Below are 144179 nucleotides of genomic sequence, written 5' to 3'. Positions count from 1 at the left end.
TCAGGGAGGGGGTGAGTGCAGTGTTGGGTAGGGGTCAGTCAGGAGGGGGTGAGTGCGGTGTTGGGTTGGGATCAGTCAGGGAGGGGGAGATTGCAGTGTTGGGTTGGGATCAGTCAGGGAGGGGGAGATTGCAGTGTTGGGTTGGGATCAGTCAGGGAGGGGGTGAGTGCAGTGTTGGGTAGGGATCAGTCAGGGAGGGGGTGAGTGCAGTGTTGGGTAGGGGTCAGTCAGGGAGGGGGTGAGTGCAGTGTTGGGTTGGGATCAGTCAGGGAGGGGGTGAGTGCAGTGTTGGGTAGGGATCAGTCAGGGAGGGGGTGAGTACAGTGTTGGGTTGGGATCAGTCAGGGAGGGGGTGAGTGCAGTGTTGGGTAGGGATCAGTAAGGGAGGGGGTGAGTGCAGTGTTGGGTAGGGATGAGTCAGGGAGGGGGAGAGTGCAGTGTTGGGTAGGGAGCAGTCAGGAAGGGGGTGAGTGCAGTGTTGGGTCGGGATCAGTCAGGGAGGGGGTGAGTGCAGTGTTGGGTAGGGATCAGTCAGGGAGGGGGTGAGTGCAGTGTTGGGTCGGGATCAGTCAGGGAGGGGGTGAATGCAGTGTTGGGTAGGGATCAGTCAGGGAGGGGGTGAGTGCAGTGTTGGGTAGGGATCAGTCAGGGAGGGGGAGAGTGCAGTGTTGTGTCGGGATCAGTCAGGGAGGGGGAGAGTGCAGTGTTGGATAGGGATCAATCGGGGAGGGGGTGAGTGCAGTGTTGTGTAGGGATCCGTCAGGGAGGGGGAGAGTGCAGTGTTGGATAGGGATCAGTCAGGGAGGGGGTGAGTGCAGTGTTGTGTAGGGATCAGTAAGGGAGGGGGTGAGTGCAGTGTTGGGTAGGGATCAGTCAGGGAGGGGGTGAGTGCAGTGTTGTGTAGGGATCAGTCAGGGAGGGGGAGAGTGCAGTGTTGTGTAGGGATCAGTCAGGGAGGGGGAGAGTGCAGTGTTGGATAGGGATCAGTAAGGGAGGGGGTGAGTGCAGTGTTGGGTAGGGATCAGTCAGGGAGGGGGAGAGTGCAGTGTTGGGTAGGGATCAGTCAGGAAGGGGGTGAATGCAGTGTTGGGTGGGGATCAGTCAGGGAGGGGGTGAGTGCAGTGTTGGGTAGGGATCAGTCAGGGAGGGGGTGAGTTCAGTGTTGGATAGGGGTCAGTCAGGGAGGGGGGAGATTGCAGTGTTGGGTTGGGATCAGTCAGGGAGGGGGAGATTGCAGTGTTGGGTAGGGATCACTCAGGGAGGGAGAGATTGCAGTGTTGGGTAGGGATCAGTCAGGGAGGGGGAGATTGCAGTGTTGGGTAGGGATCAGTCAGGGAGGGGGAGAGTGCAGTGTTGGGTAGGGATCAGTGATGGAGGGGGAGAGTGCAGTGTTGTGTAGGGATCAGTCAGGGAGGGGGTGAGTGCAGTGTTGGGTAGGGATCAGTCAGTGAGGGGGTGAGTGCAGTGTTGTGTAGGGATCAGTCAGGGAGGGGGAGAGTGCAGTGTTGTGTAGGGATCAGTCAGGGAGGGGGAGAGTGCAGTGTTGTGTAGGGATCAGTCAGGGAGGGGGAGAGTGCAGTGTTGTGTAGGGATCAGTCAGGGAGGGGGAGATTGCAATGTTGGGTAGGGATCAGTCAGGGAGGGGGTGAGTGCAGTTTTGGGTAGGGATCAGTCAGGGAGGGGGTGAGTGCAGTGTTGGGTAGGGATCAGTCAGGGAGGGGGTGAGTGCAGTGTTGTGTAGGGATCAGTCAGGGAGGGGGAGAGTGCAGTGTTGTGTAGGGATCAGTCAGGGAGGGGGAGAGTGCAGTGTTGTGTAGGGATCAGTCAGGGAGGGGGAGATTGCAATGTTCGGTAGGGATCAGTCAGGGAGGGGGTGAGTGCAGTGTTGGGTAGGGATCAGGCAGGGAGGGGGAGATTGCAATGTTGGGTAGGGATCAGTCAGGGATGGGGTGAGTGCAGTGTTGGGTAGGGATCAGGCAGGGAGGGGGAGAGTGCAGTGTTGTGTAGGGATCAGGCAGGGAGGGGGAGAGTGCAGTGTTGTGTAGGGATCAGGCAGGGAGGGGGAGAGTGCAGTGTTGTGTAGGGATCAGTCAGGGAGGGTGTGAGTGCAGTGTTGGGTAGGTATCAGTCAGGGAGGGGGTGAGTGTAGTGTTGGGTGGGGATCAGTCAGGGAGGTGGTGAGTGCAGTGTTGAATAGGGATCAGTCAGGGAGGGGGAGAGTGCAGTGTTGGGTAGGGATCAGTCAGGGAGGGGGAGATTGCAGTGTTGGGTAGGGATCAGTCAGGGGGGGGGTGAGTGCAGTGTTGAATAGGGATCAGTCAGGGAGGGGTGAGTGTAGTGTTGGGTAGGGATCAGTCAGGGAGGGGGTGAGTGCAGTGTTGGGTAGGGATCAGTCAGGGAGGGGGAGATTGCAGTGTTGGGTAGGGATCAGTCAGGGAGGGGGAGATTGCAGTGTTGGGTAGGGATCCGTCAGGGAGGGGGAGATTGCAGTGTTGGGTAGGGATCAGTCAGGGAGGGGGTGAGTGCAGTGTTGAATAGGGATCAGTCAGGGAGGGGGAGATTGCAGTGTTGGGTAGGGATCAGTCAGGGAGGGGGAGATTGCAGTGTTGGGTAGGGATCAGTCAGGGGGGGGGTGAGTGCAGTGTTGGGTTGGGATCAGTCAGGGAGGGGGTGAGTGCAGTGTTGGGTAGGGATCAGTCAGGGAGGGGGTGAGTGCAGTGTTGTGTTGGGATCAGTCAGGGAGGGGGAGATTGCAGTGTTGGGTGGGGATCAGTCAGGGAGGTGGTGAGTGCAGTGTTGGGTTGGGATCAGTCAGGGAGGGGGTGAGTGCAGTGTTGGGTAGGGATCAGTCAGGGAGGGGGTGAGTGCAGTGTTGTGTTGGGATCAGTCAGGGAGGGGGAGATTGCAGTGTTGGGTTGGGATCAGTCAGGGAGGGGGAGATTGCAGTGTTGGGTTGGGATCAGTCAGGGAGGGGGTGAGTGCAGTGTTGGGTTGGGATCAGTCAGGGAGGGGGTGAGTGCAGTGTTGGGTAGGGATCAGTCAGGGAGGGGGAGAGTGCAGTGTTGGGTAGGGGTCAGTCAGGGAGGGGGTGAGTGCAGTGTTGGGTTGGGATCAGTCAGGGAGGGGGTGAGTGCAGTGTTGGGTAGGGATCAGTCAGGGAGGGGGTGAGTGCAGTGTTGGGTTGGGATCAGTCAGGGAGGGGGAGATTGCAGTGTTGGGTTGGGATCAGTCAGGGAGGGGGAGATTGCAGTGTTGGGTTGGGATCAGTCAGGGAGGGGGTGAGTGCAGTGTTGGGTAGGGATCAGTCAGGGAGGGGGTGAGTGCAGTGTTGGGTAGGGGTCAGTCAGGGAGGGGGTGAGTGCAGTGTTGTGTAGGGATCAGTCAGGGAGGGGGAGATTGCAGTGTTGGGTAGGGATCAGTAAGGGAGGGGGTGAGTGCAGTGTTGGGTAGGGATGAGTCAGGGAGGGGGAGAGTGCAGTGTTGGGTAGGGATCAGTCAGGGAGGGGGTGAGTGCAGTGTTGGGTAGGGATGAGTCAGGGAGGGGGAGAGTGCAGTGTTGGGTAGGGAGCAGTCAGGAAGGGGGTGAGTGCAGTGTTGGGTCGGGATCAGTCAGGGAGGGGGTGAGTGCAGTGTTGGGTAGGGATCAGTCAGGGAGGGGGTGAGTGCAGTGTTGGGTCGGGATCAGTCAGGGAGGGGGTGAATGCAGTGTTGGGTAGGGATCAGTCAGGGTGGGGGTGAGTGCAGTGTTGGGTCGGGATCAGTCAGGGAGGGGGTGAGTGCAGTGTTGGGTAGGGATCAGTCAGGGAGGGGGTGAGTGCAGTGTTGGGTAGGGATCAGTCAGGGAGGGGGTGAATGCAGTGTTGGGTAGGGATCAGTCAGGGAGGGGGAGAGTGCAGTGTTGTGTAGGCATCAGTCAGGGAGGGGGAGATTGCAGTGTTGTGTCGGGATCAGTCAGGGAGGGGGAGAGTGCAGTGTTGTGTCGGGATCAGTAAGGGAGGGGGTGAGTGCAGTGTTGGGTAGGGATCAGTCAGGGAGGGGGAGAGTGCAGTGTTGTGTAGGGATCAGTCAGGGAGGGGGAGAGTGCAGTGTTGGATAGGGATCAGTCAGGGAGGGGGTGAGTGCAGTGTTGTGTAGGGATCAGTAAGGGAGGGGGTGAGTGCAGTGTTGGGTAGGGATCAGTCAGGGAGGGGGTGAGTGCAGTGTTGTGTAGGGATCAGTCAGGGAGGGGGAGAGTGCAGTGTTGTGTAGGGATCAGTCAGGGAGGGGGAGAGTGAGGTGTTGGATAGGGATCAGTAAGGGAGGGGGTGAGTGCAGTGTTGGGTAGGGATCAGTCAGGGAGGGGGTGAGTGCAGTGTTGTGTAGGGATCAGTCAGGGAGGGGGAGAGTGCAGTGTTGTGTAGGGATCAGTCAGGGAGGGGGAGAGTGAGGTGTTGGATAGGGATCAGTAAGGGAGGGGGTGAGTGCAGTGTTGGGTGGGGATCAGTCAGGGAGGGGGTGAGTGCAGTGTTGGGTAGGGATCAGTCAGGGAGGGGGTGAGTGCAGTGTTGGGTGGGGATCAGTCAGGGAGGGGGTGAGTGCAGTGTTGGGTAGGGATCAGTCAGGGAGGGGGAGAGTGCAGTGTTGTGTAGGGATCAGTCAGGGAGGGGGAGAGTGCAGTGTTGGGTAGGGATCAGTCAGGAAGGGGGTGAATGCAGTGTTGGGTGGGGATCAGTCAGGGAGGGGGTGAGTGCAGTGTTGGGTAGGGATCAGTAAGGGAGGGGGAGAGTGCAGTGTTGTGTAGGGATCAGTCAGGGAGGGGGAGAGTGCAGTGTTGTGTAGGGATCAGTCAGGGAGGGGGAGAGTGCAGTGTTGGATAGGGATCAGTAAGGGAGGGGGTGAGTGCAGTGTTGGGTAGGGATCAGTCAGGGAGGGGGTGAATGCAGTGTTGGGTGGGGATCAGTCAGGGAGGGGGTGAGTGCAGTGTTGGGTAGGGATCAGTCAGGGAGGGGGTGAGTGCAGTGTTGGGTAGGGATCAGTCAGGGAGGGGGTGAGTGCAGTGTTGTGTAGGGATCAGTCAGGGAGGGGGTGAGTGCAGTGTTGTGTAGGGATCAGTCAGGGAGGGGGTGAGTGCAGTGTTGTGTAGGGATCAGTCAGGGAGGGGGTGAGTGCAGTGTTGGGTAGGGATCAGTAAGGGAGGGGGTGAGTGCAGTGTAGGGTAGGGTTCAGTCAGGGAGGGGGTGAGTGCAGTGTTGGGTAGGGATCAGTCAGGGAGGGGGTGAGTGCAGTGTTGTGTAGGGATCAGTCAGGGAGGGGGTGAGTGCAGTGTTGGGTAGGGATCAGTCAGGGAGGGGGTGAGTGCAGTGTTGGGTAGGGATCAGTCAGGGAGGGGGTGAGTGCAGTGTTGGGTAGGGATCAGTCAGGGAGGGGGTGAATGCAGTGTTGGGTAGGGATCAGTCAGGGAGGGGGGTGAGTGCAGTGTTGGGTAGGGATCAGTCAGGGAGGGGGTGAGTGCAGTGTTGGGTAGGGATCATTCAGGGAGGAGGTGAATGCAGTGTTGGGTAGGAATCAGTCAGGGAGTGGGAGAGTGCAGTGTTGGGTAGGGATCAGTCAGGGAGGGGGAGAGTGCAGTGTTGGGTAGGGGTCAGTCATGGAGGGGGAGGTTGCAGTGTTGCATAGGGATCAGTCAGGGAGGGGGTGAGTGCAGTGTTGTGTAGGGATCAGTCAGGGAGGGGGTGAGTGCAGTGTTGGGTAGGGATCAGTAAGGGAGGGGGTGAGTGCAGTGTAGGGTAGGGTTCAGTCAGGGAGGGGGTGAGTGCAGTGTTGTGTAGGGATCAGTCAGGGAGGGGGTGAGTGCAGTGTTGGGTAGGGATCAGTCAGGGAGGGGGTGAGTGCAGTGTTGTGTAGGGATCAGTCAGGGAGGGGGTGAGTGCAGTGTTGTGTAGTGATCAGTCAGGGAGGGGGTGAGTGCAGTGTTGGGTAGGGATCAGTCAGGGAGGGGGTGAGTGCAGTGTTGTGTAGGGATCAGTCAGGGAGGGGGTGATTGCAGTGTTGGGTTGGGATCAGTCAGGGAGGGGTGAGTGCAGTGTTGGGTAGGGATCAGTCAGGGAGGGGGTGAGTGCAGTGTTGGGTAGGGATCAGTCAGGGAGGGGGGTGAGTGCATTGTTGGGTAGGGATCAGTCAGGGAGGGGGTGAGTGCAGTGTTGGGTAGGGATCAGTCAGGGAGGGGGTGAGTGCAGTGTTGGGTAGGGATCAGTCAGGGAGGGGGTGAGTGCAGTGTTGTGTAGGGATCAGTCAGGGAGGGGGTGATTGCAGTGTTGGGTAGGGATCAGTCAGGGAGGGGGTGAGTGCAGTGTTGGGTAGGGATCATTCAGGGAGGAGGTGAATGCAGTGTTGGGTAGGAATCAGTCAGGGAGTGGGAGAGTGCAGTGTTGGGTAGGGATCAGTCAGGGAGGGGGAGAGTGCAGTGTTGGGTAGGGGTCAGTCATGGAGGGGGAGGTTGCAGTGTTGCATAGGGATCAGTCAGGGAGGGGGTGAGTGCAGTGTTGGGTAGGAATCAGTCAGGGAGTGGGAGAGTGCAGTGTTGGGTAGGGATCAGTCCGGGAGTGGGTGAGTGCAGTGTTGGGTAGGGATCAGTCAGGGAGGGGGAGAGTGCAGTGTTGGGTAGGGATCAGTCAGGGAGGGGGAGAGTGCAGTGTTGGTTAGGGATCAGTCAGGGAGGGGGTGAGTGCAGTGTTGGGTAGGGATCAGTCAGGGAGGGGGTGGGTGCAGTGTTGGGTAGGGATCAGTCAGGGAGGGGGTGATTGCAGTGTTGGGTAGGGATCAGTCAGGGAGGGGGTGAGTGCAGTGTTGGGTAGGGATCAGTCAGGGAGGGGGAGAGTGCAGTGTTGGGTAGGGTTCAGTCAGGGAGGGGGTGAGTGCAGTGTTGGGTAGGGTTCAGTCAGGGAGGGGGGTGAGTGCAGTGTTGGGTAGGGTTCAGTCAGGGAGGGGGTGGGTGCAGTGTTGGGTAGGGATCAGTCAGGGAGGGGGTGGGTGCAGTGTTGGGTAGGGATCAGTCAGGGAGGGGGTGAGTGCAGTGTTGGGTAGGGATCAGTCAGGGAGGGGGAGAGTGCAGTGTTGGGTAGGGATCAGTCAGGGAGGGGGAGAGTGCAGTGTTGGGTAGGGTTCAGTCAGGGAGGGGGTGAGTGCAGTGTTGGGTAGGGTTCAGTCAGGGAGGGGGGTGAGTGCAGTGTTGGGTTGGGATCAGTCAGGGAGGGGGTGGGTGCAGTGTTGGGTAGGGATCAGTCAGGGAGGGGGTGAGTGCAGTGTTGGGTAGGGTTCAGTCAGGGACGGTTGAAACTTTATTGCTGGAACAGCACAGCAGGTCAGGCAGCATCCAGGGAACAGGAGATTCGACTTTTCGGGCACAGGCCCTTCTTCAGGAATGAGCAGAAAGTGTTCAGCAGGAGAAGATAAAAGGTAGGGAGGAGGGACTTGGAGGAGGGGCGTTGGAAATGTGATAGGTGGAAAGAGGTCAAGGTGAGGGTGATAGGTCGGAGTAGGATGGAGGCGGAGAGGTCACGAAGAAGACTGCAGGTCAGGAAGGCGGTGCCGGGCTGGAGGGATCCGGCTGTGACAAGTTGGTAGGAGGGGGGATGAAGAAACTGGTGAAGTCCAAGTTCATCCCCTGCGGTTGGAGGGTTCCCAGTCGGAAGATAAGACGCTCCTCCTCCGACCGTCGGGTTGTTGTGGTTTGGCGGTGGATGAGTCCAATGACCTGCATATCCTCGGTGGAGTGGGAGGGGGAGTTGAAATGCTGTGCTACAGGGTGGTTGGGTTGGTTCGTCCGGGTGGCCCAGAGGTGCTCTCTGAATCGCTCCGCAAGTAGGCGGCCTGTCTCCCCAATATAGAGGAGGCCACACCGGCTGCAGCGGATGCAGTAGATGATGTGGGTGGAGGTGCAGGTGAATCTGTGGCGGATATGGAAGTTTCCTTTGGGGCCTTGGAGAGAAGTGAGGGGGGAGGTGTGGGCGCAAGTGTTGCACCTCCTGCGGTTGCAAGGGAAGGTGCCGGGAGTGGAGGTTGGGTCGGTGGGGGGTGTGGATCTGACAAGGGAGTCGCGGAGGGAGTGGTCTCGACCTCTTCATAGCAAACTGCCGCCGCGATATTAACCGCTACCTGAACTCCCCCACCCCTCCCACCCACTCCAACCTCTCACCCTCGAACGCGCAGCCCTCCACTCCCTCCGTTCCAACCCCAACCTCACCATCAAACCAGCTGACAAGGGAGGCGCAGTAGTAGTTTGGCGCACTGACCTTTACACCGCTGAGGCCAAACGCCAGCTCGCAGATACCTCCTCCTACTGCCCCCTTGACCATGACCCCACCCCCCACCACCAAACCATCATCTCCCAGACCGTCCATAACCTCATCACCTCAGGGGACCTCCCATCCACCGCCTCCAACCTCATAGTCCCACAACCCCGCACCGCCCGTTTCTACCTCCTGCCGAAAATCCACAAACCTGACTGCCCCGGACGACCCATCGTCTCAGCCTGCTCCTGCCCAACCGAACTCATCTCGGCATACCTCGACACGGTCCTGTCCCCATTAGTCCAAGAACTCCCCACCTACGTTCGTGACACCACCCACGCCCTCCACCTCCTCCAGGATTTCCGCTTCCCCGGTCCCCAACGCCTCATCTTCACCATGGACATCCAGTCCCTGTACACCTCCATCCCCCATCACGAAGGACTCAAAGCACTCCACTTCTTCCTTTCCCGCCGTACCACCCAGTACCCTTCCACCGACACCCTCCTTCGACTGACCGAACTGGTCCTCACCCTGAACAACTTTTCTTTCCAATCCTCCCACTTTCTCCAAACAAAAGGAGTAGCCATGGGCACCCGCATGGGCCCCAGCTATGCCTGCCTCTTCGTAGGGTATGTGGAACAATCCATCTTCCGCAACTACACTGGCCCCACCCCCCATCTTTTCCTTCGCTACATTGATGACTGTATCGGCGCTACCTCGTGCTCCCACGAGGAGGTTGAACAGTTCATCCACTACACTAACACCTTCCACCCCGACCTCAAATTCACCTGGACAGTCTCGGACTCCTCCCTCCCCTTCCTAGACCTTTCTGTTTCTATCTCAGGCAACCGAATCAACACGGACATCTTCTACAAACCAACCGACTCCCACAGCTACCTGGACTACACCTCCTCCCATCCTGCCCCCTGTAAAAATGCCATCCCATTCTCCCAATTCCTTCGTCTCCGCCGCATCTGCTCCCAGGAGGACCAGTTCAAAATACGTACAACACAGATGGCCTCCTTCTTCAAGGACCGCAATTTCCCCCCCAACGTGGTCGACGGTGCCCTCTACCGCATCTCCTCCACTTCCCGCTCCTCCGCCCTTGAGCCCCGCCCCTCCAACCGCCACCAGGACAGAACCCCACTGGTCCTCACCTACCACCCCACCAATCTCCATGTACAGCGCATCATCCGCCGTCACTTCCGCCACCTCCAAACAGACCCCAGCACCAAGGATATATTTCCCTCCCCTCCCCTATCAGCTTTCCGTAGAGACCACTCCCTCCGCGACTCCCTTGTCAGATCCACACCCCCCACCGACCCAACCTCCACTCCCGGCACCTTCCCTTGCAACCGCAGGAGGTGCAACACTTGCGCCCACACCTCCCCCCTCACTTCTCTCCAAGGCCCCAAAGGAAACTTTCATATCCGCCACAGATTCACCTGCACCTCCACCCACATCATCTACTGCATCCGCTGCAGCCGGTGTGTCCTCCTCTATATTGGGGAGACAGGCCGCCTACTTGCGGAGCGATTCAGAGAGCACCTCTGGGCCACCCGGACGAACCAACCCAACCACCCTGTAGCACAGCATTTCAACTCCCCCTCCCACTCCACCGAGGATATGCAGGTCATTGGACTCATCCACCGCCAAACCACAACAACCCGACGGTCGGAGGAGGAGCGTCTTATCTTCCGACTGGGAACCCTCCAACCGCAGGGGATGAACTTGGACTTCACCAGTTTCTTCATCCTCCCTCCCCCCACCTTGTCTCAGCCGAATCCCTCCAGCCCGGCACCGCCTTCCTGACCTGCAGTCTTCTTCTTGACCTCTCCGCCTCCATCCTACTCCGACCTATCACCCTCACCTTGACCTCTTTCCACCTATCACATTTCCAACGCCCCTCCTCCAAGTCCCTCCTCCCTACCTTTTATCTTCTCCTGCTGAACACTCTCTGCTCATTTCTGAAGAAGGGCCTGTGCCCGAAACGTCGAATCTCCTGTTCCCTGGATGCTGCCTGACCTGCTGTGCTGTTCCAGCAATAAAGTTTCAGCAAGAAAGAAATCCCAGGGAGAGAGATAGGACAGAGAGAGAGAGAGAGAGAGGAGCTGCAGCAGCAGAGAGATAGAGCTGAGAGAGTGGGGTGGTGGTGGGGGCTGTGATGTGGCTAGAGTGATGTACAGACAGGAATAGCAAGATCCCACAGAGCTGTCAGACAGATGCAGAGAGAGATTTGCAGAACACTGGGAAATGTACATTGGACAGAGATGTGAAGGATGTTGAGAGATAGGGATTGAAGGAAAGATGTGGGAGAGAGAACTGGGAACACAGAAATAGACATGAGAGCCGCAGAGAGAGAGGGAAGCAGTGAAATCTGTGGGATCAGATCCCTCTCTAGCATTTTGCTCCTTTGTCTCTCCCCGTTCCCACAGACAGCCTGAATCCCACTGTGCGTGTTTGTGTGTGAGTGTGTGTGTGCGCGCGCGTGTGTGTGTGTGCGTGCGTGGTATGTGTGTGTGTGTGTGTCTGTGTGTGTGTGTAAGTGAGTGTGTGTGTCTGTGTGTGAGTCTGTGTGTGTGTGTGTGTGCGTGCGTGGTATGTGTGTGTGTGTGTGTCTGTGTGTGTGTAAGTGAGTGTGTGTGTGTGTGTGTCTGTGTGTGTGTGTGTCTGTGTGTCTGCGTGTGTGTGTATTTGTGTGTGTGTGTGTGTGTGTGAGTCTGTGTGTGTGTCTGTGTGTGTGTCTGTGTGTGTGTGTGTCTGTGTGTCTGCGTGTGTGTGTGTCTTTGTGTGTGTCTGTGTGTGTGTCTGTGTGTGTGTGTGTGTGTGTCTGTGTGTGTGTGTGTCTGTGTCTGTGTGTGTGTCTGTGTGTGTGTGGGTGTGTCCGTGTGTGTGTGTGCTTTCGTCTGATGATTCCTCATGGCAGAATAATTTGATTCTCTGTCTCTGTATTGTCCTAGTTTCAGCTCCCAAATCGAATGTTGAATCATCCATGATCCTATTGAATACCAGAGCCGGCTCGAGGGGCTGGATGGTCTCCTGTTCCTATTTTGGATGGTCTTATGTTCTTAACACTACCTCCCAGCTCTTGGCCCCCACACTGGAGGTTAGGACGACACAAGGGCCTGATCTGTAGAGCACTGCCCTCTTCCGTCAGTCTCGGAGGGAACCAGCCTGATTTGGATTGGAGTTGTAGCCTCTCAGTGAGAAGTGAAATCTTCTTGAGGTTCCCCTCAGTCTCTCACTGTAAGGTGGAGCAGGCCAGTCTCGGGGAAGCAAACAGCAGGCCAGATGTGCTCTGTCCTCCACCTCCATTTCAGACGGCCAGATGGGAGGGGCTTGTTTCCTTCATCAGCTTCCCGTGCTCTCCCTTCTGGGTTAGGGTGGGGCCGAATGGCCTTGCTCCTGGCTCCTATTGAGGTGCAGGCTGGCTATGAGTGGGTTATACAGGGCATGTCCCTGGAGTGAGGTTGGTTAGCTCAGTTGGCTGGGCAGTTAGCTTAACACACTAGCTAGAGTTACTCTGAAGGACTCTCCTTCCAAACCTCTCCCCTCAGCCGGACCATGGTGACCCTCTGTTTACATCCCCACCAGACACCGCTCTGTAATGAGGAGCTGTCCCATGCTCTGGTAAGGCTATGGTGACATTACATTGGTTTGTACCTGGGGCACTGTGTGCAGGACTAGTCACTGCATTGCCAGAGGGATGTTAGTGTGTGGGGAAGGTTTACTGGATGAATCCCCACTGGAATGAACAGCACTCTCTTTCCCCCAGTTAATTCACTCTTACAGCTTTTGTGTCTTTGGAGACACAAGGACCAATTCATCTGAAACAGCAGCTGGATTTTATATTCACGGGCACCCAATAAGATTGGCTCGTTTACATACATACACACACACATACACACACACACACACACTCACTCAAACACAAACACACTCTCACAAACACATACACACAGGCACAACTCTCTCTCTCACACACACACACAAGCACACACTTTCTCTCTCACACACATACACGCACAGACATACGTTCCCTCAAATACACACATGGACACGCTCTCTCACACATACATGCAGACACACTCTCTCTCTCACAGAAACACTCTCTCTCACACACACAGACACTCTCTCTCATGCACACAGACACACACTCTCTCTCACACAGACACACACTCTCTCTCTCACACACACATACACACACGCTCTCTCATTTATAGACACACTCTCACACACACATTCTTATTCTCTCACACACCTACTCACTCTCACGCACATAGACACACTCTCTCTCTCACACACACTCTCTGTCTCTCACACACACACTCTCTCTCACACTCATACACACACACAGACACACGATCCCTCAAACACACACAGACACTCTTTCTCACACACACAAAAACACACAGTTACACTCTCTCGCACACACACATACACACGCAGACACACACTCCATCAAATACACATAGACACACTCTCACACACATGCACACAGACACACACTCTCTCACACATACATACACACTCTCTAGCACACAAGACAAACTGTCATACACACACATAGACACACAGACACATGCACACACAGACACACACACATACACACTCTCTACCACACAAGACAAACTGTCATACACACACATAGACACACAGACACATGCACACACAGACACACACACATTGACACACAGATACATTCTCTCACACACAGACACACTCTCTCACACACATACACAGACAGACAGACACACACACATACACACAGACACACTCTCACACACACATACACACTCTCTCACACAGGCCCTCACTCACACACATGCACACAGAGACACACACACCGTCAAACACACACACAGCCACACACTCTCACATGAACATGCACTTCCTCTCTCACGCACACATATACAGACACACAGAGATACACATGCATCCACTCTTTCACACACACAAACACGGACAGTCTCTCTCTCTCTCTGACTGTTTCTCTCTCTCTCTCACACACACACACACACACAGCTGAAAAGGCATTGTCGGGGTGTTGCTGGAGAAATGATTTCTCCGAGGACTGAGCCATGATCTCACATGATGACTGCTCCAGGGGGACAGACAGCAGCTGCAGAGACTTGTTGGATCTTCCTGTGCACCACCTCTTGCATCGACAGCATTAGTCTGTTTGGGTGCCTGATTTTCTAAAATGTCTCCAAGCAACAAGTAACAATAGATTGATGAAAGTTTTCCCCCAAACCATGTTTCAGACACATGCTGCTGTTATTTTTCACTGATTGTGTAAAATGATCTGGATCTGCTGAAATGGGGAGTGGCTTCCATTTCAAATTACGACACCAGAGTGCCCCGGGGACCCTGAGGAAATGATCAGGGAATTGCATCTGTTCCTTTCTACCCTCTGCACTCTGTAACACCAGATAGTGCTCCCTCAGTACCTCAGATAGTGCTCCCTCAATACCTCAGAAAGTGCTCCATCAATATCTCAGATAGTGCTCCCTCACTACCTCAGATAGTGCTCCCTCAGTACCTCAGATAGTGCTCCCTCAGTAGATCAGATAGTGCTCCCTCAGTACCTCAGATAGTGCTCCCTCAGTACCTCAGATAGTGCTCCCTCAGTACCTCAGATAGTGCTCCCTCAGTAGATCAGATAGTGCTCCCTCAGTACCTCAGATAGTGCTCCCTCAGTACCTCAGATAGTGCTCCATCAGTACCTCAGATAGTGCTCCATCAGTACCTCAGATAGTGCTCCCTCAGTACCACAGATAGTGCTCCATCAGTACCTCAGATAGTGCACCCTCAGTACCTCAGATAGTGCTCCCTCAGTACCTCAGATAGTGCTCCCTCAGTACCTCAGATAGTGCTCCCTCAGTACCTCAGATAGTTCACCCTCACTACCTCAGATAGTGCTCCCTCAATACCTCAGGAAGTGCTCCCTCAATACCTCAGAAAGTGCTTCCTCAATACATCAGATAGTGCTCCCTGAATACCTCAGATAGTGCTCACTCAATACCTCAGATAGTGTCCCCTCAATACTTCAGGAAGTGCTCCCTCAATACCTCAGATAGTGCTCCCTCAATAACTCGGAACATGCTCCCCCAAAACCTCAGATACTTCTCCCTCAATACCTCAGAAAGTGCTTCCTCAATACCTCAGATAGTGCTCCAGCAATATCTAAGAAAGTGCTCCCTCAGGACCGCAGATAGTTCTCCCTCAGAACCTCAGAAAGTGATCCCTCAATACCTCAGAAAGTGCTCCCTCAGTACCTCAGGGAGTGCTTCCTCAATACTCAGAAATGCTCCCTCAGTACCTCAGAGAGTGCTCCCTCAATACCCCAGAAAGTGCTCCCTGAATACCTCAGAAAGTGCTTCCTCAATACCTCAGATAGTGCTCCCTCAATAACTCAAAGTGCTTCCTCAATACCTCAGAAAGTGCTCCCTCACTACCTCAGATAGTTCTCCCTCTGTGCCTCAGATAGTGCTCCCTCAATAACTCAGAACGTGCTCCCTCAGTACCTCAGAAAGTGCTCCCTCAATACTTCAGAAAGTGATCACTCAGTACCTCAGATAGTTCTCCCTCAGTACCTCAGGTAGTGCTCCCTCAATACCTCAGATAGTGCTCACTCAATACCTCAGAAAGTGTCCCCTCAATACATCAGGAAGTGCTCCCTCAGTAGCTCAGAAAGTGCTCCCTCAATACCTCAGAAAGTGCTTCCTCAATACCTCAGATAGTGCTCCAGCAATATCTAAGAAAGTGCTCCCTCAGGACCTCAGATAGTTCTCCCTCAATACCTCAGAAAGTGCTCCCTCAGTACCTCAGAGAATGCTCCCTCAATTCCTCAGAAAGTGCTCCCTGAATACCTCAGAAAGTGCTTCCTCAATACCTCAGAAAGTGCTCCCTCACTACCTCAGATAGTTCTCCCTCAGTGCCTCAGATAGTGCTCCCTCAATAACTCAGAACGTGCTCCCTCAGTACCTCAGATACGTCTCCCTCAATACCTCAGAAAGTGCTCCCTTCATACCTCAGAAAGTGTCCCCTCAGTACCTCAGAAAGTGCTCCCACAATACCTCAGATAGTTCTCCCTCAGTACCTCTGAAAGTGCTCCCTTCATACCTCAGAAAGTGTCCCCTCAGTACCTCAGAAAGTGCTCCCACAATACCTCTGATAGTTCTCCCTCAATACCTCTGTAAGTGCTCCCTTCATACCTCAGAAAGTGTCCCCTCAGTACCTCAGAAAGTGCTCCCACAATACCTCAGATAGTTCTCCCTCAGTACCTCACATAGTGCTTCCTCAGTACCTCAGACAGTGCTCGCTCAATACCTCTGAAACTGCTCCCTAAATACCTAAGATAGTTATCCCATAATACGTCAGATAGTTCTGCCTTAAAACCTCTGAAAGTGCTCCCTCAATACCTCAGAACTTGGTCCCTCAGTACCTCAGAAAGTGCTTACTCAATAACTCAGAAAGTGCTCCATCAATTCCACAGATAGTTCTGCCTCAGTACCTCAGAGAGTGCTTCCTCTATACCTCATAAAGTGCTTCCTCAATACATCAGATTGTGTTCCCTCAATGCCTCAGAAAGTGCTTCCTCAATACCTCAGAAAGTGCTCCCTCAGTACCTCAGATAGTGCTCCCTCAATACCTCAGAAAGTGCTCCATCAATACCTCAGATAGTTCTCCCTCAGAACATCAGATAGTGCTTCCTCAATAACTCAGAACGTGCTCCCTCAGTACCTCAGATAGTACTCCGTCAATACCTCAGAAATTGCTCCCTCAGTACCTCAGAAAGTGCTTCCTCTATACCTCAGAAAGTGCTTCCTCAACACCTCAGATAGTGCTCCCTCAATACCTCAGAAAGTGCTTCCTCAATACCTCTGGTAGTGCTCCCTCAATACCTCAGAAGGTGCTCCCTCAATACTTCAGATAGTTCTCCCTCAGTACCTCAGATAGTTCTCCCTCCATACCTCAGAAAGTGCTCCCTCAATACCTCTGATAGTTCTCCCTCAATACCTCTGAAAGTGCTCCCTTAATACCTCAGAAAGTGTCCCCTCAGTACCTCAGAAAGTGCTCCCTCAATACCTCAGAAAGTGCTCCATCAATACCTCAGACAGTGCTCCCTCAATACCTCTGAAACTGCTCCCTAAATACCTAAGATAGTTATCCCACAATACTTCAGATAGTTCTCCCTCAAAACCTCTGAAAGGACTCCCCCAATACCTCAGATAGTTCTCCGTCAATGCCTCAGATAGTGCTCCCTCAATACCTCAGATAGTTCTCCTCAGAACCTCAGATAGTGCTCCCTCAATACCTCAGATAGTTCTCCGTCAATGCCTCAGATAGGGCTCCCTCAATACCTCAGATAGTTCTCCCTCAGTACCTCAGATAGTGCTCCCTCAATACCTCAGATCGTTCTCCGTCAATACCTAAGATAGTGCTCCCTCAATACCTCAGATAGTTCTCCCTCAATACCTCTGAAAGTGCTCCCGCAGTACCTCAGAAAGTGCTCCCTCAATACCTCAGAAAGTGCTCCCTCAATATCTCAGATAGTTCTCCCTCAGTACCTCAGATAGTGCTTCCTCAGTACGTCAGAATGTGCATCCTCAATACCTCAGAAAGTGCTCCCACAGTACCTCCGATAGTTCTCCCTCAATACCTCAGATAGTGCTTCCTCAGTACCTCAGAAAGTGCTCCCTCAATACCTCAGGTAGTTCTCCCTCAATACTTCAGAAAGTGCTCCATTAATACCTAAGAAAGTGCTCCCTCAGTACATCAGATAGTTCTCCCTCAGTACCTCAGATAGTTCTTCCTCAGAACCACAGAGAGTGCTTCCTCAATACCTCAGAACTTGTTCCCTCAGTCCCTCAGATAGTGCTCCCTCAATACCTCAGAAAGTGCTTCCTTAATACCTCAGATAGTGAACATAGAACATAGAACATAGAAGAATACAGCGCAGTACAGGCCCTTCGGCCCTCGATGTTGCGCCGATCCAAGCCCACCTAACCTACACTAGCCCACTATCCTCCATATGCCTATCCAATACCTGCTTAAATGCCCATAAAGAGGGAGAGTCCACCACTGCTACTGGCAGGGCATTCCATGAACTCACGACTCGCTGAGTAAAGAACCTACCCCTAACATCTGTCCTATACCTACCCCCCTTAATTTAAAGCGATGCCCCCTTGTAATATCTGACTCCATACGTGGAAAAAGATTCTCACTGTCGACCCTATCTAAACCCCTAATCATCTTGTACACCTCTATCAAGTCACCCCTAAACCTTCTTTTCTCCAATGAAAACAGCCCCAAGTGCCTCAGCCTTTCCTCATACGATCTTCCTACCATCCCAGGAAACATCCTGGTAAACCTCCTCTGCACCCGTTCCAGTGCCTCCACATCCTTTCTATAGTATGGCGACCAAAACTGCACACAATACTCCAGATGCGGCCGCACCAGAGTCTTATACAACTGCAACATGACCTCAGTACTCCGGAACTCAATTCCTCTACCAATAAAAGCCAGTACGCTATATGCCTTCTTCACCACACTATTTACCTGGGTGGCAACTTTCAAAGATTTGTGTACAGATAGTGCAACCTCAATACCTCAGAAAGTGCTTCCTCAATACCTCAGAAAGTGCTTCCTCAATACCTCAGATAGTGCTCCCTCAATACCTCAGAGAGAGCTCCCTCAATACCTATGATAGTTCTCCTTCAATACTTCAGATAGTTCTCCTTCAAAACCTCTGAAAGTGCTCGCTCAATTCCTCAGATAGTTCTCCCTCAATACCTCAGATAGTGCTCCTCAATACCTCAGATAGTTTTCCCTCAATACCTCTGAAAGTGCTCGCTCAATTCCTCAGATAGTTCTCCCTCAATACCTCAGATAGTGCTCCCTCAATACCTCAGATAGTTCTCCCTCAATACCTCTGAAAGTGCTCCTTCAATACCTCAGGTAGTTCTCCCTCAATGCCTCAGATAGTGCTCCCACAATACCTCAGATAGTTCTCCCCCAGTACCTCAGGAAGTGCTCCCTCAATACCTCAGAAAGTGCTCCCTCAATATCTCAGAAAGTGCTCCCTCAGTACCTCAGATAGTTCTCACTCATTACCTCAGAAAGTGCTCCCTAAATACCTCAGAAAGTGCTCCCTCAGTACCTCAGAAAGTGCTTCCTCAATACCTCAGATAGTGAACATAGAACATAGAACATAGAAGAATACAGGGCGGTACAGGCCCTTCGGCCCTCGATGTTGCGCCGATCCAAGCCCACCTAACCTACACTAGCCCACTATCCTCCATATGCCTATCCACTGCCCGCTTAAATGCCCATAATGAGGGAGAGTCCACCACTGCTACTGGCAGGGCATTCCATGAACTCACGACTCGCTGAGTAAAGAACCTACCCCTAACATCTGTCCTATACCTACCCCCTTTAATTTAAAGCTATGCCCCCTTGTAATAGCTGACTCCATACGTGGAAAAAGATTCTCACTGTCGACCCTATCTAAACCCCTAATCATCTTGTACACCTCTATCAAGTCACCCCTAAACCTTCTTTTCTCCAATGAAAACAGCCGCAAGTGTCTCAGCCTTTCCTCATACGATCTTCCTACCATACCAGGCAACATTCTGGTAAACCTCCTCTGCACCCGTTCCAGTGCCTCCACATCCTTCCTATAGGATGGCGACCAAAACTGCACACAATACTCCAGATGCGGCCGCACCAGAGTCTTATACAACTGCAACATGACCTCAGTACTCCGGAACTCAATTCCTCTACCAATAAAAGCCAGTACGCTATATGCCTTCTTTACCGCACTATTTACCTGGGTGGCAACTTTCAAAGATTTGTGTACAGATAGTGCTACCTCAATACCTCAGAAAGTGCTTCCTCAATACCTCAGATAGTGCTCCCTCAATACCTCAGAATGTGGTCCCTCAATACTTCAGAAAGTGCTTCCTCAGTACCACAGAAGGTGCTCCCTCAATACCTCAGATAGTTCTCCCTCAGTAGCTCAGAAAGTGCTCCCTCAATACCTCAGATATATCTCCATCAGTACCTTTGATAGTGCTTCCTCAGTACCTCAGAAAGTCTCCCCTCAGTACCTCAGAAAGTGCTCCCTCAATACCTCAGATAGTGCTCCCTCAATACCTCAGATAGTTCTCCCTCAGTACCTCAGAAAGTGCTCCCTCAATACCTCAGAAAGTGCTCCCTCAATACCTCAGAAAGTGGTCCATCAATACCTCAGAAAGTGCTCCCTCAGTACCTCAGAAAGTGCGACCTCAATACCTCAGAAAGTGCTCCATCAATACCTCAGATAGTGCTTCCTCAATACCTCAGATAATTCTCCCTCAATACCTCAGATAGTGCTCCCTCAATACCTCAGATAGTTCTCCCTCAGTACCTCAGATAGTTCTCCCTCAGTACCTCAGAAAGTGCTCCCTCAATACCTCAGAAAGTGCTCCCTCAATACCTCAGAAAGTGGTCCATCAATACCTCAGAAAGTGCTCCCTCAGTACCTCAGAAAGTGCGACCTCAATACCTCAGAAAGTGCTCCATCAATACCTCAGATAGTGCTTCCTCAATACCTCAGATAATTCTCCCTCAATACCTCAGATAGTGCTCCCTCAATACCTCAGATAGTTATCCCTCAATACCTCAGAAAGTGCTCCCTCAGTACCTCAGAAAGTGCGACCTCAATACCTCAGAAAGTGCTCCATCAATACCTAAGATAGTGCTTCCTCAATACCTCAGATAATTCTCCCTCAATACCTCAGATAGTGCTCCCTCAATACCTCAGATAGTTCTCCCTCAGTACCTCAGATAGTTCTCCCTCAGTATCTCAGAAAGTGCTCCCTCAATACCTCAGAAAGTGCTCCCTCAATACCTCAGAAAGTGGTCCATCAATACCTCAGAAAGTGCTCCCTCAGTACCTCAGAAAGTGCGACCTCAATACCTCAGAAAGTGCTCCATCAATACCTCAGATAGTGCTTCCTCAATACCTCAGATAATTCTCCCTCAATACCTCAGATAGTGCTCCCTCAATACCTCAGATAGTTCTCCCTCAGTACCTCAGATAGTTCTCCCTCAGTATCTCAGAAAGTGCTCCCTCAATACCTCAGAAAGTGCTCCCTCAATACCTCAGAAAGTGGTCCATCAATACCTCAGAAAGTGCTCCCTCAGTACCTCAGAAAGTGCGACCTCAATACCTCAGAAAGTGCTCCATCAATACCTCAGATAGTGCTTCCTCAATACCTCAGATAATTCTCCCTCAATACCTCAGATAGTGCTCCCTCAATACCTCAGATAGTTCTCCCTCAGTACCTCAGATAGTTCTCCCTCAGTATCTCAGAAAGTGCTCCCTCAATACCTCAGAAAGTGCTCCCTCAATACCTCAGAAAGTGGTCCATCAATACCTCAGAAAGTGCTCCCTCAGTACCTCAGAAAGTGCGACCTCAATACCTCAGAAAGTGCTCCATCAATACCTCAGATAGTGCTTCCTCAATACCTCAGATAATTCTCCCTCAATACCTCAGATAGTGCTCCCTCAATACCTCAGATAGTTCTCCCTCAGTACCTCAGATAGTTCTCCCTCAGTATCTCAGAAAGTGCTCCCTCAATACCTCAGAAAGTGCTCCCTCAATACCTCAGAAAGTGGTCCATCAATACCTCAGAAAGTGCTCCCTCAGTACCTCAGAAAGTGCGACTTCAATACCTCAGAAAGTGCTCCATCAATATCTCAGATAGTGCTTCCTCAATACCTCAGATAATTCTCCCTCAATACCTCTGAAAGTGCTCCCTCAATACCTCATATAGTACTCACGCAGAACCTCAGCTAGTGCTTCCTCAGTACGTCAGAAAGTGCTCCCTCAATACCGCAGAAACTGCTCACTCAGTACCTCAGAGAGTTCTCCCTCAGTACCTCAGATAGTTCTCACTCTGTACCTCAGATAGTGCTCCCTAAATACCTCAGAAAGTGCTCCCTCAGTACGTCAGATATTGCTCCCTCAATGCCTCAGATAGTGCTCCCTTAATACCTCAGAAAGTTCTCCCTCATTACCTCAGATAGTTCTCCCTCAGTACCTCTGATAGTTCTCCCTCAGTACCTCAGATAGTGCTTCCTTAATACCTCAGAACTTGTTCCCTCAATACCTCAGAAAGTGATTCCTCAATGCCTCAGATAGTGCTCCATCAATATCTCAGAACATGCTCCCTCAATAACTCATAAGGTGCTTCCTCAATACATCAGATTGTGTTCCCTCAATACCTCAGAAAGTGATTCCTCAATGCCTCAGATAGTTCTCCCTTAATACCTCAGATAGTTCTCCCTCAGTACCTCAGAGTCTGCTTCCTCAATACCTCTGAAGGTGCTCCATCAATACCACAGATAGTTCTCCCTCAGTACCACAGATAGTTCTCCCTCAATACCTCAGAAAGTGCTCCCTCAATACCTCATAAAGTGCTTCCTCAATACATCAGATTGTGTTCCCTCAATACCTCAGAAAGTGCTTCTTCAATACCTCAGAAAGTGCTCCCTCAATATCTCAGAAAGTGTTCCCTCAATATCTCAGAAAGTGCTCCTTCAATATCTCATAAAGTGCTACCTCAATACATTAGATTGTGTTCCCTCAATACCTCAGAAAGTGATTCCTCAATACCTCAGAAAGTGCTCCCTTAGTACCTCAGATGGTGCTCCCTCAATACCTCAGAAAGTGCTCCATCAATACCTCAGAGAGTGCTCCCTCAATACCTAAGATAGTTCCCTTCAATACCTCAGATAGTTCTCCCTCAAAACCTCTGAAAGTGCTCGATCAATACCTCAATAGTTCTCCCTCAATACCTCAGATAGTGCTCCTCAATACCTCAAATAGTTCTCCCTCAATACGTCAGATAGTTCTCCCTCAATACCTCAGATAGTGCTCCCACAATACCTCAGATAGTTCTCCCTCAGTACCTCAGAAAGTGTTCACTCAATACCTCAGATAGTGCTCCCTCAATGCCTCAGATAGTGCTCCCACAAGACGTCAGATAGTTCTCCCTCAATACCTCAGATAGTTCTCCCTCAGTACCTCAGCAAGTGTTCACTCAATACCTCAGATAGTGCTCCCTTAATACATCAGAAAGTGCTCCCTCAGTACCTCAGATAGTTTTCACTCAGTACCTCAGATAGTTCTCCCTCAGTACCTCAGAAAGTGCTCCCTCAATGCCTCAGATAGTGCTCCCTTAATACATCAGAAAGTGCTCCCTCAGTACCTCAGATAGTTTTCACTCAGTACCTCAGATAGTTCTCCCTCAGTACCTCAGATAGTGCTCCCTCAATAACTCAGAAAGTGCTCCCTCAGTACATCAGATCTTGCTCCCTCAATGCCTCAGATAGTGCTCCCTTAATACATCAGAAAGTGCTCCCTCAGTACCTCAGATAGTTTTCACTCAGTACCTCAGATAGTTCTCCCTCAGTACCTCAGATAGTTCTCCCTCAATACCTCAGAAAGTGCTCCCTCAATACCTCAGAAAGTGCTCCCTCAATACCTCAGAAAGTGCTTCCTCAATACATCAGAAAGTGCTTCCTCAGTACCTCAGATAGTGCTCCCTCAATACCTCAGAAAGTGCATCCTCAATACCTCAGAAAGTGCTCCCTCAATACCTCAGAAAGTGCTTCCTCAATACCTCAGATAGTGCTCCCTCAATACCTCAGAAAGTGCTCCCTCAATACCTCAGAAAGTGCTTCCTCAATACCTCAGATAGTGGTGCCTCAATACCTCAGAAAGTGCTCCCTCAATACTTCAGAAAGTGCTTCCTCAATACCTCAGAAATTGGTCCCTCAGTACCTCAGGTAGATCTCACTCAGTATCTCAGATAATGCTTCCTCAGTACCTCAGTAAGTGCACCCCCAATACCTCAGGTAGTTCTCCCTCAATACCTCGAAAGTGCTCCCTCAATACCTCAGAGAGTGTTCCATCAGTACCTCAGAAAGTGCTCCATCAATACCTCAGATAGTTCTCCATCAGTACCTCTGATAGTGCTTCCTCAGTACGTCAGATAGTGCTCCCTCAATATCTCAGAAAGTGTCCCCTCAGTACCTCAGAAAGTGCTACCTCAATACCTCAGAAAGTGCTCCCTCAATACCTAAGATAATTCTCCTTCAATACCTCAGATAGTGTTCCCTCAATACCTCAGAAAGTGCTCCCTCAATACCTCAGAAAGTGCTGCCTCAATACTTCAGAAAGTGGTCCCTCAGTACCTCAGATAGTTCTCCCTTAGTACCTCAGATAGTGCTCCCTCAGTACCTCAGAAAGTGCTCCATCAACACCTCAGAAAGTGCTCCCTCAATACCTCAGTGGGTGCTCCCTCAATACCTCAGAAAGTGCTCCCTCAATACCTAAGATAGTTCTCCTTCAATACCTCAGATAGTTCTCCCTCAGAACCTCTGAAAGTGCTCCCTCAATACCTCAGATAGTTCTCCCTCAATACCTCAGATCGTGCTCCTCAATACCGCAGATAGTTCTCCCTCAGTACCTCAGATAGTACTCACTCAGAACGTCAGCTAGTGCTTCCACAGTACGTCAGAAAGTGCTCCATCAATTCCTCAGAAACTGCTCGCTCAGTACCTCAGATAGTTCTCCCTCAGTACATCAGATAGTTCTCACTCTGTACCTCAGATAGTGCTCCCTCAGTACCTCAGATAATGCTTCCTCAGTACCTCAGAAGGTGCCCCCTCAACACCTCAGATAGTGCTTCCTCAGTCCCTCAGAAAGTGCTCCCTCAATACCTCAGGTAGTGCTCCTCAATATCTCAGATAGTTCTACCTCAATATCTCAGATAGCTCTCCCTCAGTACCTCAGAAAGTGCTCCCTCAATACCTCATAAAGTTCTCCCTCAGTACCTCAGATAGTACTCACTCAGAACCTCTGCTAGTGCTTCCTCAGTACGTCAGATTGTGTTCCCTCAATACCTCAGAAAGTGCCTCCTCAATACCTCAGATAGTTCTCCCTCAATACCTCTGAAAGTGCTACCTCATTACCTCAGATAATTCTCACTCAATACATCAGATTGTGTTCCCTAAATACCTCAGAAAGTGCTTCCTCAATACCTCAGATAGTTCTCCCTCAGTACCTCAGAGTGTGCTTCCTCAATACCTCAGAACTTGCTCCCTCAGGAACTCAGATGGTGCTCCCTCAATACCTCAAAGTGCTCCATCGTACCTCAGAAAGTGCATCCTCAATACCTCAGAATGTGCTTTCTCAATACCTCAGAAAGTGCTTCCTCAATACCTCAGAAAGTGCTCCCTCAGTCCCTCAGATAGTGCTCCCTCAATACCTCAGAAAGTGCTCCCTCAATACCTCAGATAGTGCTTCCTCAATACCTCAGATAATTCTCCCTCAATACCTCAGATAGTGCTCCCTCAATACCTCAGATAGTCCTCCCTCAGTACCTCAGATAGTTCTCCCTCAGTACCTCAGAAAGTGCTTCCTCAATACCTCAGAAAGTGCTCCCTCAGTCCCTCAGATAGTGCTCCCTCAATACCTCAGAAAGTGCTCCATCAATACCTCAGATAGTGCTTCCTCAATACCTCAGATAATTCTCCCTCAATACCTCAGATAGTGCTCCCTCAATACCTCAGATAGTTCTCCCTCAGTACCTCAGATAGTTCTCCCTCAGTACCTCAGAAAGTGCTCCCTCAATACCTCAGAAAGTGCTCCCTCAATACCTCAGAAAGTGGTCCATCAATACCTCAGAAAGTGCTCCCTCAGTACCTCAGAAAGTGCGACCTCAATACCTCAGAAAGTGCTCCATCAATACCTCAGATAGTGCTTCCTCAATACCTCAGATAATTCTCCCTCAATACCTCAGATAGTGCTCCCTCAATACCTCAGATAGTTATCCCTCAATACCTCAGAAAGTGCTCCCTCAGTACCTCAGAAAGTGCGACCTCAATACCTCAGAAAGTGCTCCATCAATACCTAAGATAGTGCTTCCTCAATACCTCAGATAATTCTCCCTCAATACCTCAGATAGTGCTCCCTCAATACCTCAGATAGTTCTCCCTCAGTACCTCAGATAGTTCTCCCTCAGTATCTCAGAAAGTGCTCCCTCAATACCTCAGAAAGTGCTCCCTCAATACCTCAGAAAGTGGTCCATCAATACCTCAGAAAGTGCTCCCTCAGTACCTCAGAAAGTGCGACCTCAATACCTCAGAAAGTGCTCCATCAATACCTCAGATAGTGCTTCCTCAATACCTCAGATAATTCTCCCTCAATACCTCAGATAGTGCTCCCTCAATACCTCAGATAGTTCTCCCTCAGTACCTCAGATAGTTCTCCCTCAGTATCTCAGAAAGTGCTCCCTCAATACCTCAGAAAGTGCTCCCTCAATACCTCAGAAAGTGGTCCATCAATACCTCAGAAAGTGCTCCCTCAGTACCTCAGAAAGTGCGACCTCAATACCTCAGAAAGTGCTCCATCAATACCTCAGATAGTGCTTCCTCAATACCTCAGATAATTCTCCCTCAATACCTCAGATAGTGCTCCCTCAATACCTCAGATAGTTCTCCCTCAGTACCTCAGATAGTTCTCCCTCAGTATCTCAGAAAGTGCTCCCTCAATACCTCAGAAAGTGCTCCCTCAATACCTCAGAAAGTGGTCCATCAATACCTCAGAAAGTGCTCCCTCAGTACCTCAGAAAGTGCGACCTCAATACCTCAGAAAGTGCTCCATCAATACCTCAGATAGTGCTTCCTCAATACCTCAGATAATTCTCCCTCAATACCTCAGATAGTGCTCCCTCAATACCTCAGATAGTTCTCCCTCAGTACCTCAGATAGTTCTCCCTCAGTATCTCAGAAAGTGCTCCCTCAATACCTCAGAAAGTGCTCCCTCAATACCTCAGAAAGTGGTCCATCAATACCTCAGAAAGTGCTCCCTCAGTACCTCAGAAAGTGCGACTTCAATACCTCAGAAAGTGCTCCATCAATATCTCAGATAGTGCTTCCTCAATACCTCAGATAATTCTCCCTCAATACCTCTGAAAGTGCTCCCTCAATACCTCATATAGTACTCACGCAGAACCTCAGCTAGTGCTTCCTCAGTACGTCAGAAAGTGCTCCCTCAATACCGCAGAAACTGCTCACTCAGTACCTCAGAGAGTTCTCCCTCAGTACCTCAGATAGTTCTCACTCTGTACCTCAGATAGTGCTCCCTAAATACCTCAGAAAGTGCTCCCTCAGTACGTCAGATATTGCTCCCTCAATGCCTCAGATAGTGCTCCCTTAATACCTCAGAAAGTTCTCCCTCATTACCTCAGATAGTTCTCCCTCAGTACCTCTGATAGTTCTCCCTCAGTACCTCAGATAGTGCTTCCTTAATACCTCAGAACTTGTTCCCTCAATACCTCAGAAAGTGATTCCTCAATGCCTCAGATAGTGCTCCATCAATATCTCAGAACATGCTCCCTCAATAACTCATAAGGTGCTTCCTCAATACATCAGATTGTGTTCCCTCAATACCTCAGAAAGTGATTCCTCAATGCCTCAGATAGTTCTCCCTTAATACCTCAGATAGTTCTCCCTCAGTACCTCAGAGTCTGCTTCCTCAATACCTCTGAAGGTGCTCCATCAATACCACAGATAGTTCTCCCTCAGTACCACAGATAGTTCTCCCTCAATACCTCAGAAAGTGCTCCCTCAATACCTCATAAAGTGCTTCCTCAATACATCAGATTGTGTTCCCTCAATACCTCAGAAAGTGCTTCTTCAATACCTCAGAAAGTGCTCCCTCAATATCTCAGAAAGTGTTCCCTCAATATCTCAGAAAGTGCTCCTTCAATATCTCATAAAGTGCTACCTCAATACATTAGATTGTGTTCCCTCAATACCTCAGAAAGTGATTCCTCAATACCTCAGAAAGTGCTCCCTTAGTACCTCAGATGGTGCTCCCTCAATACCTCAGAAAGTGCTCCATCAATACCTCAGAGAGTGCTCCCTCAATACCTAAGATAGTTCCCTTCAATACCTCAGATAGTTCTCCCTCAAAACCTCTGAAAGTGCTCGATCAATACCTCAATAGTTCTCCTTCAATACCTCAGATAGTGCTCCTCAATACCTCAAATAGTTCTCCCTCAATACGTCAGATAGTTCTCCCTCAATACCTCAGATAGTGCTCCCACAATACCTCAGATAGTTCTCCCTCAGTACCTCAGAAAGTGTTCACTCAATACCTCAGATAGTGCTCCCTCAATGCCTCAGATAGTGCTCCCACAAGACCTCAGATAGTTCTCCCTCAATACCTCAGATAGTTCTCCCTCAGTACCTCAGCAAGTGTTCACTCAATACCTCAGATAGTGCTCCCTTAATACATCAGAAAGTGCTCCCTCAGTACCTCAGATAGTTTTCACTCAGTACCTCAGATAGTTCTCCCTCAGTACCTCAGAAAGTGCTCCCTCAATGCCTCAGATAGTGCTCCCTTAATACATCAGAAAGTGCTCCCTCAGTACCTCAGATAGTTTTCACTCAGTACCTCAGATAGTTCTCCCTCAGTACCTCAGATAGTGCTCCCTCAATAACTCAGAAAGTGCTCCCTCAGTACATCAGATCTTGCTCCCTCAATGCCTCAGATAGTGCTCCCTTAATACATCAGAAAGTGCTCCCTCAGTACCTCAGATAGTTTTCACTCAGTACCTCAGATAGTTCTCCCTCAATACCTCAGAAAGTGCTCCCTCAATACCTCAGAAAGTGCTCCCTCAATACCTCATAAAGTGCTTCCTCAATACATCAGATTGTGTTCCCTCAATACCTCAGAAAGTGCTTCCTCAATACATCAGAAAGTGCTTCCTCAGTACCTCAGATAGTGCTCCCTCAATACCTCAGAAAGTGCATCCTCAATACCTCAGAAAGTGCTCCCTCAATACCTCAGAAAGTGCTTCCTCAATACCTCAGATAGTGCTCCCTCAATACCTCAGAAAGTGCTCCCTCAATACCTCAGAAAGTGCTTCCTCAATACCTCAGATAGTGGTGCCTCAATACCTCAGAAAGTGCTCCCTCAATACTTCAGAAAGTGCTTCCTCAATACCTCAGAAATTGGTCCCTCAGTACCTCAGGTAGTTCTCACTCAGTATCTCAGATAATGCTTCCTCAGTACCTCAGTAAGTGCACCCCCAATACCTCAGGTAGTTCTCCCTCAATACCTCGAAAGTGCTCCCTCAATACCTCAGAGAGTGTTCCATCAGTACCTCAGAAAGTGCTCCATCAATACCTCAGATAGTTCTCCATCAGTACCTCTGATAGTGCTTCCTCAGTACGTCAGATAGTGCTCCCTCAATATCTCAGAAAGTGTCCCCTCAGTACCTCAGAAAGTGCTACCTCAATACCTCAGAAAGTGCTCCCTCAATACCTAAGATAATTCTCCTTCAATACCTCAGATAGTGTTCCCTCAATACCTCAGAAAGTGCTCCCTCAATACCTCAGAAAGTGCTGCCTCAATACTTCAGAAAGTGGTCCCTCAGTACCTCAGATAGTTCTCCCTTAGTACCTCAGATAGTGCTCCCTCAGTACCTCAGAAAGTGCTCCATCAACACCTCAGAAAGTGCTCCCTCAATACCTCAGTGGGTGCTCCCTCAATACCTCAGAAAGTGCTCCCTCAATACCTAAGATAGTTCTCCTTCAATACCTCAGATAGTTCTCCCTCAGAACCTCTGAAAGTGCTCCCTCAATACCTCAGATAGTTCTCCCTCAATACCTCAGATCGTGCTCCTCAATACCGCAGATAGTTCTCCCTCAGTACCTCAGATAGTACTCACTCAGAACGTCAGCTAGTGCTTCCACAGTACGTCAGAAAGTGCTCCATCAATTCCTCAGAAACTGCTCGCTCAGTACCTCAGATAGTTCTCCCTCAGTACCTCAGATAGTTCTCACTCTGTACCTCAGATAGTGCTCCCTCAGTACCTCAGATAATGCTTCCTCAGTACCTCAGAAGGTGCCCCCTCAACACCTCAGATAGTGCTTCCTCAGTCCCTCAGAAAGTGCTCCCTCAATACCTCAGGTAGTGCTCCTCAATATCTCAGATAGTTCTACCTCAATATCTCAGATAGCTCTCCCTCAGTACCTCAGAAAGTGCTCCCTCAATACCTCATAAAGTTCTCCCTCAGTACCTCAGATAGTACTCACTCAGAACCTCTGCTAGTGCTTCCTCAGTACGTCAGATTGTGTTCCCTCAATACCTCAGATAGTTCTCCCTCAATACCTCTGAAAGTGCTACCTCATTACCTCAGATAATTCTCACTCAATACATCAGATTGTGTTCCCTAAATACCTCAGAAAGTGCTTCCTCAATACCTCAGATAGTTCTCCCTCAGTACCTCAGAGTGTGCTTCCTCAATACCTCAGAACTTGCTCCCTCAGGAACTCAGATGGTGCTCCCTCAATACCTCAAAGTGCTCCATCGTACCTCAGAAAGTGCATCCTCAATACCTCAGAATGTGCTTTCTCAATACCTCAGAAAGTGCTTCCTCAATACCTCAGAAAGTGCTCCCTCAGTCCCTCAGATAGTGCTCCCTCAATACCTCAGAAAGTGCTCCCTCAATACCTCAGAAAGTGCTTCCTCAATACCTCAGATAGTGGTGCCTCAATACCTCAGAAAGTGCTCCCTCAATACTTCAGAAAACGGTCCCTCAGTACCTCAGATAATGGTTCCTCAGTACGTCAGATAGTGCTCCCTCAATACCTCAGAAAGTATCCCCTCAGTACCTCAGAAAGTGCTCCCTCAATACCTCAGATAGTTCACCCTCATTACCTCGAAAGTGCTCCCTCAATACCTCAGAGAGTGTTCCATCAGTACCTCAGAAAGTGCTCCATCAATACCTCAGATAGTTCTCCATCAGTACCTCTGATAGTGCTTCCTCAGAACCTCTGAAAGTGCTCGCTCAATACCTCAGATAGTTCTCCTTCAATACCTCAGATAGTTCTCCCTCAGAACCTCTGAAAGTGCTTGCTCAATACCTCAGATAGTTCTCCCTCAATACCTCAGATAGTGCTCCTCAATACCTCAGATAGTTCTCCCTCAATACCTTAGATAGTGCTCCCACAATACCTCAGATAGTTCTCCCTCAATACCTCTGAAAGTGCTCCCTCAATACCTCAGATAGTTCTCACTCAATGCCTCAGATAGTTCTCCCTCATTGCCTCAGATAGTGCTCCGACAATACCTCAGATAGTTTTCCCTCAATACCTCTGAAAGTGCTCCCTCAATACCTCAGATAGTTCTCCCTCAATACCTCAGATAGTTCTCACTCTGTACCTCAGAAAGTGCTCCCTTAATACCTCAGAAAGTGCACCCTCAGTACCTCAGATATTTCTCACTCATTACCTCAGATAGTTCTCCCTCAGTACCTCAGAGAGTGCTTCCTGAATACCTCAGAACTCGTTCCCTCAGTACCTCAGATAGTGCTCCCTCAATGACTCAGATAGTGCTCCCTTAATACCTCAGAAAGTGCTCCCTCAGTACCTCAGATATTTTTCACTCAGTACCTCAGATAGTTCTCCCTCAGTACCTCAGAGAGTGCTTCCTGAATACCTCAGAACTCGTTCCCTCTGTACCTCAGATAGTGCTCCCTCAATACCTCAGATAGTGCTCCCTCAGTACCTCAGATAGTTCTCCCTCAGTACCTCAGAAAGTGCTCCCTCAGTACCTCAGTTATTTCTCTCTCAATGCCTCAGAAAGTGCTCCCTCAATACCTCAGAAAGTGCTTCCTCAATACCTCATATAGTGGTGCCTCAATAACTCAGAAATTGTTCCCTCAATACTTCAGAAAGTGGTCCCTCAGTACCTCAGATAGTTCTCCCTCAGTACCTCAGATAGTGCTACCTCAGTACCTCAGATAATGCTTCCTCAGTACCTCAGAAGGTGCTCCCTCAATACCTCAGTGCTTCCTCAGTACCTCAGAAAGTGCTCCCTCAATACCTCAAAAAGTTCTCCATCAATACCACAGATAGTTCTCCATCAGTACCTCTGAAAGTGCTTCCTCATTACGTCAGATAGTGCTCCCTCAATAGCTCAGAAAGTGTCCCCTCAGTACCTCAGAAAGTGCTATCTCAACACCTCAGAGTGTGCTCCCTCAATACCTAAGATAGTTCTCCTTCAATGCCTCAGATAGTTCCCCCTCAAAACCTCTGAAAGTGCTTGCTCAATACCTCAGATATTTCTCCCTCAATACCTCAGATAGTGCTCCTCAATACCTCAGATAGTTCTCCCTCAAAACCTCTGAAAGTGCTTGCTCAATACCTCAGATATTTCTCCCTCAATACCTCAGATAGTGCTTCCTTAATACCTCAGATAGTTCTCCCTCAATACCTCTGAATGTGCTCCCTCAATACCTCAGGTAGTGCCCCCACAATATCTCAGATATTACTCCCTCAATACCTCAGATAGTGCTCCCGCAGTACCTCAGAAAGTGCTCCCTCAGTACCTCAGGTAGTGCTCACTCAGAACCTCAGCGAGTGCTTCCTCAGTACGTCAGAAAGTGCTCCCTCAATATCTCAGAAACTGCTCCCTCAGTACCTCAGATAGTTCTCACTCAGAACCTCAGAAAGTGTTCCCTAAATACCTCAGAGGGTTCTCCCTCAGTACCTCAGATACTGCTCCCTCAATACCTCAGATAGTTCTCCCTCAGTACCTCAGAGAGTGCTTCCTCAATACCTCTCAGAAAGTGCTTCTCTCTCTCTGTCACCCCCCTCTCTCTCTCTGTCGCCCCCTCTCTCTCTCTGTCGCCCCCCTCTCTCTCTCTGTCGCCCCCCTCTCTCTCTCTGTCGCCCCCCTCTCTCTCTCTGTCGCCCCTTCTCTGCCCCCTCGCTCTCTGTTTCCCTCTCTCTGTCCCCCAGCTGTCTGTCTCCCCTGCTCTCTGTCCCCTCTCTCTCTCTCTTTCCCCCACTCTCTCTCTGTCCCCCTCTCTCTCTGCCCCCCTCTCTCTCTGTCCCCCCCTTCTCTCTGTCCCCCCCCTTCTCTCTGTCCCCCCCTTCTCTCTGTCCCCCCCTTCTCTCTGTCCCCCTCTCTCTCTGTTTCCCCCTCTCTCTGTCCCCCCCTTCTCTCTGTCCCCCCCTTCTCTCTGTCCCCCCTCTCTGTCCCCCCCTCTCTCTGTCCCCCCCTCTCTCTGTCCCCCCCTCTCTCTGTCCCCCCCCCTCTCTCTGTCCCCCTCTCTCTCTGTCCCCTCTCCCTCTGTACCCCCTCTCTCTGTCCCCCTCTCTCTGTCCCTCCTCTCTCTGTCCGCCTCTCTCTCTTTCGCCCTCTCTCTGTCCCTCCTCTCTCTGTCCCCCTCTCTCTGTCCCCCTCTCTCTGTCCCCCTCTCTCTGTCCCCCTCTCTGTCACCCCTCTCTCTGTCACCCCTCTCTCTGTCACCCCTCTCTCTGTCCCCCTCTCTCTCTGTCCCCCTCTCTCTCTGTCCCCCTCTCTCTCTGTCCCCCTCTCTTTCTGTCCCCCTCTCTCTCTGTTCTCCCTCTCTCTGTCCCTCCTCTCTCTGACGTCACCATCTCTCTGTCCCCTCTCCCTCTGTTCCCTCTCGCTCTGACCTCTCTCTCTGCACCCCCACCCTGGTGCCCCCCTCCCCCCTCTGTCCTCTCTCTCTCTGTCCCCTCTCTCTCTGTCCCCCTCTCTATCCCTCTCTCTCTCTGATCCCCTCTCTCTGCCCCCTCGCTCTGTTCCCCACTCCCTGTTCCCCCATCTCTATCGCCCTCTCTCTGTCCCCCCCCCCTGTCACCGTCTCTCTGCCCCCTCTCTGTCACAGTTTCTCTGTCCCCCCCTCTCTCTGTCCTGCTCGTCCCCCCCTCTCTCTGCCCCCTCTCTCTGTCACCGTCTCTCTATCCCCCCTTCTCTCTTCCCACCTTTCTCTGTTCCCCCTCTCTTTGTCCCTCCATCTCTCTGCCCCCCTCTCTTTCTGTCCACCCCCCTCTGTCCCCCCCCTCTGCCCACCCCCTCTGGCCCCCCACCTCTGTCCCCCCCCTCTTTCCCCCCCCCTGTCCCCCCGCCTGTCGCCCCCCCGTCCCCCCCCCTCTGTCCCCCCCTCTCTGTCCCCCCTCTCTGTCTCCCTCTCTCTGTCACCGTCTCTCTATCCCCCCTTCTCTCTGCCCCCCCTTTCTCTGTTCCCCCTCTTTGTCCCTCCCTCTCTCTGTCCCCCTCTCTCTGTTGCCTCTTTCTGCCCCCTCTCTCTCTGTCCCCCTCTCTCTCTGTCCCCTCTCTCTGTTGCCTCTTTCTGCCCCCTCTCTCTCTGTCCCCCCCCTCTCTCTGACCCCCTCTATCTCCCCTGCTCTATGTCCCCCTCTCTCTTTTGCCCGCCCTCGCTGTCGCCCATCTCTCTGTCCCACTCTCTCTGTCCCACTCTCTCTGCCCCCCGACCCCTCTCTCTGTCCCCTCTCTCTGTTCCCCTCTCTCTGTCCCCCTCTCTCTGTCCCCTCTCTCTCTCCCCTGCTCTTTGACCCCCCTCTGTCTCCCTCTCTCTCTCTGTCCCCTCTCTCTGTCCACCTCTCTCTATCCCCATTTCACTGTCCCCCTCTCTCTCTCCCGCTCTCTGACCCCCTCCCTGTCATCCTCTCTTTCTGCCCCCTGTCTCTGCCTCCTCTCTCTCTGACCCCCTCTCTCTGACCCCCGTCCCCCTCTCTCTGTGTCCTCTCTCTCTCCCCTCTCTCACTGCCCCCCTCTCTCCGACCCCCGTCCCCCTCTCTCTGTGTCCTCTCTCTCTCCCCGCTCTCTGACCCTCTCTCTGTCGCCCGCTCTCTCTGACCCCTCTCTCTTTCTCTGTCCCCACTCTCTCCATCTCCCCACTCTCTGTCCCCCTCTGTCCCCTCTCTCTCCCACCCCCATCTCTCCATCCCTCCTCTTTGTCCCCCTCTCTCTCTGTCCCCCACTCTCTCAGTCCCGCTCTCTCTGTTCCCCCATCTCTGTCCCCCTCTCTCTCCCACCCGCCTCTCTCTGTCTCCCCCTCTCTCTGTCCTCCCTCTCTCTATCCACCCCCTCTCTGTCCCCCTCTCTCTCTGTCCCCCTCTCTCTCTGTCCCCCTCTCTCTCTGTCCCCCCTCTCTCTGTCCCCCTCTCTCTCTGTCCCCCACTCTCTCTGTCCCCCTCTCTCTCTGTCCCCCTCTCTCTCCATCCCCCCACTCTCTGTACCCCTCTCTCTGTCCCCACTCTCTGACCCCCTCTATCTCCCCAACTCCCTGTCACCCTCTCTCTTTCCCCTCTCTCTTTCCCCCCTCTCTCTGTCCTCCTCTCTCTCTGTCCTCCTCTCTCTCTGTCCCCCTCTCTCTCTGCCCCCCTCTCTCTGTCCTCCTCTCTCTGTCCCTCTCTCTCTGCCCCCCTCACTCTGTCCCCCTCTGTCTGCCCCCCTCTGTCTGCCCCCATCGCTCTCTGCCCCTCTCTCTCTATCTCCCCTACTCTCTATTCCCCCTCTCTCTCTGCCCCTCTCTCTCTATCTCCCCTACTCTCTATTCCCCCTTTCTCTCTGCCCCTCTCTCTCTATCTCCCCCACTCTCTGTCGCCTCTTTCTGCCCCCTCTCTCTCTATCCCCCCCTCTCTCTCTCCCCTCTCTCTGTCCCCCTCTCTCTGTCTCCTCTATCTCTCCCTCTATCGGTCTGCCCCGTCTCTGTCCCCCTCTCTCTCTGTCCCCCACTCTCTCCATCCACCCACTCTCTGTCCCCCTCTCTCTGACACCCCCTCTCTGACCACCCCTGTCTCCCTCACTCTGTACCTCTCTCTCTGTTCTCACTCTCTGACCCACTCTATCTCCCCAACTCTCTGTCACTCTCTCTCTGCCCCTCTCTCTTTCCCCTCTCTCACTGCCCCCCTCTCTCTGTCCCCCTCTCCCTGTCCCCCTCTCTCTGTCCCTCTCTCCCTGCCCCCCTCACTCTGTCCCCCTCTGCCTGCCCCTATCACTCTGCCCCTATCACTCTGCCCCTCTCTCTCTGCCCCTCTCTCTCTGCCCCTCTCTCTCTGTCCCCCTCTCTCTGTCCCCCTCTCTCTCTGTCCCCCTCTCTCTCTGTCCCCCTCTCTCTCTGTCCCCCTCTCTCTCTGTCCCCCCCTCTCTCTGTCCCCCCTCTCTCTGTCCCCCCTCTCTCTGTCCCCCCTCTCTCTGTCCTCCCTCTCTCTCTGTCCCCCTCTCTCTCTGTCCCCCTCTCTCTGTCCCTCCTCTCTCTGCCCCCTCTCTATCACCATCTCTCTATCCCCTCTCCCTCTGTTCCCTCTCGCTCTGTCCCCCTCTCTCTGGTCCCCCCCTCCCCCCTCTGTCCTCTCTCTCTCTGTCCCCGCTCTCTCTGTCACCCTCTCTCTCTATCCCTCTCTCTGTCTGACCGTCTCTCTCTGCCCCCTCGCTCCGTTCCCCGCTCTCTGTTCCCCCATCTCTATCGCCCTCTCTCTGCCCCCTCTCAGTCACCGTCTCTCTGTCCCCCTCTCTCTGTCCCCGTCTCTCTGCCCCCTCTCTGTCACAGTCTCTCTGTCCCCCCTCTCTCTGTCCCCCCCCCTCTCTGTCCCCGTCTCTGTCGCCCTCTGTCTGCCCCCTCTCTCTCTGCCCACCTCTCTGTCCCCCTCTCTCTCTATCCCCCACTCTCTCCATCCGCCCACTCTCTGTCCCCCTCTCTCTGACCCACCCTCTCTCCCCCACACTGTACCCCTCTCTCTCTCTCTCCCTCTGCCCCCTCTCTCTGTCACCGTCTCTCTATCCCCCCTTCTCTCTGTCCCACCTTTCTCTGTTCCCCCTCTCTTTGATTCCCTCTCTCTGTCCCCCCTCTCTCTGTCCCCCCTTCTCTCTGACCCCTTCTCTCTCTGTCCTTCTCTCTCTTTGTCCCCCTCTCTCTGTCCCCCTCTTTCTGCCCCCTTCTCTCTCTGTCCCCCTCTCTCTCACTGACCCCCTCTCTCTCTGACCCCTTCTATCTCCCCCACTCTCTGTCCCCCACTCTCTGTTCCCCTCTCTCTGTCGCCGTCTCTCTGTCCCCCTCTCTCTCTGTCCCCTCTCTCTCTGTCCCCCTCTATCTGTCCCCTCTCTCTCCCACCCTCTCTGACCCCCTCTCTTCCCCGCTCTCTGACCCCCTCTCTGTTGCCCTCTCTCTGCCCCCGCTCTCTCTGCCCCCCCGACCCCCCTCTCTGTCCCCCTCTCTCTGTCCCCCTCTCTCTTTTCCCCTCACTCCTGTCCCCCTCACTCTGTTCCCTCTCTCTCCCCCGCTCTTTGACCCCCTCTCTGTCGCCCTCTCTCTCTGCCCCCTCTCCCTCTGCCCCCCTCTCTCTATCCCGCAATCACTGCCCCCTCTCTCTCTGACCCGCTTTCTGTCACCATCATTCTATCCCCCCTTTTCTCTGTTCCCCCTTTCTCTGTCCCCCCTCTCTCTCTGTCCCCCCTCTCTCTCTGCCCCCTCTCTCTCTGTCCCCCACTCTCTGTCCCCCACTCTCTGTCCCCCACTCTCTGCCCCCTGCTCTCTGTCACCTTCTCTCCGACCCCCACTCTCTCTGTCCCCCTCTCTCTCTCTGACCCCCTCTCTCTCTGACCCCCTCTATCTCCCCCGCTCCCTGTCCCCCTCTCTCTGTCCCCCCTCTCTCGCTGTCGCCCCTCTCTCTGTCCCACACTCTCTGTCCCACTCTCTCTGCCCCCCGAACCCTCTCTCTGTCCCTTCTCTCTCTCTGTTCCCCTCTCTCTATCCCCCTCTCTCTGTCCCCTCTCTCTCTCCCCCGCTCTTTGACCCCCTCTCTGTCACCCTCTCTCCCTGCCCCCTCTCTCTCTGTCCCCCTCTCTCTATCCCCATCTCACTGCCCCCTCTCTCTATCTCCCGCTCTCTAACCCCTTCTCTGTCATCCTCTCTTTCTGCCCTCTCTCTGCCCCCTCTCTCTCTGCCCCCTGTCTCTGTCCCCCTCTCTCTATCCCCCTCTCACTGCCCCCTCTCTCTCTCTCCCGCTCTCTGACACCCTCTCTCTCACCCTTTCTCTCTGCCCCCTCTCTCTCTGCCCCCACTCTCTCTGCCCCCCTCTCTGTCCCCCCACTCTCTGTCCCCCTCTCTATGACCCCCTCTCTCTCCCCCACTCTGTACCCCTCTCTCTGTCTCCCTCTCTCTGCCCCCCTCTCTGTCACCGTCTTTCTATCCCCCCTTCTCTCTGTTCCCCCTTTTGCTGTTCCCCCTCTCTCTGTACCCCTCTCTCTGTCCCCCCCTCTCTCTGTCCCCCCCTCTCTCTGTCCCCCCTCTCTCTGTCCCCCCTCTCTCTCTGACCCCCTCCATCTCCCCCACTCTCTGTCCCCTGCTCTCTGTCGCCCTCTCTCTGACCCCCACTCTCTCTGTCCACCTCTCTCTCTCTGACCACCTCTCTCTCTGACCCCCTCTCTCTCTCTCCCGCTCTCTGACCTCCTCTCTGTCACCCTTTCTCTCTGCCCCCTCTCTCTCTGCCCCCACTCTCTCTGCCACCCTCTCTGCCCCCCCACTCTCTGTCCCCCTCTCTCTGACCCCCGCTCTCTCCCCCACTCTGTACCCCTCTCTCTGTCTCCCTCTCTCTGCCCCCCCTCTCTGTCACCGTCTTTCTATCCCCCTTCTCTCTGTTCCCCCTTCTCTCTGTTTCCCCTCTCTCTGTTCCCCCTCTCTCTTTCCCCCCCTCCCTCTGTCCCCCCTCTCTCTGTCCCCCCTCTCTCTTTCCCCCCTCTCTCTCTGACCCCCTCTATCTCCCCCACTCTCTGTCCCCCGCTCTCTGTTGCCCTCTCTCTGACCCCCACTCTCTCTGTCCCCCTCTCTCTCTCTGAACCCCTCTATCTCCCCCACTCCCTGTCCCCCCTCTCTCTGTTACCCTCTCTCGCTGTCGCCCTCTCTCTGTCGCCCTCTCTCTGACCCCCACTCTCTCACATCCGCCTCTCCCTGTACCACCTCACTGTCCCCCCCTCTCTCTCTCCCCTCTCTCTGTCCCCCTCTCTCTGTCCCCTCTCTCTCCCCCGCTCTCTGATCCCCTCTCTGTTGCCCTGTCTCTGCCCCCACTCTCTCTGCCCCCGACCCCTCTCTCTGTCCCCATCTGCCTCTCTGTCCCACTCTCTCTGTCTCCCTCTCTCGGCCCCCCCCTCTGTCACCATCTCTCTATCCCCCCTTCTCTCTGTTCCCCCTTTCTCTGTTCCCCCTCTCTCTGTCCCCGTCTCTCTGTCCCCCACTCTCTCTGTCCCCCCCTCTGCCCCCCTCTCTCTCTCTGCCCTCTCTCTCTGTCCCCCTCTCTCTCTGCCCCTCTCTCTCTGACCCCCTCTGTCTCTGACCCCGTCTCTCTCTGCCCCCTCTCTCTGTACCCTCTCTTTCTGTCCCCCTCTCTCTCTCTGTAACCTCTCTCTGTCCCCCTCTCTCTCTGTCCCCCTCTCTCTCTGTCCCCCTCTCTCTTTGTCCCGCTCTCTCTGTTCCACCCCTCTCTGTCGCCCTCTCTCTGACCCCCCTCTCTCTGTCCCACTCTCTCTGTCCCCCTCTCTCTCTGTCCCCCTCTCTCTCTGTCCCCCTCTCTCTCTCTGTCCCTCTCTCTCTACACATCTCTCTCTCTGTCCCCTCTCTCTCTGTCCCCTCTCTCTCTGTCCCCTCTCTCTCTGTCTCCTTCTCTCTCTGTCTCCTTCTCTCTCTGTCTCCTTCTCTCTCTGTCTCCCCGCTCTCTGTCTCCCTCGCTCTCTGTCTCCCTCTTTCTGCCCCCTCTCTCTCTGTCCCACTCACTCTCTGTCCCCCTCTCTCTATCCCCCTCTCACAGTCCCCTCTCTCTCCCGCTCTCTGACCACCTCTCTGTCACCCCCTCTCTCTGCCCCCTCTCTCTCTGCCCCCTCTCACTGTCCCCCTCTCTCTGTCCCCTCTTTCTCCCCCGTTCTCTGACCCCCTCTCTGTTGCCCTCTTTCTGCCCCCTATCTCTCTGCCCCCCTCTCTGTCCCCCCCCTCTCTGTCCCCCTCTCTCTCTCTGTCCCCCTCTCTCTCTCTGTCCCCCTCTCTCTCTCTGTCCCCCTCTCTCTGTCACCCTCTCTCTGTCCCCCCCTCTCTCTGTTCCCCCCTCTCTCTCTGTCCCCCCTCTCTCTGTTCCCCCCTCTCCCTGTACCCCCTCTCTCTCTGTCCCCCCTCTCTCTGTCCCCCTCTCTCTGTCCCCCTCTCTCTGTCCCCCTCTCTCTCTGTCCCCCTCTCTCTCTGTCCCCCTCTCTCTGTCCCCCTCTCTCTGTACCCCCCCTCTCTCTGTCCCCCTCTCTCTGTCCCCCCCTCTCTCTGTTCCCCCTCTCTCTGTTCCCCCTCTCTCTGTCCCCCCTCTATCTGTCACCCCTCTCTCTGGCCCCCTCTATCTGTCACCCCTCTCTCTGTCCCCCTCTCTCTGTCCCCCTCTCTCTGTCCCCCCTCTCTCTGTCCCCCTCTCTCTGTCCCCCTCTCTCTGTCCCCCTCTCTCTGTCCCCCCTCTCTCTGTCCCCCCTCTATCTGCCCCCCTCTATCTGTCACCCCTCTCTCTGTCCCCCTCTCTCTGTCCCCCCTCTCTCTGTCCCCCTCTCTCTGTCCCCCTCTCTCTGTCCCCCCTCTCTCTGTCCCCCCTCTCTCTGTTCCCCCCTCTCTCTGTTCCCCCCTCTCTCTGTACCCCCTCTATCTGCCCCCCTCTCTGTCGCCCCTCTCTCTGTCGTCGTCTCTCTGCCCCCTCTCTCTCTGCCCCCTCTCTCTCTCTGCCCCCTCTCTCTCTCTGCCCCTCTCTCTCTGCCCCCTCTCTCGCTGTCGCCCCTCTCTCTGTCCCACTCTCTCTGCCCCCCCCGACCCCTCTCTCTGTCCCTTCTCTCTCTCTGTTCCCCTCTCTCTGTCCCCTCTCTCTCTCTCTCCCGCTCTTTGACCCCCTCTCTGTCACCCTCTCTCCCTGCCCCCTCTCTCACTGCCCCCCCCTCTCTCCCGCTCTCTGACCCTCTCTCAGTCACCCTTTCTCTCTGCCCCCTCTCTCTCTGCCCCCCCACTCTCTGTCCCCTCTCTCTGACTCCCTCTCTCTCCCCCACTCTGTCCCCCTCTCTCTGTCTCCCTCTCTCTGCCCCCCCTCTCTGTCACCGTCTTACTATCCCGCCTTCTCTCTGTCCCCCCCCCTCTGTCCCCCCTCTCTCTCCCCCCTCTCTCTGTCCCGCTCTCTCTGTCCCCCCTCTCTCTCTGACTCCCTCTATCTCCCCCACTCTCTGTCCCCCGCTCTCTGTTGCCCTCTCTCTGACCCCCTCTCTCTCTGACCCCCTCTATCTCCCCCGCTCCCTGTCCCCCCTCTCTCTGTTGCCCTCTCTTGCTGTCACCCTCTGTCGCCCTGTCTCTGACCCCCTCTCTCACACCTGCCTCTCCCTGTACCACCTCACTGTCCCCCTCTCTCTCTGTCCCCCTCTCTCTGTCCCCCTCTCTCTGTCCCCCTCTCTCTCTGTCCCCCTCTCTCTCTGTCCCCCTCTCTCTTTGTCCCGCTCTCTCTGTTCCACCCCTCTCTGTCGCCCTCTCTCTGACCCCCCTCTCTCTGTCCCCCTCTCTCTCTGTCCCCCTCTCTCTCTGTCCCCCTCTCTCTCTGTCCCCTCTCTCTCTGTCCCCTCTGTCTCTGTCCCCTCTCTCTCTGTCCCCTCTCTCTCTGTCCCCTCTCTCTCTGTCTCCTTCTCTCTCTGTCTCCTTCTCTCTCTGTCTCCCCTCTCTCTGTCTCCCCGCTCTCTGCCTCCCTCTTTCTGCCCCCTCTCTCTCTGTCCCACTCACTCTCTGTCCCCCTCTCTCTATCCCCCTCTCACAGTCCCCTCTCTCTCCCGCTCTCTGACCACCTCTCTGTCACCCCCTCTCTCTGCCCCCTCTCTCTCTGTCTCCTTCTCTCTCTGTCTCCCCTCTCTCTGTCTCCCCGCTCTCTGTCTCCCTCTCTCTGCCCCTCTCTCTCTGCCCCTCTCTCTCTGACCCCCTCTCTCTCTGCCCCCCTCTCTCTCTGCCCCCCTCTCTCTCTGCCCCTCTCTTTCTGTCCCCCTCTCTCTCTGTACCCACTCTCTGTCCCCCTCTCTCTCTGTACCCTCTCTCTCTGTCCCCCTCTCTCTTTGTCCCGCTCTCTCTGTTCCACCCCTCTCTGTCCCCCTCTCTCTCTGTACCCTCTCTCTCTGACCCCCCTCTCTCTGTCCCACTCTCTCTCGCTGTCCCTCTCTCTCTACACCTCTCTCTCTCTGTCCCCTCTCTCTCTCTGTCCCCCTCTCTCTCTTTGTCCCCTCTCTCTCTGTCCCCTCTCTCTCTGACCCCCCTCTCTCTGTCCCACTCTCTCTCGCTGTCCCTCTCTCTCTACACCTCTCTCTCTCTGTCCCCTCTCTCTCTGTCCCCTCTCTCTCTGTCTCCCGCTCTCTCTTTCTCCCCTCTCTCTGTCTCCCCTCTCTCTGTCTCCCTCGCTCTCTGTCTCCACCACTCTGTCCCCCTCTTTCTGTCACCCTCTTTCTGCCCCTCTCTCTCTGTCCCCCTCACTCTCTGTCCTCCTCTCTCTGTCCCCTTCTCTCTGTTCCCCTCTCTCTGACCCCCTCTCTCTCCCAACCGCCTCTCTCTCTCCCCCGCTCTCTGCCCCCTCTCTCTGTCGCCCTCTTTCTGTCCCCCTCTTTCTGACCCCATCTCTCTCCCACCTGCCTCTCCCTCTGCCCCGCTCTCTGCCCCCTCTCTCTGTCGCCCTCTCTCTGTCCCCCTCTGTCTCCTACCCGCCTCTCTCTATCCCCCCTCTTTTTCACACTCTCTCTCTGTACCCCTCTCTCTGTTCCCTCTCTCTCTGTCCTTCTCTCTCTGCCATCCGCCTCTCTCTGACCCCCTCTCTCTCCCACCCACCTCTCTATCTGTCCCCCTCTTTCTCTCCGCCTCTCTCTCTGTACCCCTCTCTCTGCCCCCCTCTCTCTGTTCCCCTTTCTCTCTGGCCCCCTCTCTGTCACCCTCTCTTTGCCCCCTTCTCTGTCCCCCTCTCTCTCTGTCCCCCTCTCTCTCTGTCCCCCTCTCTCTCTCTGTCCCCCTCTCTCTCTCTGTCCCCCTCTCTCTCCATCCCCCCCCGTCCCCCTCACTCTCTCTGTCCCCCACTCTCTCCATCCCCCCACTCTCTGTCCCCCTCTCTCCCCCCACTCTGTACCCCTCTCTGTCCCCCTCTCTCTGTCCCCTCTATCTCCCCCTCTCTCTGTCCTCCTCTCTCTGTCCCCTATCTCTCTCCCCTGCTCTCTGTCCCCTCTATCTCCCCCTCTCTCTGTCCTCCTCTCTCTGTCCCCTATCTCTCTCCCCCGCTCTCTGACCCCCTCTCTGTTACCCTCTCTCTACCCCCTTCTCTCTGCCCCCCTCTCTGTCCCCCTTTCTCTCTGTCCCCCTCTCTCTGACCCCCTCTCTCCCACCCACTCTGTACCCTCTCTGTCCCCCACTCTCTGTCCCCCTCTCTCTGTCCCCTCTATCTGTCCCCCTCTATCTCCCCCTCTCTCTCTGTTCCCCTCTCTCTGTCCCCTCTCTCTCTCCCCCCCCCCCCCGCTGTCTGACCCCCACTCTGTCCCCCTCTCTCTGCCCCCTCTCTCTGTACCCCTCTCTCTCTCCCCCACTCTCTCCATCCCCCCACTCTCTGTCCCCCTCTCTCTGACCCCCTCTCTCTCTCCCACTCTGTCCCCCTCTCTGTCCCCTTCTCTCTGTCCCCTTCTCTCTGTCACCATCTCTCTGTCCCCCCTTCTCTCTGTCCCCTCTCTCTCTCTCTCCCCCACTCTCTCTGTCCCGTCGATCTCTCCCCCGCTCTCTGCCCCCCTCTGTCGCCCTCTCTCTGTCCCCCACTCTCTCTGTCCCCCACTCTCTCTGTCCCCCACTCTCTCCGTCCCCCACTCTCTCCCCCCACTCTGTACCCCACTCTCTGTGCCCCTCTCTCTGTCGCACTCTCTATCTCCCCCCTTTTCTGTCCCCCCTCTCTCTGTCCCCCTCTCTCTGTCCCCCCTCTCTCTGACCCCTCTCTCATTATGTCCTCCCCTATTTCTCTCTCTCCCTCCCTCACCTTATCTCTCCCTTCCCTCTCTCTCTCCCTCTGTCTCGCCCTGCTCCTTCGCTCTCTCTCCATCTTCTCTCACTCTCGATCCACCTCCCTCGGTGTCTCTCTCTCTCTCCCCACCTCCCTCCGTTTCTCTCTGACTCAATCTCTCTCCCTCCTGTCCTACCCTTCCTCTCTCTCTGACACACTCTGTCTCCCTGGTCCTTCCCTCTCCCTCTGACCTAGAGACTGTGTGTTTGTGGTGAAGCTGCGTGTGGGGGGTGGGGGTGAGATGATTGAGAGATGTGGGAAGTGGGGAAATTGGGGTAGAGACGGAATTGCGGGAGGGAGACAGAGACGGCAGGAGAGAGAGAGAGAGTGAGGGTGAGAGGGAGAGAGAAGAATGGAGGCAGGTGGAGAAACTCATGTTGGGGTGTGAGAGAGAGAGGGGGAATGAGGCAGAAAGAATAGTGGAGACAGGTGGAGAAACCGGGGTTGGGGGGGTTGTCTGAGAGGGGACCAGAGAGAGTGAAAGGGAGAGGAGTTGAGAGAGACACAGTGTGCAGAAAGAGAGAGAGGGAGAGAATTGAGGAGGAAGAGTGGGGGAGAGGAAATGGTGAGGCCAGGTTGGAGGGGGAGGGGTGCAGAGGGAGTTAAACCCAGCTCCTGAGCTCAGGGCGCGGTGCCCTCCCCTTCCCTGAGGACCAGGACTTGGAGCTGAGTCTGTCTCTCACCAGCTCAGCTTCTCCAACACAAAGACACACAACAACATCGGTCACTCTGCTGCTCGGCACGCTTTAATCAACATTTTTATTGGTTTCAAATGGAAATGATGGATACAGTCAGTGGGATGGTACCTTTTCTCACTGGCCCCTGAGTTGTGAGAAACATTGAAATGTTTCCCTGTAACCCCCTGTGGGATAAGGATGGACAAACCAATGCTACCCTCAGTCTGTTACCATAGCGACAGGCTGCTCCATCGCTGGAACACTGAACTGAAATGAGAAACTCCCGGATGGATTGATTAATGAGGGAATTTGATGGATGGATGGATTTGAGTGAAGGGATATTTCAGCACATTCTTCAGCTGCTGCCTGAACTTAGTCTGGGTCACGGCATAAATCGCGGTGTTTGTGCAGCAACTGAGGAGCTGCAGCATGAAGCCCAATTCCCGCATAAAGCCATCGAGATACACAGACCCATACCCAATATGCCACATCCGGTACAATATAGAAAACAACATTAACGTTGACCATAACAGAATGAAATTGGCTGAGACCACAAACAGTAAAATGACGGATTTTTTTCGGTTTCTCATTTCAGTGTCAGACTGAGCGTCCCCATTGGTGTGAGCGCGGAGTCTCCTGCGGGCTCTGCTGGTCACTACAATGTGTCTGACGGTGAGAACATTGAGCAGCAGAATCAGGAGAAATGGGACACCCGGGGTTAGAATGTGGTGGAGGAACTCGATTATGACCCAGACACTGGAGTAATAAACAGCGACTGTTACATCACAAAACCAGGGGTCGTTCACCAGCCAATACCGAGCCGTGAGCATAAAATACCAGGAAATGTCCTTTAAACAGCTCAGCACAGTCACTGCTCCCAGAACCACAGCCGCCGTCTTCTCACTGCAATATTTACTTTTCAGCTTCTGGCAACAAATGGCCACAAACCGATCAAAGGTGAAAGTGACGGTGAACCAGACAGAGCAGTCAGTGGCTGCATAAAGCAGGACGGCGTGGATATTACACACGGGGACGGAGTACAGGAAATAAAACTGTTCCTGATAAACAATGGGAATGTGTCTCAGGATCAGGCCGAGGATAATGACCAGGAGATCCGCCGCTGCCATGGCCCCCAGGTAACGTCTGACACATGGAGACAATCCACAATCTTTATAAAGCAGGACGTAGATGGTCACTACGTTAACTGTGCGGAAGGAAAATAAACCCATTATCCATCAGCCTGGAGGCAAAGGGACCCGTTTGATCGGGGACCCAGTGAGATTTCCAAATGTGTCCCTGTATTCAGGGATTTATTAAAATTATTGGAGCTGGAATAACAAATGGGAAGGTCGGAATTACTGACAAAAATATGACATTAAACCACAAGAAACCCTGCCTCCCCAAACACACCGAGACACATCCATAAGGACAGATGGTTTCTAGAACATTCCCACACACTCGAACATTCGAGAGCAGACACAGGTCACTCCTTCCCAGTTCCTAATACGGAGGGTGGGAACGTTGCTGTCCTGAAGGATTCTTGCCCAGTTTCCTGAAGACAAACGGAGTTTGGGAATTCCTGTGTTTTGGTCTAAATTGTGGTCGATCCTGTGTCGTGGAGAAATGTAAACGCAGGGAAAACTTATTCCCCCCTTTAACCGCCTGAGGGGCCTTCGGAACAGTGTCTCCTTCTCCCTGGAACGGGATCTCTTCCCTCGGGATCTTATCGTTTGTTCAATTCACTGACGTCCGGCCGTTCACAAACAACGTCAGGGACAGAACGTTCCGGGGAATGGCAGTTATAGAATGTTGGGGACAGAACGTTCCGGGGAATGTCAGTTATAGAATGTTGGGGACAGAACGCTCCGGGGAATGTCAGTTACAGAATGTCGGGGACAGAACGTTCCGGGGAATGGCAGTTATGGAATGTCGGGGACAGAACATGCCGGGGAACTCTTTGACCTGTCCATCACCTTTCCCCCTACCCACCCCACCAACATGATGCACTGTGCATGGGCACACTGTACCATTAATGGGGTGAGAGACAGAGGGTCCAATCACAGGAATGGGCATTAAAGGCATTGCCAGATCAGCTTAAAGGGTTAGATATACCACATTCTCAATCCAACGCACAGAACCAGTCCAGAAACTATCGACCCAGAGGAGATAGCTGTTCATCGTGGAACACTGTGTCGACCAGGCCAGTGTACTGCTCAGTACAACCCAGCAATCTGTCCAGATTCATCCATTACACTGGTCAATGCAATCCAGCGATCTGTCCAGAGTGGAGTACTGCAGACTACAGCAGTGCATTGATCTATAAACCCGGACTAGATATCTGTCCAGCACTGGGAGCTGTGCTGACCACAATAGGGCACTCATGTGTGAACCTGAAACAAATATCCATCCAGCATGGGGAGCTGCACAGACCACATCATTGCATTATCTATAAACCTCAACCAGAATGACTGACCAGCACAGTGATCTGTGCAGTGATCACCCGTGAATTAATCTGCATCCCAGGAGCAGTTACCCTCCAAGTGAGTAGGACTGTGTACACCATCCCAGTTCATTGATCTGTGACCCAGAAGCAGTTACCCTCCCAGCATGTAGGATGTTGTACTCAACCCCAGTGCATTGATCTGTAAACCAGGACCAGTTACCCTTGCAGCATGTATGACTGTGTACCTTACCCCAGTGCATTGATCTGTAACCCAGGAGCAGTTACCCTCGCAGCATGTAGGACTGTGTACACCACTCGAGTGCATTGATCTGCAACCCAGGAGCACTTACACTCCCAGCATGTAAGACTGTGTACATCACCCAGTGCATTGATCTGAAACCCAGGAGCAGTTACCCTCCCAGCATGTAGGACTATGTACACCATCCCAGTGCATTGATCTATAACCCAGGAGCAGTTACCCTCCCAGCATGTAGGACTGTGTACACCATCCCAGTGCATTGATCTGTAAACCAGGAGCAGTTACCCTCCCAGCATGTAGGACAGTGTACACCACCCCAGTGCAGTGATCTGCAACCCAGGAGCAGTTACCCTCCCAGCATGTAGGACTGTGTACACCATCCCAGTGCATTGATCTATAACCCAGGAGCAGTTACCCTCCCAGCATGTAGGACTGTGTACACCACCCCAGTGCATTGCTCAGTAACACTGTGTTAGATCACTGCCCAGTGTGGGGAAACTTGCAGCCCGGGCTGGAAGTGACAGGATGTGCAGCTCCTATCCATTTACAGCTCCATCTCTCCATTGTTGCCCTGACAAGGGGGTGTTCTGGGTGTGAACATCACTGCCAGAGAGAGATGGCGGGGGAATCAGTTTAAATCTCACCACATGGGAGGGGTTTGGGAAATAGACAGAGAGGGGGAGACTGAGAGACAGTGTTATGGAAGGTTGTGTTCCCAGGTTTCAGAATGCTGAAAAGTAGACACTTCGATAACATCCTGTAACAGGAGCCTGTCTTCCTAGGAAAGATGGGTAAAAGTGATATTGGTGTGAGGTCAGATGATGGGGAGTTTTGGATGAGCATTTGTTCTACAACTTTGTAAATGGAGTCCTTCATGGCTGGAGGTAAACACCAGCACCAGATGCCCCTGGATATTCCGTGATCCCTGACACTGATGTCATCTTTAAAAGCCCAATGGGCAACGATTGAGCTTTCTCTGTTTGGAGCTACCCTGCACAGTTTACCCCGAGCATGGCAGATTACACCACAGTTTGTCAACAATTACACCACGGTTTGTCAACAGTGGCACGGAGGTCCTGGTGGATGGGCTAGTACAGAGGGGGACCATTCTCTTCCCAGAGGCAGCGACACCACCAGACCCACCGAGCATGGTCTGAGCTCACCACCCAGCTCAGTGCAGTATCTGCAGTATGAAGAAATGTCCAGCAATACAGGACAAGCATCTTTAACCTTCCCAGCTCTGTCAGGATAAGGGTCACCGTATTCTCTTTGCTCCCTCACAGTCACTGTAAATCTGTTACAGCACCGACCCCCGAACAAGGCTCATGGTCCACCACTCTCACTGCCGCATGCTGCACCTTCTCTCTCTGTCTCTGTCTTTCTGTCTCTCTGTCTCTCTCTCTCCCTCTCTCTCCCCCTCCCTCCACTTCACCCCCACACTAATAACACTGCATGGATACAACACTGTGGACTGACTCCCTCCGGACACTTCACCATGACTCCCTCCCCACCTACACTAACACTAACAGCAGGACACCCACTCCCACCCTCACTCCCTCCCCCCACTTCTCCCATTTCAGGAGAAACAGCCTGGAATAGGACAGGAAGGGCCTATCCGGGTGGTGGGGTGCCCGATATCCATTACCTCACCCGCTCCCTTCGCCATGTGTGGAGGACCCTGGTATGAGCCGGAGAGGACCAGTACACCTCGTGTGGAGATTCTGAAACATCCACGTTCCACCGACTGAGTAAGGAGCAATGTTCAGTGAAGGGCAATTCTCACTTTAAACCCACTGGCAGCTCCGTTTCCCCCCCGGCACAACTTAGAAGCCGTGGCCCTGATGCCATCTCCCTTTTGTGTCGAGCTGGTACAAATGGAATCCCCACGGTCTCGGTGGGCAGGAGGGTGGGCTCACATCACATCGTCACCACCACCTCCCAGGAAGGGAGCACGGAGGCTCCATCCTACACCTCCCCCTGTAAACAGCTCAGATACTGAAACTAATCTGTGATAGTTCCTGCCCTCCCCACTTGTCCTGACATCTTCAACAATCTGTGCTCATATACACGCAGCGCTCTCTGTTCCTGCAGCCCCCTTATAATGTCACAGCCTGGTTTAAACTGCCGTTCATTGTCTTTCCTACCAAAGTGTATGATCTCACACTGCTCTGCACTGATCCCCATCTGCCATAATCCCGAACACTATATCAACGTGTGATTGTCCTGTTAGAGTTCCACACTCTCCTCCATAGACTTCAGACTTCTTCCAAGTTTGGTGCCATCTCCAAACATTGAGATTGTTATAGCGTCACAGTCCCCATGAAACAACTGAAATCCTGCCCCACATACACGAGTGTGAGCAAGTGAAATACTGATATATTCCGATGGACAAAGTAGAATAATGACATGCTGTCAATGGAGCAACAAAAGTCCTGACACACACCAGACGGAGCAAATGAAATATTGACAAACCACAGAGCAAAAGAAATCCGGATAGGTCCCACTTCTCGATATTCATCCGGGTATAATGTGATGAAGTTGAAAGTAGGTACTGTACCTTTAAGAGAGATGGAATGCTGTTCTGAACTGAGAGCGTACAAGCACCTGTGGTATGAGAGGATGGCAGACCCAGACACAGTATATTGCTATCGAGCTGGAGTTGTGTAATAAGCAGTTAAAAGAAAAAGGGTCCCAGATTTGTGCATAGTTGATGTAAAATGTTCACTTTCAGAGTGAAAAAATAAATTGATGTTTTTATTTCAACAGTGGAATTTGGCAGATCTGTCCATCATATTTTAACAGTTTACAAGGCGAATTAAGCATTTCTTTATGTTACATTTAAGTTACCAGATGAGCTTCACGCGGTGTCCTCACCATTCCCTTGTGTGTATCTGTGTGTCTCTGTGTGGGACAGGTCTGGCAGTCTTTGTGGTGCTTAAAGTGATGCAATGCCACCCTCTGCTGGCCTCCACACGCCACTGCACAGGCATTGGCAGAGGGTGAAAATCAGCAGGGATTCATTCAGAGAGGGGGAGGGAGAGGGCAGCTGCTCACAGCACCATCCAAAGTGATGTCTTATCCATGTACTGATCTAAATGTCCTTTAAACGTTGCAACTGTCCCTGCTTTCACCACTTCCTCAGGAAGTTCATTCCAAACATAAGCCAGCTTCTGTCTAACATAATTATCTCTCATGTCTTTCGTAAATCTTTTTTCCTCGCACCTTAACAATCCCTCAGTTTTGAATCCCCAGCTCTAGAGAAAAGACATCAGCCCTTCAGCTTCTCTGTAACCCGCATTATTTTATAAACCTCTGTAAAGTTACTGCTTAATTTCATATTCTTCAGTGCAAAAAGTCCCAGCCGATCCAGCCTTTCCTATTCGCTCACTCCCTCCTTTCCCAGCAACATCAGGGTTAATCTCTTCTGAACCCTCTCCAGTTTAATAATATCAACGTCAGTAATATCAAAGTGAATAGTCAAGTTATTTTCTAAGGGTATGGGGAGTGCAAAACTAGAGGACATAGGCTTAAGATGAAAGGGGAAGCATTTAAAAGTGACCTAAGGGGCAGCGTTTTTACCCAGAGGGTGGTGTGCCTATGGAATGAGCAGGGTGACCAGACTGGACACAGTATTCCAGAAGAGATCTCACCAATGTCCTGTACAACCACAACATGACATCCCAATTCCGATACTCAAAGGTCTGTCCTATGAAGACATGTGTGTTAAACACCTTCTTAACCACACTATCTATGAGATGCAAATTTTAAAGAATTATACCCGACGGCCTAGGTTTCTGTACTACAGCACTGTCAAAGGCTCTACTTTTAATTGTATAGGTCCTGCTGTTGTTTGATTTACCAAACCCAATACCTCGCATTAATCCAAATTAAACTCCATCAGCCGCCCCTCAGCCCAGTGAGTGATATTACTGTCACCTCCCCCTCCCCCTTCAATTTTAAAACGCCCATCCGTCTCCAGGATGCCAACACACTCCGGCCTGGATTTCCACAAAGACCCTGAGCTTGGGTTGCCTTGTATGATTAGGGGGAGGAGGGACAGATTGCAGACACAGTCAGTGGGGAGGAGAGGCTGGGCAGTAATCAGCGGTCTGGTGTTATTTCATGGTTTTAGGAAATGGGGAGTCGCACATGAGAGTTGGGTAAGAGTGATCGGTGTTTTGGGGTCAGAAATTAAGGTCTTCCTTCATCTCTGGTGTTCAGTAATAAATATCTATTTGAGACCCTTCATTGGGCAGAGTATGGCTGCAGGATTTCTTTCCTTAATATTGCAGACTACAGATAATAGCAATTAAAGATATTTATAGTTAATTTCGATGGCACAGCACGTACACTCAATATCTTACAGTTGAGACAAATATCTTGCATTTGTTTAATAATACAAAGTGTTGTTCTAATTCAGTAATGGTAACTTGATTATAATAAATCCACACCAAGCTGAAAATGTGCACTAAAATATGACCCAAAATCTGGGGATGGTAGTGTGGTGGGTAGTGTCCCTGTCTCTGAGCCAGAGCTCTGGATTTGATTCCAATTCCTGAACTTGTATGGTAGTGTTCCTAGCTCTGGGCTAGAAGGCCTGGATTCAAGTCCTGCATGTTGCAGAGGTATGTCCCAGCATGTCAGGACAGTCTGATGAACAAACACACAGGATAATACTGTTACAGCTTTATGGGTATTGCTGAGTGATGCTAGTATCCCTACCTCCGGGCACAAAGGTCCAGGCGCAAAGGCCATAGAAGTGTCTCAGGATACATCTGAACAAACTGATTAAAATGGATTTAGAATTGTGACCTGATGGAAAAGGAAGAGGTGTCAGTATTGCATTTCAGAATTTAGGCCCAGGATGACTGAAAGTACAGCCATTCGTGTTGATTGGGGTCACATTTCGCAGCAGAAAAGGTTTATAAAATCAAAATGGTCATGGATAAGGTGAGTAGTCAGGGGTTTTTCCCCAGGTTAGGGGCGTCCACAACTAGAGGCCATTGGTGGAAAGTGAGACGGGAAAGGTTTTGAGGAGGCGTAGAGGGCACCATTTCACACAGAGGGTGGTGTGCGTATGGAATGAGCTGCCAAAGGAAGTGATGGAGGCTGGTACACCTACAGCATCTGGGTACTGAGAGACCTGGCGAGCTTTTCTACCAATTTCTGTATTTGTTTAAAAAATGCATTCAGTTTAACACAGGTATTCTGAATAAATTAAACATTTTTATCTTTTTACTGACGCAGGGACATATAAACATATTTCAAATTGACCGAGACCATTTTCTGCGAAGTGTATGGCTCTGTGTATGACAGCAGCAATGATGCACCGACATGGAACAGAGAATGTGATGGAGACATAGTTTGGACAATGTACAAGGAGACCTCACATGGTCCAGTTTGGGAGAGGATGACATTACCGTGTGATTCAATTCAGAGAGGGAGAAAATGTAAATGCCTGAAAAGGAACGGCCTATTGCACTCTCTCTCCTTCATTGTTCCTCATCACAGCAATGTGTGCGAGCTAAAAAAAAACCTCTACAGTCATCGTTACCATTCTTATTTTTATGGAATCCGTGCAGTGTAGAAACATGCCCTTCGACCCAACAAGTCCATACCAACCTTCCCAACCCATTTCCCTATATTTACCCCTGACTATTGCAAATAACCTAGAAATCCATGAACACTATGGACAATTTAGCATGACCAATATACCGAACCTACACAGTTTGTGGTAGGAAACTGGATCACCCATTAGAAGCTCACACAGACAAGGGGAGAATGTGCAAACTCCACACAGACAGTAACCCAAGGCTGGAATCGACCCCAAGTCCCTGGTGCTGTGAGGCAGCAGCGGTAACCACCGTGCTACCCTTTGGATGATCCCTAACCAGAATTCACTGGAATCTACTCAATGCCGAAAGCAAAGGGAATTCAGCCAAATCCAAACTCTCCCAGGATGAAATCCCATTGCTAGCAGCTTGTATGAGTACAATATCTTCAGAAGCAGAATAACATTTTGGACAATCTCACAATTTTTCCTTTGTCATGAGTTCCAATAATATTTGGACCCAAGTTCATTAAAGTTAAAATTGCAGAGATTATGTGTGTGTGCGTGTGTGTGTGAGTTTGTGTGTGTGTGTGTGTGTGTGTGTGTGTGTGTGTGTGTGTGTGTGTGTGTGTGTGTGTGTGTGTGTGTGTGTGTGTGTGTGTGTGAGTTTGTGTGTGTGTGTGTGTGTCAGTGTTTTTAGAAAGGCAAATATTGATTGTATATTTGCAATACCCAAACAGTTTGCCATTCATCTTTCCATCACAGTTTTGAGTAACATTGCTCCGGATCCTAAACGTGTTGTTTTAGCAGATTAAAGAAACTAGCCTGACTTGTTCCTAAAACTGACCCTGACCCAATCTGAGACCAATATCATCGGCCATCTCACCAACCTGGTTACATTTAACATTTGTTGTGAGCAGTGGAGGAGTGGGACGAGAAAAGGAAACAGTGACCCAAAAAGCCGTGGAACTATAGACCGGTGAGCCTGATGTCAGTTGTGGGTAAGTTGCTGGAGGGGATTCTGAGGGACACGATTTACATACATTTGGGAAGGCAAGGGTTGATTGAAGTAGACAACGTAGCTTTCTGCATGGGAAATCATGTCTCATTAATTTGGTTGAGTTTTTTGAAGAGGTGACAAAGAAGATTGATGAAGGCAGTTTGGTAGACATTGTCTGTATGGACCTCAGCAAGGTGTTCATTTAAAGAACAAAGACCAAAGAAAATGTACAGCCCAGGAACAGGCCCTTCGCCCTCCAAGCCTGAGCCGATCCAAATGTACTGTCTAAATCTGTCGGTCAATTCCTAAGTATCTGTATCCCTCTGCTCCCCACCTACTCATGCATCTGTCCAGAGGCATCTTAAATTAATCTACCGTGCCTGCCTCCACCACATCTGCTGGAAAAGCGTTCCAAACGCCCACCACCTTCTACGTGAAGTACTTACCGCGTGTATCCCCCTTAAACCTTCCACCTCTCACTTTGAAAGCACGACCTCTCGTTATTGAATCCTTCACCCTGGGAAAAAGCTTGTCTCTAACCACCCTGTCTATACACTTCGTGATTTTGCAAACCTCAACCAGGACCCCCTCAATCTCCTTTTTTCTAGGGAAAATAAACCTAATCTACTCAGCCTCTCTTCATAGCTAGTATTTCATTCTGATTGGTAGACAGATTAGTAAGTTTTAGTCACGTGGGATACAGAGGAAGCTAGTCACATTTGGCCTGAAGGAAAAGTGGTAGTGTTCAGACTGGAGGCTTGTGAGCAGCAGTGTGCTGCAAGAATCAGTACTGAGTTCACTGCATTTCATTAATTATATAAAGGATATGGATGTGAATATTGGGGCCAGAGTTAGTAAGTTCACAGATGACACCAGAAAGGTGGTGTAGTAGATTATCCCAGAGTACAACGAGACCACAATTAGATGGGAGTGACAGATGAAGTTTAATTTAGATAAATACGAGGTTTTGTATTGTGTGAAGGCAAATCAGGGCAGAAATTATACACTTAATGATAAGGTCCTGAAGCATGCTGTGAAATAAAGGGACCGAGCAATGCAGGTATTTTGTTCCTTGAAAGTGGAGTCGCAGGTCGACAGTGTGGTGCAGAACACATTTGGCACATTTGCCTTAATCAGTCAGAGCATTGAGTACAGGAGTTGTGGTGGTATGTTGTATCTGTACAGGATGTTGGTGAGGCCACTTTAACAATACTGCATACAACTCGGGTTTCTGCAGAAAAGATTTACACAGATGTTCCAGGACTGGAGGTTTTAGCTTTAGGGAGAGGGTGATTAGGTTGAAGTGTTTCCCCCTGGAGTATCAGAGGTTGAGGGGTGACAATATAGAGTTTTATAAAACCAGCAGGGGCATGGATATTCTGAACAGCCACGTTCTGCTCCCCAGGATAGGGGAGTCCAGAACAAGAGGGCTTAGGCTGAAGGCAGGAGGGCGAATGATTTAGAATGGACCTGAAGATAAATGTTTCACACAGAGAGTGGTGTGTGCATAGAAAGTGCTGTCAGAGGAAGTAGTGAAGGCGGTTACAGTCGCTCATTTAAAAGTATCTGAGAGGAGGAATATTGGCCAAATGCTGGCAAATGGGACTGGATCTGATTTGATATCTGATCGGAGTGAACAGATTGGACTAACGGGTCTGTTTCCGTTCTGCATGACTCTCTGATGCTATAAGAGGGATGACAAAAAATTCTGAAAGGACCTTTCAAGTCGGAATTCTCTTCACTGGAAGTTTATTGTGCCTTATGCTCATATTGATTGAAAGCTGCGTTAGGTAAATATTTGACAGAGAAGTGAGTCATGCATAATGGGACACAGATAGGAAAGTGGGGCTGAGACCCCAACTTGATCAGCCACAATCTTAATGCCTGGGGGAGAAGGCTCAAAGTGTCTAATGACCCATTCCTGCTCCTTCGTCCCATGTTCCTGTGTTCAATTCAGCCGCTCAAACATGCTAGACAGGAGCAGTTGGAGGCTACTTATTCCTATAACCTGGTGCACATAAACAAAGGAGACCATTCAGCCCTCCAAGACTGTCCCACACGGTTTGAGGTGATTTGGGAAATGTAATTGGAAAATCCAGGCTGGATATGAAAGAGGCCCCTCATCTCTCTTTGCAGAGCTCCCCCTCTCTGCAACTTGTGCTTCATTTGTTGGTCATGTTGTAGACCCAGATTCACTGTGAATACAGCCCACATACCTCACCAAGCAATGGCTCACAAAAACCTCTGGTCCCCCTGACTGAAACATTCAAGAAAAGAACTTTCATGAAAATAACACCCACTAACTTTCAAATAACAGAATGGGAGAACATCAGAATCAGGGGAAGGTCGTTCACTCCCCAAGCCTGCCTTGCCCTTCACTAAGATCATGACTGATCTGCTCTTGGTCTCAAATCCTTTTTCATACCCATTTATTCATCAACCTCATCTCTCTGATAGGTCAACATCTATCTACCTCCTCTTCAAATACTTTCAGTCATCTTGCTCCCCAACACTCGTGAGAAGAGAAATCCTGACATTCAATCCCACCTGTTTGAAGAAAACACTTGCTGCTCCTATATCATGTCTTATTGATATGAACAAAATAGGTTGACACAAGGGTTCAGATAAAAATGACTGGCCCTGATGTCAAGGCAGTGGTTGACTTCTGTTTACACCAAGGAGCTGGACTTAATGGGAATCAAAGTAAACTGTCCAGTGTTTGGTGTCAAACATGGCACAAAGGAAGGTTTTCATCATCTCAGTTCTGGGTCACCTCTGTGGGAGCTCCTTAGGGTAGCTTCCTCTTCACAAACATCTTCAGCTGCTTCATCAATGTCTCCCCGACCCACCCTCCCCACCATAAGATCAGAAGTGGGGATGGTCGCTGAAGATTCCACAATGTTTGGAACATTTTGTCCCCCCTCAGCTCCTGAACTGGTCTGTGTCCATTTGCCGCAAGACCCAGACTCCATTGAGACTTGTGCTGATAAAGTGTGAGTAGCATTCATGTAACAGCACATTGCCACAGTAGAACAAGAGTTCATTCAGCACCTAACGCCGGTTTCACAGGAATATGAGGAAGCCATTCAGCCCATTGACACTATTGGAGAAGAACAGGGATAGCCCATTCAGTGCCTCCAGCCTATTACTCAGGAAGGGAAGGGAAAGTTTCTGTTTCAGATGCAATGTGACTGGTCAAACTACTCGGTGGTAAGCCAAACACTATTTACTTAAACACGAAAGATGAAACAAAACCAAAGAAAGAGGAATTTAGAATAACGTAATTATATAGGACAGCTTAACAGAATAATAGATCTAGGAGCTATTACTAATGAACTATTACAACATTGGAAACTCCCATAAACACAGCCCTTGGCAAAAAGAAATATTCAGACACAGAATGTCACAAACATCTCTCCAATCCAGGAATTAAAAACAGCAGCAAGAGAAAATTCAGAGAGAGTAGCAACCAGGAGACATCCACTGAAGCTTCCAACTCTGTGGAGACCCCAATAGTTTCTGATGTTGCCAAGAAACCAAAACCCAGTGATCCTAACCTGCGATAGCTGGCCACACCCATTCAGGCTGCATTATAACAAACCCAAGGCGTCCCTCGCTGTTTACTCGAGTGGTCTTAACTAGCCAGCTTGGTAACAATCGTTGAATCTCTCTCTTAAATTAAACAAGGACAAAATAACCTCTTAAAGCTGCAGCATTGTCACACTTGTCAGCACATCGAGCTGTCAAACAGGAACCCAGCCAGGCACTTGGCCCTGTCCAATCGGACAAGGAAGTAGCTCGTCAGTCTCTTGAGCCACTTACACAGGAACAGTAGGAGGCCATTCCCACCATATTGCACTTACATGGGGGCAGAATGAGGTAATTTATGCTGATTCCTGATGAATATCTTATGCCCGAAACGTCGATTCTCCTGGTTCTCGGACGCTGCCTGACCTGCTGTGTTTTTCCAGCAATCCACCTCTCTACTCTGATCTCCAGCATCGGCAGTCCTCACTGTCTCCAAATTGATGCTCTAACATGATGAACAAGTGGAGAGAGGCTGCACAGACAGACTACTCCACTTTGTCCCTCTTGGCTCCATTGCTTATAGGACTTTAACATGGTTCTCTTGCGGTGAGCAGAGAAACCATATGTCTTGTGTGAAGTCTCAATAAGGCATTTTTCATCTCCGAGAAGCCAGCCTGGTGTTCTCTATGTAGGGCGGAAGTGGGTGGGAATGGCAACCTGTTTCAGATGGAAGGTATTGTGGCTGCTGTTGTGGATACTGAGCAACCTGACGTTCAGTATGGGTTCACACGCCGACTGCACAATAACGTGGGAGGGTTAGTAAAGGCATATAAACTATTAGGAAAATCACATTAGACTGATGAATGGACTCTCTAAGTTCAAATAATGCTGATCTTGTTCATGTTGATCTTGTCTAGTGCACGTCCTGTGCAGTGTAACCTGTATGCCTTACTCTGTCCAAATCTATTTCCACCCGATGATCTGTCTGGCCATGCTGACTATGATCTGCCTCCACTGCTCATACATAAAGTGTTTCCCTGTACTGAGGTACACCTGGCAATAAATCAAACCAATCAATCCTGGTTAAAGTATGGAATTTCTCTCCCTGTCAATGTCTCTTTTGGAAATAAATGATCGCTGCCACTCCTCGTGATTCAGTATCACCATTTCTTCGTCTCTCACAGCTCTACAGATTAAACACTCAGCTTCTTCACTTTATTCTCATGTTACCATCATCGGTGTCTGTGGAAAGGAGATAATTCCTTACAAAGGTGATCAAATCTGTACAGAGTGCCGCAAATGCTCTCTCAGCAAAGCTCTGCAACAGCAGGAAGATGGCTTTACTTATGTACTCGAAGCATCTTACAATGAAGGACAGCACACCATTGAATGCACCCATTACTTACACAGGGTTTGATTCGGAGCATTCAGCATAGACTTGTGAGTAGGAGATCATGCTTCCCAACTTTCTTCGAGTCCTTTGGTGAAGTGACCAAGAAGTTTGATGAGGGCAGAGCGGTAAACGTAGTCTCTACGGATTTCAGTCAGACCTTTGATAAGGTTCCACATGGCAGGCTGATCTGGAAGGTTCCATCACGTAGAATGTTGGGGGATTTGGCCAATTAGATACACTGTTGGCTTGTTGGTAGGAAGCAGAGGATTTAGTGGAAGGATGCTTGTCAGACCGGAGGCTGGGTACATAGCTGTTTGTTATCTATGATTTGGTTGAGACTGTACAAGGCATGATTAGTAAGTTCGCAGATGACACTAAAATAAGTGGTATTGTGATTAGTGAGAAAGAGTATCAGAAATTGTAACAGGCCCTTAATCAAGTGGGCAAGTGGGCCGAGAAATGGCAAATGGAAGTAAATATAGAAGTGTGAGGTCTTGCATTTTGGATTCTCAAATCAAGATAGGAGTTCCATGGTGCATTGGAGAGCCTTAAGGGGTGTAGGGTGCAGAGAGACCTTGGCGTTCAGGTGCATGATTCCCTGAGAGTGGAGTCACAGGTCGACAGGGCAAGGAAAAGGGCATTTGCGACACTGGCCTTCATCAGGCAAGACATTGAGTATAGAAGTTGGGACCTTATGTTGCAGTTACACAGGACTTTGGTAAGGCCGCACTTGGAGTATTGCGTTCAGTTTTGTCACCTTTGTTATAGGGAGGATGTTATGAAATTAGAAAAAGTGCAGAAGAAATTTACAAGGACGTTGGCAGGACGCAACGGTCTGAGTTATAGGGAGAGGTTGGACAAACTAGGACCTTTTCTTTAGAGTGGAGGAGACTGAGGGGGGAACCTTATAGAGCTGTAGAAGATCATGAGGGATATGGATAGGTTCTCAGTCTTTTACAAGGTTTAGAAAATTGAGGACGAGAGGGGATCAGTTTAAGGTTAAAGGGGAAGGAGTAAAAGGGAACCTGAGGGGCCACTTCTTTACACAGAGGGCTGGTACGTGGATGAGCTGCCAGTATATGTGGCTGAGGGGGCACATTAACAGCATTTCAAAAGCATTTGGATAAATATGTGGATCGGAAAGGACTGGAAGTATATGGGCCAACTGCAGGGCAATGGGGTTAGCGCGGATGGACATTTACAAAGTGGAGTCAAACCCTTCTGTTAATTAAAACCAAAGCCCCAGAAAAGCTCGCCTCACCTCATAATCTGTTAAAATATGAGTGGCACAGATCTCCTAAATTCAACTATTTAAACAAAAATTAGCAAGTTAATTTCTTAACTTTAATAGTGAACACTAAACAACAACTATTCACGATTCCAAGCCCCTCTTGTCTTAGCTACTTACTATCTGACTCCGACTCTGTAAAAATATGCTATTCCAACAACCCACATATGAAAACATTACAATCTCAAGACCACACATTCTCTATCTTCCCCGCTGTGTTCACTCTTTCAGCTGCTGATCTCCTGGATCATTTTTTTTTACTTAAGTAGGTTTGACATGAACATGTGTCTTTGAAAGAGAGTGTTTGAGATGGCCAGTTAGCACGCCTGCTCTACAGCAGTTACACTGCTGTTAGATGGCAGTGGCTCTCCCTCTAGTGTTCAAAATGCTGGGTTTATTTACTTCTCATGAGACAATAATTCTCATAATTTGATTGCTTTCCAGGTGTCCAAAAAATAATATTCACATTCTGTTGGGTTCTGGTATCCTGAGCACTATTTAAACTCTTTGGTTGTCTTTGAATTATTGTCAAAACAGCAACCAAAACTCAGGTTTCCATTTCCCAGCTAATTGATACATGTGGAAGAGTGTGACTTTTAGCTGGCATCTGTGGCTGTACTTTCTATTCAGAAAAACCCGTTCTGTCTTAAAATGACCGGACATGCTTTCGGCTTCATAACACCGCCCCACTTCAAAAAAAAACATGAAATGGCAGAATGAAAAGATGGTTTCATTTCTTTTCCTCTAATTCTTAATCCCATTATTATGAATTACAAACGTATTAATCTAAGCTATACCATACATATTAATTCTGCACACATATATATAACACTGCAATAAGTCAGATTTTATCTAAATTTTTTTCTTTAAATCCGCGATAACGCATCTGCTATCACATTTTAGGACTCACAGCATGTACATTTTGTAAAGTTAAAGTCGGTAAGATAAGACTCAAATGAAATAGTCTCATAATCTGGTCTTTAAATATTCCAAAAAATGCGAGAGGTATGTCGTTCTGCACAACCATCTCCGACAATTCCTTTGTCATATAAACATTAAAATGTTGTCAGTCCAGTGCTAAACTTAATCATTCTTTTTCAATAATGGAGATGTTGTATTTTTCTTTCTGGTGGATATTGAGTTTTTTCGGCAAGTAGCCAATTGGTCATTCAATTACATCATCATTTTTCTGTATCAATCCATCTTCGACCATCCCGAGCATCAAACACAATTTTCAAAGGGTTTCAGAATATTTGGTTCAGCTAAAACTGGTGCGGTGATTAATCCTGCTTTAAAATTCTCAAATGCCTCCTGGCATTGTTCTGTCCACCACAATACTGTGTTCTTCTTTAATAAATCCATTAGTAGTGCCAATACACTGCTGAAGTTTGCAACAAACTTCCGATAGAATCCACTCAGTTCCAAAAATCGAAGCACCTCTTTCTTCGAGGATGGTCGTGGAAATTCCTCAAAACCCTTCGTCTTTGTGTTCCATGGGGGCAACCTTCCATGTCCAATGTAATGTCCCAAGAACGTCACCTCTGCCTTCGCGAATTCTGTTTTCTTTAAGTTTATTACCAAGTTTGTTTCTTGTAATCGTTCAACATGCTCTGCCAACTGTAACATGTGAGCTTTAAATCACTTGCTAAAGATCACCACATCATACAGATAAACTGCACAATTTGTTCATCTGGCCGCAACTCTGTTCCTGAGTCTTAAATGTGGTGGTGCATTATTCATTCACATGACGTACTCTAACTTTTTTTGTCATATCTGGTATCTTTGCCAGATAGCTGAACTGACTCATTTTTTTTTTAATTTGAAAGGGGACACTAAATTTGGCTTTAAAGGGATTTCCTACCACTGGTGGCAATGCTAACACGTCATCCTCATGGGAAATCATCAATATTTCAGAGTTTTTATCTGCCACCTGCTTCATTCCATGCTGTGTCCTCTTCAGGTACTGTTTAGCTAACTCACCTACTCCATCTAATTTCTCCCTCACGTCAGATATATATTTCCAAGTGTGAGATCTCCGACTTCGGTCCTGTCAATTTATATTTAATAAATTTCAAAGGACCTCTCACTTCATAAACGAATATTAACTCAAAGGAAGTAAAGTGAGTAGATTTATTTGGGGCATCTCTAATGGCAAACAATATAATGTGACACCTTTATTCCAATCATTCGGGTAATTCTGACAGTACACTGTTAATATTGTCTTCAGCATCTGATGCCAACTTTCCAAGGCTCCTTGGGATTCGGGATGGAACGCACTTGATTTAAACTGCTGTATGCAGAAGCTATCCATGACGCCCTTAAACAGCTGCGCGGTAAAATGAGACCCTTGGTCTGACTGAATCACACTGCGTAGCCCACAGTGAGTAAAGAAAGCTACTAACTCCTCTACCTCCCTTTTTGCCTTAATACCCCATATGGAATTGCTTCTGGAAATCTGGTGGACACATCCATTATGATCAGCAGATATTAGTTTCCACTTTAATTTGGAAAGGGGAGCTCCACAATTAATCATAACTCACGTGAAAAGTTCTTCGAATACACGAATTGACAACAATGGTGCTGGTTTTAATACTGCCTGTGACTTACCTACCATTTGGAATGTATGACATGTACAACAAAAATTAACCACGTCCTTGTTCATTCCAGCCACTAGAAATGCTTTAGCCTGAGTCTTCCGTGCATCAACTCCTTTGGCTTTTTCTTTCAGTTTTCCTTCCTGCTGTAACTTACGACAGTGGGACCTTGTTACTACAAAGTCTGGAAAAATCCCTGGGTATTTTTATTGTAATTCCCCTGTTCCCTGGCCTTACGTTGTCTTCCCCACCACAAGGGCTGCCTTTCCCACCTTGGATCCTGCTAAATCATTCCCAAGAACAAACTGTATTACTGGAACTGACCCTCTATCATTCAATCTCACTGTTACTTCCGCAACCTTGATGTGGCACTCCAACCTGGTGTTACACAAGGGAATGCTTAATTTCTGACCCCATTCCACAAATTATCATGCTGTTGAGTAACATGTCAGAAAGAGTGAAAATATTCCATCTCTTACTATTGGAGGCAGAGGGAAAGTGAGGACTACACATGCTGGAGATCAGAGTTGAAAAGTGAGGGACTGGAAAAGCACAGCAGGTCGGCAGCATCCGAGGGGCAGGAAAGTTGACATTATAGACAATAGACAATAGATGCAGGAGTAGACCATTCTGCCCTTCAAGTCTGCGCCACCATTCAATATAATCATGGCTGATCATCCTTAATCAGTATCCTGTTCCTGCCTTATCTCCATAACCCTTGATTCCACTATCTTTGAGTTCTGTATCCAACACTTTCTTAAATGAATCCAGGGACTGGTCCTCCACTGCCCTCTGGGGCAGAGCATTCCACACAGCCACCACTCTCTGGGTGAAGAAGTTTCCCCTCATCTCTGTCCTAAATGGTCTACCCCGTATTTTTAAGCTGTGTCCTCTGGTACGGCACTCGCCCATCAGCGGAAACATGTTTTCTGCCTCCAGAGTGTCCAATCCTTTAATAATCTTATATGTCTCAATCAGATCCCCTTTCAGTCTTCTAAACTCAAGGGTATACAAGCCCAATTGCTACAGTCTTTCAGCGTAAGATAGTCCTGCCATTCCAGGAATTGACCTCGAGAAATTATGCTGCACTCCCTCAATAGCAGAATGTCTTTCCTCAAATTTGGAGACCAGAACTGCACACAGTACTCCAAGTGTGGTCTCACCAGGGCCCTGTACAGCTGCAGAAAAACCTCTGTGCTTCTATACTCAATCCCCCTTGTTATGAAGGCCAGCATGCTATTAGCCTTCTTCACTACCTGCTGTACCTGCATGCTCACCTTCATTGACTGGTGTACAAGAACACCCAGATCTCTTTGTACTGCCCCTTTACCTAAATTGATTCCATTTAGGTAGCAATCTGCCTTCCTGTTCTTGCCACCAAAGTGCATAACCATACATTTATCCACATTAAACTGCATTTGCCATGCATCTGACCACACAACTAACCTGTCCAGGTCACGCTGCAACCTCCTAACATCCTCCTCACATTTCATAGAACATAGAACATAGACAAGTACAGCGCAGTACAGGCCCTTTGGCCCTCGATGTTGCGCCGATCCAAGCCCACCTAACCTACACTAGCCCACTATCCTCCATATGCCGATCCAATGCCCGTTTAAATGCCCATAAAGAGGGAGAGTTCACCACTGCTACTGGCAGGGCATTCCATGAACTCACGACTCGCTGTGTAAAGAATCTACCCCTAACATCTGTCTTATACCTACGACCCTTAATTTAAACATATGCCTCCTTGTAATAGCTGACTCCACATGTGGAAAAAGGTTCTCATGGTCAACCCTATCTAAACCCCTAATCATCTTGTACACCTCTATCAAGTCACCCCTAAACCTTCTTTTCTCCAATGAAAACAGCCCCAAGTACCTCAGACTTTCCTCATACGATCTTCCTACCGTACCAGGCAACATCCTGGTAAACCTCCTCTGCACCCGTTCCGGTGCCTTCACATCCTTCCTATAGTATGGCGACCAAAACTGCACACAATACTCCAGATGCGGCCGCACCAGTGTCTTATACAACTGCAACATGACCTCAGGACTCAATTCCTCTACCAATAAAAGCCAGTACGCCATATGCCTTCTTCCCCGCACTATTTACCTGGGTGGCAACTTTCAGAGATCTGTGTACATGGACACCAAGATCCCTTTGCTCATCCACACTACCAAGTATCCGACCATTAGCCCAGTACCCCATCTTTTTGTTGGTCTTACCAAAGTGACTCACCTCACACTTACCTACATTGAACTCCATTTGCCACCTTTCTGCCCAGCTCTGCAGTTTATCTATAACCCGCTGTAACCTGACACATCCTTCCTCATTGTCCTCATTATCACCCGCAAACTTGCTCACCCAACCTTCTAGTCCCTCCTCCAGGTCATTGATAAAAATGACAAACAGCAATGGTCCCAAAACAGATCCTTGCGGAACACCGCTTGTCACTGCACTCCAAGACGAACCTTTACCATCAACTACTACCCTCTGTCTTCTTCCAGCCAGCCAATTCCTAATCAAAACCTCCAACTCACCCTCAATGCCATACATCCGTATTTTTTGCAGTAGCCTACCATGGGGAACCTTATCAAACGCCTTATTAAAATCCATATACACCACATCTACCGCTTTCCCCTCGTCCACCTCCTTAGTCACCTTCTCAAGGAATTCAGTATGGTTTGTGAGTCACGACCTGCCCTTCACAAAACCATGCTGACTATCCTTGATCACATTATTCCTATCCAGGTGATCATAAATCCTATCCCTTACAATTCTCTCTAAGACTTTGCCCACAACAGAAGTGAGACTCACCGGCCTTTGATTACTAGGGTTATCCCTACTCCCCTTCTTGAACAAGGGAACCACACTTGCTATCCTCCAGTCTTCTGGCACTATTCCTTTAGACAACGAGGACATAAAAATCAAGGCCAATGGCTCTGCAATCTCCTCCCTTGCTACCCAGAGATTTCATTCTGCCATCCAGCTTAGTATCATCTGCAAATTTGCTAATGTTATTACTAATATCATCTTCTATATCATTAACATATATTGTAAAAAGCTGCAGTCCATCACTGATCCCTGCGTTGCCCCACTGTTCACTGCCTGACATTCCAAAATCGAGCCGTTTATCACTACTCTTTGTTTCCTATCAGTCAACCAATTTTCAATCCCAGTCAATACTTTGTCCCCAATACCATGCGCCCTAATTTTGCTCACTAACCTCCTATGTGGGATTTTATCAAAAGCTATATGAAAGTCCAGGTACACTACAGCTACTGGATCTCCCTCGTCCATCTTCAGAGTTACATCTTCAAAAAATTCCAGATGATTTGTCAAGCATGATTTCCCCTTCATAAATCCATGCTGACACTGACCTATCCTGTTACTACTATCCAGATGTGTCGTAATTTCATCCTTTATAATAGACTCCATTTTTCCCACCACTGAGGTCAGACGAACTTGTCTATAATTTCCTGTTTTCTCTCTCCCACCTTTCTTAAAAAGTGGTACAATATTAGCCACCCTCCAATCCGCAGGAACCGACCCCGAATCTATCGAACTCTGAAAAATAATCACCAGCGCATCCACGATTTCTCGAGCCACCTTCTTCAGTACCCTGGGATGTAGACCACCAGGCCCCGGGGACTTATCAAACTTCAGACATAACAGTCTCTCCAACACCAATTTCTGGCAAATATAAATTCACGTAAGTTCAGGTCCTTCAGCCGCTGTTACCTCAGGGAGATTGCTTGTGTCTTCCCCAATGAACACAGATCTGAAGTACCAATTCAATTCTTCTGCCATTTCTTTGTTCCCTGTAATATATCCCCCTGTTTCTCTCTTCAAGGGCCCAATTTTAGTCTGAACATTTTTTTTCCCTTTCACATACCTGAAAAAGCTTTTACTAACCTCCTTTATATTTTTGGCCAGTTTTCCTTCGACCTCATTTTTTCTCTGCGTATTTCCTTCTTAGTAATCCTCTGTTGTTCTTTAAAAGCTTCCCAGTCCTCCGTTTTCCCATTTATCTTTGCTATGTTATACTTTTTCTCTTTTAACTTTATATGTTTCTTAACTTCCCTCGTCAGCCACGGTCACCCATGCTTCGTCCTAGGATCTTTCTTCCTTTTTGGAATGAACTGATCCAGCATCTTCTGCATTATACACAGAAATATCCGCCATTGTTCCTCCACTGTCATCCCTGCTAAGGTATTAAACCATTGAACTTTGGCCAGCTCCTCCCTCATAGCTCCATATTTCCCTTCATTCAATAGAAATATTGTCAATTCCGATTGTACCCTCTCCCTCTCAAATTGCAGATTAAAGCTAATTGTATTATGGTCACTACTACCCAATGGCTCCTTCACTTCGAGGTCCCTGATCAATTCTGGTTCGTTGCACAATACCAGATCCAAAATTGCCTTCTCCCTGGTAGGCTCCAGCACAGCTTATCTAAGGATCCATCTCGGAAGCACAAAGTCTCTTTCTTGAGGTCCAATACCATCCTGATTCTCGCAGTCTACCTGCATGTTGAAATCCCCCATTACAACTGTAGTAACATCTTTGCGACCGGCCAATTTCGGCTCCTGATTCAACTTACATCCGACATCCAGACTACTGTTTGGAGGCCTGTAGATAACTCCCAAGAGGATCTTTTTATCCTTAGAATTTCTCAGCTCTATCCGCATTGACTCTACATCCCCTGAATCTAAGTCCCCCCACGCAAGGGACTGAATATCATCCCTTATCAACATGGCCACCCGAGCCCTCTACCCGTCAGTCTGTCCTTACGATATCACGTGTAACCTTGAATATTCATTTCCCAGGCCCTGTCCACTTGAAGCCATGTCTCAGTTATCCCCACAATATCGCATTTGCCAATTTCCAAAAGAGCCTCAAGCTCATTAATCTTATTTCTAATGCTTCGTGCATTTATGTATAGTATTTTTAATTTGTTACTGCCCTCATCCTTCCCATCAACTCGTATGTCACTCAACCTTCCAGCATGATCCCTTTTTGAGTTTTCTGCCTCATTGATACAATTATCTTTCTTGACTTCCCTTGTTCTAATTTTCCCTTCAATTTCCTTCTTAAACATCCAGTTTGTCCCCTCCCCCCGCTACTTAGTTTAAACATCGCTGTGTTGCAGTAGCAAACCTGCCTGCCAGAATGCTGGTCCCTCACCTATTAAGGTGCAAACCGTCTCTCTTGTATAATTTCTGCTTACCACAAAACATACCCCAGTGATCCAAGAATTTAAATCCTTGCTTCCTGCACCAATTTCCCAGCCACACGTTCAAATCCATTATCTCCCTGTTTCTGGCATCTCCAGCCCGAGGAACTGGAAGCAAACCGAAGATAACCACCCTGGATGTCCTGCTTTTCAGCCTTCTTCCGAGTTCTCCGAAGTCCCGCTGTGGTATGTTCCTCCTCTTCTTCCCAACATCATTTGTGCCGACATGTACCACCACCTCTGGCTCTTCATCTTCGTCCTTGAGGATTTCCTGCACTCTGTCTGTGATGTCTTTAACCCTGGCACCAGGAAGGCAACACGCCATCCTTAAGTCCCGTCTGCTGTCACAAAAATCCTGGTCAGTTCCTCTCACTATGGAGTCCCCTCTTACCACGGCTCTGTGTGATGTCCGACTCTTCCGCTGTGCCTCCACGCCAACTTTTGATTGACAGACATGGCCGCCTCACGGACTGGCAGTGTCATCTGTCTCTACTGTTTCCAAAAGATTCAACTTGTTCCCGACAGGTACTTCCCCCAGGGTCTCTTGCACCCCGGGGTCTCCTCTCCGCCTTCCTCATCGTCTGCTCTCTTCTGCTGTTTTCTGGTATGGTCGGTGTAATAATCTCGCTGAAAGTCTTGTCCAGAAAGATCTCGTTCTCTCGTGTCAGCCTAAGGTCCTCGAGATCTTTCATCAGTGCTGCAATATGCTCTGTCAGTGAACGTGAACACATCTTTCCACACTTAAATGAGCCAGACAGACCAGAGTCGTTGACCTCCCACATCAAGCACGTAGCAGACTGAACTTGGCAGTCATGTCTTCATCCTCTTCAACTGTGGCGTAATCACTTCACTCAAACTCCTTGTCAAAGACTCGTTCCAGGCATAAGTCCTTCATCTGGAAAGCGTGAGGTAAGGGAGGTGGAAGGGGCTGAGAATTAAATAGGATGGTGGAGGTGGAGGTGGGTGGAAGGTAGCTTGGAAGGCGATAGGTAGATGTAGGCGGGATCTGATGGTGATAGGTCAGAGGGGAGGGTGAAGTGGATAGTTGGTAGGACAGCTGAAACCGTCAAACTATACAGCATCAACGTTGACTTCACCAATTTCCAAAGTGCCCCTCCCCCAACCTCATCCCAGATCCAACCATTCAAATTAGCACTGCCCTCTTGAACTTCCCTAACTGTCCATCTTCCTTCCCACCTATCCACTCCACGCTCCCCTCTGACATTTCACTTATACTCCCACCTGCATCTTCCCATCGCCCTCCCAGTGACCCTCCTGCCAGTCCAGCTTCTACCCTCGTATTTATCTGTCAGCCCCCTTGTTCCCTCGCCACATTCCTGACGATGGGTTTATGCCTGATACGTCGATTGTCCTGCTCTTCGGATGCTGCCTGATCTGTTGTGCCTTTCCGGCTCCTCACTTCTCAAGTATTAGAAACTGAACAGATCCCGCATCTTGCAAAATTATAACTTCTTGTCCTCCCCCCACGCCCCATTTTTTTTTAGTAAGCTTTATCTACAGAGGCGAATTCTTCATCGGGATCAGCCCCTGTCTAGGCTGTGCACCCTCCTGCAACTCCTCGGTTCTACTTGGGGTCTCCTTTACCTGGTTCACTAATACCACTGGCTTAAACTCTTTTACCACATCTTTTCCCAAAATGCCTTCCTTCAATGCCTAGCACTATGTGTCCAAGCTTACTGCAGTGAAAACACCTTTTCCCAGTGCCCTTCTTAAACCATCAGCACTGTAATTTTATGTGTTCCGCTCCGTCATAGTGAGAACACCTGAGGCCTTTCACCACCTTTCAACCCCCTTGGGCTTCTTTTCCACCGGTGGTAAACTATTGCCAGTGTGCTTTACTCTATGTTTTGTAGTGTAGGATCTCCCCTTCTCCCAATTTCTATCCCACACAGGATGAAAATCCTCCCAGAAGCTAAATTTCATCTCATGCACCAATGCATATTTACCTGCCATTTCTGCTGCCCTTCTCACTTCTTGAACTTCCTGTTCATTCACATGAAATCTTACCATCTCTGGAAGTGAGTCTCCGGCAGAATAATCTCCCTTCGAGCCTCACAGGTCTTATCCATTTTTAAGGCCTGCACCTATCTATCAAAATGACTGTGTTTAATTCTTTCAAACTCAATATAAATCTGACCTGGTTCCGTCTCTATATTTCTGAACCGCTGTCTATATTCTTCTAGTACCAATTCATAAGCACTTAACATTTACATAATCTCTTGCTCCCTCATGTGACAGCACTGCACATACCTCTCAAGCTGTACCCACCAGCTTAGTCTGAATTAGCATTACCCACAGGTTCACTGGACATGCCATCTGCCGAGCCAATTTCGCAAATGAAATAAAACGGTTTTGCCATTTTTCGCACCGAAATATGGCAATGTATTAACATAGTTGTATACATTCCTACATTCTCCCTTATCTTCATCCTGCTAATTTAACTTTCTTATCTAATTCCAAACGTCTGAATTTCAAATTCTCCCTCTCTTCCTTTTTCCTCTCTTTCTCTTTCTCTATCTTCTCTCTCTTTCAGTCTCTCTCTTTATCTTCTAACTGCAGTTGTCATATTTGCAATTTAAGTTTTTTCGAACTCGACTGCAGTTACCTGCTTCTCTGATACACCAAGTGCTTGACCATTATGGTGACAGCTTTCCTTTTGTCTCTGGTAAAACCCAATTCAAATCTACATGTTAATTCTAAAAGTATGCCCTTCCTTTGTCTTTCTACACTTTCTTGGCAAATTTGGGTACCATCTTCAAACCTCAGAACCATTTTATTAATATTAAAAGCCATTTCTTTTAAATTAACCAACCACAAGTAAACAAAATTAAATGAATTTTCTCACCTGTTTAACTTGAAGATCTAGGTCACTAACTGCCAAGTGATGGAAATCTGCTGGGACCTTTTGTACCCAAAATCTGTTCAAGTCTGTCTAAATCCCATACGACAAGCCCTCAAACTGTTATGATGTCGATGTTGAACCACTCTGTTAATTAAAACCACACACCCAGAAAAGCTCAGCTCACCTCGTTATCTCTTAAAACATGAGTGACAAAGTAGTCGCAAATTCCACGATTCAGAGTAAAATAACAATTAATAAGTATGTATGTTAACTCGCTGAGCTTGAAGGTTTGTTTTCAGATGTTTCGTCACCATGACTGGGTAACATCATCAGTGAGTGTCTCTGGTGACGCACTGGTGGTTTATCGTATCTTTCTATTTCTAGGTCTTGGTTTCTTAAGTTGCGTGATGTCATTTCCAGTTTTTTGTTCAAGGGAGAGTAGATAGGATCTAAATTGATATGTTTATTGATCTACGTCTGGCTAGAATGTCATTCTTCTAAGAACTTTCGTGCGTGGCTTTGTCCTAGGAAGTGTGTGTTGTCACAGTCAACGTGGTGTCCTTCTTTTTCTGTATGTATGGAAACTAGTGAGAGTGGGTCATGTCTTTTGGTAGCCAGTTGGTGTTCATATATCCTGCTAGCACGACAACAGGACAGTCTGAAAGGGAGGAAAATGTTTTTTTATACACTGTTTAATCAGTGTGTGTTCAGATAAGGAAGATTGTTCATATGTGTACAACACATTCTGAATGAACAACGGAGACACAGTTAACGAAAAATGATAGACACGATGTATAAAATTTATAAAGCATTAAAACATTATTTGATCCTCATCTGAAGTGATACCTTCCCTTTCTCTCAACGTTCCCCCTTTTCTGGGATTCCCAACTCTAGTCTCTCGTTCTTATCAGGATGTGTGTCATAAATTCTTGTTTCTGGTTTCCGAACTTATTTCAGTTAATCCCCTTTCTTCCAGGAATTAAATATGTTGGCCTGCTGGGTTCTTTCCAAAGCTAGTGTCTGTCATATTGTTGGAGAGGAAAGTTATGGCATCAGACCCAGCATTTGAACATATTGCTCTGTTGTACGTGCACTGTACAAAGGACCACAGCACAAAGGAATTGCCAAAATGGTGATGAAAGTATATCTACTTCTTTCGATAATGTAGTTTTCTCATTTTCCACATCTCCATTTCTATATCCTCTCTCTCTCTCATTCTCCTTTTGTATCTAGTTAAGAAATCCACCAGTCATTCTTCGTGGCCCATCTCTCAAAACGCCTTCTTTCAGTTTATATGCAATGCTTTCATCAAGATGTAATGTGGTTATAATTAAGCAATGTAACTACAAAGACATGCGGGAGGAGCTGGCCAGAGTTAATTGAAAGGGGAGCTGAGCAGGAAAGACCATGGAGCAGCAATATCAGAAGTTTGTGGGGATAATTCCGAAGATAATACCAAAAATGCAACCCCAAGAAGATGAAACATACTCATGCGAGAACAAGGCAACCATGATTTACAAGGCATCAAACCAAAAGAGAAAACAGACATGTGGTGAAGATGATTGGGAATCCAGAGGATTCATTGGCTCTGAAACGACATAAGGCATCACTGACACTACAGAGCTCTTAATCATCGTCAGGGAGAGAAACAGAGGAAACACATTCACTTTAAACACAGAAGATGGTATTTCTCAAGGAAAAAGATTCAGGTGAATTAAACATTTGAATTAAGATCAGTTAAATGTTTTTGCGGAATGTTTCAGATTGGAAGCAAGACCCAGGGAGACAGACCCTCAGCAGAATGAGAGTTTGAAAATGGAAGCATTTCCACATCAGAAACCAGGTTAGGTCACTGAATGCAAGGCGGATGGGTGAATGGGTCTCAGTGAGAATTGGGGAACAGACAGCAGAATTGCATTGCAGATATTGCAGCTCGAAACTGCGTATTCATGTAGTGCTGTAGACCACAGCAGCAGGAGAAGCAGAACAGCATTCAACCACAACCTGTAACTTTTTGCCAGGATGACACCTCAGTCTGTCATTACCATCAACACCATCTATGGCTCAGTGACGAGTGTGGGTGAACATATCAGAGTCAGAATCACATGAACCTTAACCTGATGCTAACTCATTAACGCTACCGGACTTGACCAACAGATCTGAACGAAGCCCTGCAGTCCTGCCACATTCAGTCATAAATGGTGGTGGACGATTAAACAAATGACTGGAGGAGAGGGTTCCACAAACATCCTCATCCGAAATAATGAAACATACCTGCACATCAGTGAAAAAGAGAAGGATGTTTTATCTGCACCATCCTCTGCTAGAGGTGTTGAGTCGATGATACACCTCACCCTCATCATGATGCCCACAAAATCACAGATGCCAGTCTTCAACCAATTTGATTCGCTGCACGTGACATGAAGAAACAGCTGAACGCAATAGATACGACAAAGGCAATGGGTCCTGACCCTATTCCTGCAACAGGACTGAAGCCTTGTGCTTCACAACAAGCTGTGTCCCTGGGGAAGCCGTTTCAGTCCAACTCCAACTCTAACATCTCCCTGGCAATGTGGATAATTACTCAGCTATGTCCAGCCCCCTAAGAGGCGAATAATTACAACTTGACCAATTATCACCCCCTCAGTCCCATCACGACAGTCAAATTGGTGGGAGTTCTTTTTGACAGAGATGTCAAGCAGCACAGAAATACCTTGCGCAGTGTAGTTTCCGACAGGTCCCCATGTGGAGATAGTGTTGTGGAAATGTCACTGGATGACTAATCTAGACCAGGCGAATGCTCTGGCAGTGGGTGCAAGTTAAAAACAATTAATAAAATATCGAGATCTAAAATCTGGTGTCAGTAACAGTGACCTTGAAGCCAATTTGGATTGGAAACAGAATTTCCTTCTCCAATGTACTTTTAGGAAGTGAATCTCCGGTGATTTCATGAGCTGGCCTAAAAGTGACTCCAAAGACCCTGACATGTGACAAACATTTCAAATGTCTCTGAAACGGCCAATCAAGGCACTCATTTGTATCTAACTACTCTGAGTTCTGAAAGGATGAAACCGGACAGAACACCCGGCCTCGGCATCAGTGTCGGTAAAGGGAATGGGAACACAGTCCTGTCGACCCCGCATAAACCTCCTTCCTAACATCTGAGAGCTTGTGACAACATTTACAGAGCTTTCACACAGACTGCACAGAAACAGTGGGAAAGGATTGGATCATACAACACATTGAGCCTCCCCCATTCTAGTTCATGAAAAAAAATCTTCTCAGTGCACACGATATGCATATCCGTTAATGTGGGTAACCTTGGGAATCTATAAAATAGGCGGTGCAGTAGTATGTTTGGTCCATCGAGTTTGCTCACCAATTCAATATAATGATGGTTGGCCGTCATTTCCACACAGTTCTCCTGCTCTCGCACCATCCCTTTACTATCTCTAAATCCTTATTTATAATCAGTGTCTTGGTTTCCAGGTGCGAGCGAATTCCCCAGGTTCCCCAGTCAGTGAGAGCAGACATTAATTCTCATCTCAATGCAGAGTGAGCTGCTTGTACCTAATACTGTGGCCCTTTGTTTTAAATGTCCCAGCCAGGGGGATTATCATCTCTGCTTTCAATCTGTCTCACCCTGTCAGAGTTTTGTATATTTCACGGAGATCTCCACCCATTTTCCTAAACTCAATGGAATACTGGCCCAGTCTCCGAAAGTCTGCTCCCAAAACAAGCCTGTCATCCCAGAGACCAGTCTGGTCATCCTTCACTGCTCTCCCTCAATGAAAGGTTTGTCCTTTATAAGGTAAGGAGACCAAACCTGCACACAATACTGCACAATGTTCAAGATGGGATCTCTCCAAAGGTCTGCACAGCTGCAGTAAGACACGCTTTCTCCTGGACTCACTTCCCCTGAAATGAAGATCAACACACCAATTATCTTCCTCACTGCTTTCTGTTTCTGCAATATTGCTTTCGGTGACCGGTGTACAAGGATATCCAGATCTTTTTCAATGTTACAGCTACCCAATTGGCGGGTCTATGTAAACTGGGCAGCGTGCCAATGCCATGCCCAGTATTGACTTCTGGTTGCAGAACTCACTGCGCTGCAGGAAGCTCAGATGTTTATGCAGAAGGAAACAACAAAAAGGAGCATACGCCCCTTTGTAGATCAACATGTTTCCACCAATCCTTTTCAAATGGTAGGCAGCCAATTTATCGTTTCCCACCAAAGGGCACACCATCACCTCAATCCACGTTGTTCTCCATCTGTCACGTATTTACCCATTCACTACACTTGTCTTAGTCTTCTCGGTGCTTTTTTTTTACATCCTCCTCACCCACTCACAATCCCACATCCGTTAGTGCTGTCAGCAGGCTGGGATATATTGTATCTGATTCCAGCAACCCAATGTTAAAAGGGCATTGTGAACAGCTGGGTCCCAAGCACCGATCCCTGCGACACCTCAGCAACCTTCCTCTGTTAATTTCTATTTATTAATTTCGTGAATCTGGGTGTCACTGGCTGGGCCAGCATTTATTGCCTGACCCTAGATGCCCTTGAGAAGGTGGTGGTGAGCTGCCTTGTTGAACGCTGCAGTCCACCTGCTGTGGTTGACCTCCAATGCCATTATGGAGGCAATTCCAGGATTCTGACCCAGCGACTGTGAAAGAGCGTTGATATATTTACAAATCAGGATAGTGAATGGCTTGGAGGGGAACCTAAAGATGATGGTATTTCCATACATCTGCAGCCCTTGTCCTTCTAGATAGACATGGTCGTGAGTTGGGACGATTTTCTCTGAGGATCTTTGGTGAATCATTTCATTGCAGCATGTAGATAGTAAAACACTGCTGCTGCTGCTGAGCGTTGATGGTGGAGCATTGTGGATATAGGGACAGTCAAACTGGTTGCTTTGTCATGGATGGTATAAAGCTTCTTGAGTGTTGTTGAGGCTGCACTCATCTAGGCAAATTGGGAGTCTCCTATTACACTTCTAACTAATGCATTGTAGATGATGGACAGACGTTTGGAAGTCAGGATGTGAGTTACTCGCCGCAGTATTCCTAGCTTCTGACCTGCTCTTGTAGTTACTGTGTTTATGTGGCGAGACCAGTGAGTTTCTCAGCAATGATAACCCACCAGGACTTTGATACTGGGGGATTCACTGATTGTAACACCAATGAATGCAAAGGGGAAGGTTAGATTGTATTTTAACTGGTGATGGTCACGGTCTGTCATTTGTGTGGCCTGAATATTCCTTGCCACTTGTTAGCCTGGATACTGTCCAGATCTTGTCGCATTTGAACATGGACTGCTTCAGTATCTGAGGAGCCGCAAATGTTGCAGAATTTTGTACAATCAACGGCGAAAATCCCCACTTCTGACCTTAAAATGGAGGGAAGGTCATTGATGAAGCAGTCCTGAAGAAGTTTTCGGCCACTGCTTGAGGGACTCCTACAGACTTGGAGCTGAGTTGACTGACCTTTATCAACCATGACCATCTTCCTACGTGTCAGGTATGATTCTAACCAGCGGGGAGTTTACCCCTGATACCCATTGATTGCAGTTTTGCTAAGGCCCCTTGATGCCATACTTGTTAGAAGACAGCATCGTTTTAAAGGACTGTCACTCTCACCCCACTTCTGGAATTCAGCTCTTTTGTCCATGTTTAAACCACGGTAATGAGATCAGGATCTGAATGGCGCTGGTGGAGCCCAAACTGGGCGTCATTGACCAGGGTATTGCTGAGCAAGTGTTGCTGCTGATAAGCACTGAGTCCTTCCACCACTTTCCTGATGATCGAGAGTAGACTGACAGAGTGGGAATACCATCATCTTTAGGTTCCCCTCCAAGCCATTCACCATCCTGACTTGGACATATATTTGCTTTTTATAAACAGGAGATGCTTGGGGTAATTTTCCACATAATCGGGGAAAGCCATTGTTGTAACTGTCTTGAAACAGTTTGGCTTGGGTAGTGGCAAGTTATGGAACACAAGTTTTCAGTGCTATTGCCAGAATGTTGTCAGAGTATGGACTCTTTGGAGTATCCAGTATCTCCAACCATTTCTGGATATGACGTGGACTGAATCGAGGTGGTTGATGACTGGTAACTGAATCGCTGAGGACCACTGGAGGAGGCTGAAATGGATCATCCACTTAGCACTTCTGAATGAAGATTGTTGCGAATGCATCAGCCTTATCTTATACACTGAAGTGCTGGGCTCTTCCATCATGGAGGAAGGGGTTATTTGTGGAATCTCTTTCTCCAGTGAATTGTGTAATTGTTTAATTGTCCCCAATGTTTCTCGACTAGATGTGGAAGGACTGCAGAGCTTAGATCTGATCCTTTGCTTGTGGGATGACTTAGCTCTGTCTATCACTGACTGCTTATGCTGTTTGGCACACACGTTGTCCTGTTTGGTGGCTTCACCAGGCTGACACCACATTTGCAGGTATGTCCAGTGCTGCTCCTGCCATCCTGCACACTCCATTGAACCAAGGTTGATCCTCTGGATTGATAGTAATTGTTGTGAGGGGGATATACCAGGCCATGAGGTTGTGTGGGTGTACAATTCTGCTCCTATAGATGGACCACAGCACCTTATGGACACCCAGACTTGAGCTGCTAGATCTGTTCGAAGTCTGTCCTATTTAGCACCGTGATAGTACCACCCACAATGGTCGAGGTTATTCTCAATGTGCAAGTGTGACTTTGTCTCCACAATGACTATGCGGAGGTCACTCTTACCGATACTGTCATGGACAGATACTTCTGCAACTGGCAGATTAGTAAGGCTGTGGTCAGTATGTATTTTCCTCTTGTTGGTTCCTTCACCATCTGCCGCAATACCAGTCTAGCAGTTATGTCCTTTAGGACCCGGTCAGTTCGATCAGTAATGCTGTAGCTGAGATACTCTTGGAGGTGGGCATTGAAATCCCCCACTCAGATTTCATCTTGCGTCCGTGCTACCCTCAGTGCTTCCTCCAATTGTTGGTCAGCATGGAGGAGTACTGATTCATCAGTTGAGAGTGGCTGGTACAATGTAATCAGCAGGAGGTTTCCTTTCCCATGTGTAAACGCATGCCATGAGACTTCATGAGATGCGGATTCAAGAGCATTTCCCTTCCTACTGTATCCCAATGTGCCGCCACTTCTGCTGTGTCCGTCCTGCTGATGAGACAGGAGATATCCGGGGAATCTAGGACATAGGCTGAAATGGATCACCCACTCAGCACTTCTGACTGAAGATTGTTGCGAATGAATCAGCCTTACCTTATACACTGATTTGATGGGCTCTTCCATCATGGAGGAAGGGGTTATTTGTGGAATCTCTTTCTCCAGTGAATTGTTTAATTGTTTCCAAAGTTTCTTGACTAGATGTGGAAGGACTTATACCTTACAGAATCATACCTTACAGACAATGTCAGGCTGTTGTTTGATGAGTATGTTTATTTCTATTCACTGTTTTCTGCCAGCTCTCCCATTCTAGAAACATATCCATATATTAGCCACAATCCACTCAGATTTAATTTTGCAAACTGGGCTTTGAGCTTTACCAAAACTTTTCTAAAAATCAAAATATTTGACATCCATTAATTCTCATTCATTTGTCTCCCAGTCTGTTTCGCAAACATAATTCCCATTTCATAAATCTATGTTAGTGTTGTCTATGACCATTACTTTCAACCCCAATAATTTCTCCGAAACCATTTACTTACTATGTTCTCTGTGCTATGTACTCTATCATTTTCCTACACCAGACTTGGTTTTCCTTGTATTGTTTGAAAGTTCTGTGAAGACAAAACTGAAGTAGTGGCTTCATAGTTCTGCCATTTCCGTGTTCCCCATTCTATATTCTCTGGTTTCAAACTGTAAGGCAACTGCACTTGTTACTCATATTTTTCACATTGATATAATTTATCAAGTTATTACGGTTCACTCTTATAACCCTTGCGAATATACTCTTCAGAAATTCATCAATTCCTGCCACAAACTGCTCAATAATTGAACGTCCACATCAAACACTCACAGGAGCATAACCTCTGTGCCAAAAGAAGTACAGCACGATCTATATTAGTCCCACTTCCCAACAGCAGGGCCATAGCCTGGAATGTTATGACAATTCCAAGTGCTTGTCCAAGTACTTTTTAATGATTGTGAGGTTACCCGTGATAATTACCCTCTCAGGAAGTAATCCCAGAACACAATAACCTCCAGGTGAAAAAAAGTTTAAATCCTCTCTGAACCTCAAACGTTTCACTTTAAAAGTGTGCTCTTTTGTTCTTGACCCTCTGACTAAAAGGAACAGCTGCTGTCTATCCACCTTGTCCGTGTCGCTTATAATTTTATCCGTCTGAATCATGGACCTCTCAGCTTTCTCTGTTCTTTATACTGTTCGACTTGTCCGTGTAGAAATTCGTGGAATTCTTCCTGATTTCGCCTACTTGTACTTCTCCATGTCCTTCTGTTATTCAGTCCGCTCTATGTTTCTAAGTTTTACTGCAATCACCTCTCATGTTTTGAAACTCGAGATCACAGGCTGATTTTCCACATCAGACAATCTTGCCATTTTAGGGATTAATCTGGATAATACCTTTTGCAGTTCCTCTGTAGTCAATATATTCTTTCTTAGATTGGGACTCCGAACGGTACACAATACTCTAAGTGTAGTCTCATGAACACTCGATGCAACTGGTGCACAACATCCTCTATATTCCAATTACATTCACATGAATGTAAGCCTAATTTTTACTTTCCCATTTGCATATATTCTTCCTAATACCTCTCGCTTTAACTTTTCTTATGAGCTTACTGTGTGAGTTATTTGAAAAAAAAGCTCATGAATATCCAACTTCACGTTATCCATTGGTTCTTCATTGCCTATGTCCACAAGAATCATCTTCAAACCATTCCAAAAAAAAAACGTTTGCCACTTCTGGTTTTCCTTTCATCGGTACATTCGCCCACTCCCCAGTTATGTTATTGCCTTCTAAATATCTCGGATGACAAGATAACTGGTCTGTAGTTCACCACTCTCCAAATCCAACCTTTCTAAAACTGTTGGATAATATTTATAACCTTTGCCTTATCCAGATTGGCTAAATGCCTTTCGGGAATGAGTCGGAAAATAAAGTGAAAACCCGCGATGCACTCAACATGTCTATTGCTGCTTCCTCTGAAATTCTTGTATGAAGTACATCTAGTCTGTCAGATTTATAAATACTCAAACCAGCTTTCTTTTCAAAGATAACCCCAACATTGATAACAATGATCTTAGACTTTATTGACAAAGTCCCATGGTTACTTGGTATTTCTGGAAGATTTTCTGGACATTCTTCCATGAAGATAGACACAAAGAAACTGCTTCTTTTCCCTGCGATTTCTCTGTTCTCTGCAATAAATTATCCTGAACGCGCACCAACTGTTCCAAATTTGACCTTGTTTTTATTTTTTTCATACATTTTTATACAATTTTTTACAGTCTTTATGTGTTTCTTTTGTTTGCACGCTTTTTCTCTTTTTGATTTTCTTCTCAGTTTCTTGATCATCCTTTGCTGGATCCTACATTTCTCTGAATCCATTGGCTTACTGCAACACTTGGCATTTTTTTAAGCTGCCTCCTTTCATCTAATAGGTAGATGAAGGTGGGTTTGAAAGTGCAAGTCGAGGGGAGGGTGGATCAGATTGATAGGAAGGAAGGTGAACATGTAGGAAAATTCAAAAGTGCGGTGCTGACTTGGAAGGTTGGAGCGACGTAAGGTGGGATTAGGGAAATGGGGCAATGGGGAAATCCACTATGATCCACTGTGGTTGGAGCATCCCAAGGCAGAAGAGGAGGCTTTCTTCCTTCAGGCTTCTGGTGGCTCGTGTTTGGTGATGGATCAGGCTTAGGGCCGTCATGTCCTTGGCAGAGTGCGAAGGGTAGTTAAAGTGCTCAGCCACAAGGCGATGGAATTGTTCAATGTCGCTGTCCCAGAGATGTTCTCTGAAATGATCTACAAGTTGACCTCCTGCCTCGCCAATGTAGAGAAGACCACATTAGGTTAAATGGATGCAGTAGATGAGGCATTCTGTCTCCCTTCGTCACCTATCACTTTCAATCCCACTTTCATCTACCTATCGCAATCCCAGCTACCTCCCTCCTGCCGCACACCCTTCCCATTTACCTCTCAGCCCTCTTGGCCCATAAGCTTCATTCTTGATGAACGGCTTATGCCAGAAACATCGATTTATCTGCCCTTAGTATGCTTCCTGACTGTGTTTTTCCAGCACCACATTTTTCGACTCTGATCTCCGCATCTGCAGTCCCCACTTTCTCCTCACACTTTCATGGCTTGCATGACTCAGATTTATAACGGTTACTTCAAATAAAACAAAAATTGTCGTGTACTCAAACAGCATAAAAGAAAAACAATACATTGTGGTCACTGTTCCCAAAAGGTCCTTTCCAGCACAAGTTTCAATTCGCTCTTCTGATCACTCAACACCAATTCCTAAATAACCTGATCTCGAGCTCAGTGCTCGACATAATGTTAATGTAAACCATCTCACACGTGGTCATGAAATCCATTTTTCCCAGCATTAGCATTCAATTGGGTTAACACAGTTTAGATATAATGTAAGCAGTACATTATTACTGCAGTACCCACAAATGTGAATATCTCATTTCCTGTTTTATAACATGTCCAGCATTTGTACTGCAGCTTTCACTTTGATATGTCACTCCCAACAATGTTTGCTCCTCCTTGCTGTTTTTGCGCTCCACCTTACTAGATTCTGTGGAATCTGAGCGACGTGGGCTCTGGGGAGATTAATGGTAGAGATCATCTCGCCACATCATTTATGATCTTCTCAAACTTTAATTTCTACAGATCTCCCGTTATGCTGATTTTAGTGAAGGACAATGATCTTCCAACAATGCTCTGTATTCCCCCAGGAGCTGAGACAGCTCTAAGCTGGGTGGGAACCTTTCAGCAGGCTGGTCAAGTATTGCTGCTGCTGTCCAGGGTCTTAGTGAGATCACATCTGGAGTAGTGTGTACAGATTTAATCTCTTCAATGAAGAAAGGATGTTGTTATATTGGAAGCAGCTCAGAGATGATTCCCTCAACTGATTCCTGCAAGGTGCTAGCTTATAAAGAAAGGATGACCAGGTTGACCCAGTAGCCATTGGAGTTTACAAAAATTAAGGATGATCTTATTTGAACATAGATGACAGAAGGAGTCAACAAGTGAAGTGAATTACACAGACAGTGGAGGAATCCATTCCGTTCTCCAGCCTGTTACACAGGAACAACAGAAGGATATTCAGACCTTTTACCCTGGAATAGGACGAGGTTGTTCAGCCCCTGGAGCCTGATATACATTTACAGAAGGAGGCCAATCAGCCATTCGAGCTTATAACAGTAGGCCATGCTGCACCAGTATCCTTGAGGAGAAAGTGAGGTCTGCAGATGCTGGAGATCAGAGCTGAAAATGTGTTGCGTTGAAAATGTATGCGTTTCGGGCATACGCCCTTCTTCAGGATTCTCCTGTTCCCTGGATGCTGCTTGACCTGCTGCGCTTTTCCAGCAACACATTTTCAGCTCTGCACCAGTATCCTGTTAAATAGCAACAGGATCAGTCCATTCAGCCTCCTCAAATATGTTACATAGGAACTGGAAGAGGTCACACATTGACTGGAGATTGTTACACTGGGATAACAGGAGGCCATTCAGACCCACCGAGCCTATTGCAAGGGATTTGGATCAGGATAAAAGCTATCTGAGACTTCTTTCACGAAAAAGGAAGCGGTAATTTAGACACGTGGTTGTTGTATGGGAACAAGAGAAGACCAATCAATCCCTCGGTCCCATCTTTGGGATACATGAGGAGACCGTTCAGTATATCCACCTGTTATGGAGAAATATGAGAAGACCCATCAGCTCCTCAAAATGTTAGACAGCAACAGGAAGATTCCATAATCTCCAAATCGTCTAAAACATCGACAGGAGGAGGTCATTCTCTTACACGGCATTTGGAGCAGATCTCTTAAACACGTTTGCCCATTAAACAGGAATTCAAAGAAAACGCAAAGGGTTTCGAAAGTGAAGAACTTATAACAATGGTATGCATTAGGGACTAAAGTGCTACAATAAACTATTGTAATTTAAGTCAAATTGTTAGAGTCCATTGTTCAGCACATTTACAAACTCAAACCACAATTCGTCAGAGTCAACATGGTTTTACGAAGGCTAAATCGTGTTTGAATTGTTTGCTTGAGTTATTTGAAGATGTCACAAACAAGGTGGATCGTTTGAATCCAGCAGATGAAACATATCTGGTCTTCCTGAAGGCATCGGATATGTCGCTTCTCCAAAGAGTAAGTGGTAAGATCAGACAACATGGGTTTAGGAGTAATTTATTAGCTTGGATGGAGGATTGGTTTACCAACAAAATGGAGTCAGATGGAATTAATATGTCATTTTCTTTTGGCAACTGCAATTTGTGAGGTGCCATTGATTTCATTACTCATGCCTCATACATTTGCGATCGATGGTGGTACTGTACTCGGTTGATGGGATAGAAAATGCGGTGCCACATTTTCAGATGACACTAACATTGGTACGAAATTACTTCGGTTAGATGATGCAAGAGACTTAAAATTATATGGATAGGTTGGATGAATGGGCCAACATTTGGCAAGGAAAATAAAAGAGAATAAATATGGGGCTATTCAAGTTGGCCAGTATAATAGAAAGACAAATTATTATCTGAATTGGGAGAATTTTCAAAGTGTTTAGGTGCAGAGGGATCTGAGTGTCTGCTTGCATATCACAGAAAACATGCCAGCGGGTACTGCAAGTAATGAGAAATGGAAGCATAATTTCAGGGTTTATTTATAAAATGATAGAGTAGAAAGGTAGGGAGTGTTGGTGTCGCAATAAAAGGCATTAGTGAGGCTGCATCTGGAGTACAATTTGGATGTCCTGCAGAATGAGGTATTTCCATTCGAGGCAATTCAGAAGAGCTTCATTAGATTGATTCCATATTTGAAGTGTTTGTCTTATGAAGAGAAATTGAGCAGTTTAGGCCTATATACTCGAGTTTATAAGAATGAAAGGAGATCTCATTGAGGTCTGTAAAATGCGAAAAGTAATGGAAAGGCTAGATGTGGAGTGGATTTTTTTCATGTGGCGCAATCTACAACAAGAGACTACAGATTTAGGAGGGAGAGATAGCAGGAAAGTGGAACAGAGGCCGTGTTGACATCAGCACCATCGAAGGGTTGGATACCTCACAGATGCTCCTTGTTCTCATTCAACCCTTTGACTGTGTTGCCCAGGAATGGGGGAGGACTGGGTCTCATACAGGAAACAGGCACTCAGGATACATCAGTCTCAATCAGTTAGTCAGAAAGTAACCAGTAAGGTCACACAGTGACCAGCGCTGGGTTCTCAACTATTTACAAACTATATTAATGATCAGGAGGATGGAACAGATATACTGATGCTGAGTTTGGTGATGTTAAGCAAGGGATAAGATTACCAAGAGATGGTGGAAAGTCTGCAAATAGATACAGAGAGATAAAGGCAATAGATAATAGTTTGGCAGGTGGAATTTAACATGATATAACCTGTCATTTCATTTACAGGAATAATGGAAAGCAATATGTTTCTGAAATGGAGAGGGATTACAGGACTTAATGATACTGAACGAAAAGGCCGTGACTGCTGCCAGGACAGTGGGCATTCACCAACACGATGTACTGTGCATGGACACACTGTAACATTAATAGAGAGAGAGAGAGAGCTCCTTCAGTTCCTCTACCTCTCCCCATTGACATGGATACTCTGCAGATGCCATATACACCATTCGGAATCCCACTATACTGGATACACCCGGCAGCTCCCTGCTGAGGGAGAAACAATGTATTTACCTCATCCATCATATAAATCCTCCATTACCGAATGGTGATATTGATGTTGAGATACTGGGAAATGATGGATATGTCACCTAGTCCTGCCTGGAAAGTTCTGGATCATAGAAGCTGAATGAAACGGTGACCCTCACAGACACTGGCAGCACCATCCTCCCCCTGCGTGAAGCTGCAGGTCGTGTTGAAGGAGGTGACGCCATTCTATGACCAGCTCCTGGTTCAGTCAGGGCTCCTCACACTCTGCTCCTGGGTCAAGTGGAGCTTGAGAAGCTGTTCCTGGGAAACCCGGGGTGGATACAGCAGATCCCACTCCCCACACACACACACACACACTCCGTGGTTTCAGAGCTCCCCCTCTCTGCAGCCTCTGCTCCATTTGTTGTTCACGTTGCAGGCTTTGATGTTGTAACTACAGTCCCCATGCTCCATCCAGACTTGGGTCACCAAATCCTCAGGTCTCCCTGAATGTCTGAGGCAGCTCACAGCACAACCTCCAGCAAACCATCCCCTGCCCAAATACTAAATTTTCAATTAAAGGAGTCAGTCAGAAACCCCTCGGTACAAATGTTGTGGACCAGTCAGATCCCCGATAAATATTTTAAGAAGGCCATTTAGACCCAAACCTTTCCTTATTTTGAATATAGATGTGAAGTGTGCCTCACAGATATATTGTGACTGGTCAAACCACTCGGCATTGAGCAAAATATAATCTATTCAAATGCTTTAGTTAAAATACAATCAAAGAAAATAGCATTTTGGAATAGTTTATATGTTGGAACACTTACACAAACATTAGCTACCGTACCTTCTTGGTATACGCCGCTTGGCACAAAGATACATTCAAATATAATCCTTACAGCAGTTTTCCAATCCAGGGGGAAACAACATCAACAGAGATCTCAGAGAAAAGCAGCGAGGTCTCATGTATTGAAACTTCCAACCCTTTTGGGATCCCCAGCAGCTCCTTAATGCTGCAGCTGAAATAAAAAAAAACGAAACCTTGTCTGGGAGAGCTGGCTACTGCCCTTCCATTGTTCCCACTGTTTTAATGAAACCTAAAATCTCAGTTATTTACTTAAACTGTTTTCAGACTGCAGTTCTGCACCTCTGCCTATAAAATCTCTCTTCAAAACAAAATCAAGAGAAAATAGCCTTTTTACAGTGGTAATATTTGCACAATCCATCTTTAATACAATAATTCATCAATATATAACAGCGGATTCATTTTATACCTCCTAATCTCCCTCTATTAGTAGACTGTAATGCATATACATTACATAGACTGTGAGCATACAAATGTTCACAACTAGTTTCGATTTCAGTCATTTTATTCCTGCCACAGGATGCCTTTGTATTTCTTCATCCAAGTCTCCACAACGTATCAAAACTTAGATTTTCTCGCCCTGTCACCTGTGCAATTTCAAACTGAATGACAGCAATAATAAGCTCAATTGAAACAGAGTGGTATTTTTCTCCCTAAATTTCTCCAAAAACCTTAAGGGGGTCACGATTAGTGATAAAGATTTGTCTCAGGTATGTTATTCGCAATTTATATACTGAAATGTTGTAACGCCAAAAACAAGCTCAAGACCCACCTTTCAAAATGTCTTTGTTTGATCCTTTCAAACTCAATGTGCGTTTAACCAGGGGCCATTTTTTAGATCCCTGAAACACTGTCTGTCGGCTTCTGGCCCAAGCTCATATGCACTTCAGGTGGCTTTCTTCACCACCCCATACTGGCCAGATATCTCCTCCGATACGGATGCAAATACCTATCAGCTTTGTTTCGATCAACTAAATCCACATGGTCACTGGTCACTGCATTTTTTTAGCCACTTTCTCAAATGAAATTGAAAAGGCTTCCCATCCTTCTCATCAAATGTCGAGAATGCCTGGATGCATTTAAACAGAACCCCATTAGGCCATTGGTTACAATAGGGTTGCTCAACCTCAGTATCCTCCTCATCCTGCCATCTCCGCCCTCTATGTCAACTTTCCTCTCTAATTGCTAAGTTTTGAAGTTGAAACTCTCTGCTTTTCTTTTCTCCTTTTCTCTCTTCCTTCTTCATTTCCTTTTCTTTTATTTCGACTTTTCATCATAATTCAAACTGTTTCAATTCCTTCTCATGTTCAAAGTGCCTCATTGAAGTTGAATTCCAGCCGTTTCCAAAGAGTCTGATGGTAATTCTACCAAATGTAATTGCCAAGCTATAGCTGTAATTATCTCTCATTTTCTCACAGTCAAACGCAACCCCAACTCCAGCTTGTCTGTCAATTCCTACAGCTTTGCCTTCATTACCTTTTGTAAAACCCCCAACTTCACTTCTTCCACACCCAGAGAACTCTTAATGACTGAAAGAATCTTTATATACAAGACACTTTTTAAACCAACCGAAGTAAGCATCCGGAACAAAAGACACTGACAGCTACTAAACACGACCTTTGAACGCAATAGTCTCCCAGTGCATAATCTCCAGTGTCTGCATGACCTTATTCTGGATTCTCTGGTTTCCTCCCACAATCCAAAGATGTGCATGTCAGGTAAATTGACGATGCTAAATTGTTCTTAGTTTTCAGGAATGTGTGGGTTGGGTGCCTTAGTCGGGGTAAATGTGTAATAATAGGGTAAAGGAATGGGTCTGGGAAGGTTACTCCTCGGAGGGTCGGTGTGGACTTGTTGGGTCGAATGGTCTGTTCGCACACTCTAGGGATTGTAATTCTAAACCCAATTTGGTATTTTTGATTTAGAACTTGCAAGAGTCCCCAGTTTGCTATAAACCAACTGGACTGCCTCAATCTATTTTAAGAGGGTAGCTTGGATGCCAAACCTTTCTTATTTTAAAGGTAGATGTGAAGTGGGTGTTCCAGATGTGATGTTACGAGTCAAACCACTCACCATTAAGCAAAACACAATTTATTTAAACACTCTAATGAAAATCCATTCAAAATGACGAGGAATTTAGAATAATTTAACTATTGGAAACCTTAACCGAATAATGGATACAGTACCTTCTGCAAATGAACTGTTCCAATATGCTAACATCACCGAAACACACCCGTTGGCAAAAAGGTACATTCAGACATACATTCTTGTATACAGTTCTCCAATCCAGGAGGAAACAGCATCAAGTCAGGTTTCAGAGAGAGTAGCAGCTATGGATCAGTTACTAGGCCGTTGTTTCTACTATTTATTAAAAAGCCTAAAAGCGTCGCAAGTTGTTTACTTGAGCCGTTCTCAGCAGGCAGTTTGGCCTTTAAGATCTCTTATATGAAAAAAAGAGAAATTAATCTTTTTATTAAGTGACAACATTGTCACACAATTTAGATGCCTGGTCCTTTACTCGAGGGGCTTCCTCGTGTTACTGATCGCAAGGTCACCTGAGAGGGACAAATTCAGGTACAGACCAAGTTACAAGGATGTGACTCATAACTTCTGAAACACCCCTGTCCATGGACCATCACATGGGACATACCGGGAAGTGAACATCAGCCTGACACACACCATGTCACTGTTTCTCAGCTTCACAATGATTGCACTCGATACACTTGGGAGCCAAAAGCAAAGGCCAGGGAAAGATACAGAGGGACAGAAAGATTCACATTAAAGACAGAAACAGACAGTTAATTAACTGAATAGATGTTGTGGAAGTATGAGGAAAAAGGCAGAGCAATGGGACTAACTGGAGAAGTGAGATCTTCGAGAGAAAATTTACAAGAATGAGAACATTGAATAAAGGCATTGTCAGATCAGCTGAAATGGTTTGTTATATCAAATTATGAATCTGCTTGACAGAACACCACAAACAACATAAACTGGGACAAGATGACAGCCCAGCGTGGAGAGCTGTGCAGACCATGCTAGTGTGTTGCTCAGTAAACTGCATTATCTGCCCAGCATGGAGAGTATTGCAAACGTTACTATCATATGCTAACCATACTCGCATTAGATTACTGCCTAAAATGGGAAGATTTGCTGTGTGTGTGTGTTCATTAGAAACTGAGGGAGAGTGCGTGTGTGTGCACGATTGGCGTGGTTGAATGCGAAACTCATTGTTTGAGAAGGAACGCACATGGAGGAAACTTTTAAATACGAACAAATGGCAGGCTTTTTGTTAATCAACAGAGAGAACGAGGGAAGTTTCATGGACAGATGAGTAAAAGTGTTTGAGAATATTAAAATAAAGTCATTGCCAGACACAACAGCAATATACATCGGCGTGCACATGAATGACAGATGGATGGGGGTTTGGTGTGAATTCGAATCAGATTTGCTTCGGCAGGTTTGAAGCCGGGAGTGTCAGCAGCAGATTATTGGCTTCATTAAGACTGTACTTCATAGCTCAAGGTTCAAACAGCAGATGCAATAAACCTCTGAGATATATTCTGAAGTGGTGAGTATTTCAAGTTAGAAATGGTCAGGGAATGGTGTCTGGAATCAGCTCATGGTCAAAGGGATCTCCCACAGTCGTGACTTGTCTGCTTCAGCCGCAGTTATTAGCCAGGGATGGGAGGGAAACAGTGGAAGGAAGTGGAGTTTGTAACCAGAACAGTAGAGTGTGACCTCCATGCTGTGAATATTTAAATGACAAAGGCAATGATACGATAAATTGTAGTTCTCCGCTGGAACTGAGAATGTCAACATAGAGACCCGTGAGTAACACTGCCAGAGCAGAGAGGGAGACAGTAATTGAACACGATCATTGATATAGTTAGTAGTGGTCTGTAGAGTGAATATATGGATCGAGAGTTTCAACAGGAAAATAATAGTGACAAGAAGTATAGATTATATGAAAGAACAGTAATACAGTCATACTGGTGTATAGAAAAAATCTGGACAGTAACACTTACCAGGAACACCGACGATAGCCAGGAAAGGATAATAAAAATATTGAATATTTTTATTGAATATTGAGAAGAGTGTAATAGATCCGCAATGATAATGACCACCAATAAAATGCAGAAAGATACCAAACATAATTGGATAAACTCCTGTCTATTTTTGGAACATGCCAGTCAAATGTTCCCAGATTCTGATATATTTTTGGAACATTCCAGTCTAATGTTCTCAGATTCTGATCTCTCCTCCCCCTCTCTCCAAATCTGCTGATCCCTGTCAATGCTGTCGGTGATGGTCCCGCTCATGTTATGGGATAACACATTCAACGGCGCCCATTTATCATTTAAAGATGGAAACCATCCACTGGAAATATTAGAATTCATGGAGATTGGCATTAATCACAGTCAATGAACAAACACTGGGAAACCGAGCAAAAGCTACAACAATGGATGAATGGGCACAGCACAACAATCAACAGACAGGAGTGTTCCCTCCCAGTTGGGGAACACTTCAGTGGCCCAGGACCTTCAACCTCGGACCTTCTAGTGACCACCCTCCAAGGCGGACTTCAGGACAGGCAGCAGCGAACAGCGGCCAAGCAGAGGCCGATGGCTAATTTCGATAAACATAGGGAGGACCGCAACTGGGACCTTGGGTTCATGTCACATTACAGGTGACCATCATTGCACTATGCACACACACAGGCACTCCTATACACACACATACATATGGACACACATGTACACAGACACGCACACAGACACGCACGCACACCCTTACAGACACACACGATCCCACACTTCCACGGCATCCTCTCAGAGACCTAGACCACTCTACATACTTGGACACACATATGCACTTTCTCTCACTGATACTCAAAACTCCCCACCCCAGACACGCACACAAACTCCCACACTCACAAACGCACCCCCTCACAGACTTAAGACACTCTACATCACTCCACACACATATACATTTTCTCTCACGCTCACAGCCCGCCAACCCAGACAGACACAGATACACACATACACACAAACCGACAAAGATCCACATCACACACATATATTTTGTGGGATGGTTTTGTACTTGCAGAGTTACATAGTAATTTGCTCAAAAACTGCATGAATTCATGTAAATCTCTGAGCTCAAAAACTGCATGGATTCATGTAAAACTCTGTTATCTCACTTTTAAGATTAGAATCAATTTAAACATCATGGCATAGACAGAGAACACAGGGGGAGAATACCTTCAACATATTGTCTAGCCAATACTCACTTTTACGGCTAACGTAAGAATGCAACATTTATTTTAAAAAATATTTTGTGATTTACACATGAAAGAAGTGAAACTATCATGGTATTCGAACAGATGAAAGACTCAATAGACAATCAAGGTATTTTTCAATGTGTAATTTCAGTTACATCACACTGTAAATTTTTGCTATAAATTCTGTGCCTTAGAAGTGTGTCCTCCACTATCACCTGATGAACGAGCGGCGCTCCGAAAGCTAGTGTGCTTCCAATTAAAACTGTTGGACTATAACCTGGTGTTTGTGATTTTTAACTTTGTACATCCCAGTCCAACACCGGCGTCTCCAAATCATGACTGAGCAAACAGGCTCAATTAACCAGTTCCACATATCACTTTTCATATAACTACAGAACAGAACATTTACTGGATTTGGATGGAATGGATGAGGGTTGCTGAGGGATGGACCATAAATCTTTAAATATTATTTTAAACTTGGATATGAGAGTATTAACAGAACACTGCAGGCTTCTATATATGTTACACTCTCTTTATGAAACAGGCAGTTATAAAATAGCAGATAGGTTGCATAAAGAAAAGTCAGGTGGGCAAGTTTCTAGATTCCTTATTGACCAGTGTGAGGCTACTCCTGGTTTTAAGTGCCCTGCTACCAAATCCTTTCATAACCTTGAGACAGAGCATTGAGACTGCTGCTCAGCAACACGCCGAAACAATTCTGTCCCTATGGGCCTCTTACAGAGGGATAAGAGAAGGCCATTCAGCCCATATTCGGCTGTTGCTGCTTGAAAAGGTGGAAACCTAAAATATTGGCACATTTTCACAACAAGGAGAAAGTGTGGACTGCTGATACTGGAGATCAGAGCTAAAAAATGTGTTGCTGGAAAAGCGCAGCAGGTCAGGCAGCATCCAAGGAGCAGGAGAATCGACGTTCCGTGCTTTTCCAGTAATACATTTTCGTGGAAAAGCACGAAACATCGATTCTCCTGCTCCTTGGATGCTGCCTGACCTACTGCGCTTTTCCAGCAACACATTTTTCAGCACATTTTGCCAACAGAATCATTCAAAACAAAGAGCTGTATCGCTGCAGCTATATGAGGTGTTACTGAGAGGGGACCGGGAGTATATTATGTTGGTTGTCTTTCTGTAACGGAAAAGGGATGGACCTCCATCAGATACAGTTTAAAGGCTGCTCATAATCCACAGGTTGCTGTCTCATTTAATGTCTCGGGTCTGTTACACAAGGAGAAAGTGAGGACTGCAGATGCTGGAGATCAGAGCTGAAAATGTGTTGTTGGAAAAGCACAGCAGGTAAGGCAGCATCCAAGGAACAGGAGAATCAACGTTTCGGGCATAAGCCCTTCTTCAGGAACAAGGACAGGAGGAGGCCATTCAGCCTTTCCAGTCTATTAGAGGGCCACGAGGAGCCCATTCAGCCTCTCGAGCCTGTTACAGAGGGGCAGGAAGTGTTTCTTTAACTTTCTGTTACGCATAAATATTAATTTTAAATTAGTTGTGGAATAGGAAAGACCTGATGTAAACATTAAAGTTCTAACTTTGACCAAGGCTAACTTTGAAAGGGATGGTGAGCCCTGTGCAAGGCTAATTGGAATACCCTATTCACAGGTAAAGGGATGGTTGGAAAATGCAAGGCCATCAAAACCTGTTTTCAGAGATTCCAGAGCCAACGTGTTCATATTGGTGAGAGGGGCAAGGCTCGTGGGTGCAGGGAGTTCTAGATTGCTAGATATATTGATGCTTTGATCAAGGTAAGGAAGGAGGCATATGTCAGGTAAACAGAGCTGAGATAAAGTAAATCCCGAGAGGAGTATGAGGGAAGTAAGTGCATAGTCAATGCGGAAATCGGGCCAGAAAAATGTGGACATGAGATGGCTTTAAAAATAGGGTTAACGGGGCATTGAAGAAATTCTACAATTCCTTTAATGGCAAAAGATTAACGAGGGAGAGAACAGGGTCCCTTCAAGATCAGTAAGGCTACCTATGTGTGGAACCACAGCAGATTGGAGGGATACTAAACAAGCATTTCTCCTCAGTATTTACTGTGGCGGAGGTTACAAGAGCGGGAGAATGAATAAATATATAGTGATACATTGAAAAGTGTCTATATTACAAGAAGGTGCTTGAGATTTTAAAACACATAAAGGTGAACAAATCAATGGGACCTGATCAGTTGTATCCCAAATGTTTGTGGGAAGCTAGGAAAGAGATTGGTCAGAATTTTGCTGATATCTTTGTATCATTGATTTCCACAGGTGAGGTGTCAAAAGACAGGAGGACTGCTAACATAGTGTCATTATTTAAGAAAATAAGGAAAACAACAGGTAACGATAGATCGGTGAGCCTGACGTCAATGGTGACTAAATTGTTGGAGGGGATTTTGTGGGAAAGGATCTACGTGCATTTAAAAAGACAAGGACTGAAGAGGGCTTTGTACATTGGAGATCACATCTCACTGATTGGTGTAATTTTTTGAGGAAGTGATGAAGATGATTGACGATGGCAGGACAGTGGATGTTGTCTTTATGGAATTCAGTAAGAAAACCAATATGTTCTACATGGTAGACTGGTTAACAAGGTTAGACTGCCTGGGATCCAGGGAGAGCTCGGCATTTGGATCCAACATTTTCATGAATATTGGAGACAGGGCGTGACAGTGGACATTTCTTCATTAAACTTGGAGACCTGTGACCAGTGGCGTGCTGCAAAGATCAATAATGGGTCCACTGCATTTTGTGACTTATACAAATCATTTGCATTTGAGTATATGAAGTATGGTCAGTAAGTGTGTAGATAATAACAAATTTGGTGGCATCGTCGACAGTGAAGAATGATCCCTCAGACTATAACGGGAGCTTGTTTAGGTAAACCGAGGAGAGGCAGATAGAGTATATTTTAGTTCCGTGTGAGGTGTTGCATTTTGGGAAGACAAATCAAGTCAAGACATATCGGTAGTGCCCTGTTGAAAGCTGCCAATGAAGAACTCCATATAAATTATCGAATCCCTACAGTTAGGAAACAGGCTTTTCGGCCCATCTTGGCCACACCGACCCTTTAAACAATATCCCACTGGACAAACACATGCCCTATCCGTCTGAGCCTGCATTTCCCATGGCTAATCCACCTCCCCTACACATCCCTGGATATGGTGCGCTATTTAGCATGGCCAATCTACCCTTACCTGTATATGCTTATACTGTCAGAGTAAAACATAGCACCCGCAGGAAACTCATGCAGACACGGGGAGAATGTACAAACTCCACACAGCCAGTCATTCAAGGATGGAATTAAACCCAGTGAGGCAGCAAAGCTAGCCTAGTGGTGCAGGTTCTCCGTTCCTTGAAAGTGCTGTCACAGGTAGATAGCGCAGTGAAGAAGGCACTTGGTGATCTTCCATTTATTGGAGCGTGCTTTGAGTCGAAACGTTTGCATGACAAAATCTGTACAGGATATTGGTTTGGCCACTTTTGTAATATTGCCTTTCATTCTTGTCTCCCTGCTGTCGGAAAGGCGTTGTCAAACTTGAAATGATGCAGAAGAGATTTAAAAGAATGTTGCAGGTGTTGCAGTTTACATTGGGGTCCATGTAATCTAATCTTTCAGTGCGGCCTACCATGTGGAACCTTATCAAAGGCCTTACTGAAATCCATATAGACTACGTCCAGAACCCTGCCCTCGTCAACATTCCTCGTCACTTCTTCAATATAGTCTATCAAAATTTGTCAGGCATGATCTGCCATGCACAAAGCTATGCTGACTGCTCCAAGTCAAACTCTGTCTTCCCAAATACATGCATATCTTATATCTCCCAACCTTCTCAAGTGGTTTCCAGAAACAGATGTGAAGTTTACTGGTCTGTATTTCCCAGGCTTTTCTTTGCAGCCCTTCTGAATAAGGGCACTACATTTGCTACTGCTCAGTCTTTCGGGACCTTACCCCTGAACTATCTTCTCTCGCCTCGTGCCGTGTTCTTACATATATCTGGTCAGGACCAAGAGATTTATCTGACTTTGTGCATTTTAATATGTCAAACAGCACCTCTACTGTGATATGGACAGTACCAAGATATCACAACTAACCTCCCAAAAGTCACAGGTCTTCATTTCTTTCTTCATGATAAACACAGAGGGGGAACTGAGGACCTCACCCATCTCTTGAAGTTTTACACGTGCGTGCCCATTTTGGATTTTAAGGCGTCGTATTCTCTCTCTAGTTGTTCTTTTTCTTTACTATACTGAATTTGGATTCACCCTAATCTGCTCAGCTAAGGCTATCTCATACCCCACTTTAACCCTGCTGATTTCCTTCTTCAGTAAACTCCTGTGTCCCGTGTGCACCTCCAGAGATTCCCTTGGTCCCAGCTGCCTGTACTTGAGTGACGCCTCCTTTTTTTCTGGTCAGAGCCTCAATATTTCTTGTGATCCAGGGTTTTCTCTTCCAGCCTCATTTTCCCTTCCCCCTTACAGGAACATGCAGACCTTGAACTTGAGCTATCTCACTTTTGAAGCCCTACCACTTGCCCGGGATCCTTTTACCTGGAAACAAACTACTCCAATCAAGCCCTGCAATCTCCTGTCTAATTCAAAAAAATGCGGCTTGCCCCAGTTTAGAACTTGAATCTGTGGGCCAATTTCGTCCCAACCAAAACTATTTTAAAATTAATACAGCTCTAGTCACCTTTCCCAATATGGTCACCCACTTTACCTCCGTCACCTATCCTGCCCTATTTCCCAACAGGAGGTCGAGTTTGTCCCTTCCCGTGTAGGACCCGCTACATGCTGCTTGTGGAAGCTTTCCTGAACACACTTAACAAATTACGTTCCATCTAAGTTCTTAAAACTCTGGAAGTCCCCGTCTATGTTAGGATAATTAAAATCACCTATTATGATAACCCTATTGCTCCTGCAAGTCTCGCCAGTCTACCTGCATATTTGTTCATCTAATTCCCATTGATTATTTGAAGGCTTATAATGCAACAGCTATAACATTACCACCCCCTCTTACTTGTTTGCATAATTTACAAAATCTCATTGGATATTATCTCAGTTATTTCATCTTCAAATACTAGAGTGATACGCACCTTAATCAGAACTATTGGTATTTAAATTGTTTCCATTTACATCTCTTCCTCGCAGTGACTTGCATATTTGCAGCACCCCTTGTCAAGACACATTGGAGAAATGGAGCTGTCAATGGATGGGAGCTGCACATCCTGTCAGTTCCAACATTGGTTGCAAGTTTCCCCACATTGGGCTGCGATCGAACACAGTGTTACCGAAAAATGCAACAGCCTGGGTTTATATATGAATGAACCAGTGCGGACTGCACAGCTCCCCACGCTGGACATTTAGCCCAGGATTATAGATCAAGCATTGGTGTGGGCTGCACAGAGTTTCACTCTGCACGTAGCTGGGTTGCATTCAGCAGGCACTAGCCGGATCTACACAATGCTCCATCCTGAATATGTAAGGGATGGGCTGGTTATGTGAGTTGGATTGCGAATGTGAGAGAACTAAACATCTGGCTGTGCCTTTATTTTGTGTTTTAATTCTTCTGATTGGACTCTTCAAATCCTGACTCATCTGGTTAGACCCAGCCCTCTGGATGAGTCATGGTGACTGTTGTTACAGCATCTGTGTCGGCAACATGACCAAAAAAATGTAACAGAGGCTGCAGAGAGGACAATCTCCGTAAAATGGAATGAGGGAATCACCATCAGATCAGCCGTGGTCTTAGTGAATGGTGGGGTAGGATTGAATGGACTACTAATGCAACTTATTCATATATTTCTGTTTATTCCAAGCAAACTCCCCTTCTCTCCCAGTTTCCCATACTGGTGAGGAGTGAGTGAGTCACCTCCTCCTGTTCCTGCGTAACAGGATCCTCAGGCCTCAGTAGCCTGCAGAATTCCCTGTGCCCCAGTTTTGAGCAGTTGAATAACTGGCTCCTGTTCCTGTGTCCCAGTCTCGAACAGTTGAGTGACTGTCTCCTTTCCCTGTGCCCCAGTTTCAAGCAGTTGAATGACTGCCTCCTGATCCCAAGTTTGTGAAAATACATGCCCTTCTCCTGCTCCAGAGTAACAGGTTCCAATAGCTCTGTGCTCAACTGCTGCTCCTGTGGAATGGAGGTGAGGGTTCTGAATGGCCTCTTCACATTCTTTACAGCTTTTTCTTGACTAAAGACCTTTCCCCTGTTTCTGTAAAACACCATCAAAATCTGAATGATGTATTTTTGTATTTGACTCTCTGTAATTGAGCAAACAAGCCAACGGGCAGAATTCAGATGCTGAATAGCCTCCTCCTGTTCCAGTGTTATACACGAAAGAGTCAATAGACTCTTAGAGATGTACAGCAAGGAAACAGATCGTTCGGTCTGCTCATCCATACCGCCAAATATCCTAAATTAATCTCGTCCTCCTTGCCAGCAATTGGCCCATCTCCCTCTACACACTTCCCATGCATATATCCATCCAAATGCTTTTTAAATGGTGTAACTGTACCTGCCTCCACCATCTCTGTTCAATCCATACACACAGCAGTCTCTGTGTGAAAATGTTCTCCCTCATGTCCCTTTTTAAATCTTTCTCCTCTCACCTTAAACCATTGTCTTCCAATTTTGGACTCGTCTATCCTGGGAAAAGACATTGACTGTTTACCGTATCTGACAAGCATCAATAACCTTCCCCACTCTGAAGGGATAAGGGTCACTGTATTCTCTCTTCTCCCTCACACTCACTGTATATCTGTTATAGCACCGACCCCGAACAAGGCTCATGGTTCACCACTCTCACTACTGCATGCAGCACCTTCCCTCTCTTTCTCTCTTGCCTTTCTAATGCCCCCCACATAATTATAGGATATTCTGGGGAATGCCAATTATGGAATATTCTAGGTATTATTCCAACTTATTCCCAGTTTCAGGAAAACGGCTGTGCCCCAGTGTGTAACACGAAAGAGGATGGAGTAGACATGTACGTTTTTAAAATCACACACAATTAAAATCCATCATGAGGCCATTCAGTACTTCAAGTATGTTCCAACATTCAATACGTTTGGGGGTGATCTGATGGTTTTCTCAGCTCCATGTTACAGGAACTTCCAGTCATTCAACCCCCAGGTTCCTGTTACCGAGCAGACGATTCTCAGACACTTCATACCCCGGGTTTCTTCTAGCATGTGTTCCGAAGGCATTTCCCATGGGGACAGATTCTCCTAACAATATATTTCATCTGATTTATAAATTCATGCAACAATCAGCATGCTTTCCACAGACCATTCAAAAACATGCACTTATTTTATGGTTATCGCTATCCAATCACAATTAGTCATCCTGATTATTTCACTTATCTCACCTTATTGTATTCAGCCAAAGACAGCTTCCAAACACTTGTCTCATTATAAAATACAATTTCGAGCAGAGAACATTTTTGTCTCAAATACACCTTTTTCCTTGTCATTAAAATTTCTCTTGCCCTTTTTCTGCGGCTGATTCTGTGTGTAGCAGCTGTACCGTCTCCCACTAAGTTGATTGGATGGTTGGTTTGTGGTGCAGAGGGAGGCCACTAACGCAGGTTCAATTCCCCACACTGACAGAGGTTACCATGAAGGGGATGCTCTCTGAACCTCACCCCATCACCCGTGTGGTGAACTTCAACGTAAACCACCATGAGTGGTCTCGCTAATGCGAGTTATTTGGGACTCTAATCTATCAATGTTAGCATTTTAATTTTTCAGCAATATTTTTTATTGAAAAAAATATTTTTATTATTACATTAAACCAATAACAAAACAACTCAAATAACTGAACACAATTACACCCATGTGCATGTATATACAAAATATGTTGGTCTCGAAACGGACAGAAGAAAAACAAAAATAAACAATAAATAATAAATAAATAATATGGTTCAGCATAACAAAGTGATTGCTCTCGTTCTTCGAGAGCATTAACTGATACACATTCATGCGTTCATAATTCCTAATATGTGGTTCATTAGACAATATCGTCATGACTATATAAAAGCCCTTTTTAGAGTGGCAGATAAGCCTGTATCGCGGTAATCCAAAAGGGTTGCCATACCTTATATAAATCTATGCTTTTCGGTGCACCATACTGGTGAGAAATTCCAAAGGGATATTCTCCATGACGACCTTACAACCACCAATAGACCCGGAGGTTTATCAGACATCCAAAACAACAGAATATTTTTCCTAGCACAGAAAGTATGGGGAGATACGAAAAGAGTATTGTGCATCAGTATTTACTGTGGAAAATGATATGGAAGATATAAAATGTAGGGATATAGATGGTGACACCTTGCAAACTGTCCATATTACAGAGGAGGAAGTGCTGGATGTCTTGAAACGGATAAAGGTGGATAAATCATCAGTACCTGATCAGGTGTATCCTAGAACTCTGTGGGAAGCTAGAGAAGTGATTGCTGGGCCTCTTGCTGAGATATTTGTAATATGGATAATCACAGGTGAGGCTGCCGGAAGACTGGAGGTTGGCAAACGCTGTGCCATTGTATAAGAAGGTTGTTAAGTACAAGCCAGGGAACTATAGACCAGTGGGCCTGACGTTGGTGATGGGAAAGTTGTTGGAGGGAATCGTGAGGGACAGGATGTGCATGTATTTGGAAAGGCAAGGACTGATTTGGGATAGTCAACATGGCTTTGTGCGTGAGAAATCATGTCTCACAAACTTGATTTAGTTTTTTGAGGAAGTAACAAAGAGGATTGATGAGGGCAGAGGGGTAAATGTGATCTATATGGACTTCAATAAGGGTTTTGATGAGGTTCCCCATGGGAGACTGAATGGCATGGTTCGATCTCATGGAATACATGGAGAACTAGCCATTTGGATACAGAACTGGCTCAAAGATAGAAGACAGAGGGTGGTGGTGGAGGGTTGTTTTTCAGACTGGAGGCCTGTGACAAGTGCAGTGCCACAATGATTGGTGCTGGATTCACTACTTTTTGTCATTGACATAAATAATTTGGATGTAAGCATAAGAGGTACAATTAGTAAGTTTGCAGATGACACCAAAATTGGAGGTGTAGTGGAGAGCGAAGAGGGTCACCTCAGATTGACCAAATGGCCAATGGGTTGAGGAGTGGCAGATGGAGTTTAATTCAGATAAATGCGAGGTGCTGCATTTTGCGAAAGAAAGTCTTAGCAGGACTTATACACTTAATGATAAGGTCGCAGGGAGTGTTGCTGAACAAAGAGACCTTGGAGTGCAGGTTCATAGCTCCTTGAAAGGGGAGTTGCAGGTAGATAGGATAGTGATGAAGGCGTTTCCTTTATTGGTCAGAGTATAGAGTACAGGAGTTGTAAGATCATGTTGCGGCTGTACAGGACACTAGTTAGGCCAGTGTTGGAATGTTGCATACAATTCTGGTCTCCTGCCTATCGGAAAGATGTTGTGAAACTTGAAAGGGTTCAGAAAAAAATTCAAGGATGTTGCCAGCGTTGAAGGATTTGAGCTATAGAGAGAGGCTGAACAGACTGGGGCATGGATAGGGTAAATAGGTAAAGTCTTTTCCCTGGGGTCGTGGAGTCAGAACGAGAAGGTATAGGTTTAGGGTGAGAGGGGAAAAATATAATAGAGAACTACGGGGCAACTATTTTACACAGAGAATGGTACGTGTATGGAATGAACTGCCAGGTGATGTCGGGGAAGCTGATACAAGTGCAACATTTAAGAGGCATTTGGATGGGTGAATGAATAAGAAGCGTTTGGAGGAATATGGGCCGGGTGCTGGCAGGTGGGACTAGATTAGTTTGGGATATCTGGCCGGCATGGACAGGTTGGACTGAAGGGTCTGTTTCCATGCTGTACATCTCTATGACTCTATGACGCTATGACTTACATTGATCTCTGTTTTTTGTTGCACCATGTTGGTGTGAAAGTCCAAAGGGATATTCTCCATGATGAGCTTACAAAGTCCCAACAGACCGGGGAGTTTTCAGACATACAACACGACAAAATATTTTCCCTAGCCCAGGAAGTAAAGATATATTTTTTCCCATGTGCATCTCTGTAAGATACTCTGGGTAGGCCCAGTAAAAGAGAAACCGGGTCCATCTCCAATTCAGTCCCCAAGACCCACTGTAGCACATCTAACTCAGTGCTCCAATATATACGAGGCCTGCAGCAGTACCACATGCAATGCGTAAGAGTGCCTGTAGTCATTCTGCATTTAGGATACGCTGAAGATAATCCCACTTTGAATTTTGAGAGAAACCCTGTGAAGAATTTTCAACTGCATGGAATAGGTCCTATTACAGATCAAAATCCTTCGAGCATTTTCACAAATATCCTCGCATGTCTCTGAACAAATCTAAATCCCCAACTCTCTCGCACAGACGTCACGAAGCTGCACAGTCTTGTCTGCGGGGACACTCTCCAAGAAATGGTAAAGGGTACTGACAGAGAGTGTATTCTTTACAATAATCACCTGCTTCTCTGTATTGGATCTGTAAGTGTCTTATAAAATTGTGTTTTTTAATCAAATCTCTAATCAGGAAAAAAAATGAAATCTCTCCGAGGTAGTCCATACTTACGAGTTATTTTATCACACGGTATCATTGTTTCTCCTTCAAGAAAGACGTGGTGGCTCGGTGGTTTGCACTGCTGACTCATCGCACCAGGGTCACAGGGTTGGTTCCAGCCTTGGGTGACTGGCTGTGCGGAGATAGTACATTCTCAACTGTGACTGCGGAGGTTTCCTCCCACAGTCACAAACATGTGCATGTTAGATGAATTGGCCATTGCTCAATCGCTCAAAGTGTTCCAGGATCTGTACGTTGGGGCATTAATCAGGGTAAATATAAGATGGTAGGGGAACGGGTGTGGGTGAGTTAATCTTCAGAGGATCTAAGTGGACTTGCTGGGCCCAAGGACCTACCTGTTTCCACACTAAAGGGATACTACTAATTCTAAATCACCCAAACAAGGTATCCCCCTCGCTGCCCACAGTTTAAACCTGGAATCCATTATCCCCGGTATACCAATTTTAGGGTAAGAAACATGGTTTTGGCTGTATTGTCTCGATCTGACGCATTGTCCTTTAAGTTTTAACAGTATTGATAATCATTATTTTATGACAATATTCCATAAATGTTGTCATTTTATCTAAGAATAACAGACTAATAAGGGTTCACTTTGTCTAAGAGGGCTCAATGTCTAGCCATATTGATGCCGAGATCTCAGCGGCCCAGGCACTAACATACGATGACAAAAAACTTAATTGATTGTTTTTAATCGGGGAGATCTACTCCTCACAATCCGTGGGGCAGTTGCAATTTTGTTAGCGAGATAAAGAATCGCTTATGGTGCCAAATAAAAGAGCTAAACCAGCCATTATGTTTCCGAAATATCTGTCTGGGAAACATCATAGAAAGCATTTGAACTGGGTGTAGGAAATGAGGAAGGACATTCATTTTAATAACAGCTATCTGACTGAGCCAGGATATTGGAAATGCCTCCCATCTTTGAAGGTTTTGTTTAATTTTGTCAAACAAATGGACATAGTTCACGTTAAATAAATGATCAAAGACAGATGTAATGAATATATTGAAAGAGGGAAACCACCCCCGTGACCATTTAAAAGGAAACTAGGATTTGGCCTCAGTATCAGGTATTTCTCTAAGACCTCCCATAGGCATGGCCTCCAACTTTGTAAAATTAATCTTATCGCCCGGAAAGGCAACAAGCGAATTAATGCATTGCATCACATGAATTACCGAAATTGCGGGATTTGTCAAAAACATAAGACCCTTATATGCATACAATGTAATCTTTCATGACTACTATCCCAATTCTGGGGCAGATGTGTTGGCATCCCTACGGATGGCCTCCGCCAGTGGCTCAATCACCAACGTAAACAAAAATGGTGAAAGGTGTCAGCCTTGTCGGCTGCCTGGAGAAATATTAATATTACTGTGTGGCACAACATTAGTGAGAACTGCAGGCAGAGGATCGCGGTAAAGGACCCTCACCCACTTGATAAAAACTTTGCATATACCAAACCGTTCTAATGTACAGAAGAGATTCGGCCACTCAACCCAATCAAATGCCTTCTCTCATCTAAAGAGATCGATAATCCATGGACAGATTGTTGTTGACACTTTGGGATCATATTGAGTAAATTCTTAACATTGTAGGAAGATCTACGGCCCTTTATAAAGCAAGTTTGGTCCTCTTTGGTAACGGAAGGCAGCAAAGATTCCAGCCTGAATGCACGGATCTCAGACAAGATTTTGAAACCAACATTTAAAAGTGAGATTGGCGTGTAAGAAGCACAATCCTCCAAGGTCTTCCTTTCGTCAGCATCAGAGAGATATGAGCCTCTCTTAAGGATGGAGGGAGGGGTTCGTGACTGTATGAGTGACGGAACATGTTAAACATCAGCCCTGACGATAGGTTTATAAATTATTTATAAAATTCACTCAGAAATCCGTCAGGAACGTGTACCTTTACATTCTGAAGCTGCTTCACACCCTCCTGTGCTGACGTGGTGCATTAAGACACAACACTTATTCAGGGGTTACTCCTGGAAGACCCAGGTTCTTGAAAAATAACTCCATCTTAATCCATCTATCCTCACAATGTTCAGTCTGAAATAATTCGGAGAAAAATCTCGGACAGGAGGCATTAATCTTTTTGGAATTGAAGATAAGGATCCCAGTATCTTCCCTAAATGAGGTAATGGCTTAAGAGGGGCGATTGTTTTCCTGGCAAGATAGAATAAATAACTGCCCGGCTTATCACCATGCTCAAACAGCCTTTGTTTTGCAAAAGTAAGTTCCTTCTTGACTGTGTGTGTGAGCGTGGAATTCACCGTAGACCGAAGCGTTGTAATCCTCTGCAGCTTAGCCACTGAGGGTCTATCACAGTATGCCCTATCGGCTGCCCTCAGCTGTGCCTCAAACTAGCGTTCCTGCTCCCCCTTCTGCTACATCCAAAGGATTAATTATTCCCTCGGCATAAGCCTTAGCAATTTCCCAGAGAATGGATGGTTTGCTGGTTTAATCTGAATTAATGGCTAAGAAAGATCTGAATTCATTGCAGTGGGCGGCACGGTGGCACAGTGGCTAGCCCTGCTGCCTCACAGCGCCAGAGACCCGGGTTCAATTCCTGCCTTAGGTAACAGTCTGTGTGGAGTTTACACATTCTCCCTGTGTCTGCGTGGGTTTTCTCCGGGTGCTCCGGTTTCCCCCCACAGTCCAACATGTGCAGGTTAGGTGAATTGGCCATGCTAAATTGCCTGTAGTGTTAGGTGAATGGGTAAGTGTCAGCGAATGGGTCTGGGTGGGTTGCTCTTTGGCGGGTTGGTGTGGACTTATTGGGCCGAAGGGCCTGTTTCTACATTGTAAGTAATCTAATCTAAATACTCAATTAACCAACTAGTCTTAAGAAGAAAGTGATACATTCGCTCGTGTCTCGAATCTGTTATATTGCCCTTAATCTTAATCAAAAAGAATACTGCTTCATGGTCAGAAATGGTAATATTCCCAATTGTGCAGGATGCCACCGAATCTAAGATTGTTGCAGGAATGGAGAAGATATCAACCCTCTTGTGGCACCTCCGTGGGTTAAAGAAGAAAATAAAATCCCTACTTGTGATGTGGATCTGCCACCAGATATCCACCAGCTCTCGTTCTGCATCCATATCCACTAATTGCTTAAATTATAACGAGGGTATTGGAGCACTTTAGGACATTCTGTCCACGGTGGGGTCCATAAGACAGTTGAAACTTCTACAATAATGTGCCACGATGCAAGATAACTGAATTTGGAAAATGCATCTACCAGGATTTTAGGAGAGAGCGCCCGCGGTGCGTGCGGGCAATAAACATTCAAAATACTGTATTATTTACCATAGTTCAAGGGTTTGGAGATTACGAGCCTCCCGTGAGTGTCAAATACAAACTAGGTTAAATGGAAGATTCCTTTTATCCATTATGGCTTCTCCCCTACTCGTAGTATTAAAAGAGGAGAAATAAACCCGATCAAACCCGACCTGCTGTCATGTCAAATGTTCCTTGTCATCAAGGTGCATCTCCTGCAACAGGACAACATCCACCCTCTCCTTTTAAGACTAGAAAGTAATTTTTTCCTCTTCTCTGGCCAATGTCTCCCCTTAATGTTCCAGGTACACCATTTAAGCACATCATTACCCAGAACATACTGTAACAACATTTGAACTCGAGAGATGAAGAACTCGAATTACTGATCATTAATAAACAAAGTCTCATAGAGCTTAAAAACTGCACAATCGTAGACTACTACAACTCCAACTCTCAAATCTTTCCAAAACTAAGCATTTTAAGTAAATGGCTGGGATGGAGTGGGTTAGGCAAGCACTTTGCCCGTGTTGTGATGCGGAGCCCAACAAAGCAGGCCTTCCAGAAACATCTACCTTCTCCAACCCCTTCTGTGTTTTGTGGGTTTCAGCAGTATCACTCCTCATTCATTTAAAGCCCAATGAATTATCGCCTCAACATTTTAGAGATTCTAAATAACTCAACCCTTTCATCCCAGGAAACCGCCTAATGTACCAACAGGGTTACTTGCTGCATTAGCATGCTGACTTTATGTTTCATACACAGGAAGACTCCAAAGCCTTTGTGCTGCTCGATTTCTAGAAGTCCTCTCCATTAAATAACAGCCTGTCTTTTGGTTCTCAATGTCATCCATAAACTCGGATGTATGTTGCACTCACATCCCTCCTTCAGGCTGTCAGTATAGATTGTAAATAACTGATGCCATCGGACTCATAGCTGTCGTACTCTAGCAGATACAACTTTATCATGAAGATTCATTAATCCAGACTCTCCGATTTCTATGTGCTCACCAATCGTCATCCCATGTTAGTACATTATCCATCATGCTACGAACTTCTGTCTTGTGTAAGAACTTTTATTTTGTAATACCTTGTGGAAAATATCTGGAAAGCCTGGTGTCTACCAGATCTCCTGTACCAAATCAGCTTGTTACATTCTCAGGCATCTCCAGAAATACTTTGCATAATTTTTGCAGGGCAAATTATTGTTTTCCTTTCACAAACACACACTGACTCTGCGTGAAGCTTTTCTAAATATCCATGCAGGCCAGGATTTTCAAATTAAGCTCGTCCCATTTGCTTTCATTTGGCCCATATGCTTCTAACTGTTTCCCATTCATATGTTTGACCAAATGAGTTTTAAACGTTGTAGCTGTACTGGCATCTGCCACTCTTCCTCTGATATCTCATTCCATAACCACACCACTCTCTGTGTAAAAAAGTTGCCCCTTCGTTCCTTGTAACTCTTTCCTCTTTCACCTTAAACCTATACCTTCTATGGCTGAACTCCCCCATGCCGTTGAAATGATCTTGGCTATTCACCCTATCCATATCTCTCATGATTTTAGAAACTTTTACAATGTCACCACCCAACCTCCGACACTCCATCTGATACTAATTTCAAGAACAAGCATTTAAAGGTAAGCATTGCAAATTTGAAACAATATTAAACATGACAGGTAAACAATACTCAACCCAAACTTCATATGGTGATTTGTTTTTCTCCATATTACAATACTAAGGCAGCATGAAATGCTTACTAGTGCTAATAAGAAGTCAAACACCTGGATTCCTTTGTCTAAAGGGGGCGATGATCTTGACAGTGAAAACGTATCTATGGCCAGATCTATATAATGCCACATGGTCAACATTCTCCCTCCTGGCCTCTCTATGACCTTGTGTGGTTATGTCTTCTTTATCTTGCACTCAATAGAGAGAACCCCTTTCCCATATTCACACCTTAATTTAAACACATTTTACATCATCCACTCGTTCACGAGTGCAAAAAGCCCGTTGATCTTTGCCACACCCTCTTTTCCCTGTCACCCATCCCCCACCTCTGACAAGGGTTCAAAAATCCCAGGTTCCAATCCTTTTCAGTTCTGAAGAAGTATCACACTGGGCTTCAAATGCTAACGCTGTTTCTCTGTCTGTGCAGATGCTGACAGACCTGGTGAGTTTCTCCAGAAATGAATAGGCACAGAACAAATTTTCACTAAAACAAATAACTATGGATCCTGGAAATAAAAATACAAAAATTGCAGGAGAAACTGGGAGCTTTGTAAAGGGTCACTGGACCTGAAAGTTTAACTCTGCATTCATTCCAGAAGATGCAGCAACATTTTCAGTAATTTCTTCAGAAATTTCTGTTTTTGGACAATTTCCAAAGAAGGATGTCAATGATGCTCAAACATCCCGTCCAACCTGGAGCGCCGTACACTGGGGAATGAACGATAGTGCATGGTGCACAAGTTCCTAGATTCTGAAACTGCATAAGACTGACATCACTGACACTACAGAGCGTTTAATCACGTCAGGGAGAAAAACAGAGGGAAACACATTCACTTCAAATGCCGAAGTTGACATTGTGGAAAAGAAACGATTCAGATTATTACCTTAAATGGATTGAGATAAAGTAACAAATTGGAGGCGTGACATCAGGGAGATGCCCTCAGTAGAATGAGAATATGGAAGTGGAAGTGTTACCGCATCAGAAATCAGGTTAGGTCACTGAATGCAGGGCTGATGCCAAGGTCGGAATCACGTGCACCTAAACCTGTTGACAAAACACACATGACTGGTTGCATTCCAAACAGCAGAAATAACTTCTGGTGGATAAGGGGAAATTATCCCAAGACTAACAGATCAGATCTAAGCTCTGTCGTCCTGCTAAATCCAATCATAAATGTCGATGGATTATTAAACAATTTACTGGAGCAGAGAACGCCACAAATGTCCTCATCCTAAATATCAGAACAACTCTAAATCAGTGAAAGAAAAGTCAAGGATATGGTGTCTGCACTACCCTCAGCAAGAGGTGCTAACTGGATGATCCAACTCATACTCATCATGATGCCCCCAGACTCACAGATGCCAGTCTTCAAGCAATTCGATTTGCTGTACGTGACATGAAATAACAGCTGGACAGAGTAGATACGATAAAGAAAATGGGCCCTGAAACCATTCCTGCAATGGGACTTAAGACTTGTACTGCACAACAAGCCGCGTCCCTGGGATAGCTGTTTCATTCCAGCTCCAACTCTGACATCTTCCTGCCAGTGTGGAAAATTACTCAGCTATATCCAGTCCCCGAAGAGGAGAATAATTACAATCTGACCAATTATCACCTAGAACTCCCAACACGACAGTCAAATTGGTGAGAATTATTTTTGACAGACCTGTCAAGTAGCACTGAAATAATCAGGTCAGTGTGGGTTCAGGTAGGTCCCCATGTGGAGATTATATTGTTGTTGAAGTATCATTGGATTACGATTCCAGGCCAGGATAATGCTCTGGCAACTGGTGGAAGTTAAAAATAATTAATAAAATATCGAGTCCGAAAATCTGGTGTCAGTAATAGTGATCTTGTGTCCAATGTTGATTTTAAACATTGATCTCCTTCCCCAATGTACTTTCAGGAAGTGAATCCCCCGTGCTTTCCTCGTCTGGCCGAAAAGTGACTCCAGACGCACAGACATGTGATCAACTCTTCAATGATCTCTGAATCGGCCAAGTAAGACACTCAATCATATCAAACTGCTCTGAGGTCTGATAGGATAAAACCGGACAGCATACCTGGCACCAGCCTCGTTATCAGAAAAGGGAACGGGAAACACAGTCATATCGATCCTGCAGAGGCCTCCTTCCTAACATCTGAGAGCTTGTGACAACATTTACAGAGCTTTCCCACAGACTGCACACAAACATCGGGAAAGGAGGAGGTCATTCAATACGTTGAGCTTTCATCATGCTAGTTCCGGGCCGAACATCTCCTCAATGCAGTTTTCCCCATACAATGTTCATATCCCAAAATATGTTTAAACATTGTGAATTATAAGACGAGAACTGATGTAGTGCTTTCGGCCCATCAAGTTTGCTTCTCTATTCAATATACATGCGGTTCTTTGATAACGCTTGTGTATTAAATACGATTTGACTGTTTTCTTGAAAGTGAACTATCATCCCTGCTTCCAATCTGTCTCACACTGTCAGAGTTTGATATATTTCCTCGGGCTGGTGAGGCCAGAAACAGGGTGATAATAGATTTGAACGTGTGGCTGGGGAACTGGCACAGGAAGCAAGGATGTAAATTCTTGGATCACTGGGGTATGTTTTGTGGGAAGCATAAATTATACAAGAGAGACGGTTTGCACCTTAATAGTTGGAGGACCAGCATTCTCGCAGGCAGGTTTGCTACTGCAACACAGCTGCATTTAAACTAAGTAGCTGGGGGGAGGGGACAAACTGGATGTTTGAGAAGGAAATTGAAGGGAAAGTTAGAAAAAGGGAAGTCAAGAAAGACAGCTGTATAAATGACGCAGAAAACTCAAAAAAGGTTCATGCTGTAAGGTTGAGTGAAATAGGAGTTTTTGGAAAGGGTGAGGATAGTAACAAATTAAAAATAGTATATATGAATGCACGAAGCATTAGAAATAAGATGGATGAGCTTGAGGCTCTTTTGGAAAGTGGCAGATAGGATATTGTTGGGATAACTGAGATGTGGCTTCAAGTGGACAGGGCCTGGGAAATGAATATTCAAGGCTACACGTGCTAACGTAAGAACAGACTGACGGGCAGAGCGGGTGAGGTAGCCTTGTTGGTAAGGGATGATATTCAGTCCCTTGCGCGGGGGGACCTAGAATCAGGGGATGTAGAGTCAGTGTGGATAGAGCTGAGAAATTCGAAGGATAAAAAGACCCTCTTGGGAATTATCTACAGGCCCCAAACAGTAGTCTGGATGTCGGATGTAAGTTGAATTCAGGAGCTGAAATTGGCCTGTCGCAAAGATGTTACTACAGTTGTGATGGGGGACTTCAACATGCAGGTAGACTGGGAGAATCAGGATTGTATTGGACCTCAAGAAAGAGACTTTGTGGAGTGCCTCAGAGATGGATTCTTAGAACAGCTGGTGCTGGAGCTGACCAGGGAGAAGTCAATTCTGGATCTGGTATTGTGCAACGAGCTAGAATTGATCAGGGACCTCGAAGTAAAGGAGCCATAGGAAGTAATGACCATAATACAATAAGCTTCAATCTGCAATTTGAAAGAGAGAGGATACAATCGGAAGTCACAATATTTCAGTTGAATAAAGGGAACTATGGAGCTATGATGGAGGAGCTGGCCAAAGTTCAATGCGCAATTCCTTACCAAGGATGACAGTGGAGTAGCAATGGTGGAAATTTCTGTGTATAATGCAGAAGATGTAGGATCAGTTCATTCCAAAAAGGAAGAAAGATCCTAGGAGGAAGCATGGGTGGCTGTGGCTGACGAGGGAAGTTAAGAAACATAGAAAGTTAAGAGAGAAAAAGTATAACGCAGCAAAAATAAATGGGAAAACGGAGGACTAGGAAGCTTTTAAAGAACAGCAGAGGATTGCTTAGAAGGAAATACGCAGAGAGAAAAAAAGGTACGACGGTAACCTGGCCAAAAATATAAAGGAAGGTAGTAAAAGCTTTTTTACGTATGGGAAAGGCAAAAAAATGGTTAAGACTAAAATTGGGCCCTTGAAGATAGAAACAGGGGAATATATTACAGGGAACAAAGAAATGGCAGAAGAATTCAATTGGTACTTCAGATCTCTATTCACTGGGGAAGACACAAGCAATCTTCCTGAGGTAACAGTGGCTGATAACCCTGAACTTCAGGGAATTTATATTTGCCAGGAATTGGTGTTGGAGAGACTGCTAGGTCTGAAGGTTGATAAGTCCCCGGGGCCTGATGGTCTACATCCCAGGGTACTGAAGGAGGCGGCTCGAGAAATCGTGGATGTGTTGGTAATTATTTTCCAGAATTTCATAGATTTGGGATGAGTTCCTGCGGATTGGAGGGTGGCTAATGTTGTACCACTTTTTAAGAAAGGTGGGAGAGAGAAAACAGGAAATTATAGACCAGTTAGTCTGACCTCAGTGGTGGGAAAGATGTTGGAGTCAATTATAAAGGACGAAACAACGACACATCTGGATAGTAGTAACAGGATAGCATGGAATTATGAAGGGGAAATCTAATTTTCTGGAATTGTTTGAGGCTGTAACTCTGAAGATAGACGAGCGAGGTCCAGTAGATGTAGAGTACCTGGACTTTCAGAAAGCTTTTGATAAAGTCCCACAAAGGAGGTTGGTGAGCAAAATTAGGGCGCATGGTATTGGGGGCAAAGTACTAACTTGAATTGAAAGTTGGTTGGCTGACAGGAAACAAAGCATAGTGATAAACGGCTCCATTTCAGAATGGCAGGCAGTGACCAGTGGGGTACTGCAGGGATCAATGCTGGGACTGCAGCCTTTTTCAATATATATCAATGAAATAGAAGATGGTATGAGTAATGACAGTAGCATATTTGCTGATGATACTAAGCCGGGTAGCAGGGTGATATGTGAGGACGATGTTAGGAGATTCCAGGCTGACCTGGACAGGTTAGGTGAGTGGTCAGATGCATGGCAGATGCAGTTTAATGTGGAAAAATGTATGGTTATCCACTTTGGTGGCAAGAGCAGGAAGGCAGATTACTACCTAAATGGAATCAATTTAGGTAAAGGGGCAGTACAGAGAGATCTGGGTGTTCTTGTACACCAGTCAATGAAGCCAAGCATGCAGGTACAGCAGGTAGTGAAGAAAGTTAATAGCATGGTGGCCCCCATAACAAGAGGGATTTGGTATAGAAGCAAAGAGGCTCTTCTGCAGCTGTACAGGGTCCTGATGAGACCACACCTGGAGTATTGTGTGCAGTTCTGGTCTTCAAATTTGAGCAAAGTCATTCTGGCTATTGAGGGAGTGCAGCGTAGATTCACGAGGTCAATTCCTGGAATGGCGGGATTACCTTCCACTGAAAGACTGGAGCGACTGGGCTTGTATGCCCTTGAGTTGAGAAGACTGAGAGGGGATCTGATTGAGACATATAAGATTATTAAAGGATTGGACATTCTGGAGGCAGGAAACATATTTCCACTGATGGGTGAGTTCCGAACCAGAGGACACAGCTTAAAAATACCAGGTAGACCATTTAGGACAGAAATGAGGAGAAACGTCTTCACCCAGAGAGTGGTGACTGTGTGGAATGCTCTACCCCAGAGAGCAGTGGAGGCCCAGTCTCTGGATTCATTTAAGAAAGAGTTGGATAGAGCTCTCAAGGATAGTGGAATCAAGGGTTCTGGAGATAAGGCAGAAATAGGATACTGATTAAGGATGTTCGGCCATGATCATAATGAATGGTAGTGCAGGCTCGAAAGGCAGAATGGCCTACTCCTGCTCCTATTGTCTATTGTCTAATGATAGCTCCACTCATTTTCCTAAACCCCATGAAATACAGGCCCAGTCACCCCAAATCGCTGGTCCCTCAACAAGCCTGTCATCCCAGAGATCAGTTTGGTCACCCTCCACTGCTTTCCCTCAATGCCCTTTACTAGGCAAGGACACAAAAACTGCAAAGAATATTGCACAAAGAGATGGGGCCCCACTAAGGCCCTATACAGCTGCAGTAAACCCCCCTACTCCTGTATTCAAATCTCCCTGAAATGAATATGAATTCGCCATTTATCTGCCTACCTGCTTTCTGCTCCTACAATGTTACTTTCATTGATTGGTGTACAGGGACATACAGATCGTTTTCAATGTTACAGCTCCCCACTTCTTGGGTCTATATACACTGGTTAGCGTGCCAATGCTATTCCTAGTATTGACTTCTGGATTCAGAACTCACTGCCTTACATGGACATGGAGGGCTGCGCAGAAATAAAATGATAATGCAGCTTAAGTTCATTTATATATCAACATTTTTCAAACATTCCCTTTGCAAATGATAGGCTGCCGTTCTATTGTTCCCATCAAAGTGCACAACATCTCACCTCTCCCATTGCTCTCAATCTACCACGTATTTTCCCAGTCTCTCCACATGTCTGAATCACCGTGGAGTCTTTTATACATCCTCCTCATCCACTCACAAGCTGACATCGTTTAGTACTGTCAGCAGACTGGGGAATATAGCATATGAGCCCCTCAACCAAAGATATGATGTGTATTGGGAATAGCTAGATGTCCAATCTCGATATATCCTTGTTATATCCTCGAAGTGTCCCATTAAAAAAAAACATGGTTTTATTTTTACTCACTGTTTCCTGCCAGCTCTCCCATTCTAAAACCATGACCATATATTAGCCCGAGTCCCACAGGATTCGAATTTGCACAATAGGCTTGGGGCTTTATAAAAAAAAATCTTTCTGTGATTCCAATCGTATTGCATTGATACCTTCTCATAATTTTGTTAAAAGCCACTTTCTCAAATATGATTCTCATTTCATAAATCGCTGTTGACTTTGTCTATGCCCATTAATGTCAGTCCGATACTTTCTCTAAACTGTTTTGTTGCTAATTTAGTTGCTATTCCCTTTTTCTCACCAGACGAAAGTTCTCTAGTATTTCTAGGAAGATTTTTTTTGTTTTTTTTATCTTCTGTGAAGGCATAATTTATTCCATAGTTCTGCTATTTCACTGTCGTCAATTCTCTGGTAGCAGACTGTAAGAAAGCTGCAACTTTTTCTCTTAATTTTGCCATTGACATATTTTCAGAAAATATTACAAGTTCCCTCTTACATTCTTTGGTAAGATATTCTTCAGAAACCCATCAATTCTTATCTTAAGCTACTCAATGATTGACCTCCCACATCCATTCAATAACAGAAGCACAGTCTCTGTTCCATCAGAAATTCAGTATGGTCTAAATTCGGCCCACTTTCCGAAGTCTTATGGCATTTCAACTGCACAACCATGTATTTTCTAAAGATTTTGAGGTTACCATGACAACTCCACTCTCAAGCAGTGCATTCCAGACCCCACAAACTCTGGGTGAAAAACAGTCCTCAAATCCTCACTAAACCTCAAACCCTTCACTTTAAAAATGTGGCCTTTGACTAAAAGGAACAGCTGCGGTCTATCCAACCTGTCCATGTCCCTCGTAATCTTATCCTTCTGATTCACATCCCCCTCAGCCTTCTCTGCTCGAAGGTAAACAACCCGAGCTTATCTAACCTCTCTCCATAGCTGATATTACTCCATCCCAGGGAACATGCTGGTGAATCTCCTCTGCACTCCCTCCAGTACAATCACATCCTTCCTGTAACGTGGCTCCCATAATTATACACAGTATTCCATCTTGGCGTAATCAAAGTTCCGCATAGCTCTTATAATCTATACTTCGATGTATAAAGGCTATGTTTACGCTCCCCTATGCGTACCCAAGTTGTGCAATAACCTGTGCAGTCACATTCAGGGATGTGTGGAGAAGCACCCTCTGAGCTTCCTAGTGTGCTGTCATTCATTGAGTCTTCCCCTGCCTGGTTCCTTCTTGCAAAGTGCATCACCACATATTTATCATGGTTACATTCCATCTGCCATTGATCCGCCCATCTGACCATTTTCTCTGTATTGATGTGACCATCTGATCATTCCGTCTGTATCTTCCTGAAACATAAGGCCTTCATCTTCACTGTCAACCACCCGGCCAATCTTCGTATCAATCACAAACTAACATATGGCACCCCCCACCCCTCGTCCATATTCACAGCTGCATCCTTTATGATAAGGTTAAAAATCAGAAAACATCACCTTATAGTCCAACAGGTTTATTCGGAGGCACGAGCTTTCGAAACGCTGCTTCTTCATCAGGTGGTTGTGCGCTGAAATGAAGCACTTCGAAAGCTAGTGCCACTGAATAAACCTTTTGGACTATAACCTGGTGTTATACAATTTTTAGCTTTGTCCACCCCAGTCCAACACCAACATCTCCGAATCAGAAATAATAAGAGACACAGCACTGATCCCTGTGGTACACCACTGGACACTAGCCTCCAATCACACAAACAGCCTTCTACCACCACCCTCTGTCTCCTACCACTAAAGTTGATTTGGATGCAACTTGGCAAGTCAATAATGCGTCCTACCTGTTCCCTGGTTATGCTGTTGAGCTGGAGACACTTGTAGAATATCTAGAGATTCTCCCGAATCTTGCCTACCAGTAGGTTTCCATGCCCCTGTGTTAGTCAGCCCCCTCCAACTGATGAATTTCCTCCTTATTGCAGTCTTATCTGGCCTGTCCCAGATCCTGTCATTATTTGCCTTGACTGTGGAATAGACAGCGAGGGAAGCGTCCTGTTAATTTCCAACTTGTCAGATGTTTTCTGAATTTTCTAAATTTCACTGTGACCCATCTCTCATTCTTTGAATCTCCAGAGAACACAGGCCGAGTTTCCTCATCAGGCAATCTCACCATCTGAGGGATTAATCTGGAGAATGTCCATTGCACTTCCTCTGTGGTCAGTATATTCTTTCTGAGATTTGGTCACCAAACCTATACACAATACTCCAGGTACATTCCCACCAACACGCAGTGAAACTGCTTCAACATGTCTATACATCAATGTTCTGACTCTCTTAAATGAAGGTGAACCACACTTTAAGTTTCCACTTACATATATTCTTCCAAATACCGTTCACATTCATTGCATTTACGAACTCACTGAGATCTTATAGAAACCCTTCCGAAAATCCAATATAATCCACTTCTACTGGTTCCCCATTAACTATGCTGTAAGAAACAACTTCAAACAATTCCGAAGTTTATCAAGTATGATTTCTCTGTCAGAAATGCATGCTGATTCTCTCAATTGTTGCTGTTAATTTTTAAATATCAAAAATGTCAACCTGTGCAATAGATTCTAAGTTTCCCTCCAGATGTCAAGTTAATTGATCTGCAGTTCTCCACACTATGTATTTTATTCCCTTTGTAGCTGTTTGGATCCCTTCCATTCATCGATAGAGCTTGGATCACGTTTATCCCCAATAGTTTCCGGTCTCTGCAGAATGTGCAGGAAACTAAAACACAGTCATCGACTATGCAATTAATACTTCTATTGGTGATTTATTTCTGACATTTTGATATCATCTGTTTCGTCAGACTTAGTAATGCTCAATCCAGCTCCATGTTCAAGCACTACCTTGTTACTGATATGAATTGACTTTATGTCTTTAGCTCCAGAAGGCCGATATGATCACTTGGTATTACTGGGGGATTTTCTGGATCTTCCTCCATGAAGACAGATGCAACGTAACTGGGTGTTTTCTTGGCCATTGCCCTGTTCTCCACAATGACCTCTCCTCTCCCGATTACAAATTTCCATATTTGACCTTGCTTTTATTTTGTTTCCTTTGAAATATAGATGGTAGACTGATGCAGTCTTTGTGTTCCTGTTTGTTAGCATGTCTGTTCCTTTTTGATTTCCTTATCAGTTTCATGGCCCTCCTTTTCTGGATCGTCCATTTCTGAGAATTCTCAGGTTTCCACAATAGCTGGAATTCTTCTGAAGCCACTTCCTATGATTAATATATTTTCTAATTTGTTATGTTAAACATCATTGAGTCACTTTCTCACTCTTTCGTGTTTATAACTGAAATAAATAGACGTATTTTTCAGACTTTGCAGTATTTCTAAGAACCCCTGGTCCTGACCAGATACATTCAAGAGCATTGCAGGAGTAACGGAGGACAGAGAAGAAATTGCGGGAGCCCTGGTTGGTTCTTTTCCATCATTGCTGGCCAACACGTGAAGTCCTGGACGACTGGAGGGTAGCATATGCTGAGCCCATATTCAAGAAAGGCTACAAAGATAAACCTGGGAACTAAAGATCAGTAAAACTCAAATCTAGCGGGTAGGTTCCTTGAGAAGTTTCGGAGAGATTGGATATACCTGCATTTGGAAAGACAGGGTGTAATTCGAAGTCAGATTAGAATGGTGCTGGAAAAGCAGAGCAGGTCAGGCACCATCCGAGGAGCAGGAAAACCGATGTTTCGGGCAAAATCACTTCATCAAATTCAGCACGGCTTTGTGCATGGGAGATCTTGAATCGTAAATGTGTTGGAGTTCTGTGATGAAGTGACCAGCAACGTTGAGGAGGGAAGGGCGGTATACATCGTCCATATGGATTGCAGGAAGGCCCTCAGTAAGGTTCCACATCGTGCGCTGCTCTGGAAGGTTAGATCACATGGAATTGAAGGGGAGCTGGCAAATTAGGTACAAAATTGGCTTGATGGTAGGAAGCTGAGGGTAATGGCAGAATGTTTGTCGGACTGGAGGCCTGTGACTAGTGGAATGCATCTGGGGTTGATGCCGGGACCACTGCATATTACATATAAACTATAATTTAGATGAGAATGTACAGGCATGATTTGTAAGTTTGAAGACGACACTAAAATAGGTGGCATCATAGAGAGTGAGGAAGGTTATCATAAATTTCAGAAATTACAGCAGTACTTTCATCAGCTGGGGAAGTGGGCTGAGAAATGTCAAATGGATTTTAATATTGATCAGTGTAAGTTTTGTATTTTAAAAAGTCAAATCAGGGTTGGACTTTCATAGTGAATGGTTGGGGTGTAGTGGAATAGAGGGACCTTGGAATTCAGGTGCATGGTTCTCTGGAAGTTGATTCACAGGTAGACAATGCAGTGAAGAAAGCTTTTGGCTCACTGGCCTTAATCAGTGTATATCACTGAGTATCGAAATTAGGGAGTTACATTGCAGTTGTACGGGATGCTGCTGAGGCCATATTGGTACCGTTATGTTCAGTTTTGTTCACTTTGCTACACGAAGGATGTTATTAAACTGGAAAGATTGCAGAAAACATTTATAAGGATGTTGCAAAGGACTCAATGGACTGAGTTATAAGGAGAGGTTGAACAAGCTAGAACTTTTTAGTATTGTGTGTATGAGACTGAGGGAGGATCATATTGAAGTCTGTAAGATCATGACAGGCATGGAAAGAGTGAATGTACCCAGTCTTTTTTCCCCGGGTTGGGGAGTCACAAACAAGAGAGAATCAGTGTCAGGTCAGAGGAGAAAGAATAAAAGGAAACCTGAGGAACAATCTTTTTATACACAGGGGCTGGTTCGCATATGGAATGAGCTGCCAGGGGAAGTGATTGAGGCGGATACATTAACAACCTTTAAAAGGCATTTGGCCAAATACACGGACAGGAAAGGATTAGAAGAATACGAGGCAATGGGGATAGCGTGGATGGACATTTTGGTCGGAATGGACCAGTTTGGGCTGAAGGGCCTGTCTCCGTGCTGTCGAACTTTATGACTCTTAACAACCATTGCTTGTTTCCCACTGAATGTTATATTGTACTTTTCCAATTCACTGGAGCTATCTTGACCCTCTAACCTTCAGTCTTCCATGATGTTAAACTGGAAAGTTCAAGCATTCTACATTGTATGCAGACGCCGTGTAAAATGCAACTTATTAATGTTATTATTCCTTAAAAGCTGCTTCAGTACAAGGTTATTAATTCTTCCTTCTGACCACACAATACCAAATACAAAATAACCTGCTCTCCAGTTCTCTTCACAACATATTCTACAACCTTATATACATTTACGGAATTTATTTTTCACAACATGAGCATTCACTTAGTTAACGCAGTTTAGATGCAACTTGAGACCATCCAATAAGACTGCGGTATCCACAATACGTGCATATCTAATTTCCAGAGCACATGATGCTGAGATTTTCTGCTAGCATTTTGGTTTTGATATATAACACACCAATATTTGCTTCTCCTTGCTATCTGTAAGCTCTACCTAAACTGATCCTGTGGAAGCTGAGGGACAGGTCTGTGTCGTTATTAGTGATAGACCTGGACAAGATATTCATGGGGGCTCACCTCGACACTGAGATGATCTGAAGAAATATCCTGCAATACAGGATAAGTATCAATTTCCTCCCCGCTCTTTCAGGATAAGAGTGACCATATACTCTCTGCTCGCTCACACTCACTGTACATCTGTAAAAGTACCGACCCCCCCCCCCCCCCCCCCCCACCGAACAAGGTTCATGCTCTCTCACACTCACTGTATATCTGTTATAGCATCAACCCCCGAACAAGGCTCATGCTCCCTCACACTCAAAGTACATCTGTTATAGCACCGACCCCCCTGAACAAGGTTCATGATCCCTCACACTCACTGTATATCTGTTATAGCACAGACCCCCGAACAAGGCTCATGCTCCCTCACCCTCACTTTACATCTGTTATAGCACCGACCCCCGAACAAGGTTCATGCTCCCTCACACTCATTGTATATCTGTTATAGCACCGATCCCCCCCCCCCCACCCACCGAACAAGGTTCATGCTCCCTCACACTCACTGTATATCTGTTATAGCATCAACCCCCGAACAAGGCTCATGCTCCCTCACACTCAATGTACATCTGTTATAGCACCGACCCCCCCCCCCCCCCCGAACAAGGTTCATGCTCTCTCACACTTAATGTACATCTGTTATAGCACCGACCCCCCCCCCTCCCCCCGAACAAGGTTCATGCTCCCTCACACTCACTGTATATCTGTTATAGCATCAACCCCCGAACAAGGCTCAAGCTCCCTCACACTCAATGTACATCTGTTATAGCACCGACCCCCCCCCCCCCCCCCCCGAACAAGGTTCATGCTCCCTCACACTCACTGTATATCTGTTATAGCATCAACCCCCGAACAAGGCTCAAGCTCCCTCACACTCAATGTACATCTGTTATAGCACCGACCCCCACCCCCCCCCCCGAACAAGGTTCATGCTCCCTCACACTCACTGTATATCTGTTATAGCATCAACCCCCGAACAAGGCTCATGCTCCCTCACACTCAATGTACATCTGAAAAAGCACCGACCCCCACCCCCCCCCCCCCGAACAAGGTTCATGCTCCCTCACACTCACTGTATATCTGTTATAGCATCAACCCCCGAACAAGGCTCAAGCTCCCTCACACTCAATGTACATCTGTTATAGCACCGACCCCCACACCCCCCGAACAAGGTTCATGCTCCCTCACACTCACTGTATATCTGTTATAGCATCAACCCCCGAACAAGGCTCATGCTCCCTCACACTTAATGTACATCTGTTATAGCACCGACCCCCACCCCCCCCCCCCCCCGAACAAGGTTCATGCTCCCTCACACTCACTGTATATCTGTTATAGCATCAACCCCCGAACAAGGCTCAAGCTCCCTCACACTCAATGTACATCTGTTATAGCACCGACCCCCCCCCCCCCCGAACAAGGTTCATGCTCTCTCACACTCACTGTATATCTGTTATAGCACCGACCCCCGAACAAGGTTCATGCTCCCTCACACTCAATGTACATCTGTTATAGCACCGACCCCCACACCCCCCGAACAAGGCTCATGCTCCCTCACCCTCACTTTACATCTGTTATAGCACCGACCCCCGAACAAGGTTCATGCTCTATCTCCAAATAAGTCTCAGGCACAACAACTCTCACTATTTAATTCAGTAACTTTCTTCGTCACTTTCTCTGTCACCTACGCAATACACCCACACTAATAATACTATATGGATACAAAACTGTCGAGTGACTCATTCCAGACACCTCACAATTCCCCCCAACTACACCAGCACTAACAGCAGGGTCACCCATTCCCACTCTCCCTCCCACCCTCCCGTTCTCCCATTCCAGGAGGAAGAGCCTGGAATAGGACAGAAAGGCAAAGGCAGGTGGTGGAGTGCCCGATATCCATTCGCTCACCCTCTCCCCCCGCCATGTGAGTAGGACACTGGTATGAGCCGGAGAGGACTGGGACGCCTCGTGTGGAGATTCTGAAACATCCATGTCCCACGGACCGATTAAGGAGCAATGTCCAGTGAAAGACAAATCTCACTTTAAATCCACTGGCAGTTCCAACGACAGTACTTTCACTTCCAAAAAAGACACAGATACCTCACTGCACAGAGACGCAGATACAGAAATACACAGAAGTATTGGTAAACATCCCAATATGCGAACACGCACAATACTTACAAGGAGATAGGCATACACACATGTAGAAACACACAGAGACATATGCAGTCACATACGAATAGACACAAACACAGTTAAGAAACACACAGACTGATACACAGACAGACAGACATAGACACGCACGCACACGAATAACAAGCACATGGACACACACGCATATATATGCACACACACATACACACACACACACAGATGCACACACAAACACATGCAGTCACAGAGGAACAGAAACTAGTGGCATTAAGACGCAAATCGATATGCTTTGGATTAGTAAGGAGATCAAGGATTCTAAGGAGAAGGCAGAAGAATGAGTTTGAGGTACATATAAGACATTATTGAATGGAATTTTTGACTCGATGGGCCGAATGGCCACATTCTGCTCCTTGCTTTAATGTTCTTGTGGTGTTATGCTATCAGGTATTCTCTTTCTGAGACAGCAGCAGAGGCTGGGTTTGATACATATTTGATTGGGAAGTGTCAGTGGGAATGTGGGACAGGTTTGAAGTCCAGAATGCTTTATCTTTATTCCTAATTATTGTGTCCTTACGTCTGAAAAGAAGTGGTGATTTGATGTGAGGTTAACACGGTTTAAAATAACGGGTCCCACAATGAAATAAGGATGTTCATTTCACTTTAGTGTTGTGCTATCTGTGGTGTCCTCATGCTCAGGGAGCAGTGAAGACTGGTTATTGAAGATATTCAACTCTGAGCTAGTGACTGATCTTTGCTGGACAGGAGAGTCAATGTTTATTGGGAACAGACAGGAGACGGATGGTCAGACACAATCGTATCAGCCATGAGCATTCTGAATGGTGCAGCTGAATGACCAACTGCTGCCCCTACCACATGCGCTGTGCCCTCAATCCACCCACGAGGTTGTTACGGAGATGTACTACTCCCCCTACCCCATGTGCTGTTCTCTAAATCACCCCGAGGTTATCACAGAGATATACTGCTGCACCTACCCCATGTGCTGTTCTCTCAATCACCCCGAGGTTATCACAGAGATATACTGCTGCCCCTACCCCTTGTGTTGTTCCCTCAATCCACCCCTCGATACTGTTACAAGGTAGGGGACCACCCCTTTCAGTCAGGCGGGATCATTCCAATGAGACGGGAGAACACCATTCTGCCCCTCGAAGAAGTTACACAGGAATAGAGAATGAAGTAATTCAGCTCGTTGAGTACATTACACAGCCCAGGAAAAAAAACATTCAACCCACCTTAAGTGCTACACACGAACGGGGAAGCTATCGGTAACAGGAAATAGATAGTAGTGATCAATGTTTATTTTCAGGTTGCAAAACTGTAACTATTATAGTGCTGTAGACATCACGGCGGGATCATCAATGACAAATAATCTGTATCAAAGATCTTGAGGAAGGGAACTGAATGGCGTGAAGCTCAATTAGCGCATCACCAAGATGATCGTTCAAGATGTCGTCAAATGGAGATACTGAGTCTGCAATGTGATACAGACAGGGAAGGTTAGTGAGCAAACCTTCAACAGAAAGAACATAAGGTGAGTTGTCTATTGTGGCAGGAAGGATAAAACAATGGCGAACAATTTAAATGGAGAGAGATTGCAGAACTCTGTGATACAGACCGTTTCTGTGTTCCTGGGACATGAATCATATGAAGTCAGTCTGCAGATGCAGCAGAAGGTAAGTGGAAGGTTAGTGGAATGATACTGTTTCTGGCAAAGGTTATCACGTTTAAAGAGGAATGTTTTACTGCATTTGAACGGGGCATTGCTGAGACCACATCAGATACACTGTGTGCAGTTTGGTTCACCTAAACTTAAAAAAAGATATAGTTCTTTCAGAAGATTTTCATAGATGTTTCTCTTCGCTCATTCCTGGAAGGTAGGTCTTTGATTATGGGGGATTATCTGTTTTTTATCTGAGATTAAAAATCTTCTTGAACCATACATGACTTTCTGAAAGGTGTTTCAGCTGGATGCATGTTTCCTCTTGTTAAGGAGTTTAAAGCTAGAGAATAAATTTAAGAATAAGATGCATTGATATCAACACACGTATTATATAGACTTTGACCGATAGTTACAAATTACACAGACGCATATAAACATGTCATCAGAGGATAAAGCAGGGACTTTTTTTTCTAATGAAAGGCGCTGTGTACAACAGCGATGATGCACCTTCATATCGTCCATTAACATCCGATCCAGAGAATGCTCCAGGAGAGCACACATGGCCCAGTTTGATGTTCAGTTGACATTATTGTACATTTCAACACAGAGAGGGAGAAACATGTTCCCTTCCTGAGAAGCAGCAGCTGATTGATTTTCTCTCTTACTTTGTCCCCCCAACCCCCCAATAGCAAAATGTGAGACCATAAAATCCCTGAGTTATCTTCACCACTCATGAAGGATTCCTGGTGAGGACTCATTGGAATCTCTCCACTGCCGGAAGCAAAGGGTGTTCAGCCAAATCCAACTGTTCCACAAATAAATCCCATTACCAACAGCTTGTGTGAGTATAATAATCTCAAAGGCAGAATAACATTTGGGACACACTATCTTTTTACCATTTTTTGTGAGTTCAACTCCCTGCATCTCACATTTTTCTCAAAAATTACCCTGTCTGAGTGTTAAACAATTGGTAATATCACTAAACTAGCTACATTTAAAATTTGTTGTAACCAGTGGAGGAGTGAGACTGGAAAATGACACAGTTACCCTCCAACCTTTGTCGGAACACGAATGAAAAATTCTTATTGGACTGTTCAAGTGGGAATTCCCTTTACCGAACGTTTGTGGTGCCTGGATGTTTGCATTTGTTCAAGTTGTGCTGTATTCAAACATTTGACAGACAGGTGCATGTAGGAAAATGGTATACAGACAGAAAAGTGCTGCTGAAGCCACAATCAGATCATCTACGATCTTAGTGCCTTGTGGAGCAGTGACAACGTGTCGAATGACCCACCCCTGCTCCTCAGTCCAATGTTCCTATGTTCAATTCAGCTCCGCAAACCTCCTGCACTGGTGCTGACGGGGGAATCTTGCTCCAAACACTTGGTCCAAGTAACACAGGATCTCATTCATTCCCTCCAGGTTGTCACACAGTTTGGTGTGGGTTGGAAAATGTTACTTCAAAACCCAGGCTGGGTTCGAAAGACAACTCTGGTCTCTTTACAGAGTGTCTCCTCTCTGTAACTTGTGTTTCATTTGTTGGTCATGGTATAGACCCAGATTCACTGTGAATTCAACCCCCAGACGAATATTTAGTGATCATTCATAAAGTACTTTGTTCTCTCTGATTGGAACGTTCAATAACAGAACGTGCAGGAAAATTACAACCATTAGCTTTGTAATTTCAGAATATAAGAAATAAGGAACAGGATCAAGACATTGTATACGATCATGGCCAATGTTCGGTTCATATTAACTCATCTTTTATGTCCAATTCTTCACAACCTCTCAGCTCTCTGGCAGATCAAAAATCCATCGACCACCTTTTTAAATATTTTCAGTGATGTCGCTCCCCTAGCTCTCGATACAAGATAATTCCTGACATTCACTACCCTCTGTGTGAGGAAAACACTCCCCACCGTCACCTATTGATATGAACAAGAGGGGAACACAGGGGCTCAGCAAAGAGTGAATAGCCTTGATATCAAGGCAGTATTTGACTGAGAATGTCATCGGAAGCGCCATCTTATTTGAGCTTAATGGGAATCAGGTGTCCCCTCGCCACTGGCTGGGGTCTTTTCGAGCACAAAGGAAGATGTCTGTTTGGGGGCCGAAAATCTCAATCCCACGACATCCCTTCAGTAGATCCTCAGGGTAGCTTCCTCAGCACAAACATCTTCAGCTGCGTCATCAATGTCTTTCCCCATCATAAGACCGGAAGTGGGGATGGTCACTGAGGGTTACACAATGTTCAGAACATTTTGTCTCCCATTATCTCCTGATACAGTCTGTGTCCGTGTTCAGTAAGACCCAGACAGCATTCAGGCTTGTGCTGTTAAAGTGTCGGTAACATTCATGTAACAGTGCTGTCAGACACAGTTAAAAGAGGAGCTCATTCAACATCTCAAGCTGGTTACATACAGAAATGTGGAAGCCATTCAACCCATCGAAACTACTGAACAAGAAGAGCGACAGCCCATTCAATAGTCCTGCTTGTTCCACAGGAAGAGAATGGGTCTGGTCAGTACATCGAGCTGTTAAACAGGATCAGGTAGAGTCTAATCAGACGCTTGAACCTGTTCCATGGGACCTGGAGGAGGCCATTCAATCCCACAAGATAGTTATACATGAACAGGAGAGTGTCACTGATGCTCCAATACAACAAACCAATGAAGCAGAGACTGCACTCATGGATGGCTGTACGAGGTTCCTCGTGGGTCACTTGCCGTTGGAACTTCTGCTACTTTAACGTGGTTTGCTGGCAGTGAGGAGGGAAGCCAAATGTTTTGTATCACGTCTCAAAGAGGCATCTTCCATCTCTGAGTAGACAGACCCATGTTCTCCATGGAGGTCAGAAGATGATGGGAATAGTTAACTGTTTTAGAATGAAGACATTGTGGCTGCTGTCAGGATTTTGGATAACGTGATGTTTAGTGTAGGATCACACAGTAAATGCACTATATTCAATGTCTGTCTGTCTGTCTCACACACACACACACACACACACACACACACACACACACACACACACACACACACACACACACGCACACCCTGTATCGATATAGGGAGTGGGGGTGGGATGAGGGGAACGTCCTCAGAGGCTCTTGTAACCCGAGTAACAACAAGCCATGGATTCTATCACCGTATCAATGTCTGTTTAGAACATCATGAGAGACTGTCCATTGCCCTTAAGTTTCAATGCAATCATCTTTTATTCTCTCATAGCGCTAAAGATAAATCTTCATTCACTCCTCATTTTACCACCATCCCAGGGATTAGTCTGGTGAAATACCTGTGCACTATCTCTGTGGCAGGGCGATTATTTCTTGTAAAGGAAAGAAAATCTGTCCACAATTTCCCAAGACTGCCTCAACAACACTCTCAAGTTTGATCACAATAATTCCTTTTCCTCACTGAGACATCTCCTTTTTTTTCCTATGGAGTAAAAAGCCTTTCCTTCTCGCTACACTGCGACTGACGTAGAATTTAAAAGCTTCTGACATCTATATGTGGCCATCAACACATATAGAGGTGCCACGGGAAATGAACATCGCACTCAGGGAAAGACGAAGAAAGAATGCACTTGAAATAAGGAATGGTCACCCACCTGAATCGAAATGAGCTGTAGGAATATGGGAAACAGTCAGAGTAGGGAGCTATCTTTTCTTTTGTTATTCCCTCATGGGTCAGGCCAGCATATTATGCTGTGCTTGAACTGAGTGGCTGGTTCAGCTGTTCCACAGGACAGAAAAGAGTAAAACACATTGCTGTGGGTTTGCAGTCACACAGAGACCTGATCAGGGAAGGATAACCCATTGCCTTCACTAAAGGACATGAGGCAAGCCGATGGGCTTTGTACACTTAATGATGATGGTTTCACTTCAATGCTACCAATTTCCTTCATATTAACAGATTATTATTCTGTGGCTCTAGATCATGAGTCAATGACTTGAGCACCATGCATTATCTTCCCGTCAGACAGTTTCTGTGCAGAGAACAAGTAAAACATTTCAAGTGCAATTATTTTGTGATGGACATGTGGTTAGAAGTGGCATGAAACAGTTGATTCCGGATTTAACAGAGGCTCAAATGATGGTTTACTCAGAAGGTGCACTGTGGCTGACGATGAGACGGGGATATCACGATGGTGATATTGGACAGAATTAGCGAGTGGGGAGGATGTGAAGATATTGATCTGTGCAGGGCTAGAAGGATTATGGAGTTGTAGAGTTTCTCCTCGCATATTGATGAGTCATTTGAAAGTAGTAATTTGCTCATTATAATTTCTAAGGAATGGGATTTTTCATTGAAGCTGAAAACGATGACTTCCATCTTTCCTAATGTTAATAACATGAACAATAATTCAGTTTAACCTGCTTTAATAGACAGTTAGAATGACTTACCAGGAACACCAACTATAGCGAGGATGGGATAGTAACCACCTTGAATAACAATCAGTACATCATAGATCCTCCATACTATTGACACCCCAGGTTGGGAAAGCGAGTAAAGACTACTGGAAAAACTCCTGTCCATGTTGGATCATTCCAGTCTAATGTTCTCAGATTCTGATATCTCCTCCGTGTCTCTCTGGAGCTGCTGATCCCTGTAAGTACTGTCGGTGATGCTCCCATTCATACTATGGGATAACACATTGAACTGAATCCTTAATTAATAAAAGAGGCAAGCCCTCCAGTGACACATTTAGGATCCACGGAGACCGACATTAATCACAGCCACTGAACAAATATCTGTAGCCAGCGCCTTTCAATTCAATATTGTTTTATTAAAATTCAAAATAATGATTAACATTTGCTCAGTCTGGATTGGATATGCGAGGGTGACTGAGGGAACGAATGTTGAGTCTGGTAGATTAATTGTATGTAACCATTCAGTCTGCATTGGATATGAAAGTAATGCCAAAGGTATATCGTAACACCAACATTTTTCTCTGCTTATAAATGGAAACATAGACCCTGTAACTACTGCTGAGGCATGACAATATCAGTAAGAGATTGAGAGAACTTTTATAGGCCATGATCTGGAGAGAATATGTACCTAAGACAGTGTGGGTTATAACAGACAGACAGCATTGATATGTTAACAGAGAATTGTACGTAAGAGACAATGGGGATTCCAGATGTTGGAGAATTCAGTGTAGATAAAGGATGATAGTGGAGAAGGCACAATAGGTCAGGCAGCATCCGAGGAGCAAGAGAGTAAACGTTTCAGGCAGGGCCCTTCTTCAGAACTGCGAAGGAGTAAAGGGGCTGAGAGATAAATGAGTGGTGGTGATAAGGCTAGGGGAAAGGTTGGTGATAGGTGGGCGAAACTAGAAGGTGATAGTGATAGGTCGGTGGGGAGTTAGAGTCGATCGGAGAGAAGGAAGATGGACAGGTAGGTTCCCACGAGAGGGCGGATCGGAGTCGGAGTGTTGGATCTGGGATCTGGGTCGGTGAGGAGAGATTTGCTAATTAGTGAGTACAATGTTCATGCCATGTGTTTGTCGGATCCCGAGGCAGAAGATGAGGTGTTCATGGCGACATCTCTTCTGAACCCTCTTCAGCTTAATAATCTCCTTCCAATAACAGAACTTCACACAGTCCTGCAGAAGAGGCTTCATAAATGTCCTGCACAATCTCAGCATGAGTTCTCAATTTCTAACCCCAAATGTCTGAGCAATGAAGTAGCCTTAAACAGCTTGTCTATAAGTGCCACAAACTTCTGTGAATTCGATCGGCACCGGTGGGTCCCTCTTTTCTACAACACTACCAACGCACTAATATAATTGTATATCCCCCCCCCCCGGCTTTTTATTTTACCAAAATGCAATACCTCACATTTATCCAAGTTAAACTCGAACTGCCACACCTCAGCCCAGTGAGTGATATTACTGCCCCCTCACCCTCCTGCTTCAGGTTTAAAAGGCCCTCCCCTCTCCAGAAGGCCTACATCACAAGCCTTGAGTTCACCAAAGACCAAGAGCTTGATTTGCTTTGTGCAAGCTGAGGGAGGAGAGGGTAAGGAGAGGCTGGAAAGTAAACCGATGCCTTGAATCACTTAATAATTTCAGGAAGAGGGAAGCCACATGTCAGAGGTTGGAAATAGTGGCCAGTGTTTTTGGCCAGAAATTGTGCTCTTTCCTCATTTCTGGTGTTCAGTGTTGATATCTATTCGAGATGCCTCACATTGCAGAGTGTTTCTGCAAGATTTCTTGCCCTAATATTGCAGATTACAGATAATAGCCATTTAAGCTGGAAATCATAGCCAAGCAATTAAAGAAGTTGCTTGGCAGAGCACGTGCACTCATCATCCAATAGTTGAGGCTAATAGCTTTTATTTGTTTAACAATGATAACTGTTGCCTGTGTTTTTCAGTAATGTTAATCAGAATGTAATAAATCGATATAGAGCTCAAAACTGACACTTAAAATTCTGGGCATGGTATAAGTCTTGTGTGGTGGATAGCGCCCCTGCCCCTGGGGCAGAGCTCTGGATTCGATTCACTTCCATGAACTTGTGGTAGTGTCACTTTCTCTGGAACAGATGATCTCGATTCTGTTGTGGGGTGTGTCACAGTATGTTCAAAAAAAGCTGTTGAACAAACACACAGGAGAAGCACGTTGCAGCTTTAGGGGCTAATGTTGAGTGGTGGTAGTGCCCCAACCTCTGAGCCAAAATGTTCACATCACGCAGAGATGTTTCATTATATGTCTGAGCACGTGAATTAAAATGATTTTTGAAATGTGACTTGATGGAGTCAATGTAAGGACTGCACAAAACACTACATAGCACAAACAGGGAGACAGATAACGATCTGTATCCATGAACACCAACTAACCACGAAACGACACAACCAGCTATCCTTAGTAGCCACACACGCAGATGGCAAGCAGCATGAGTTCGACTGGAACAACACTACTATTATAGGACAAGCCAAACAGAGAAAAGCCAGGGAAATCCTAAAGGCATGGCACTCATCCACAGCTTCTATCAACAAACACATCGATTTGGACCCAATATACCGGCCACTGGAGCGGACAGCTGGAACTGACAACCGGAAGCTGCAGAGACAAACTACTATAAATGCTGGAGGAAACATGACAGAAGGGCTTCACAGGAGGCTCCCAAGCACTGAGGATGTCACCTAGAGAGGAGACGACACGTCTGCAACATAAACTCCCAGCTCGGTGAACAGAACCACAACAGAAGCACAGACAGACCACCCTCCACCACCACGTAGTCTCCTGCCAATAAGAAGTTGTACACAGAAACACACACACACAACCCTACACCACCAAGTTGTTTCCTGCTATTGATCAGATATATACAGAAACACGCACACACAATCCCCCTCAAGCACTCTGTCTCCTGCCAATAAACAGAAATACACAGCAATGGACACACACAACCCTCTAAAAACACGTTGTCCCCTGCAATTCAACTGATATATAAATAAAACACACATGCACACAACCATCCACCACCGTCCTGCCTCTCCCATTAAACAGGGATACACAGAAACACATACACACAAACCTGCTCCAATACCTGTCTCCTGTTATTAAACAGTTATAGACAGAAACACAAGCACACACCCTTCCACCACCACCCTGTCTCCTGCCATTAAAGAGATATATGCAAAAATACACATACAACCCTCCACCTCTGCCCTGTCTTCCGCCATTAAACAGGAATATGCAGAAACACATGCACACCAACTTGCACCAATACCTGTTTCCTGTTATTAAACAGTTATAGACAGAAACACAAGCACACAACGTTCCACCACTACCCTGTCTCCTGCCATTAAACAGATATATGCAGAAACACACACACACAACCCTCCATCATCACGCTGTCTCCTTCAATTAAATAGATATACACAGAAACACACACACACAGCCCTCACCAAAACCCTGTTTCCTGCCAATAATCAGATTTACAATGAAACACACAACACAACCCTCCTCCACCACGTTGTGTCCCGCTACTAAGCAGATTTACACAGAGGCACACACGCGCACACACACACACACAACCCTCCACTAACACCCTAACTACGGTCAATAAACAGATATACACAGAAACACACACAAAACTCTAAACCACCTGTCATGAAACAAATATAACAGAAACACACACACAAAACACTCCATGTCCACCTTGTCTCCTGTGATTAAACAGACATACACAGAAACACACACACAATCATCCACGACCACACTGTCTCCTGCCATTAAATAGATATAAATAGAAACACACACATACAATCCTCTACGACCATCCTGTCTCCTGCCATAATACAGATCTTCACAGAAACACACAAACACACTTACACACAAATGGTCCACCATCACACACTCTCCAGCAATTAAACAGGTATAAACAGAAACACACACACATCTCGACATCATCCCCCGTCTCCTGCCATTAAACTGACATACACAGAAACACACTCACACAACCCTTCACCACCACATTGTTTTCTGCCATTAAACAGATATACACGGAAACACACACACACGCACACACAACCCTTGACACCCAACTTGTTACCTGCCATGAAACAGACATACACAGAAACACACACACACAACCCTCCATCACTGCCCTGACTCCCACCATTAAACAGGGATATGCAGAAACACATACACACCAACCTGCACCAATACCTGTCTCCTGTTATTAAACAGATATAGACAGAAACACAAGCACACACCCTTCCACCACCACCCTGTCTCCTGCCATTAAGCAGATATATGCAGAAACACACACACACAACCCTACACCATCACGCTGTCTCCTGCCATTAAACAAATATATGCAGAAACACACACACACAATCCTCCACCATCACGCTGTCACCTTCCATTAAACTGACATACACAGAAACACACAACACAACCCTTCACCACCACATTGTTTTCTGCCATTAAGCAGATATACACAGAAACACACACACACAACCCTCCACTAACACCCTACCACCTGTCAATAAACAGATATACACAGAAACAAACACAAAACTAAACCACCTCCGTCTCCGTCCATTAAACATATATACACAGAAACACGCACACACAAGCCTCCATGAACTGCCTGCTGCCATAACACAGATATACACAGAACCCCCCCCCCCCACACACACACACACTCCAGCGATTAAGCAGTTATAAATAGAAACACACACACATCTTGACACCATCACCCTATCCCCTGCCATTAAATAGACATACACACACACGCACACACACACACACAACCCTCCAGCACCACATTGTTTTCTGCGATTAAAGAGATACACACACACACTCACACATACACACACAACCCCCGACACCTAATTTGTTTCCTGTCATTAAGCAGATATACACAGAAACACACACACACAACCCTCCACGACCACCCTGTCTCCTGCAATTAAGCAGATACAAAAGAAATACGCACACAAAACACCAGCACCACCCTGTCTCCGGCCATTAGACAGTTATACAAAGAAACACACACTCGCCATTCTCTACCAACACGCTGTCTCCTGCTATTAAACAGAAATTTACAGAAAGATACAGACAACCCACCACCACCACTCTGTCTCCTGTCATTAAACAGATATAGACAGGAACACAAACACATACAACCCATAATCCCCACACTGTTCCCTGTCTTTAAACAGATATGCAATGAAACTCACGCACACACATACCCAACCCTCCATCACCAACCTGTCTCCTGCAATTAAACAGATAGACACAGAAACACGCACATATTCCCTCCACCACCAACATGTCTCCTGCCACTAAACAAATATATGCAGAAACACACACAGACACAACCTTCCACCATCACGCTGTCACCTTCCATTAAACAGACATACACAGAAACACACACACAACCCTCCACGACCACCATGTCTCCTGCCATTAAACAGATATACACAGAAACACACACACAACCATCCATCACCACGCTGTCTCCTACCATTAAACAGATATACGCAGAAACACCGTACAACCTTCCACGAACACCCTGCCTACTGCCCTTAAACAGATATACACAGAAACGCTCATACATACACAACCCTCCACTACCACCCTGTTTCCTGCCAGTAAGTACACAGACACAGAAACACAGACACTCTACATTCCACTACCACACTGTCCCTTGCCATTAAATTGATTTCCGCCAAAACACACACACACCAGCCTCCTCAACCACCGTGTCCTACAATTAAACTGATATATACAGAAACACACGCACACATATTTACAGTACCACCCTGTCTCCTGTCATTAAACAGTTATAGACAGAAACACACACACATCTCTCCTCCACCACACTATCGCCTGTCTTTAAGCAGTTAGACACAGAAACACGCACACATTATCCTTCACCACCACCCTGTCTCCAGCCCTTAAGTAGATGTATACAGAAACAGACGCACACAACAATCCACGAACACCCTGTCTCCTGCTATTAAACAAGTACACAGAGAAATACGCACACAACCCTCCATCACCACCCTGCCTCCTGCCATTAAACAGGTACATACAGTAATCCTCAATCACCAGTCTCTCCTGCCATTAATCAGATATACACATAAACACACACACACTCACACCTCCTCAATCAGATTAAACAGATATAAACAGAAACACACACATCTCGACACCAACACCCTGACTCCTGCCATTAAACAGACATACACAGAAACACACACACAACCCTCCACCACCACATTGTTGTCTGCCATTAAACAGACACACACACACACACACACACACACACACACACACACACACACACACACACACACACACACACACACACACACACACACACACACACACACACACACACACACACACACACACACACACACACACACACACACACACACCTTCAACAGGAATTTGTTTCCTGTCATTAAGCAAATAAACAGATATTTACAGAAACATATATACAACCCTCCACCACCACCCGGTATCCTGTCATTAAACAGGTATACACAGAAACTCGCACACCCATTCCTCCAACACCACCCTGTCTCCTGTCATTAAACAAAAATGCACTGAAACACACACACACACATCCCTCCACCATCACCGTGTTTCCTGCCTTTAATCAGATATACTCAGGAACACACACTCAAGACGCTACACCACCACCAATCTGTCGCCAGCCCTTAAATAGATATTAACAGAAAGACACACTCACACAACCCTCCAAGACCACCCTGTCTCTTGCCATTGAGCAGATATACACAGAAATGCACACACACATTACCCTCGACCACCATCCTGTCTCCTGCCATTAAACAGATATACACAGAAACACACATACAACCTTCCACGAACATCCTGCCTACGCACAAACCTCCAACACCACCTTGTCCTCTTGCCATTGAGCAGGTATATGCAGAAATACACACACACAACCATCGGCCACCAGCCTTTCTCCTGCTATTATACAGATATACACAGAAACACACACGCAATTCTCCAACACCACCTTGTTCTCTTGCCATTGAGCAGAGATATACAGAAATACACACACACACACAACCCTCCACCACTACCCTTTTTCCAGCCCTTAAACAGATCTACCAGAAACACACACACACAAACCTCCACGACCACCCTGTCTCCTACCCATAAATAGATATACACAACAACACACACACGAATTCCTCCACCACCACTCTGTTCTCCTGCAATTAAATATGTATACACAGAAACACACACACACCATCCTCCTCCACCACCCTGTCTCCTACAAATAAACATATATAGACAGAAACATACACGCATATCTTCAGCACCCTGTCTCAAGTCATTAATCAGTTACACACAGAAACGCACACAACCCTCCAACACCATCCTGTTCTCCTGCCGTTGAGCAGATATAAACAGAAATACGTGCACACAACCCTCGACCTCAACCCTGTCTACTGCCCTTAAACAGATATACACCGAAACACAGACACATAACAGAACCCTCCACCACCACCCTGTCTCCTGCCATTAAACAGATATACACAGAAACACACACACAACCCTCCACGAACACCAGTCTGTTTCCTGTCATTAGGCAGATATATATACAGAAAACGCACACAACCCTGCATCACCACCCTATCACCTACCATTAAACAGACTGGCACAGAGAAAAGAAAACACACAGACAACCCTCCACTAACACTCTGTCTCCCGCCATTACACAGATATACACAGAAACACACACACCCAACCCTCCACCACCACGCTGTTCTCGTGCCAATGAGTAGATATACACAGAAATACACACACAAAACCGTCGACCACCAGCCTGTCTCCTGCCATTAAACATATATACACAGAAATACACACACACACACAACCCTCCATCATCACGCTGTCTCCTTCAATTAAATAGATATACACAGAAACACACACACAACACTCCACCAAAACCCTGTTTCCTGCCAGTAATCAGATATACACTGAAACATATAACACAACCCTCCACCACCACGTTGTCTCCCGCTATTAAGCAGATACACACAGAAACACACACACACATACACACACACACACACACACACCGTACGGTCAATAAACAGACATACACACAAGCACACAAAAAACTCGAAACCACCTTCCTGTCTCCTGCCATGAAACAAATATAACATAAACACACACACAAAACACTCCATGACCACCTTGTCTCCTGTGATTAAACAGACATACACAGAAACACTCACACACAATCATCCACGACCACACTGTCTCCTGCCATTAAACAGATATAAACAGAAACACACACATACAACCCTCACGACCACCCTGTCTCCTGCCATTACACAGATCTACACAGAAACACACACACACTCACACACACAATAGTCCACCATCAACACTCTACTGCAATTAAACAGGTATAAACAGAAACGCACACGCATCTCGACACCATCCCCCTGTCTCCTCCCATTAAACAGACAGACACAGAAACACACACACACACAGAGCCATCCTGTTTGCTGCCATTAATCATATATACACACACACACTCGCACACAGCTCCCAAATCACACACTCTACGGTGATTAAACAGATATAAACAGAAACACACACTTCTCGATACCAACACCCTGTCTCCTGCCATTAAACAGACATATGCAGAAATACAGACGCAACCCTCCACCACCACATTATTTTCTGCCATTAAACAGACATACACAGAAACACACACACACACACACACACACACACACACACACACACACACACACACACACACACACACACACACACACACACACACACACACACACACACACACACACACACACACACACACACACACACACACACACACACACACACACCTTCAACAGCAATCTGTTTCCTGTGATTATGCAGTTAAACAGATATTTACAGAAACATATATACAACCCTCCACCACCACCCGGTCTCCTGTCATTAAACAGATATACACAAAAACACGCACACACATTCCTCCAACACCACTCTGTCTCCTTCATTTAAACATAAATACACACAAACGCACAGACCCACCACCCTCCTCCACCACCCTGTCTCCTACAATTAAACAGATATATACAGAAACATAAACGCATATCTTCAGCACCACCCTGTCTCCTGCCATTAAACATACATGCACAGAAACACACACGCACACTCGCGCACACACAACCATTGACCACCAATTTGTTTCATGTCATGAAGCAGATATACACAGAAACACACATACAACCCTCCACGACCATCCTGTCTACATTCATTACACAGTTATATACAGAAACACACACTCACCAACCTCCAAAACCACGCTGTCTCTTGCAATTAAACGGATATTTAGAGAAACATCCAGGCAATCCTTCACACACTGTCTCCTGTCATTAAACAGATATACACAGAAACACACACACTCACACGTGCGCGCGCACACACACACACACACCTTCAACAGCAATTTGTTTCCTGTTATTATGCAGTTAAACAGATATTTACAGAAACATATATACAACCCTCCACCACCACCCTGTTTGCTTCCATAAATCAATTATACACAGAAAGACACAGACACAACTTTCCACTACCATCCTGTCTCCTGCAATTAAACAAATATACACAGAAACACACTCACACGACATTACACCACCAAGTTGTTTTCTGCCATCGATCAGATGTACACAGAAACACACACACAACGCTCCACTACCACCCTGTCGCCTGCAATTCAATAGATATATACAGAAACACAAACACACAACCCTCCACTGCCTCCCTGTCTCCTGTGATTCAATAGATATAAACAGAAATACGCACACACACCCTCAACTACCACCCTGTCTCCTACAATTCAACAGTTATGTACATAAACACACACACACTCAACCCTCCACTACCACCCTATCACCCGCCATTAAAACGATGTATGCAGAAACACACACACACACAACCATCCACCACCACCTTATTTCCTGCCATTAAGTAGATATACACACAAACACGCATTCTACACTCCATCACCACCCTGTCTCCTGCCACTAAACAGATATACACAGAAATACACTCACAAACAGAACCCTCCACCCCCACCCTGTTTGCTGCCATTAATCAAATATACATATAAACACACACACAACCCTCCACCACCACATACTTTCCGGCGATTAAACAGATATAAACAGAAACACAAACACATCTCAACACCATCACCCTGTCTCCTGCCATTAAACAGACATGCACAGAAACACACACACACACAACCCTCCACCACAACCCTGTCTCCTGCCATTAAACAGATATACGTAGAAATACACAAACACACAACTGTTAACCATCAAATTATTTTCTGCCATTAAACAGATGGACACAGAAATGCACACACAGACACAATACCCCCTGACCAACATCTTGTTGCCTGCCATTAAGTAGATATACACAGAAACACAAGCACAACCCTCAACCGCCACCATGTCTCCTGCCATGAAACAGATATAATCAGAAACAAATGCATACTACCCTCCACCACTACCCTGTCTCCTGCAATTAAACAGGTATACATAGAAACACGCACACACCACCCTCGAGCACCACCCTGTCTCCTGCCAGTAAACAGATATACACAGAAACACACATACAACCTTCCACGAACACCCTGCCTACTGACCTTAAACAGATATACACAGAAAACACATACATACACAACCCTCCACCGCCACCCTGACTCCTGCCAGTAAGAATAGTCACAGAAACAAATACACTCTACCATCCAACACCACTCTGTCTCCTGCCATTGAATAGATATACACAGAAACACACACACACCGCCATGTCTCCTGCCACTAAGCACAAATACACAGAAACAACCCTCCACCACCAACTTGCCATCTGCCTGTAAACAGTTATACTCATAAACACACACAGCACCCTCCACCACCACTCTGTCTCTAGCCCTTAAATAAATAGACACAGAAACACACACGCACACAACCCACCACAACCACGCTGCCTCCTGACATTAAACAGATAGACACAGAAACCAACACACGCATCCCTCGACCACGACTCTGTTTCCTGCCGTTAATCAAATATACACAGAACCACACACGTACAACCCTCCACAACCACTCTGTCTCCAGCCCTTAAACAGATATACACAGAAACACACACACAACCCTACACGACCACCCTGCCTCCTGCCATTAAACAGGTATACAGAGAAACACATGCACAACCCTCCACCACTGCCCTGTTTCCTGAAATTAATCGAATATACACAGAAACACACACGCGCACAACCCTCCACCGCCATAAGTCTGTCTTCTGTCATTAAACAGATATATATACAGAAAAACACACACAACCCTGCACTACCACCCTGTCACCTACCATTAAACAGACTTACACAGAAACTAAAACACACACACAGACACCCCACCTACCAACACTCTGTCTCCTCGCATTAAACAGATATGCACAGACACACACACACACACACACACAAAAACCCTCCATCACCGCCCTGTCTCCTACCAGTAGGCACATAGACACGGAAACACAGACACTACCCTCCACCACCACCGTCTGCTACGAGTAAGCACATAGACACAGAAACTCAGACAACCTACTCTCCACCACCACCCTGTCCCCTGCCGTGAAACAAATATACGCAGACCCCCCCCCCGCCCCCCCGACACACACAAACACACGCAAAACTCCATGAATACCCTGCCTCCTGTCATTGGTCAGATATGCACAAACACACACACACACCACACTGTCTCGTGCCATAAGCCACATATGCACAGAAACACACTCACACACACACTCACTCAGTCAAATCTCCGTGACCACCCTGTCTCCTGTCATCAAACAGCTGTACACGGAAATACACATACAACCTTCCACGAAATTTACAGCTGGGGAACGGCAGTCACGATGCAATTAGGCAAGATTTCGGAAGCGTAGGATGGGGAAGGAACCTACAGGGGATGGACATATTAGGAATGTGGAGCTTATTCAAGGAAAACCTCCTGAGTGTCCGAGAAAAGTATGTACCTGTCAGCAGGCAGGACCCTGTAGAGCGCGGGAGCCGTGGTTTACGAAGAATGTGGAATCTCTGGTCAAGCGGAAGAGGGAGGCTTATGTTAGGATGAGATGTGAAGACTCAGTTAGGGCGCTTGATCGTTATAAGGTGGCCAGAAAAGACCGAAAGAGAGCGCTCAGAAGAGCCAGGAGAAGAAATGAGAAGTTGTTGGCGGATAGGATCAGGGTAAACCCTAAGGCTTTCTATAGGTATTTAAGGAATAAAAGAATGACAAGAGTAAGATTAGGTCCAATCAATGATATTAATGGGAAGTTGTGTGAGAAGTCAGAGGAAATAGGGAAAGCACTAAATGAATATTTTTCGACAGTATTCACTCTAGAAAACGACAGGGTTACCGAGGAGAATACTGAGATCCAGGCAACTAGACTAGGTGGGACTGAGGTTCACAAAGAATAGGTGGTAGAAATCCTGCAGAGTGTGAAAGTAGATAAGTCCCCTGGACCGGATGAGGTTTATCCTAGGAATCTCTGGGAAGCCAAGGAGGAGATTGCGAGCTTTGGCATTGATCTTTAAATCGTTATTGTCTACAGGAATAGTGCTAGGAGACTGCAGGATAGCAAATGTGGTTCCCCGTTCAAGAATGGGAGTAGAGACAGCCCTGGTATTTGTAGACCAGGGAGCCTTTCTTCAGTAGTTTGTAAAGTGTTGGAAAAGGTTATAAGAGATAGGATTTATAATCACCTGGAAAATAATAATTTGATTACGGATCGTCCGCACAGTTTTGTGAAGGTTAGGTTGTGCCTCACAAACCATGTTGAGTTATTTGAGAAGGTGACCAAACAGGTCGATGACAGTAAACCGGTTGATGTGGTGTATATGGATTTCAGCAACGCGTTTGATAAGGTTCCCCACAGTAGGCTATTGTACAAAATGCGGAGGAATGGGACTGTGGAAGTTATAGCAGTTTGGATCAGTAATTGGCTTGCTGAAAGGAAACAGAGTGGTGGTTGATGGGAAATGTTCATCCTGGAGTCCAGGTACACGTGGTGTGCCGCAAGGGTCAGTGTTGTATAAACGACCTGGACCATTGAGTAGAAGGGTGGGCTAGTAAATTTGCAGAGGACACTAAGGTCAGTACAGTTGTGGATAGTGGCGAAAGATGTTGTAGGTTACAGAGAGGCATAGATAAGCTGCAGAGCTGGGCTGAGAGGTGGCAAATGGAGTTTAATGCAGACAAGTGTCAGGTGATTCACTTTGGTCGGAGTAACCGGAATGCAAAGTATTGGGGTAATGGTACGATTCTTGGTAGTGTAGATGAGCAGAGAGATCTCGGTGTGCAGGTACACAGATCCTTGAAAGTTGCCACCCAGCTTGACTGTATTGTTAAGTAGGCATACAGTGATTTAGCTTTTTTTTAAATATAGGGACAGAGTTCAGGAATCATTAGGTTATGCTACAGTTGTACAAAACTCTGGTGCGGCCGCACTTGGAGTATTGTGTACAGTTCTGGTCACCGCATGAAAAGAAGGATGTAGAAGCTTTGGAAAGGGTGCAGAGGAGATTTACTAGGATATTGCCTGGTATGGAGGGAGGGTCTTCCGAGGAAAGTCTGAGGGACTTGAGGCTGTTTTCGTTGGAGAAAAGAAGGTTGAGTGGTGAATTAGAGAGACATATAAGGTAATCAGAGGGTTAGATAGGATGGACAGGGAAACCCTTTTTCCAAGTATGGTGACGGCTAGCACAAGGGGGCATAGCTTTAAATTGAGGGGTGACAGATATAGGACAGATGACAGAGGTAGTTTCTTTACTCAGAGAATAGTAAGGGTATGGAATGCTTTGCCTGTAACAGTAGTAGCTTCGCCAACTTTAAATACATTTAAATCGTCATTGGACAAGCATATGGATGTACATGGAATAGTATAGGTTAGATGGGGTTCAGATTGGTATGACAGGTCGGCGCAACATCGAGGGCTGAAGGGCCTGTACAGCGCTGTAATGATCTATGTTCTATGTTCTATGAACATCCTGCCTACTGACCTTATACAGATATACGCAGAAACGCACATGCATGCACAACCTTCCACCACCATCCTGTCTCCTACCAGTAAGCACATAGGCACAGAAACACAGACACTACACCCTCCATCACCACCCTGTCACCTGCCATTAAGCAGATATATACACAAACACACACATCCCTCGACCACCACCCTGTTTTCTACCGTTAATCAGATATACACAGAAACACACACGCACAACCCTCCGCCAGCACACTGTCTCCAGACTTTAAAACAGATATACACAGAAACATGCACACAACCTTCTGCCACCACCCTGTCTCTTGTACGTAAACAGATATACACAGAAACACACATACATATAGAACGCTCCACAGCGAGCCTGTTTCCTGCAATTAATCAGACATACACAGAAACACACACACAAAACCCTCCACCACCACCAGTCTGTCTCCTGCCATTAAGCAGATACATACAGAAAAACATACACATGCTTTCACCACCACGCTAACACCAACATTAAACAGACAAACACAAAAAACCACACACAGACAACCCTCCACCAACACTCTGTCTCCTGCTATTTAACAGATATACACAGAAACACACACACACGACCCTCCACCACCACCCTGTCTCCTACCAGTAAGCACTTAGACACACAGACATCTACCCTCCACCACCACCCTTTCTCCTGCCATTAAAAGGATATACACAGAAACACCCACACACACAACACTCCATGAATACACTGCTCCTGCCATTGGACAGATATACACAATAACATACACACACCAAACTGTCTCGTGCCATTCAGCACATACACACAGAAACACACACATATACTCACTCAAACCTCCTTCATCACCCTGTCTCCTGTCATCAAACAGTTATACACGGAAATACACACACAAAATTCCACGAACACCCTGCCTACTGCCCTTAAGCAGGTATACACAAAAACGCACATACATACAAAACCCTCCACCACCACCCTGTCTCTGGCCATTAAATAGATATACACAGAAACACACACACACGCACAACATCCCATGAACAACGTGCCTCCTGCCATTAAGCAGATATATGCAGGAACACACACACCACCACCCTGTCTCCTGCCATTAAGCACATATACAGAGAAACACACGCACAAACCTCCACAACAACCCTGTCTCCTGCCATCAAACAGATATATACAGAAATAGACACACAATCCTCCACCACCACCCTGTTCTCGTGCCATTAAGCACATTTACACAGAAACACACACACACAAGCCTCTACCACCACCCTGTCTCCAGCCCTTAAATAGATATACACAGAATCAGACACACTCCTCTACAACAACCCTATCTCCTGCCATTAAACAGATATACACAGAAACACACACACAACCCTCCACCACCACCCTGTTCTCCTTCCATTGAGCACATATACACAGAAATATACACACAACCTTCGACCATCCCAGTCTGTCTCCTGTCATTAAGCAGATATATACAGAAAACACACAGAACCCTGCACCACACCCTATCACCGACCAATCTCAATGGCAAGGGCCCTTCCAGGGTTTCCACACCAGCTTGACTGCTGTAAAGGTCGCCGGGCATTCCGCCTGGGTTCATCTTCATCATTCCAAGGTCATTAGATGAGCCCCTTCTGGGGTCCGGGGGGTGGGGGGGGAGGGGGGGAGATTGTGGTGATGGTGATGATGGAGATGGAGACGATGGGGAAGTGGAAGACGAACCGGAATCAGTTGGAAACAAACCATGCATGCAACCAAAGCTGCATGTTCCGAATCATAATTCTTCTTCTGTTTGACATACCCTAATCCTTAAGTAAAAACGACCATTGTGATGAAAATCGAACTTAGTCTGTTATGTGGACTTGTTGTCGCCGGCATTAGTGCTGAAGATGGGGCTGTTTGCCCGTGTGATCCTGAGCAATCAGAAACTTTGTCCCTTTTAAGCTGAAAAGATGTCCTTATGTGCCCGAGAAACTGATTCCTTTGATGCATGGAATGTTACCAAGAATGACTGCCGCAATGGTCAACTGCACCAAGAAGATCGGACAGTTCATTTACAGAACAAGTCTCAGTGGTCTTTACCTTGTCAAGGTGTTTTGTGCCAGTTTGATTTCAGTTGTCCTTTCGGTGTTCCTGGTCAGTGTTGCCTCGACTCAAGGAGGTCTAAATCTGCACGTCGCAGAAGAGAAAGGGGCAGATGTCGTCCTTCACTAACAATTTGCTTTTGCAAAGTATCATAAAATATTCAGCCAGAATGAAGTGGTCTGTTATGCACTCACAACAACAAAGGACTCTTTCACCACTTTCCCCCTCCTGAACCCCAACTATGGAAGTATGGAATACCTGTTAGGCATTTATTGGGTATCATCTTTCCTTTGATTATTATTTATCCCCATATGCTAGCCTGTGGAATTCCTATAATAAGTCCGGGGAAGCCTATCCAATTTGTTACAACTGCACAGGATGGGGATGCACTTAGGTGAAGGTGACTATGTTTATTCCATGTGCTTTGGTCCAATGTACCAACTGCTACTGCTTCCCTGTGTCCCTGTGGCGCCTCACATCTCATACATTTGCCTACTGGAGGAGTGTGTCTCTGTTATTGTGGATATTCGGGCTCTTTGTGATGTTTAATGTCACATACCTTACTATGACACCCCTAATAACATCTCCATCTTCTCAATTGTGGGATGGAAGGAACCAGTCTGGGACAATAATCACATCTCTTACTGAAAGACCCACCACTTTTTATTGAACAGCTTTCACCCTAAGAGCCCAGTGTGACCATATTGTGGAGCTATGGACTACCCTTATTTTCAGGGTAGTCACAAAGACAGGCCTGCTTCATATTGGGAAGCCCCCTCCATCATCTAAACTAAACCCGGATATTATTTTTGTCAGCCAAGACAAAGCGACTGTCTTCATTATTCTTATTGAAATAGTTAATCCCTCTGCTGTCGCTGTAGGGGCAGTTTTCATAACGACTGTTCCCTGCCCAACTACCTGGGAATGGGGCTGGGGTTTCCCAACTAAACGTTCACTTTGACCTATATTCTGCGCGCATTAGAGAGGTGGTAAGGCTTTGGGTAACAGTAAAGCCCAGTTTGTGGCTTACACATTTCTCAGTACCTTTTCCTGAGGAGGATCTGCAGGAATTATTCGGCATCAAAACTAAACTATCTTATTTGTGGTCTAACCCGGTTGGGCAAGGAGACCGCTTGAACTTAGCAGGAGGTAAGGACATGCTCTTAGAATTACGTCTATCTCCTCAGCAAAACCGGTATGCCCTCGACTACCTACACGGCAAAGAGGGTCGGGCTTGTTCCATAGTAAAGGGCAAGCGTATGATGGGGATTACTGACCTCATAGAGGACATTACCAAGCAGGTAGATAACATCTTCACCTTCGACAATCAAATGATAGAAGCCACTGCATGGCGAGATGATGTGGGCTGCTCTATCCACGATGTCCCCCGAGAGCAATATGGTGTGGGATGGTATAGCCCAGAGTGTTCCCTTGACCGTGACATGGTGTGGGCTGTTGTAGCCCGGCTTGTCCACCAGACAGTGACATGGTGTGAGCTGACATAGCCCAGAGTGCCCCCCTGACAGTGACGTGGTGTGGGCTGGTGTAAGCCGGAGTGTCACTGTGTCACTGACTTAAATGGAGTATCATTGAGTCATAGAGTGATCGAGCATGGGAACTGGCTCTTTGGCCCAAACTGGTCTGTGCTGCCCACTCAACTAATTCCAATTGCCCACATTTGAACCATATCGCTCTCAACCCTTCCCATCAATGTATTAATTCATTTTTACATGTTGCTATTGTACCAGCCTCAACCACTTTTCTGGCAACCCATTCCAT

General features: G+C 46.7%; 1 protein-coding gene and 1 long non-coding RNA gene across 2 annotated transcripts; both read right to left on the bottom strand.

Moving 5' to 3' along the window:
• Positions 1-43988: 43988 nt before the first annotated feature.
• On the bottom strand, positions 43989-126249 carry LOC148139532 (putative G protein-coupled receptor 139). The gene is made up of 2 exons (XM_087980963.1): positions 126117-126249; positions 43989-45117 (listed from the first exon to the last, which is right to left on the bottom strand). The coding sequence occupies exons 1-2, from the start codon at positions 126247-126249 to the stop codon at positions 44210-44212; spliced, it is 1041 nt and encodes a 346-aa protein (XP_087837089.1). The 3' UTR covers positions 43989-44209.
• Positions 96191-100736, bottom strand: LOC148139533 (uncharacterized). Its single transcript, XR_015753580.1, has 3 exons — positions 100693-100736; positions 98203-98333; positions 96191-96319 (listed from the first exon to the last, which is right to left on the bottom strand). It is a non-coding gene; the product is annotated as an uncharacterized LOC148139533 (long non-coding RNA).
• Positions 126250-144179: the final 17930 nt, after the last annotated feature.

This window comes from Chiloscyllium plagiosum, unplaced genomic scaffold (assembly GCF_037043375.1).
Source record: "Chiloscyllium plagiosum isolate Xiang-an unplaced genomic scaffold, Cpla_swu_hap1 HiC_scaffold_38, whole genome shotgun sequence".
NCBI classification, from domain to species: Eukaryota; Metazoa; Chordata; class Chondrichthyes; order Orectolobiformes; family Hemiscylliidae; genus Chiloscyllium; species Chiloscyllium plagiosum.
Note: the sequence above shows the minus strand (reverse complement) of the source record. Positions and strands in the feature narration are given on the sequence as shown.

What these genes read in the sequence shown, in the direction of transcription:
- LOC148139532 (XM_087980963.1), bottom strand. Translation starts at nt 126,249, where the DNA reads ATGGACAGGAGTTTTTCCAGTAGTCTTTACTCGCTTTCCCAACCTGGG. An exon ending in CGCTATAGTTGGTGTTCCTG is followed by an intron (nt 45,118 to 126,116) that starts GTAAGTCATTCT and finishes CCTTCCGCACAG; the next exon opens with TTAACGTAGTGACCATCTAC.